Source organism: Pleurodeles waltl, chromosome 10, assembly GCF_031143425.1.
Source record: "Pleurodeles waltl isolate 20211129_DDA chromosome 10, aPleWal1.hap1.20221129, whole genome shotgun sequence".
In the NCBI taxonomy this organism is placed as follows: domain Eukaryota; kingdom Metazoa; phylum Chordata; class Amphibia; order Caudata; family Salamandridae; genus Pleurodeles; species Pleurodeles waltl.
In genome coordinates, this window is record NC_090449.1 from 979,532,722 (window position 1) to 979,654,617 (window position 121,896).

The following is a 121,896-nucleotide window of genomic DNA, read 5'->3' on the forward strand; positions in this document are numbered from 1 at the left end:
CCTTAATCATGGTCATAACTGCAATAAGGACAGAATAATAAAACATATACAATTATCACATAAACTCAATAAAACCTTTTTCAGAAGTAAACTTTTGGACTGCAATTATGAATTAAGCACAGCAAGCTAAAGGGATTAAAACTGATTGTACATATATTGAAAATGCCTGAGATGACTTTAAAATAATGGTGCCTCAGTATTCACATTGAACTGCAACAGTTGTGTGTTGGAAAGGAAATCTTTAGGCACCTGCCCATGATTATTTACAAGTAAACTAAAAGTGACTGTACATATATCAAAAATGCCTGAGATGGCTTTAGAATAATGGTCCTTTAGTATCTACATTGAACTGCAACAGATGTGCATTTCAAAGAAAAGCTTAAGCGACTGGCACATGATTGTTTACAAATTAAGCACTGCAAGAGTGAGCAAAAGGGGTTAAAAGTGGCTGTACATATATTAGAAATGGCTGAGATGGCTTTGGAATCATGGTGCCTCACTATTCACATTGACCTGCAACAGCCACACATTGGAAAGGAAAGCTTTAGGCACTGCCACTTCATTATTTACAAATTAGGCACTGTTTTAAAGGGGATAAAAGTGTTTGTACATATATTAAAAATGCCTAAGATGGCTTTAGAATAACAAAACAAGTAAAGGAATGAGAACCCACGTTAATGAGTTTAGTGTATACAGTCTTTATTTAGAACTTCATGAGTCCATATTGGTGCAGTAGATAAGAATTGAGCCAAAGAAAGACGATCATTGTAGCAAAATTAATCCAAAGAGTTCAATGAGTGTAAAACAGATTGCAACAGCCAACGTGTTTTTCGCCCCTACGGTAATTCCACCTGGGGCTTTTTTCAAGGCAGAAAACAATTTAGAATGAACAAAATAAGGCCACTTATAGACCTATGAAGAATAGTTTTTACACTAGTTAGAATCTGAGCATGCAGTATGACATCCAAGGCTGTGACCATTCCATTCTTCAATAGACTATATATAGAGATAAAAATTAAGATAAAGGTAAAAGAGTGACTAAGGATTCCTGTTACCCCGGTGTATAGCAATAAGAAAATGTTATGATTTCCGTGGAATAAGGAGAAAGTGAGATATAGTGAACTAATTTAGTCCATGAATGACTAATTGTGACTATTAAGTTCCACCGTTAGAAAGATAATTCATTAAGATCACCTGTGAGAAAAGTACATTCTTAAAACTAAACTATTTATTAGAAATTGCTGATACTGCAAAACAACCAACAGTGAGTATTTTTTGTAGGTCATAACCAAGATTGAGTGTTAGTGAGCATTTTATAAAGGCCACCAAAAGAGTAACGAAACACAGATAATCATACCAGTATAGTATTCCTGGTTATTCATCACATCATTATGGTCATTGGTCTGAGTTTTGAGAAAAACATTTGACAATTTAGAAACCTTACGAAAGATTGTCTGCTGATTTAGCGACAAATACAACATATGTAATGATACCAAACTGGTAGTGCAACAAATAATATAAAAATGTTATAAAATATTGAGAAAGAGAATTAAGAAATGTAAAGGCTAAATTTAAGGAGATCATTTGGCAGTCTGTTAAGTAATTATTTAAACTACAATTATGCATTTGCTCGATATTTGACCATTATTAAGTGAATTCCTGATTGCCCAAAAGTGAAATTTAAATTTAAGTTACTGGCAAACCAGATATCAAAAAATATTTATTTCCCGAGTCAGGGTAATAAAGACCTACCCGAATACCTTGTAAAAATGATTCTCGAGGAGAACGGCAGTTAGTTGCCGAAGGCGCGTCTTATTCGGGCGCCATCTTGAAAAGGTGTCCCCCCGCGTGTACGGTTTTAAAAGGACTAGCCTAGACTTGTTTAGTCCGTTTTCACTTTTAAGCCGGCAAAGTGATTCCAAGAAAGAATTGTCGCCATGTTAAAGTGGGCCGAAGAGCCCGAGATTATGGGAATGGTTTATTTTTAATTCAAACAGTAATGTTGAAGAGAATTACGGAAAATGGGAGAAATTAATAAAAGTATCAAGATAATCGTGCATTCTTAATAAATTAATCACCACTCTTAAGTACATCAGGGTATAAATTAATCCTGAGTCCTTTTCCGAAATTGTAGAATTGAGAGCACTGTGCTCGAACAGGCCAAGAAATCGGGTGATTAAGGAAAAGGATATATACTTGTGAGCTATAACTCAATTCTATACGTTACTGCAATTAAAAAGAGAAAAGTCAAAGTAAAAAGAAAGAAAGCAAATAGTGAAAAAGAGGAGTAAAAATAATGTAAAAATAAAGATAAATAAAGATGAAAATGAAGGATAAGAGTTAGAGTCATAGTATAGCTATATTGGGAAAGATAGACATGTAAATGGTATGAAGAAAAAACCCTATTCAGATATAAAAAAATAGTTCAAAAGAAATTATGCTCAAAGCATTATATTCCCTATACATGATCTTAAAGATAAAGATGAATGTTAAAGCCAATAATGCCATTCCGGGTCTTTGTTTAGTCCTCTCCATACGGTGTCATAGCGGATTATGAGGCGACTTTCATTCTGACGTAGTTGAAGTTCTAAATTGCCCCCTCTTCGATGTGGTTTCAGCTGTTTAAGACCACAGATTGAGAAATTGCGATCATTGGGATGATGTTCCAGATAATGTTCCACCAATGGATGTTTAGTGTCATTTTTCTGAATATTACAAAAGTGTTCCCGTATCCTACTCTTCAGTGCTCGAATCATGCTCCCAATATATGCTTTTTTACAGGGACAAATGATAATATAGATGGTATTAGTGCTTTCACAATTAATGAAGTCCCTAATCTTGAATATGTGGTCATTAATCAGAACAGTTTTAGATTTTGAAAGACCATGTTTACAGATGGAGCATTTTGTGCAGCAATAAAAACCATTAGGTCTTGGTAACACACTTTGTATTGAGGGTAAATCCAAGTAGAAAGAAAAGCAGATTTTATCCTTAAGGTTTGAAGCCCTTCTGAAACCCATGTGGGGATAAGGTAAGAGATGTTGATTGATAGAGGGATTGTTTTGCAAAAAATACCAGTGCTTATGAAGTATTTTCCGAATCAAATGATGTCCATTATGATATTCAGTGATAAAGCGAATCACTGGATTCTTGTCTACAGTTTTGTACTTGTAAAGCATCATATTACGGTCTGATTTGGCATAATGTTCCTTTGTCTTATTCAGGTTACGAGTATTATAACCTCTAGTGGAGAGGCGTTGCTTGATTTCCAAGGATACATTCTCATAGTCTGTAAATTCACTACAATTAAATCTTGCTCTTCTAAATTCTCCAGCCGGTATGTTACGTATCATACTAGGTGGATGACAGCTTGAAGCATGTAAGGTAGAGTTTGCCACAATCTTTATTCTATGGAGGCAAGAATGTAACCGGTCATTCTTTATGTATAAAGTTAGATCCAACAATTCAATTGTGGTTTTAGAATATTGATAGGTTATATCTATGTTCCTTCGGTTAGGTGTCAGTGATTCCAGAAAACATTGAAGTACTGATTCTTGCCCTTGCCATATTAACAAAATATCATCTATGTAGCGGCCCCAAAAGATTATGTGCTGAGAGAAACATTCAAACTTTTTGTTCCAGAGCCAAAATCTTTCTATGGCTCCCATGAAAATACTTTTGCTCCCATTGCTGTCCCTTGAAGTTGTAGATAAAAGTGACCATCAAAAAGGAAAAAATTATTCTGAAGACAGAACAAAAGTAAGTCAATTATCATTTTGTTCCGTTCTGTGTAATTGGCCGATCTTGTAGAAAGATAGCTTTGTACTGCTTCTAATCCATCTTGATGTTTAATTGAGGTGTAGAGACTAACTACATCTATTGTTGCTAGGATATAGTCGGGCTGTCAGTCTATATTTTGCAGTTTTTGTCGAACATCCTTAGTGTCTTTTATAAATGATGGTAAATTTTGCATGAACAGTTGTAGCTCAGAATCTATTAATGTACCCAAGTTATAGCAAACAGAATTAATTCCTGAGATGATCGGTCTACCCTTGGGGAAGTTGTCTCCTTGATGTCTCTTTGGTAAAATGTATAAAGTCGGAATAGTTGGATTTTGAATAAAAAGAAAATTCTGTTCTCCAGTTGAAATCATTTGCTTGGAATGCCAAACGTCTAATAGATCTTTGAGTTTCTTTTGAATCTCATGTGTAAGATTCTTAGGAAGCTTTCTGTAATGTGTTACATTATCAAGTTGTCTGTGTATTTCATGAAGCTAATCAGCTTTGTTGAGAATGACTATATTTCCTCCCTTGTCAGCTTCCTTGATGACATTTGTTTTATGCATTTTAAGTTTGTCGATTGCATTTTTGTGTTGAGTGTTGAAATTTGTTGGTAGTTATTGTTGTTTCTTGATATATTTCCCATATTCTTTGTCTAGGTCTTGTAGTATTGCTGTAAAGAAGAGGTCTATTGAATTGCCCACTGGCAAGGTTGGTGTAAATGTAGATTTAATAGGAAGATCGAATGATTTATACGACAAGATTTCCAAGCCTAATTCCTGAGCTCTGTCACCCACTGTTAGGTCTTGTTCTTCAGTATTGGAGAGATTACTTAATTGACATATTGCTTCTAAATCTTTAGCTGTGAATCCACTTGAACTTGGTGACAGTTGAGTTGAAGGTCGATCGGATACTGTTGTCGAAAAAAGGACTTTAGTTTAAGTTTCCGAATAAATTTAAAGAGATACATTTTTGTCTGGATCAGGTCCCAGCTATTTGATGGACAAAATGATAATCCCTTATTAAGTATTTCAATCTGGGCACACGATAACGTGATATCAGATAGGTTAACGATCAAGTCTTGGTCTGTTCTCGATGTCTTGCTTCCTTGCTTCTGGCTCTTGTCTGTATACCTATCTGTTTGGGTTCTTCCATTAAGGTACCTGGTGGTCTTGTGCGATTGTCTTGTGTGGTACCTAAGCAGTGTCTTCTGACTTCCTCTGAAAAATTTACAATCGGTTTTGTAGATGGACGTTTGTCAATTTTTTCTGATGAGTTAATATCTGAGGAAGGAATGGTATCTGTGCAGCTGGGTAATTCTGTATCAGGGTTGGAATCCTTGATGTTATTGTATTGTTTCGCAAAAGTATATACTCTACCTAATTGATAATCAGTTAGGTCACGTCTGAATGTTCTATTCTTTCTCTGAAAAATTTCTTCCTTATAATGATCTATGATATATGTGTTTTGGATTTCTTCATGAAAGGGGTTATGGTCCATACCCCTTAAACCTTGAGTCCCCACTCAATACTTCTCTTAATCGGGCAATCAATTAGGAAGGGAATTTTGGACCATTGATATTTTACAAGAACGGCTTTAGAATAATGCTGCCTCAGTATTCACATTGAGCTGCAGCATCTGTGCGTTGCAAAGGAAAGCTTTAGGCAACGGAACATGATTGTTTACAAATTAAGCACTGCGAGGTAAAGGGGTTAAAAGTGGCATTACATCTATTAAAAATGGCTGCGATGGCTTTGGAATCATGGTGCCTCACTACTCAGATTGAATGCAAAGGCCGTGCATTGGAAAGCAAAGCTTTAGGCACTGCCACTTGAATAGAAATTAAGCGCTGCGCTAAAGGGGTTAAAAGTGGTTGTACATATATTAAAAACGGCTGAGATGGCTTTAGAATAACACTGCCTCAGTATTCACATTGAACTGTAGCAACAGCAAGTTGCAAACGAAAGATTTAGGCACCAGCACTTGGTTGTTTATACAATAAGCACTGTGAGCTAAAGAGATTAGAAGGGGCTGTACCTATATTAAAAATGCACAAGATGGCTTTAGAATAATGGTGCCTCCGTATTTACATTGAACAGCAACAACCATGCGTTGCAAAGGAAAGCTTTAGGCACTGGCACATGATGAATTACAAATTAAGCACTGCAGGGAATGAAATAAAGGGGTTACAAAGGGTTGTATATATATTAAAAATGCCCAAGATGACTTTAGAATAATGGTGCCTTAGTATTCACATTGACAAATGCTGTGCGTTGAAAAGGAAAACTTTAGACTCTGGCACGTTATTATTTACAAATTAAGCACCCCGCTAAAGGTCTTAAAAGTGGTTGTACATATATTAAAATTGCCCAAGATGGCTTTTGAATAATGGTGCCTCGCTATTCACATTGAACTGCAACAGCTGCGCGTTGCAAAGGAAAGCTTTAGGCACCTGCACATGATTATTTAGAAATTAAGCACTGCTCTAAAGGGGTTAAAAGTGGCCCGAGATGGCTTTAGAATAATGGTACCTAAGTGTTCACATTAAACTGTAACAGCCACATGTTGCAAAAGAAAGCTTTAATTGTTTACAAATTAAGCACTGCGAGCTAAAGGGGTTAAAAGTGGCTGTACATATATTAAACATGTCTAGATGGCTTTAGAATAATGGTGCCTCAGTATTCAAATTGAACTGAAAAAGCTGCACATTGTAAAGGAAAAAAAACCTTTAGGCACCGGCATGTGATTATTTACAAATTAAGCACTTTGCTAAAGAGGGTAAAAGTGGCTGTACATATATATTTAAAATGCCAGAGATGGCTGTAGAATAATGGTGTATCAGTATTCACATTGAACTGCAACAGCTGTGTATTGCAAAGGAAAGCTTTAGGCATTGTCATGTGATCATTTACAAATTAAGCTCTACTGTCACATGTTATGGACACAGAGTAAGGCACAAAAAACAAATCTTAGAATTAATGGTAATAATTTGAATTATAATAAAAATATTAACACAGGGGAATTTTTTTTAAACTAGAACTGAATTAATTAGATTTTTTTTTCCATAACTGTTTTTATTTAAAGATCACTGTTAAAGCAAGCTATACCATACCACTATCACAAATTATTCACCAACTGGAAAACTAACTATACTGCCACAAAATGGTAGCCCAACAGACCATTAAGCGCCACAATGTGGCAGCACTTTCTTGCGCGTACAAAACCAATCTAAAAAGAAATCACGGCTACATTACAACTATTTATTATGGTTGCTAAAATATAACATCATATATGTTATTTGATGTCACGTTCTGCGTAAATGTGTTTTTAAAAGAAAACTTTTGTGTGTTTATCTGCTTATTTTCTCACTATGCAGCTCCATTTACCATATAAACACACAAAAAGTTTTTTTTTTAAAATACAGCCACATAAACAAACAACCGTGACATAAACTAAAAAAATAAACACTACCTAAAAACAACGTAAAAACAACAACAAACATGAGTGAAGAAACATGAACAATCATCAGAAACAACAAAAAACAGGAATAAACAATGGAAGTAAACTGGTCGGCATGCTGGCAGGGGATAAAAAGAGAAAGCAAACTAGAAACCTTGCTGACCAGGCTGCTAGCAAGAAGCCAGGATCTATTGGGACAATGGCATCCTATGTAGTGAGTCCAAGGTTGCTGAGCCTGGGTCAGCCCATGTGCTTATGGTACCCCAGTGCGTTAGAACCTTCCTACTCGGTCTGGTTCATGATGTGCCTTTAGCTGGACATTTGGGGCAAGACAAGATATTTGACAGGCTTGTCACCCACTTTAACTGGCCCTAATGCGCAGACATTCAGATGTATGTCTTGCCAGACTTGTCAGCCAAGTGGAAAGGGTGGGGGGAAATGCTAGGCTCCACTCCAACCTTTTCTTTGAAAGGGTTGGTATTGACATTGTGGGGCCTCTGGATCCCAAGACAGCGAGGGGCAACAGATTTATTATGGTCTTGGTGGACCATGCCACCCGGTACCCAGAAGCCGTTCCTCTGAGGTCAATCACATCTGCTGTAGTGGGGCGTGTGTTAGTGGGGGTTATTACCTGCATGGGGTTCCCACAGGAAGTGGTATCTGATGGGGTACCAACTTCATATCTACTTATGTGAAGTCTCTGTGGCAGGAGTGTGGGGTAACTTATAAGTTCAACACTTCCTACCACCCCCAAAGCAATGGTCTTGTTGAAAGGTTCAACCACACCTTAAAAGGCATGATCATGGGTCTGTCAGAGCCCTTGAGGCGTAAGTGGGATGTCCTCTTGCCATGCCTTCTGTTCGCCTACCGGGAGGTACCTCAAAAAAGGGTTGGAATTAGTCCTTTTGAGCTACTGTATGGCTACCCTGTCAGGGGACATTTGAATCTGGTAAAGGAGGGCTTGGCGAAAGCCCCCAGTAAACCCCCCCAGGATGTATTCAATTACATGCTGGCTTTTAGGAACCAGACTGCCTGCTTCAGAGCTCTCGCACAAGAGAATCTAAAAGCAAGCCAGGAAGACATGAAACGCTGGTATGACCAGAATGACACTGTGGTTGAGGTTCAGCCTGTCCAGAAAGTGTGGGTGATGGTGCCAGTGGAGCCTAGGGCGCTCCAGGATAAGTGGACTGGGCAATTTGAGGTGATGGAGTGCAAGAGCGAAGTCACCTATCTGGTGAACTTGCAGACTCCCAAGAACCCTTTGAGGGTCCTACATGTGAACCGCCTCAAGCCACACTTTGAGCGAACTGAATTGTCTATGCTCCTAGCACCAGATGATAGGGTGGAGGCAGAGAGTGAGCCTCTTTCTGACCTACTGTCTGCTGGAAAGAAGGGTGGGTCTGTGGAGGGTCTTAACCTCTCCCCCTCCCTGACCCCAGAACAACAGTGGGACTGTTGCCACGTGTTGGGTCAGTTTGCCTCCCTGTTCTCCTTGATCCCAGGGTTCACACACTTCTGTACACATGATGTGGACACTGGGGACAGGCCTCCTGTTAAACAGAAGGCTTACCCAGGGAATGATAAGGTCAAGGCTAGCATCAAAGATGAGGTATCAAAGATGTTAACTGTAGGGGTTATTGAGTTTTCCAGTAGTCCTTGGGCCAGCCCAGTTGTCTTTGTCTCAAGGGCTACTGCTCCAGAACCATCAGAACTCCAGGTCTGTGTGGATTACCACTGTCCCAATGCGGTCACTAAGACTGACGTGCACTCCATCCCCCGAGCTGATGAGCTCATCGATCTGTTGGGAGCTGCCAAATATTTTGGCACCTTTGACTTGATGTCTTGGTATTGGCAGATTGCCTTAACAGAGGAGGCCAAGGATAGGTCAACATTTTCTACCCCTGATGGGCACTACCAGTTTAAAGTAATGCCCTTTGGGATGAAAAATGCTCCTGCCACCTTTCAGAGGTTGGTCAACCAGGTGTTGGCTGGACTGGACGATTTAAGTGCAGCCTACCTAGATGACATTGCTTTGTTCAGTTCCGCTTGGGAGGAACAATTGCAGCACCTCTGCAAAGTGCTGAAGGCCCTGCAAAAGGCAGGCCTCACTATTAAGGCCAGTAAGCGCCAAATAGGGCAGAGTTCTGTGGTGTACTTTGGACACCAGATGGGAAGTGGCCAGGTGGCACCCATACAACCAAAAATGTACACCATTCTGCCTTGGGAGCCTCCCATGACCCAGACAGAGGTGAAGGCCTTTTTGGGCCTCACTGGCTATTATAGGAGGATCATCAAGGGGTATGGCACCATTGTTGCTCCTTTGAATGAGTTGACTTCCAATAAGCAACCAAAGAAGGTGATCTGGACGGATTCTTGCCAGACAGCTTTTGATGCCCTGAAGACAGCCATGTGCAAAGCACCTGTGCTGAAGGCACCTGATTACTCCAAGGAGTTTGTTGTGAAAACTGATGCTTCAGAGCATGGTATAGGAGCAGTGTTATCACAACTAAATGAAGAGGGTCTAGATGAACCTGTAGCCTTCATTAGCAGGAGGTTACTTCCCAGGGAACGTAAGTGGAGTGCAATAGAGCGTGAAGATTTTGCTGTGGTCTGGGGACTGAAGAACCTATGACCCTACTGTTTGGGGCTCAATTCTGGGTTCAGAACAACGACAGGCCCCTCAGATGGTTAATGCAGATGAGGGGTGAGAATCCAAAACTTTTGAGGTGGTCCATTTCCCTACAGGGGATGGACTTTACGGTGGAACACCGCCCTGGCACACAACATGCCAATGCTGATGGCCTGTCCAGATTTTTCCACCTTAGCGATGAGATCTCCCATGAGGTAGGGTAGTTCTCCCCACTTTCAGTTGGGGGGACACGTGTTAGACCTAGCATCCTTGGTGTGGTATCCCCTGTCTTTTTTGCCTCTGCTTCCAAGGTTGTTGATGTGTGCTAGACTCTGTTTTTGCTGTTTTTGGTACTCTGGGCACTTTACCACTGCTAACCAGTGTTAAAGTGCAAGTGCTCCTATGTAAAATGTATGTGTAATTAGCTTACCCATGATTGGCCTATTTGATTTACTAGTACGTTCCTAGTAAAGTGCACTAAAGGTGCCCAGGACCTGTAAATCAAATGCTACTAGTGGGCCTGATGCACTGGTTGTGCCACCCACATTAGTAGTTGTTAGAAATGAGGTCTCTAGTTGCCAGTCGGTTTGCACCTTGACCAAGAAGGGACCCTCACTCTAGTCAGGATAAGAGAAATACCCACTCAGATACCCCCTGCTCACCCCCTTGGTAGCTTGGCATGAACAGTCAGGCTTCTCTCAGAAGCAATGGATAAAGCATTTGCACATAAACACTACAAAAGAACACCACACCAGTTTTAGAAAAAAAGCCAATATTCATATGTGTAAAACAAGACCAAAACAATAAAAATCCAACATACAGTGTTAAAGATATGAATTTTGCAAGCTTTACTCAAAAATACAGTTCCTTGAAGTCGATAGCTCCACCTGGGGCTATCACAGCATCGTGATCAACAAAACCAACAGTTCAGGCCAGCCGCTGTGTCGCGGGCCAGCTACGGTATCAGGGAGATTCGCAAACAGTACCTTTGGAATTGTAGGGCATCGTGATCCTCGCGGTGAGCTCCAGAGAGCGGCTTCGCTGGCGTCATGGTGTCTGTTCCAGAGTCAGTGTGGAGGTTGTTGGGCCCTTGAATCACACTCGTTGCAGATCGAACTCTGGGCTTATGCAGTCAGGAGCTCTGGCGTGGCTGGCGTCGGTGCTGCAGTGCGAAGTGGGACGTTGCGACGTGTGGTGCCACAGGTCACGGTGCAGGAATCGGCTCGGTGACGGCGGTCAGGGCTGTGGTGTGAAGAGGGAGGGGGCGGTGCGACGTGCAGTGTCACCAGGTCATGGTGCAGGCAGCGTTGATGTTGTTGCTGAAGCTCTTCTCCTGGGCAGAGGTTCCTCTTGATTCCAGAAAGATTATAAGAGTCTGGGTATTTGGCTCTTCTTCTTACACCCCTTTCTGTCTTTGAAGTTGGCAAACTTCAAAGCAAAGTCTCAAGTGTTCGTGAGCTCTTTCCTTGTCCAGGCCAGGCCCCAGACACACACCAGGGGGTTGGAAACTGCATTGTGTGAGGGCAGGCACAGTCCTTTCAGGTGTGAACAACCACCACTCCCTCACCTCTAGCTCAGATGGCTTATCAGGATATGCAGGCTCCACCCCCTTTGTGTCACTGTCTAGAGAGGTGCAAAACAGTCCAACTGTCAAACGGACCCAGACAGACAGGTCACAAACAGGCAGAGTCACAGAATGGTTTAAGCAAGAAAATGCCTACCTTCTAAAAGTGGCATTTTCGAACAGACAATTTCTAAACCAACTTCTTTAAAAGATGTGTTTTCAAATTGTGAGTTCAGAGACCCTAAACTCCACATTTCTATCTGTTCTAAAAGGGAATCTGCGCTTCAAGGATATTTAAAGGCAGCCCCCATGTAAACCTTTGAGAGACATAGGCCTTCCACAGTGAAAACTGAATTTGGCAGTAATTCACTGTTAGGACATATGAAACACACTAGTACATATCCTACCTTAAACATACACTGCACCTTGCCCCTTGGGCTACCTAGGGCCTAACATAGGGGTGCCTGACATGTAGTAAAAGGGAAGGTTTAGGTCTGGCAAGTGGGTACACTTGCCAAGTCGAATTGCCAGTTTAAAACTGCACACACAGACACTGCAGTGGCAGGTCTGAGCCATGTTTACAGGGCTACTAATGTGGGTGGCACAACCAGTGCTGCAGGCCCACCTGTAGCATTTGATTTACAGTCCCTGAGCACCTCTATTGTACTTTATTAGGGACTTACCCGTAAATCAAATATGCCAATCATGGATAAACCAATCAATAGTACAATTTACACAGAGAACATATGGATGTTATCACTGGTTTAGCAGTGGTAAGGTGCCCAGAGTCCTAAAGCCAACAAGAACTGGTCACAAAAAATAGGAGGAAGGCAGCAAAAAGACTGGGGATGACCTTGCAAAAACGGCCAGGTGCAACAGTAGTCCTGTTTACTTGAACTGGCAAGTGTACCCACTTGCCAGGCCTAAACCTTCTCTTTTCATACAGGTAACGCACCCCTAAGGTAGGCCCTAGGTAGCCCTATGGGCAGGGTGCAGTGTATGTTAAAGGTGGGGCATGTACTGATGTGTTTTACATGTCCTAACATTGAAATACTGCCAAATTTGGGTTTCACTGTGGCAAGGCCTATCTCTCTCATAGGTTAACATGGGGGCTGCCTTTAAATATTATTAAAGTGCAGATTCCCTTTGAGAGCAGATAGAAATATGGAGTTCTGGGTCTCCGAGCTCACAATTTAAAAATACATCTGTTAGTGCATTTGGTTTTTAGATTGATAGTTTGAAAATGCCACTTTTAGAAAGTAGGCATTTTCTTGCTTAAACCATTCTGTGACTCTGCTTGTTTGTGGATTCCTAGTCTGGGTCAGTTTGACAGTTGGGCTGTTTGCACCTCTCCTCTAGACAGTGACACAAAGCGAGCTCTGGTGTAGCCTGCATATCCTTATGAGCCATCTGTGCTAGAGTGGAGGGAGTAGTGGTCACTTAAATCTGAATGGGCTGTGCTGTCTCCACAATGCAGTCTCCAACCCCCTGGTGTGTGTCTGGGACCTGGCCTGGGCAAGGCAGGATCTTGTGAACAACAGAGACTTTCCTTTAAAGTTTGCCTACTTCAAAGCAGAAAGGGGTACAAGTAGTGGACTCAAAACAACAGACTTTAGATTTCTTTACGATCACTTCTGGAACCAAGAGGAACCTTTACCAAGGAGAGGAGCTGAAGAGCTGAAGAGAGGTGCTGTCCCTGCATGTGATATGCTTTGTTGGGCTATCCTGCAGTTGCTGCTTCTGCCTGTGAAAGGGGACAAAGGCTGGACTTTGTGGTATATTCCTTCTTGAGAAGAATCTCCAGGGGCTTGGACTGAGCCTGCCCCCTGTTCTGAAGTCTCAGGGCCATCAAAGACTTCCTCTGCCAGCACCTGGACTCTCTGCTGAGACTCCTGCCCTGCCAAGTGGTGCCTAATTCAATCTCTGGGCCCTTGAAAGGAGAAGCTGGTGGAAAAACCAAGAAAAACTAAGTAAACCAACTTTGGGTGTGTCCGGAGCAACGCTGCTGCCGAATCTCATGACGCTTCCTGCAACCGAAGCCATGGTCCTCACTGGAGTGCGACGACCGGGCAGGCCTGACGCTGCCCGAGCCCCGCCAAAATCTGCAACTCTGTAGAAGTCGACGCACCACGCTGTGATCACCGGATACCGACCCCGTCTGAAGTGCACAGGTTCACCGCTCCGCACAGCCGCCGCCTCACCTCCACCGCTCCGCAGCAAGGACCTGATGCCTCTTTGTGATGCCTCCGCTCATTCGCTCCGCAGCACCGGAACCAACACCACCTCGAATCCTGTGAAGCCGCGAGCCGCCACTAGGTGCACTGCCTTGTTTTCACATTTCACTAAGGTATTTTACCTGGGGGTCTGTGTGTACTGTGTGACCAGCGCCATTGGCATCAGATTGTTGGGAACAACCCCGTCATCACCTAATTGAAGCATTTGGGCTTTTATGCGCTAATTTTTAGTTTAATCTTTAAAAATTCTTTACTTGACTTGTGTATATTGGATTTTTGTAGTTTTGGTCTTGTTTTGTTTAGGTAAATATTTACTTTTTCTTTTAGCTGGTGTCCATTTTGTAGTGTTTTCACTGTATTACTGTGTGTGTTGGTTCAAATAATTTACACAGTTCTTTTGAAGTTAAGCCTGCCTGCTCGTGCCAAAATACCAAGGAGGTGAGGGGGGGTTAACTGAGGGAGATTCTCCTTTACCCTACTAGAGTGAGGGTCCTTGCTTAGACAGTGGGTAACCTGACTGCCAATCAAAGACCACATTTCTAACAAACCCTTAGATCCTGTGATGTGATAAAGGGTGCAAGACCATTTCCTTGGCTCCTGCACAGACCTTTTTTAGGTCTACCCCCTCACTTGCAGTATTTGAGTAACAGTTTTGTTGCCTGGGATAGTCTGCCTTGTGTTGTGGTCTCTGGACTGTGGACCTTCTCCTGTTTGTCCTTTCCTTCCTGACAGCCTGCATGGATTTTGTTATTCTGTTCAGTTGTGTATCTCCTTATTGTTCTGTACTTGTTGTTGTTTCAGGTAACCTGGCTCCTCCCTTTATTTCTGTGGCCCTTTCCCTTGTCGCCTTTGATGTTTATGAGACTCAACATGGATCACAGCAAAGCACCTCATGTCCCGTTTGGTACTGCAGCTGCAGTGTCCATCCAGTCTTTTTCATTCGAATAACCCTGTTTCTTCTCTTAACTGTCATGCACCTATGAGTGCATTCTCTCATGGCAGAATCTCCCTCCATTGTCAAGTTTTACCAACTCATTCAGATTCTTCACTTCTCTATTATTACCTTGACAGTCTCCTACAATCTCTTGTTATTGCATGTAAACCTGTTCCTTTGCTTGCCCTTCTTCCACTCTTCTTCTCTTGTCTGGTCTGCTTCTCTTCTATCCAGGTTGGTTCTTGACAGTATTTCATCCTGTCTCAGGTAATTACAGGACACCTTATTAATTTGCCTTCAGTGTTATTATTCCTGTCCGTGGACGCTGCAGATAAAAGTCAAGACTTACATGTCTATCTTCCTTTATTATTTTATTGAAGCTTTTGTTAAGTGTGTTTCCTTACCAGTTGTTTTTAGATTCGAACTTGCAATCCTTACTTTCAGCATCCACGTTGTTAAGCCTAACACGGTGTAACTTTCGCTGTAAGCTGTCCTTGAAACAACTAACTTAACCATCTCTATAGAAAGACAAAGCAGTATTATTGGCGTAGCTTCACAATTGCCACCCTCGCTGTAGATTGTGGGGATTGTAATCTAGCACAAAAAATCATAATGATCAATGCATATTTTCTTTCCAGTGGTTGTACACATAGCTGCAGGGGTGGGGCAATTGTGAAATAATGGCAGACCTCCCACATCACAACTTACCTGCAGCTTCATCGTCCACTTCTGTTGGCACTGCCAAGGCCAGAGTATCGAATATACTGCCAACCACGCACAAGGCTGAGGATTTAAATGTAAGCAGCTCGGTGAACAAAACTCCTCCACAAGCAAGGATGGTCTGCGGCTTTGGCAACTGGCTGTGGGTCTCTGGGGCTAACGGGAAGTGCCAGAGCAACAACTGAAAAATCAGTGACCACAAGGGACTTGGCATGGGGTTGGTATGGGCAAAACCACTGACAAACACATAGGAGAGATGATAGGGTAACCGTAAAATCAAACCTGGGGATTCAGTAGGATACATTGCCTTCCACCAGGGAGAAGAGGAATAGGGTCTAGATTTTGGCATTAGTAATTCGGGGTCATCATTTGCTTTAAATATATAGATATTAATGTATGTATGTATAAGTTGTATCATAAAGAGAGGGAGAGGAACCGAATCCAGCACTTTAGGAGCAATTGTAATGAAAAGGGGAAATGAGCAGGGTGGACACCCTCCCTCGCCCAGATCTCTCTCTCTGGCTCTCTTTCGCTTCCACTTATCCCCCTCTCACAAGCCAGCGTGAGCATCCCATTGAGAGTCGTTCAGAGCACACCTTCGAGTAATGGAGCCTCCAGAGTACAGCAACTGCCTCACATTGCACCAGCCCTATGAAGGGAACGCAGAGGCAGCTGACCGAGCAGGTAGAGGGGGCAGCGTGTTCAGAACGAATGAGTGGGGGGTTGGGAAGCAGAGTGTGGTAACTGGTGAAGTGCCTGGAAGTGGTCACAGCAGCACCTCAGGGTGGAGAGTTTTGTCGACATTAATAAGTGGTATTTCAATATGTTTCTTAACTTGGGTTTGGGAAAAAGAAGTGGCGGTGATGTGTTTTTCTTGTATTTTTTATGTTTTCCACGCTAGTTATTGAAAGCATATTCGCATGGACATTATTCCGTGATTGCAGGCGCACGTCATCATTGCGTGGCAGTATGTTTGCTTGCATATTGTACAGTGACAGCAGGTTGGTATGTGTATTCTGAGTGACATTATGTTCACATGCATATTAATCAGTGGCTGCCTGTTTCCAGCATTTTGCTGTGTCAGATGTTCACCTATGCATTCTTCATGTACATTGGTTTGTGACATCAAGTTCTTGCATGCATTACTCGATAGCACTCTATTCACACTTGTATTGCCCAGTGTTCTCTAGTTCACGTGTGCATAGTGCAGTGAAGGCGTGATCACATGTGCATTACTTAGTGTCATGTGGTGTATAGGGTCTTATTCAGGGACAGAATTCGCATATGTTTGTTGTTTAGACATTCTAAAGTATTTATTATTGTGCAATAGGACCATGTAGCAATATCACGGAATAAGGAAAATATTTTGAAACAGCACGGGATAACATAACTATATGGTGTCACACTGAAGAAGCTAAGGATGTGATTTTCAGGCAGCTGCTGTGCCCCTGAGAAGCACTGCTTATGGGCAGAAGACTTTCTGAACTGCCAGTTACATCCAGGTGCTGGGATTTCTAGCTTCTAAGGGTTGCCTGTTCTCCTGAGCTGGAGAGTAGCTCTGATGGCATGGAAGCTGTTATGGAGTATCAGTTTTTAGGCCATGCAGCGTAATTTGTAATTCGATTAATTGATCTCAGCTGCTATAGGAAACCAATGAAGATGAGGCTGAGTTACCTTGAGGCAGCGCTCACTCTGGCCATAGAATTTAGAGGTTCTTTGGCTGCCACAATTTGAAGTCAATGGGACACCTGCCAAAACAGCATTCCAGGGCAGTAACCTATGGATTACGAGACCTTCAACAGATGCTTTTTCACATGACCTGAAGAATTGCTTGATGTTTTTTTGAGAAATGCAAGTAGAACTTGACAGACTTCACCACTCTGTTATTTTCTGGTTTGAGAGTAAGTGACAAGTCTAGGGTAAAGCTAAGGGTTTTCACAATAGGGGAGATTGTAGAAGAGAAGCCTTCTGACTTTAGTACAGTCAGTAGAGAGAGATCAAAATTATTTTTATAAGATGAGATAAAGAGAAGGAATTCAATCTTTACAGGTTGAGAATACAGAAAATGACCAACGTCCAAGTGGCTAGCATATTGGGGAATCTGCAGACAGGTTTATTTGTGTATATTTCGATTATTGGTGTACAGAGACTTCTTTATTCTCTATGATCAGATTCAGTGGCTCCAAGAAAGGAATGGACATAGCAGGAGCTAAAAAAGAGCCCTTGCGGCCCCATAAGTAAACATAAGCGAAATGCATTTTCTTGTATTTTTTAAGCCCAAGTCTTCACATCCAGCTGTCAGTTGGTGAAAAGGATGAAAACCTGCTCAAGATCAGGTCACAAAAGACAGTGTAATTTCTAAAGTTTGAATCAACCTTACAAGGTCAGCCATTTTGAGAACCTCCAGCAGAGCGAGAAGTGTGAATAAGTAGGAGCCTTCTATGTCTACTGTTTGGAGTGCATCATCCAGGTAATGGTTTCTTCACTAAATTGACAGCTGGCAAGCAGATGTTCTTCGACAATGACAGTGTTTTTTTTATATCAGCAACGTCCTCTCCAGTATGAACCCTAGCTGGATACCAGTCAGAAGTGACAAAAGAATGGCCCGGATTCACAAAGGTAAAGTTAGACTTTTGGTCTAAGTTTAGACCAAATATCTAACTTTACTACTTTTCGATATTCACAAAAGTAAGTTACAAGTAGTATCTGTACTTCCACGCAGGAGGAATAATCACTGCACTTGGGGAGGGATCTCCACACTCAGGGTGGAAGCTCTGCACTCAGGGCAGAGATCCACCCTGAGTGAGGAGATTTCATTGAGTGGGAGATTTTGCTCTGGCTGCGAAGATTCTACTCCAGGTGTGCAGTTGAATCTCTGCACTCAGGCAGAGATTCACCCCTGAGTGCAGATGTAAAGATGCTACTCAGAAATCTCCTTTGTGAATACCAATCGCGGCTTGCAGTTTTAGAGGGGGCGGGGCATGGTGTGCACGCAAGGGGGGGGCTTGAAATATTAATACATTTTAACAAAATAAAAATAATGTTACCTGGACCTCCACAGCCCCGCCTGGAGAACCGTGCCACTCCTCGCATCTTCCTGCAGGCACAGGCTCACAACCTGCCCTGCGGCTAATCCTGATGCTGCTCAAAGCAGCGTCAGGATTGGCTGGGAGCACCCAGCCAGGGTGCTCCCAGGCAGACTGGGAGCCTGTGCAGGCTCTCTCCAGCCCACTATGTTGCTGGGCTGGAGAGAGCCCTGTGCGCATGAGTGTTTGGCCGGCTGTCTCGGGCCGGCCAAACACACATGCCCTCTGATGGGAGTGCACAGAACACACCCCTCTGCTCGTCACAGCCTGTGCCCCACCCATTTCATAAGGAAGAGATAATAAGCACAATTTATTATCCCTTCCTTGTGAAAGGATTTGCAGCGGTTGCTTCTGGCTCGGGGTGACGCTCCTCCGCCCACATGGAGGCGCCGCCCCTGATGGATACCGAAAGTCTTAAACTTAGACTTTTAGTCTAAGGTTACCTCTGTGAGTCGGCCCAATATTATCTAGCACAGACATGATTTGGCCAATCTTCAGAGAGTAAGGGAACATTCATAGATGTGTTTGAAAATGGGTTTGTTGATTTTTAAGATATTGTCAGGCAGATGAGCTAGGTAATAGTTTGTTGAAGGAGGACAGCTTGTATTTACTGATTGGAAGGAAAGAGCCCCAAGTGTTTATTGTAGAAAAGTGGAGTATTATGCAGCGAGACTAGATATGTCTCAATATGCAATACTCTCATAACACCCCAAACTGGGTCCTTTGAATTCACAATAATAAATCCCTAGCTCACTCCAGGTAGTGTGGCACAGAATTGTAAGGCTTTATTAGAGGAACATGTGTTAAGCTTTCAGAGTACCAGCATGGACGATAAGTAAATAACATGACTTGAAAAAAATTTGATACCAATTTATAAACATAGAGCATATTTTTATAGAAATGTGGACACCAAAACAAACACAATCCAATACATATGCCCGGGGTTCATGATTTTAGAAGGAAAAATCAATCAGTGCAGTTCAACACTGAAAATTTGTAATACATCGGTCAATGGAGAAATCAGCTAGTCATAATTGGTCATTTGCAGGTGTAGTCAAGTTGAAACTAATGGCATGTAAGGTGATGTGGGTTACTGGACCAGGGGTCAGCAGTCAGTACAATTTTACCTGGCTCATAGTACCTGGGTACAGAATTGTCCTGGTTGCCCTTATTTATGAAAAAGGGTAGTAGCAGTTGCTGGAAAAACACATTTGTGACACTCGGTCACTTGCAGGTTGAGTTCAGGGTAATCCACTGGAGATGTAGCTGGTGTAGTTCCATAGAGCAAGGTTTACCAGGCAGTACAATTTCATCTGGCTTGTACGGCCCAGGAGCAGAGTGGTTCTCACTGTCTTTGGTGCTGAACGTGCACTGCAGATGGGCAAAATCATTATGTGGGTGCTAATGTCCCTTGAGTGCAATGAATCTGGACTCTGATAGCACTCCTGGGTCAGGCAGATTCAGGTGCAACTTTTGGCTATGTCGTATTTGTTTTCTTGTGTGACCAGGTTCTAGTAGTGGCGATTTCAGCAACTTCAACTCTTGTGTCCCTGGTTGTAGTTCCACAAGATCAGCCAACTGATCCTTGAAGTCACACTGTTACTGGATGCCAAGAATCAACTTTTCCCCAAGCGAGAAGCCTTAGACACAGTCTTAACTTTGTTAGCCCAATGTGCAGCAGGTTCAGCCTCACTCTTTGTGGGATCTCTCTCCGATTTCAGCATGATCTGAGGGTCATGCCAGGGGCACCCTGAGTGGACCACACATTCACTAGCCAATAAGCTACTGGGTCCTTTCCTACCTAGTGGCGAAGTTCCTGTCATGTGTGCCATCTGGCTATACTGGCTATACCAGAGTGGCACATTCTTGACCCTTTCAAGATGACACGATCACCATCCTTAGTCATCAGGAGCTTGGCAGCCTATCCTAGCCGTCTGCAGGAACAAAAGGCATCCTGCTCAGGGGTGTTGGCGCTACTTCCTTCAGAAAGTGGCTTTACACGTGAAGGATTTACTCACATGTCTCCCCAGGAGGTCAGAAACCTGTCTGTATGCCAGGGCCATTGTGATGCTGCTGAGCTAACTGGAGTACAGTCTAGCAACTTTCTAAAAGTTGCTTACCTTTAAAATTGGTATTAAACTCAATCTGGGAATCAATGTCATAATTAATTTGTTACCTTGCATGGCCCAGTTTGGTAGTCCCATTAAGGAGTTAGCTGGATTGGAATGCCAACCGGGTTAGCCATTGATGATACTAACTGTATCCACAGCAAAATGACAAGTTGGAAGTGTTGCTGCTAAGATATATCAACAAATATAGATATCTTTATAAAATACAGCTCCCTATCTCAGGGCTCTATAGGCCTTTCTTAGGGGGAGGCTTACATATAATTTTTACGGAGAAGGTGGATTTGCCATTGGAGTGACTGGCAAAGCCAAACTGGCAGTGAAAACACTGTCCTTCCAGTCTGCACTGGCATTTTGTACCTTGTCACACACAGGGTGGCACAAACAGTGCTGCACCCCTGAGAGGGCTCTCTGCCTTACATTCCCTGGTTACCCTGGGTACCATACAATAGGGACTTATAAGTGAGTCAGTCCTTACCAATTGAGTGTATCCATTTTGACCTACAATTTGTATGTGTCAGAACACTGGCGCTGAGGCTCTGGTTAGCAGGCCTCAGTGAACTCTTAGAGTCGGAAATCATCAGTCTAAAAATGTGGGGGTGAACATGCAAACATAGGTATTTCCTTACATTAACCTTATACTCTAAATCCAATGTGTTTACCTGGACATAGTCCGTGAACTTAGGGACATATACTTATGAGTGTGGTGGCACAGGACAGTGCAGCAAGTCACTTTGCTGCGCTGCCCTGTGTCACAGGCAAAGGCAGGAATGTGCCACATTTATTCAATACGGTGCATTCCTGTCCTTTTCTCCTGCAATTGCAACCTTTTAGCAGCCTATCACCAAAGCAGGCACCCTCGAACCATGGTACAAGGGTGCCTGTGTTGCATGCATGACTGTTTTTGTGCCAGAAGGGATACCTTCCTGCGCAAAAACTATCCTGATAAGGTTTTTCCCTGACTATGGCCTTCATTACAACTTTGACGGGCGGTAACCGCCACCCACCAAGTTGTAACCGCCGCGCGGCCATCAATGCGACTGCACTTCCGCGGTGGCCATTTCAACCTCCCCGCTGCCGGCCGGCCCAGCGATGATGTCAGCCGCAACACGGGAGCTGGCTCCAAATGGAGCCGGTGGTGTTGCGGCTGTGAGACGGGTGCAGTTGCACCCGTCGCGCTTTTCACTGTCTGCTATGCAGACAGGGGAAAGCTCCATGGGGCCGTGGCAAGGGGCCCCGCGACTCCCCTTTCCGCCAGCCTTTTCATGGTGGTTCCTACTGCCATGAAAAGGCTGGTGGGAGGGGGGACCCGTAATCCCCTGGGCAGCGCTGCCCTGGGGGATTACAACCGCTGGGACCAACGTGGCGGTAAACCGCAGGTCCCGGCGGTGCAACCGCGGCGCTTCCGCCGGGGTCGTAATACACAGGATTGCACCACCAGCCTGTTGCCGGTGCAATCCGACAAAACAGCCCTGGCGGTCTCTGACCACCAGGGTTGTAATGAGGGCCTATGTGTTCTGCAGAATGCTCTCCTGCAGAATGCCTCTCCTGGGTAGGTGTAAGATTTTGGCAGATTCTCAGGTTTACAAGTACTTGTAAATCTGGGAATGTGTCAAAATCCATGGCAGTTGCGTGGGAGCACCCATCGCAACACACATGGAACGTCAACGCAGGGCAGAGTAAGACAATGCAGTGATTTGCGCTGCATTGCCTTACTCCATATTTTTAAAGCCATGCAAAGCAATGCAAAGTGGCTTTGTGTGGCTTCAAAAATATGACTTAGTGGTTTTGCACTACGCATGCACCACATTGCGTGGTGCAAGCATGGTACAACCCACTTATAAATATGCCTCTAAATCTACATGTGGATCAACTTTCACATTGGCTAATTTTCAACTCTACCGCATCCGAAAAAGAAAGGACCAAATGTTTCTTATGACTCAGGAGCTGTTCACCAAACTACTGCCTTTTCACATGGATCAAATGTGCCTTATGACATGAGATCTGTTAACCAAGCTACTGCCTTATCCCACTTTAGATATGGCTGTGACTTACTAGCAGACTTAATTGCCTCTATCATATCTCCTCTAAATTTTACTCTGCATTTACATGAAAAAATAGTGGTAGTTTTGTATACTACAAGCACATCACACTTATTTGAACAGAATTCTATTTGCATTTCCTCAAGGATAAAGTAAAATGTTGAAATCCTTCCTTAAATACAAGTTTAGATGACACAGATTTAGAAAAAAAAAATCATCTAAAATTCCTTTTTTGTTTTATAAATGATAGAGTAGATCTCAATGCACACAGGTCTAGCAAATAAGGAACAAGATCTGGAAGAAGGTGACTATAGAAGATGAAGACCTGAAGAGCATATCTAGTGAGAAGATAGAAGGGGTACATGTAGAAAAGAAGAAAAGGATATAGAGGAAATTTAATAAGAAGAGGTAGATTGGATTGGAGGACATAGGTAGATGAGAAGACCTGGAGCATATAGCTAGAGAAAAAATGATTCTGGTGGATATATCTAGAAAATAAATAGATGTGGACAACATATTTAAACTCGAAGAAGACAATGCAGATAACATATACAGAAAAAAAGACAAAGGGGATGCAATTACAAAACAAGACAATGTGGAGAACATAGGTAAAGACGAAGTGGATGTTTAAGACATTCTGAAGAGAAGACAATATGGAGGACATATGTAAAGCAGTACCTGTTAGCATTTACCTAGAAAAATTAGATAAACGGAGGAAAAATAGATATGAACGATTTAAATAGAGGAAAACATCTGGACAGCACATACAGAGAAGAAATAGTTATCTGCAGACTTCCTGTGCCCATCGCTTTGCGAGGAATAACTCTATTTATTCTCATCTAGGTTGCATAGACGAAGACCGCTACAGCGCCATCTATCAAGATATACTTGAGACTGCAGCTGAAGGGAGAAACCAAGGAATCTCCTTTCGGGATCCGAGAATCGAAACTTTGCGGAAGCCCAACAAGGAAGTGAAAACAGGCAGATGTGAGTAAGAAATGACGTGCTTCTCTGACTTGTCTGTGGCCGACCAGACACTTTTAGGAGGGATGTATCTGGGCAAAGATGTGGTCAAGATGTAATTTGTAACAGCGAATAACATCCCTGCTAATATTTTAAGTCATCTTAGGTGTTTCATCTTTCAGTAGCTCGGGCCTTGTGTCTGTTGTGAAAGAGAGTTTATTAGCATTCTGCGCCATGGGTTTGTATTAAAACTGTTTGGAAAAGTAAAAGTGAGAAAAAAAATTGTGGGGCACAGCGCCTCCTCTCAAAAGCGAGATCAACACCAGTTGAAGGACGCGTTAACAGTTCTAATTGTTCACTCAAACTGTTAAAATGGCTGAGATGATGGTGTGTATTTGTATAGAAAACGGGTGCGTCTTGTATAGGGAAATGTGAAGGTCAGAAGTATTCTAAACACAGAATGGCAGAATGGACAATTTCGTATCTTGACCACGTCTACGAGTTGACACTCCCCTTGTTCAGCAGTACAGACAGGCCTGGAAGAGTTCCCACTAGCTCCAATGTGGGCTGGATTTGTTTCAGTGGGAGAACTATGCTCTTGGGTAGGGTAGCAGTCTTAGAAATAAAAATGTGGGGGCAGATCTACCAATTTTTTGAGCTGGGTTTGCATCATGAAAGTGACGCAAACCAGTACAGAATGTTTTTTCTATTATTCACTTTCCAGCGCAAAACTTGCTTTGGGATGGATGATGACAGAAATTAATGCAAAGTAGCTTTGCATTACTTTACGTCAAGGGGCGCTACATGGGCTTTTCCATGTAACCACCTACCATTTTTGATACGAAACCCTATCTACCAAAAACCTGAGACGGGTTTTGCGTAAAACATGAACACCTTTTAAAACAGGGTGTTAAACTTTGCAGGCATGCTGCACTGTGCAGCACACATACAAAGTAGGAAAAGTTTTGGAAGTTGTCTAGTTGTCTGGACTGGTACCCTTACAGTACAAAACCTATGCTACATTCTTGCACACACCCTTGCACTAAGGCACAAAGGTGTGTGCGTGGAGCATTCCAGCTGAAATCAGCACCGGCGCTAGGGAATTCGGAGGAGGGAGACGCATCCCTGCAGATATGGTGCTCTCCTGCTCCCTCCTTCTTGCGCAATGCAGCACAGATTTTTTGGCTGCTAGTCTGCATTACTGGGAAGGATAGTAAATCTGGCCCATGCTGTTTTTTCTATTATTTTCAACATTTACTTGAGGGCGGAATCTACCTCATGTAGATTTCACTGCAAGAATTCTATGTGTTGTGACTGCAGAACAGTGTTACTAATGTTATAACTTATTTTCTAGAAGCTTTTTAAAATGCTATGGAAAATCGTGTATCATCTTTTTTAGTTTAAAACTAACGCAATAAAATTTGAACTTGGGCACTAATATATACCACTGACACATATTTAACAAAGTGTTCTGCATAAAATTTACTTTGGCAAAAAAAAACTAGCACCTGTTTAAAGTATGGGTGGCGAGCCACAAAGCAGTTCACGTGGTCTGGGCTAAGCATCCACCCCCCACTTCACAGGCCACCTATCAGATTCCACACCAGTACAGAGGATATTTTTTTTACCAAAAGTGCTTCCTCCCAAATGAACAAATCTTTTTTGGTGCCTGCTGTGACATGTAATAATGACAGGATTTTTTGCTTGAATCTTTTTATTTCTTTTTCATATAGAGAAATACAAATGATTATCATATACGTCAACTACAGTGTGGAAGTTAGGGTTGCATCATCCTAGTCACCACATGTTTTGTTTTCAATCATTTTGACCAGCAGTGAATCTTCACCTGTGGACGGTTAAAATGTACAATCAGAACTGAGGTGGTATACTAGGACTATGAGACATCACATGCCACCAAATTTCAGGATGATTATCAGCATGAAAGAATTAATATATCATTACATCATCTAGGCAGGTGGCTATCGCACACTGCACTGCTAAGAAGTTAAGATTCAGCATAACTTTTATGTACACCAATATAACAATAAACAGGAACCTGCTCTAGAGTCCGTTCCCCGGGCGCACACCCCCCATATACTCCTGCATCTTCACCTAATCAATCAAACGAGTCACGCCAGCGCATGTCCGCAGGACCCTTCTCAGCCCATTCCATCAAACCCCACTCCCCTCGGTGTGAAGGGCCAAGCATGCCGCCCAGTGTGGCAACGCTGATCCACTGCATTCAGCCATCTCAAACCTCTGCCGCCAGTGCAGTCCATGCATGAGCATCATCTGTGTCAAATCTTTGCTCTTGTTCCCGGAGCTCCCTCAGCATCTCATCCCAGCTAGAAGGGAAATTTGTGTAATTCCAAGTTATCTTCCGTCGGCAGCGCCACCACCTCCGCCTCAGCCCACACCATACACAAACTCTTCCATGCTTCTATTGAAGGGGGCTTTGCAGAGTTTCATCTCCTGGTGATGAGTCGCTTAGCTATCAAAAGGCCCAGATCCAGGAATCTCGTGGACACCTTATGCTTTTTTAGCTCTGGGGAAAAGGCCCAAAATACAGGCCTCCCACGTGAACACCTGTCGAGGTGCTGTGCAACTCGATAGCTGTGCCGGCTCTGCACCCCAATAATTGCGTAATGAAGGACAGGACCACAGCATGTGCAACAAGTCGGCCGCCACTAACGTGCAGGGGGGCAGGCTGCATCCGCATGCTGAAAGTACTGGTTAATCTTTGACGGCGTAAGATATGCTCTATGGAGTGTATAGAATTGGATCAGACAAAATTGTGCATTGCACAGAATGTTGGTGTGGCTTTTCAGTGCAGCTTCCCACTCTTTATCTGTACAGGGCCTAGCCAGGTCACCCTCCAACCAACCTGCAGTGAGGCACAGGTGTACACTGTGTGTGTCCGGAGCGCATCTGTGAGCCATCTTACTAAATGTCCACCTGCCCCCATAATATGCAGATATTGTACCTAGAGGTGCATTGGCGGTTCAGTGGAAATGTCCCCCCTAGTGCCGAGAGAGCAACACTATCAGGGAGTTATACAATAAGAACTGCCCCGGTGATAAGCCTGCCTCCTTTGCTAATGTGTCAAATGGGGTTAGCACTCCCTCGGTTTAAAGGTCTCCCAGCATATGCAATTCAACGGCATGTCAAGATTCCAGCTCCATCTAAGTCATGCGCCGTGTTCTGTGCAGCGTGCCCAGTAGGGCCAGAACTGGCGCACAAGGGATGTCTGCATGTGTGAGGTACAGACTACAGCAGTAGCAGTGATGTGCCACATCCACCAGGGGCAAGTTTGGCACCCTAGCTCGCCCGTTCTTGTGAAACAGGTGTAACACCTCCGATAGTGAACAAGGCTGTGTCACCACTGCCGTGACTGACAGCTGGAGTCCAGAAAGCCACCTGGCCACCCACTGCAGCTGGGAGGCCAGATAGAGCTGCTCCATGTTAGGTACCACCAGTCCGCCCCTTTCCAGTGGCGAGTACAACTTTGTCAGTGCCACCCTACAGCAGCTTTCGTTCCTAATAAGTTCCCCATTTCTAGACTCCAGTTCTCTGAAAAACTTTGCCGGGATATACAACGGCAGGTTGAAGAAAAAATAAAGCATCAGAGGGAGAACCACAATTTTCAGAAGCGCTATTTGCCCCTTCACAGAGAGTGGCAGTGTTTGCCAGAAAGTCATTTGGGCACGAATATCTGTCACCGCCCACTTGAGGTTTCCATCACACAGGTCATCTATCATGTGGTATACATTAATGCCTAAGTATCGAAATGTCCTGGACTGCCAAGGAATGAGTACACCTGATAGGGTAACGCCAGGATCAGGCCAATCAGGGCTAAAAGGAAAAAAGGCACAATTTTGTCCAATTGACTCGTAACCCTGACAGTACTGCAAAATGCTGCAGTATATCTGCAACTTCCTCTGGAATATTGGAGATGTCCCTAAAATACAGGAGGAGAGCATCTGCATACAGGGAGACTGTATGACAACCATCCCCCAGCGGGATGCTCCAGGCCTCCCCTAGATGGCGAGTTCCGCCGCCAAGGGCTCTATCGTCAGGGAGAACAGCAGCTGGTAGCGGGAGCAACTCTGCTGAGTCCCCCTGCCTACCTCAATCGGTTCCAAGATAGTTGAGCCAGTTCTGACACTGAACTGTGAATGCGTATACAACAGCTTCACTAGTCTTAAAAAGCCTGGGCCAAAACCCAACCAGGGCAGCACTGCAAATAAAAAGGGCCAATCCAGTGACTTGAAGGCCTTCTACAACACCAGGGGGCCCACGCCAGGCCAGTCCTGAACAGAGTACTGCATGACCCGGAACAGGCGCCTGATATTCAGGCAAGTGCTACGTGCCGGCACAAAGGCATTCTGATCAGAGTGGGTCAGGTAAGGAACCAGAGGCAAAAGCCTCGTCTCCAACAGTTTAGCCAGAAATTTACAATCTGTATTAAGCATCGTCAGAGGTGTGTATGATCCCAGCACTGTTGGGTTTCTGCCCAGTTTAGGGAGGGATATCTGTAGTTCCTTCCGCTTTGACGCCATCAGGGATGCTGCTGACAGAGGAGGTCATTATGACCCCGGCGGTAAAAACCGCCTGCTGACGCGGCGACTGATGGGCAAAAGAGCGTCGCCGTGGCTACCAGCCGTCCAGCCGATTATGACCACTGCCGGATTCCTGCCAGAAGGATGGCGGAAATCCAGTTATGGCCATGCCAGCAGCACTCCAGTAGACTGCAGCCGGCCGTATTATAATACAACCTGGCAATGTTCTGCTGGTGGACGCTGCTGCTGGCAGCAGTGCTCCATCCCGTCTCCTGCCGGAGGACCCCCTGACTACAGGTAAGTCGGGTGCTCCAACAGGGGAGGGAGGTGGGGGTGTTGTGTGTGTGGGGGGCTGTGTGTATATATCTGTGCGTGCGTGTATGCGGGTGTGTGTTGCGTGTTGTGTGTGTGTGTGCATGTATGGATGTGTGAGTGCATGTATGTTGAGTTGTGTGAATGCGTGTCTGCGTGTATCTATGGAAGTGTGTAAGGAAGTGTGTGAATGGATGTATGCATGCATGGATGAATGTTGGAATGGGTGGGTGTATGCGTGTGTGCATGTGTGAAGGGAGGGGTGTGTTTGAAGGGGGGTCTGGAGAGGAAGAGGGAGGTTGGGGGGGAACCAGTGGAGGTGGAGGGGGGTAGGGAAGACCCTATCAGTGACAGGGAAGGGATTCCCTGTCACTGATAGTGCCTACCGCCATGGTTTTCGCGGCGGTAAGGATGCCACAAAAACCATTGCGGTAGGGGGGGTTATAATCCCGCAGGCGGTCAAGTGAAGGCCGCTGGGCTGGAGAGTGAAGTCTCCAGCCCGGCGGTTGGTACTGCTGTGGCGGTCGGTGTGGTAAAGCCAAACCGCCACTGTCATAATATGGAGAAAAGTACTGCCAGCCTGTTGGGAGTATTTTCCTCCATATTAACGCCGACTGCCCAGACCCCCAGAGTCTCTTCAAATAATCGCAGCAAGTGAGGTGCAATCATATAGGAGTATGTCTTATAAAACTCTGACGGGAGACCGTCAGGACCTAGGGTTTTTCCAGCAGCCAATGCGCGTACACTGTCCTGTATCTCTGCTGAGGTTTATTGTTCATCTAATTCCTCCTGCTGATCTTCCATGAGGCAGGGCAACGGGAGTGGGGAAAATAACTCCTCAAAATTTGCAGGCTGGTGCCCTTGATTGATACAGGGCTGCTTAGTAATGTGTTAGCTTCATGAATCTCGCCTTGAGTGTACAGCACATCACCCGTTGCCAAACGCAGGTCCAGAATAGGGGTGAACTCCTGCTCATGTTGGATCAACTAGGGCAATAACCTGCCTGATTTATCAGCAGCAGCATGTGTGCATGCCGAATGAGCTGCATAGTTAAGACAGCGCATCCTCTTCACCAGGAACAGGTGTTCTGCCCTCTTGTTTGCGAGTATACACATACCTAGAGAGTTCTGGATAGCACATTTTTTTGTGTTGCAACAGAGGTTTTTTTACTCGGATTAAGTGGCGCTCAATGGACCTGTGCATGTACCATTGCATTCCCAGGCTTTGTCCTCGTATGTAAACCTTGAACACATACCATTCAATGAGCCCAGACAAGGCAGTGCCAGCATTACGGTCAAAATATTCAGCAATAGCTGTGCCAAGCAACATCCTAAAGTGTGCATTCTCTAACATCTCTGGCTGCAGTTGCCAGGTGGGAACATCAGAGACAGATGTATCCAACCCCATATGTAGGAGCAGGGGATTGTGATCGTAGTGTGTGCGGCCAAGGTAATCCATCTGTAGCACCGCGGAGCACAAGTTATCTGAACAAAGTATTCAAGTTGCACATGTAGATGATGGAGAGCTGCTAAAAATGAATAGACTCGCATCTCAGCATTGCGGTGTGTCTCTACGAGTCCACAAGCCTCCAGTGCTGGAGCCATTCCCGCAGTGAACACACAGCAGCCACTGTGGGCGTGGTAGCCATTGATGGGAAAGACCGGTCAAAAACAGGGTCCAAGACACTATTCTCCTCCCACTAGCCATGGGAGGCCACTTCAGTGGGAGAGGACTCCAGACAGTCTATGGAGGAAAGAGGCCTGATCTGTGTTTGGCACATATAGAGACCCAGCAACAATGCCCACCCTTCTAAGCATCCACGCACAAACACAAACCGACCCTCAGTGTCTGCCTCAAACTCCTCTACCACAAATGGGGTGCCCGGCCTAATCCAAACAAGGACCCCTCTGGCATATGCAAAGAAATTAGTCACAAATAGTTGTCCCCGCCAGCACTGCTGCAGCCTGGTGCCCTCTGACAGCGTGAGGTGATTTTCTTGCAGTAGCACTATGTGGATCATAAGCCTCCTAAGGTATGAGTAAATGGAGTACCTTGGCACCCACGTGTGTATACCTCTTACATTCCATGTGAGAATGCTAACAGGAGACATAGCTGGGTATTTGGAAGAGAGTCTTGGAGCTTACTGCTTCTTAAAGCAGCGAGAATTGCAGAATAATCCATCAAGCCACCGGGGAGGCATGCAGCGGAGAGCCGGACTCCAGCTAACAACCAACAAATGCAGCATAGAATGAACAACAGCCACAAAGTTAACACAGTGGAATACCATCTGAGCAGAAGGACAACAGGTGGCTGCCCAAACCATCTAACTTGCCTCTCCAGCATAACTAGTGTGGGAAAAGAAGGTACCCACAAGCAAAAAGGTAAGTGGGGGTTATGCCCCTAGCACATCTCATAAGCAGACAGGGGCCCGGCACACAGCACAGCGCAATCTGCACCTGCCCCACAGGTTGCCCCTCCATCCCCACCAGGAGGCGATGGGCCACCACAGAGCAGCAAGTTAAGTGGAGGATCGGGACTGACCCACGGATGCAGCACAGCTGCAAGCACGCAATACAGCCTGAGACATCAACCATCTATGGCAGTGACATCAAGTGTTAGCAAAAGTAGCACGTAGGACCATTACAAGTGTTAAGTCATATCATTTGCCATCTGGGGTGTCACAGTAGGAAGGGTCATGGACCCAGTGTCTGACAGGTGTCCACCAAAGGAGTAATTTTCAGCATCAGAGTTATTTAGTTATTTTTCAGTGTCTGAACTAGTCGTTGGTTCCCTGATGGCTGCAGTGATCTGCAGTGTACGGCGCTGCTCCTCGATGATCTCCTCTAAGTCTGAGGCATTGCCCTGCAACACAAGGGGTATTTCACGACGTTGGTGGCTCCTACGTCTGCGAGGTTTCGGATTCCACTGCTCCCTCCGCTCTGCCGTTAACTCTTGTTGGTTGACCAATCCCGCCAACTCCAGCCATTCCCACGCAGCTTCAGGGGTGTCGAAGAAGCTGGTCTTCCCCTGTGCTACAACTGGCAGTCTGGCAGGGAAGAGGAGGGAGTATGTTAGGCTAAGTGCCCGTAGTTTCCATTTCACAGATAAGAAGGAGCCCCTCTGCTTTTTATATTCTAGAAACATCATCACTTTAGCATTGTCTACATGAAGGGCCAGGAGTGTTTGCACCACTCGGAGTATGGTATCTCTGTCTACAAAGTGTAACACAGAAAGAGGAATGGTCTTGGATCTGCACCCGGCGGTCGGGATCTTGTCGGGACGCGGTGAGCACATTCATCTGAGAAGAATTTCGTAAGTGCCCCCAATGGGACCAGTTCGCAAATCCATTTCTCCACATAGGAAACAGCATCAGCACCTTCTGCTCCTTCTGGAAGGCCTACCACACAAATATTGTTTCTCCTGCTGCGTCCCTCCACATCTTCCACCTGGTGCTCCAGCGCCACAACCTTATTAATTAATTCCTGCAGTGAGGTGTCCATCTGACTAGTCTTACGAGCAAGGTTGCTCAAGATACCCTCCAGCAGACGAGTCTTGTCTACCAGTTTACAATGGCCTGCATGTAATATGCTGAGGTCACTGATCACCTTGTTGATTTTGTTCTCCAGAGACGCACGTGTCTGATCAAGAGCTGCGCCAATGCGTTTCACCACTACCAGCATCGCATCTAGCTTATGACTATTGGAGGCCGAGGTCTCAGGTCTCGATGTCTGTGAGCTGCTTCCTGTCCCAGAATGAAGATGACCCATTTCAGTGGCGGCAGGGGGCTGGTATTCCCAGTTCACAGGACCGGGTAGGCAGGAATGCAGCAAAATAGCTTTAATTTGGTGGGCGCAGAGTCTCAACAACCTCCTTACCACCGTCACGCCCCTTAACGCCTCCATACGGCAGGGGGTGGTTCATCATTTGGCCTCTCGTTGTAGGTGCATCCGTCACTGGTCCTGCAGCGCCCAGCTGCCCGTCTTTCCGTCCTTCCGCTGATAAATGGCTGATTAACACAGCTCTACCGGGAGACGCTTTAGGTCGCGACCGCCATCTTGGCTGGGCAAGCCACACCCCCCCCCCCATGGAGTGGCCAGCATATATTTCATTATTCAAAGACAAACCACCAAGTAGTGGTAGAAGGAGAGTCTCCAAATGCCTGAATAGGAATCTTTGCAATAAAAACTTTCTTTTAGGAAATGTTGGCTGGTATCCCTGATCATGTATTACCATCCGTAAAACCTGTTATTATGTGGTCAAAAAGAAGAGAGAGAAGTGAGGGATGTGTGCATTGAAGGTCTGCAAGTTTTTGTTGGATGCCCTGTTAGCATCCAAATGTAAACAAGCCCGTTGGTGTTCTTTCCCTTTGCAGTGACATTGTGCAAAGCTAAACTCTACAAAACCTAAAATTGCATATAAAGAAAACTGCAGACATTAGCCACTGGGCATGGAAAAGCTTTGCAGAAGGTAAACTTCTAGAAATGTATTATGCATACATTCAGCAGCCTGGTCGGCGGATTATAGACAAAATAATTTTACATGGCACCAGCACTTAATTGTCAACACTGGCACTTATGACAGTCTGCTACATGGTGGCACTGTTTGTCTGATTTAGGTATGAGCACAACAACAGTTGCTTATTAATTCAATATTCAGTAAAAATGTCTGATACCTGTCACCAAAGCTATTTTTATTGCTTTCGTGGCCTGGAATAGTTGGGATGGTCACACTTTTAGGAGTGTGATTATTAGTGATTGTGTTGGTACTGTCATTGGCAACGCTGACATGGCAATGGGTTAGCAAACTGCAGTGGCCTCCTGACAAGGGAAATGGTACTTATTCTTTTTAGAACTTGAGCACTCCATACTCCTAAATTGTCCAGAACCAGGCAGCCCAATTAATTTATTGACAACCTAAACAATGCCATGTCACCCTCTTGATGAAAGACCTCCATTAGTTGCCAGTGGAACAAAGAAAATCTTCAAAACTGGTTGCATTGTCTTCAAAACATTTAATAACAAAAGTTCTGCCTTCATCACTTCCCGAATTCAGAAGTACACCCCAAAACGCACCCTGTGGTCTGCCTTCATGAACTACCTGTTGGTACCTAAATTTAAGATAAAGAGAATGGGTGGCACCAGATTCTCAGTAATCGCAATGCTTGCCTAACAAGTACGGGTACCATAACATAACAAACTTTGGGATGAGATCGCTCTCGGCATTCACTACTTAGTAGAGGAGTGAATGCTGAGAACGAGCTCATCCCAAAGGTTGGGGAGACTTTTTTCTGTTATGAATTTTGACTTTCAACAAGTGCATGAAAGCATATCTTCTTTCTTTTCTGATCTAGCATTGGTGGTGATTTCATTTATTTGCCTTGTGTAGCATCTAGAAATGCTATACTAAAGAAATTAATGTTTACTATCCTTTTCATTTCTTGACATGAGCTAATTCATTTGATTCCCACACCTGGGCTATAATAGATCTTTCAACCATACACTCTTAAAAAAGCTTAGCATTTCTTGCAGGTTTGCTGGGACTTCCATACATCCCTGATCAGAGCCACCCTTGCACTAGGTTCAATTTCGACCCCAGATTATACGCTGAGCTATCCATTTTTTGCCATCTTACATTTTCTACCTTTTTGGACACACATCTGTAAAAGGTCTCTGTTCTCCCGTGCTATCGCTTTCTCGGTCCCTGAGTTGTAGGAAGTAGCAGCTTTGTAAATATTGCGTATTTGAAGCAGAGAAACTGCCTTTCTTATCCAAGGCCCTAGCTAATTTCTCCTACTTATATATGTCGCATTCCCAATCCAAATGAAGATCCCTATTATTTGATTATGTTTAAAAAATAAATTAATTGAATTAAGGTACACAGAGGCAGGGCTACATCATGAGCATAGAGTGGACTCTTGGAAAACCCAGCTAATTCAGGAGCCCCCAAACCAGGGCTTGTCCCCAGTCTTCCTGGCAAAGCACTCTGTTTAAAAAGCAGGAAATAAAGGGGAAATAGGTACCCCATGAATGTTCCTCTTACTACACTATTCCTGCCACAGCAAAGGCCCTCAGGAAGAAAATTATATTTAAAAAAAAAAAGCAACCTGGGGCCGTATCACACATAGGGCGCTTTGTCCTTATTTGCACCAGGCGATCCTTTTAAAAGGTGTGCCTGGCGCAAACAAGGAAAATGCACTGTAATAGCATGAATGAGCTACCCCCAGGGCAGCCACAAACTCGAGCTGCTCTGCGGGTCGCGCATTCATGAAAAAAATGGAGTGGCTGCTTTAAAGCCACACTCTTTATCACTGTGCAGGCGGCAACTAGTCTGCACTTTTAAGGGGGATTACAGACCCCCTTGCAGGTGGGTGCAGTCAGTGACTGCACCCGCCTGCAAGGGGATGTCAGGGGATCCTTGGGACTCCCTTTCAGAGGGCTGCCATCAGGGAGCGTACTGACAGTGCTCCACACTTTAGATGCTGCACTGTCAGTGCACCTCCTGACAGCTTCTTTGTAAGGCACCCACGTATATAAAAAATGACGCAAATGCGGTGCTAAAAAAGTATAAATATGGGCCTTAATATCCTTCTTTCCACATCTACGTACTATGAGGATATATATATACACATATATATATATGTTGGAAGGTGGGTCATTAGTTGTGTGGCCTGCACAAGTAATAAGTCCGCACACGACCACCACTGGGAACCAAACACCCCACTGTAGCGCTTGACTCTCATAGGGTAGCATTGCAGAGCAGTCCAAGGCTTACTCAAGGGAGGTGGTGTGGGCTAGTAATCCTCATTCACGAGCACACAAGCATGACTCTCAATAAATGATTGTCCAATCTGTGTTTTTTCTTTTGATAAAGTAAAAGTACATTTATTACTCACACACACACTCAATACTATGCAACAATCTACAAATATACACAAAATGATGGAATCACTCTGGGAAAACATTGTGTATTCTCTTGTGTCTCCTCAAGGGAGAATATAATCCAACAACCCACATGGCAAAACAACCCAGTGACATTTGAACATTTGACATTGGACAGTAAGGTGAAATGAGCACACCTACTGTTGCAATTAAACACCTTTAATTTGCCAACAGGTAGAGAACTGTCAGTGTCATTATTCAAATTAACATCATCAGACAACATATCAAACCATATTCAAGCAATTTAATCATTAGGGTTACTTTTAGGCTACTTTTAGATTACTCCTAATTGATCATAGATTAATAGTTCAACACATTGGGTAATACCAGCCTACACCTCTAGTAAACACCATCCCACAAGCTAAAACAAAAGTCCACATAAGCTTGGGCTTCAAACACAGGTTTGGAACCCTTGGGGGGTTATCATTCATTTGTCCCACCCTACTTAGGGTGGGGACACAAAACGATGTTGGGGGGAGGCTGCGCTGCTCCTCCAGCTCCCCCTGTCTCTGGGCGTGAATCTGGTGGTGGCCCCATCTTCCTGGGACCACCACAAGCCTGGTTAGGGAACCATCCCCAGCTCCAGCCCCGCAAAGCATGCTGGGGTGGCTGCATATCAAATGAGTGTCTCTCCCGCTGCGCCGGGGAGAGCTGCGTTGCTGCCCAAAGCCGATGCTGGTCGTGGGGGGGTGCCGGTCCCACCGGACACCCACCGCTCCAGGTAACGGTTTCTTCATTGGAGGGCGGCCCCGGGAGCCCACCCCTGGCTGCCCCCGCCGGCTCCCCGCATGACCAGCACCTCTGTGTGCTGCCTCGGGAGCTGGCCTTCTCTGTGTTGTCTGCCCGCTCCAGCGGGCAGACGCGGGGAGGCTTGCGGCCGGACGGGCTGCTTGGGGGAGGGCAACAGCACTCCCCTCTTCCTCCCTGCAGTTCTGGGGCCACAGGATGGGGTCCAGGGCCCCTCCACGTCTCTGCGGGGAGCGCGATGGTGCTTCCCGAGGTCAGCATCTTCTTGGGGCCCCAGGATGGGGTCCGGGGCCCCTCCTGGCAATTTTCACGGGGACGCCACAGCACCCCCGACTTGACTTCTGCTGGGGGCCCCAGGATGGGGTCTGGGCCCCCCCTGGGCCTGCTTCTGCTTCGACGCCGGCTCCGTCACAGCCGGCGGCCATCTGGCGGGGGTGTGTGATGGCACCCCCCCACTCCTCAGTCTTCACACGCCCCGGGATGGGGTCTGAGCCCCCAACCTCACATCTTCACGGGGAGCGCGACGGCGCTCCCCGGCTGTGCTTCGCCGCAGGGGGCCCCGGGATGGGATCCGGGGTCCCTACACATTGCAGCAGGGTGGTGCACAACGGCGTCCCCCCTATCAACTTACTTCGGGCCAGGCTTCACGGGGCCCTGGGATGGGGTCTGAGGCCCCTTCCTCGTCCAGAGGGGGGGAGTGCAACGGCACTCCCCTTGCTCCTCTTCCTTCTGGGGCAGCCCCCGGGTCCTGGCCCACCCTGGGGGCACAGTCTCGAGCAGCTGCGGAGCCCCACACACTTCGTAGCTGCTTTTCCAAAGGTCAAAGGTTGCCATCCTTTTACCTGGGATATCTTGGTCCCCCAAGGGCCGATTTTCATCATGCTTGTGTCGTTTCGCTCCTGGTGACAAGCCCTTGCCACCAGGATCACTCTCCTTAGGCCTCCTGGCCTCAAAGGATCCCAGATCATAGGGAGCCAGCCCCACTGACTCCCCGCGCCAACCTTTCCTCTGGGTTCTCTCTTTTCCTTCTGGGCAGCGTACTCTCCTTGCGCTAGCCCAGTCCCTTCCCCCAACTAGTCCTCTGAGGGGTAAGGGGGCCAGCTTGCCTGGCCCTGGCATTCGCCTCGCTGGCTTGGAATCCTGGAGGGGCAGAGTCCCTGCCCCAAGCGCAGTCAGGAGGTTCTTCCTTCCAGTTATCCATGACGCTTGTCTGCAGTCCCAGTGTCTAGCAGTGAACCACAGCCAAGAGAGAGAGCTCTCCCCTGTGCAGGAGCTTTTAAGTGGGGGCGGATGTGTCCAGCAGGTTTGCACCTCTGGCCTATCCAGACGTGCCACATCACTTCCTTGCTCCCATCCCCTCCTTCTTGCACAGTCTTCTGGGATAGCTCAAAATGGCATCCTCCAGGAGTTAGTTGCCGTATGTGCTCTGAAAGTCTCTGCCCCTCCTCACTGACATTCCTCGCAGGGCCTCTCCAGCCTGCTCCTTGCACGGAATGACAGCTGGCTGATTGATGCAAGGCCCTGCTCAAGCAACTGGACAGAGCAGTAATTGGCCCTAATCCTGAGCTGAGTCAGAGAAAGATGGCATCCATGATGACCCATAAGTTGTACAACTATGCTCTTGTAACCTACTGCATCATTCTTTTCTTACAGGTTACAGTGTACTTTGGTGTGACTCTGGTCTCGGTGGACCCCAGAGAACTGGAGTTGCACCCTAGGCCCTCCTTTCCCATTGACATTTAATGCAGTATCCCTACAATGCAAATACCTTAAGCACACTGATATTGACACTGAACTGAGTGTCCCTACAGTGAAAAGACAGTAAGCACACTGACTCTCCCTCACATCTGTACACCCCTCTCATGAGACCTACTCCAGGTCACCACCCACTCTGCATAGTTCCTCCTGCACCAGGATTACCTAAGCGCAGTTCTTGGGCTGCGCACACCAGGAATCCTCCGCCCACAGCCCTCACATGGGTGCACATCCATGCGCACACATGATCACATGTAACCTGTCCGGGGCCTCCTGCCCTTGCTGCGCCCCAGCAGCCTTTCCTTAGCACAGCGGCACCGGCGGTAAACACGCGCAGTCCATTTCACCATGTGTTTACTGTGTGTGAGTCCCCTCATAGGAGGCTTCCTCACAGTAAAAAGTCAAAAACCAGGTGGTCAAAAAGTGAAAAATCAGGGCAGACCTGATGGTCAGAACCGCCCTCTAACAATATGTATATATATATATTTAGTCAAATTAAATAATGCAAATTTAAGTATAGTAAACTTTTACTTATTTATATATACTTACCTTCATATTATTTTGATCTTCAACATTTATGTTTTAATACCTTTACCCCACATTATTCTTTATTCAATATTCTGGTGCAAACCCTGTGAGTAGTATTAACAAAGCAAAATTGGATTTGGTTGTTGCAGTGTAGTCAATAGCCTCAGCTACATAGTGATTGTTGCTGGGCTAGCACCTACGTTTCATGAATGCAATTTGCTGGTCTTAACTATAGAAGAGAGAAAGTGTGCCAGCTATTAGCAAAAATGGTTATCAGTTGTTATCAATGGTTATTAATTGAGAAGTTGTCAGGGTCTGCTGCGTTCCTATTTGGTATGATCCTGACTGAAACCCATAATGCATACTGGGTTATTTCAGTCATCAGCCTATTTACATCTGATTCTTTCTGTGTAGAGAGGGAGGCCTTGAGACAGAAAGTCTATGAGCATTGCTCCAGTGGTAACATGATAACAAACTAGTTAAATACCTAAAAAGACCCTATCTAAACCTGCATTTTCTGTCTCATTCATCGCCATATCAGGATTCATTATTTCATTAATTTGGCTCTGAGTCTTCTTTTGCCAAACAAACCATAACAAATGCTGCCTAACCTTATTCTCCTCAAAGCTCTTTTATAGGAGAGTGAAGCCTCAAAATAATTTTCCTTTATACTCAAACTGACATTGATATCTATCAAAGCATGTGTCTTTTGAACTCCACACTCATTGTAGCCTGCTGTTTGGCAATCACTGCGCTCAACAACCTCTTGTCAGTCTGGACAGTCTTTCCTCTTTTTTGCATTGGTCCAGCAATGAGCATCTCACCTCTTGTTAACTGGAATGGAATATGTCTCACAGTTGTAGTCAGATTTGTTCTGTATTTTGCTACAATTATTCTCCAGTTCATCCCTCTACTAAGTGCCAGCATCAGCTGCAGGCCTTCACTGATGACCTGGAGTGCATGTCCAGCTATCTCATTTCTGAATTAAGCCATGTGTGTTTGATTCAATACACTTCCAGGAAGTCCTTCATACACCCGGACATTGCCTAACTACCTTTGTCATTTACAGTGTTCTTGGGTCACAGTCACTCCAAAGCAGTATTTCCAAACTGCAGTCATAAGCTTTCTTGCAACTTTCTTCACAAGTTCAACTGCCTTTCTTCTGGAAGTAGAATCAAAAACCAAATCAGCATCTACTTGACATGGTTATTCACCCAGTCCCTTCTAAAACATCTTTTGGACCAAGTTACCCAGGCCTTCCTACAATATGGTTTGATCTAACAATATCCAATGCCAGCTTCCTCCATGCACTCTGAGACACCACCTCCAACTGCAAGATCACCTCAACCTTTTGCTACTTTTTATTACTGGCACACCGCTTCTCTAGCGATCAAACTTCGAAATAAAATACCTGCCCATCAGTGCAAATCTTTCAGCCTCTGCATGTAAATCTCTGTCACAGATTAACTTTAAGTACTAATTACGTAGGCCTCATTTAGAGTTTGGAAGGAACTGAAAATCCTCAAAATGTCTGGAGGAAACCCAAATGTGAAGTAACATGCTCCTGCTCAAGTTCTTCCCCAGAAGACTATTTCTGTGGGGAAAATTGAGCTAGTGGATTCTATTCCATATTTAGAAATTCCTCTGGCTATTGGAGGATCTTCACCTCCTTCCATACTTTAAACAAGGCCTTCAGTATTTTTTCTTAAACCTAGAGATAGTGTTAAACTACAATCTCACATCACTCATATTGGCCCCACTTTCCACCTATCTTATGAAGTTTAGTAATCACTCTCTTCCAGCACACCATCAAGTAATCTGTCTCTGGATGGAAGGTGAATATAGACTCCTACATGTGTAAAGGAAAATTATGATGTTTAATATTTTCTATTTTCACTGTAGTTTATTTGTCTGTACTGAGTGTCATCTGTTGTAACTGCAATTTGAGTCGATGTACATCTGCCCGGCACTCACTCAAAGAAATGCATTCTTGGCCTCTCTGATACCACAAAGATCACAAGGCCAATTGTCGGTTGTGCATGGTTGAAATCCTGTTATGTTGGAAATACACTAACCAACTTAACTCAGGCCATAACAAAACAATAAAACAGAGTTGGCTGTAACTTCTGCTCCTTGCGGCCAGCAACATCTATGGGACACAAAAAGAGCTTAAAAAACATTTATTCTTAGAACAAACTTCTGCAACATTTGCAGATTTGTTGCATTACCTAGTGAGGTTTTCAGTGTCTCAACCATATAGCCTGGAACTAGAGATAAACACAGTAGGAGGTTGGGGGGTGTTAGAAATGAGGTCTCTAGTTGGATGAGCTATACACCCTTGTCCAAATAGGGACCTCAATCCAAGTCAAGGTAAGTCACACACAATCCAAATGATCCTGTGCCCACCCTCTGGTAGCTTGGGACTGAGCAGTGAGGCTTAACTAAGAAGGCAATGGGTAAAGTATTTGTGCAATAAATCATACAGTAACACAGTGAAAACACCACAAAAAGACACCACACAGATTTGGAAAAATAGAGAATATTTATCAGAATAAAATACAGTTGAAACAATGAAAATCCAATGAACGCAGTCAAAAGTATGAATTTTTAAAGAATAAATCAAAGGAAAGGGCATAGAAAACCCAATAGCTCCAGCTGGGTCTATCATGGCGTCATTTACGGAGTTGTTCCCAACAATCCAACACCACCTGTGCTGGTCATGGAATCACATAAAACCCCAGCTTCAGTACTTTTTGAAAACAAAGAACAAGAATGTTGCACAGAGTTGGAAAGAGGCGGCAGTGCAGTTGGTGTGGCGTCAGTCTCTTATGGCATCCGAGGAGAGAGGCGTCGGTTCCGTGCTGCCAGGCAGGTGGAGGTGCGGCGTCGATTCCTTGTGACCCGGCGGAGTCGCTGGTTCCCGTCCATCAGGACATAATGTGTCGACTTTGCAGTGTCACGATGACCCTGGGTGATGTCAGCGGAGTCAAGGGGATGTCGGGCTTGGAGTACAGGCAGAAGTTGTTGCGTGCAGTGAGGTCCATGGAGTGGGAGCAGGCTGCGGCATCGCCGTTGTCGCTGAAGTCGTTCCAAAGTCGCTGAAGGTGGTTTACTAGCAAAAAGCTAGCAGTGGAGGTCTTTCAGTCCCTGAGAACCCAGTACCGAGGCAAGCTCAATCCAAGCCCTTGGAGAGCACTTTGGGGGGGAAGGCAGAGTCCTTCCAGCACATGTCATAGGCCAGCAGGGCAGCAGGGCAACACTAGGGCAGCAGTCCTTTTCAGCAAGGCAGTCCGGGAAGTACATTAGGCAGCCAGGCAGGTCTTCTGACAGAGTTCAGGTGCAGGTCCAGAAGTGTCTGAGTTGGGGGCTCAGAGACCCAGTTTAGACTTCAAACAGTGGTTTTGAAGTGCACAAGTTCCCCTTTCAGTGCAGTCCTTTCTGCCAGGGTCCCAGTAGAGGGGTTTAGCAGTACATTGTGTGAGGGCAGGCCACTAGCCTTTGAAATGTAAGTGTCAGGCCCTCCACCCTTCCAGCCCTGGAAGACCCATTCAATATGCAGATGAGTGCAGGTGTGACTGAGTGTCTTGTGTTTGTGGTTGTCTAGATGAAATACATAAGGGATCTGTCAACCAGCCCAGCCCAGACGTTGATTGGAGACAGGCTGTAAGGCACAGATGCTTTTTAAGTACAGAGAAATGCTCATTTTCCAAAAAGTGGCATTTCTAAAATAGTAATATAAAATCCAACATCACCAATAAGCAGGATTTTCTATTATCATTCTGGCTATACTAAATATGAACTGGTTACACCTTTCAGATCAGAGTCTACCACAAAAAAATATATATGTCAGTCCTAATGCTAGTCTATGAAAGGAGCAGGCCTCAAAGTAGTATAACACAAATTTAGGAGCTTTCCACTACTAGGAAATATATAACACATATGTACATGTCCTGCCTTTTATCTACATAGCACCCGGCAGTAGGGGTGATCTAGGGCCGACCTTAGTGGTGATTTATATATAGAAAAAGATGAGTTTAAGGCTTGGCAAGTACTTTTAAAGGGGTTACTTATGTGGGTGGCACAATCAGTGCTGCAGGCCCACTAGAAGCATTTACTTTACAGGCTCTGGGCAGAGATAGGGCACTTTACTAGGGACTAATAAAACTAGCAAACACACAAAAGTGGAGGGAGGCAGGCAAAAAGTTGGGGCATGACAACCCTAAGGCTGTCAGGTCTAACAGGGGGTGATAAAGTGATAAAGTTTATTCTTTATATCTGTATGAAGCTGTTGTTTGTGCACAGAGAGTGAAAACTTTAACATTTCCATATTGTTGCAGTGATGCTTTAATTAGACCTGATCTGGATACTTTGAACCTCTGAGAGTGTTTGTCTTCTTTTGGAAAGCCATGTCTACTAAGCTTCACAAGGTGCTCACTTACAGTCCAGTAAGACCTCTGGCGGCAGCCAACTTGAAGCAAAAGATCAGCCTGTTGCTTTAAGATTTTGAGCAATCACATGCAGGAAATCCAGATAAAGTCCCACAAGAGAACAGGATTGATACACCAACAACTAACTTCATTATTTACTCCACCTCATGATTGTCTTACAGGGTAATCAATTACATTTCTTTTTATAATCCCTTCTTCAATCCCAAAGCAACACCATCACTATAGCGATCTGTTACATTGTTATATTATTCACCCACCCATAACTTTTTTTAATGAAAAACTCTCAATTTATTCTTTCTTTCAGTGTAATAAAGTGAATAGTTATAGGTATGTAACTTTATGAATATTTATGTAATGTGCAGCACACAGACATTTAAATAATAATGTAACTTTGCCTAGGGCATCCTTAGTCACACAGGGTTCTGGCGTTTGTTGCCACTGTGTAAAACAAAAATATGTATAATGAGACAACATAGATGTGTTCTGGGAGAGGTCTTCCACTAAAGCTCAAGAAAGCACCACAGTTAGCACATTATGCCAGTCTGAGGGCCGAAGAGTACCACAAGTTCAGAAGCTCCAAATGGCACTGCCTTAGAAGTAGACACTCCACCCCAATAACAATGACAAGCTGCCTTGAAAGTAGACATTCTACCCCACATACAATACTAAGCAAACATTCTATCCCCAATTCCCAACAATAATTCATTGATAAGCAAGGTAAATTGTCTTTAATCAGAAGAATGGAATACTGGAAAGGGAAATCCCCCAAATAACTTAACTAAATTGTCTTTAAACATTTAATAATGCATTTTGTATGCCATTTTGCTTACAGCACATCATTAACAGTCAATGGGCCTGCATGAGTAGGGTGGTATTTAAATGGCATTCTCTTAGAGTGATAGCCCTTGAGACTGCATAAGCTAGATGTGGAAACCTTCCCTTTTTTTGAGTCTGACACTCAGGGTACATATTTGAAGATAAGCAGAGACGTGTATCTTCCAATGGCCGAATCAACGTGTATGATTCCGTGGGTGAGATTTAAATCATAGGATCCAGACATTTAATCTGAACCAGGGTGGTAAAATGGCAGGAATACATTGTTTTCAAGTACTCAAAAAATTTACCAAGGATAAAGGCTTAGAAATGAAAAGCAATACAATTATTTTTCTCAGTAGTTAAATACATAACACAAATGAGTGCTGTTGGATTATATTTATGCATTCTACTCATGTAACAGTATAGGTGTGATAAAGTATAGGCATCCTAGACTGAGCAAGTTAGAGATGGTTTGGGTTAGTTTGCAGCAATCTCGCAGCAGTGAGCGTTTGTCTAGTCAATGTTAGCATATTGGTAGTGACAGGTCTGTTTGCCTGTAATGTCCCAGGAGCCGCAGGCCATCCCACAGGCACATGCATGAGGACTATAACCTGCAGTTAGAAAAAACAAAGTGATTAGACAAGACAATATCAATGTGGTTAATATATTCAAATGCTGGAAAGAAGGGGCAGACAGCTGAATGACCAAAGGGTGGTTCATTGGAAAAGTAGAGTTTTCATTTCATACCTATGGCTGGATAAACTTAGAGAGAACCATTGAGCTAGAACATTTCACCAGTATGGGCAGACTCAAGGGACCGTTGGATAAATGGGGCCTGCAACCTCACAGTGGATGGTGTTATGAGACAGCCGGACACTTCTAGGTGTGTCTGTGCTCAGAGTTTAACTCAATGAAACAAAACATTTCACCTTTCAGATTAAAGGGGTCAAGGAATGTAGAAACGTTCAGTCACTAAACTTATTGGTCTTAGGAATTGTAATCATAAATTATAAATTGTATTTATATAGTGCTTTCTACCCCTTAAGGCATTGAAAAGCGTTGGAGCGAGTAGCATGCTACACTGGAACCCAAGTTCAGAGTGTCATAGGTAGTAGATTAGGAACAGGTGATTTTTTTTTTTCTTGTGGATTAGTTATGTTAGGGTTGCGTTCTTGATTTCTTGTGTGTTTAGTATAGTTTAGAGTAGGGCTAGGGCAATGGGAATGGATTCGGAGAAGTGAAGTAGTATGTTGTTTTGTAAGTCGTGGTCATGTGTGCATGTTAGTTTCGTGATATGATATGGAAGTTTGAGAAGGATGTTTGGGAGTTTAGAATAGCCAGAAAGGTCTGGGTTAAGTTGGAGAGAGGAAGGATTGAACAAAGGAGAGAGAGTATTTTTTGTAATAAATCCGAAATTAACTTCTAGATTCCTATACACTTGACACTTGGTAAAATGTTAGTGGCTGAAGTAAACTGATGTAAACCGCATGAAAGCACTGCTCCCATTGGCCGACGTGCACCTGGTGCTAGTTTGCCCTTGCACATCATCAGGACAGCAGCAGACATGTGGCGCAGTGGATTTGTGTCGGCCCGAAGCGTAGAAGAAAGTCTTACCGTAAGGTTATTATGATTTGTTGTGAGGCCTGTGTAGTGTATATATAACTAGTGCTAATGTTAAGCGCTCCCATATTATGAGTGATCGAGATTGCGCTATGTAAAAAAAACGGGCAAAAACAATAGACGTGTAGCAGCCGCATGATGCTTCCAATCGCATTGTGACATCGAAAATGTAACATTTATGATGTCACAAGGCCATCAGAAGCATGCGGCGTCTACAGATGTCTATTGTTTTCCCCCGGGTTTTACGTAGCACCTCTAACAGTATGGGAGCACTGACCATGAGCACTAGTTACATTTATATCTGTAAATGTAACTAGTGCTCAGGTTAAGCCCTCCCGTACTGTGAGAGACCGAGATCGCACTATGTAAATACCGGGGGAATATAAGTATGCCCTGTATGCCCCACCACTTTCAAGGCACACTTGCAGCCACTGCTGACATTATGAAAATGTCACACATAAGCAGCCTGAAACCTTGGCAGCTCTGCTTACCTGCGGTCAAGCCATAAAGCGGGCTATTCGTTGCAGCTGTCTCTGACATCTACCAGCTGTCTCTTGTGGTATCAACCGTTTAACAGCTTCTTCACCCCATTCTTGAAGTCTAATCTTTTGTGGTTAACTCAAACTCAGCTCTCTCTCGGGCAGCATCGCGCCACACAGCGTTATCTTCTAAAATTACTGGTAGCTACGAGCAGTGCAGAGCTGGTTTAAGGCATGCTCGGAAAGCCTTGACAGGCAGGGCAAATTGTCATGACCTGTTCTTCCATGTTTCGCTTGACTGCGAATACAGGGTTGTATTGCAATCTAATGGTATTTAGAAAGGTCACTTGCTGCCCATTACAAGCACCAAAACGTTTGTGGGTGGGTCAATTGTATTATTTAATAGTGCTTCCATACATTATAATATACCCTAATCAGGCGGGAGACTCACGATTTTTTAAGCCAAAAACGGCTTTATTATGGCTATCTCCCGACAGAAAATGCCTCTCTTTCAATAGAAGTCAGTGTTTGAAATACAATTTCCGGTTATTTCTTTTTAAATCTACCATTTTACTCTTCTAAGATCTTGGCATGTATGTACTTCTTACCTCTATTGAGGGCAGGAAGCCCTCGGATTTGCATTGGTTTCCTGGCCGACTAGAGTGCATTGTTGAAAGGAAGTTGTTTGTGGCAAAAAAATGTAAAAATAAACACATGTTGATGCATAAATAGACACTATTCACATCTACAGACTGGTGCAACAAAGTGTTAAAATAAGTCCCTAGTCAGAGACTCATTGCCCACCTAAGGAGATGAGTTGATCACTTGTTGGACTGACCTAGATCCAAGTTTAAAAAACCTACTGAAGGATCCCAAAGGTGACCACACTAATGGCTATTATTATCCTGTAACCACACTAATGACAGATGTTTTCTTGCAGGTATTTTCAGACGTGGAGGGGTGCGATACAGCCACCGTGCTAAGAGACTAGTCCTCAAGTTTCTGCCCCTGCTGGCTATTTTGCTATTGATGTGGCTCATCCTCCTTGTAATGATGCTGGTAAAATGTGAGCTTTCTTCCCAGTTTATTGCTTATGTATGTGTGCAAAGTGTTTTCTGACACCAACTCACATTGAGCTCCCGATAGCTGTTTAAAAAGTAACTTGCATAAAACTTCAGGGAATAATTTCCATATATTAAATAGTGGAATTAATTCCACCCCGTATAAGGAACTACTACACCAATATGTAGGACAATATTTGGTACCCCACAGTATATAACAGAACATCACTTCTTTTTGACCTTCCTCTCCATTTCGTTCCTGAAATTACAGAAAATTAATGTACATATGTATGCATGTACGTATGTATGTATTTATTTATTTATTTTGTATTTCTATTGCACAAAACTAGCCAAAAGACAGTGGACTACTGTACATGAGCAAAGACAAGAATACAATAAAAATGAAGAAGATGAGGACGATCTATGGATGCCCTCTCACTCTCGGCAGCTTGGTTAGAATTGGTGGTGTTTTCAACCTCTCCCTATAGTGCCCTAAAATAGCCCCAGAAAATTGAAGTCAAGAGTGGTTTCTCCCTGCAGCTAGGCGGCGCTTCATTTTATTGTTATAAACAAAGAGTGGTCTCTCCCGGAAGTACCTTAATATTTCCTCAGACAATGGAAGGCATGAGTGATCTCACCCTGCAGCAACTCAGTATTGCATCAGAGGTTGAAATCATGAGAGTTTCTCCCTGTAGTAATTTAATATTGCATCAGAAGATGGAAGTCATGAGTGGTCTCTCCCTGAAACTAGGCAGTACTTCATCAGATTTTTAGGAATAACTAGTAATCTCTCTCGGAAGTACCTTACTATTGCATTAGAAGATAATGGCTTGAGTGCCCTCTTCCTGCAGCAAATCAGTATTGCAGACCCTTGAAGTAACTTAATATTGCATTAGAAGACTGAAGGCATGGGTGGTATCTTTCTGGAGCAACACAATATTGCATCAGATGTTAGAAAACATGAGTGGTCTCTCCTTGAAGTACTATAATATTGCATCACAAGAGAGAAGCAGGAGTGTTCTCTCCCAGTTGCAATGCAGTATTGCATCAGACAATAGAGCCCCAGAAACACATTTTCAGTTTTGCAACGGAAGACCTCTGAAGACAGGTGCCATGAGTGGCCTCTCCCAATTTCAGCCCATTCAACTCTCCGGGAACTCTAATAAAGCTTGGGGTCAGTTCAATGTCCCGAACAGTCACTGGTTGAATAGGTGCCATCATTCGTCAGCGCGTGACTGTTGCAAGAAGGGACTAGAGCACACCTAGAAAACCTCTTAACCCACCTGTATTTACCCCTTATCTCTTCTCTGCCAGATCACCAGAGAATGAGTGATGCCTTCCCTGGAAAAACAGACTATAGGTCTAGTGACTCATAACAAGGACCTAGGTGGGGGTCTCTGTGTTTATAAGTGGAAGAGGGTTCTTTCGGTCAGGATTACATCAAATAATTAACACATTACTCCCAGTTGGTTTCTGGTCCCTGATCTCTCCTGGTTGTCCAGAATTAATGATTGTTTCTTCTTCCAATAATTCCTCCTCTCTTTCTCTGTAGATAAAGACATTTCTGCCAAGCTGAAGGCAGTAGAGCTGGATCATTCTACAATGATGGCAAACGGTAAGTTAACAGTGCTGCCTTTCATATCAAAACAAGAAAAATTATAACAAATTTCTACATACAGACAGTTGCCTGAAAATTATTCTGCACTGCAATGTTTGCACCTGATTTCAAGCACAAAACTGTCAGCCACTGAAAATGCTGTGAGTTTAATGATAACTGCTAACACAGTCTCTAACTCCCATAACCAATGAGAACTGCAAACCACAAATTTGAACTATTTTGTAAAACCATTTTACGTCTCGCCTACAAATACATATTTATTCATTCATTTATTGATTTACTTAGGGTGTTTTAGAAAGCGCAAACGTGGCCCGAGAGTATCAGAACGCTGTACATACAATTGGAAACAGAAACAAAAAGTCCAATACTTAAAAGGAAAGCACATTCAACGTAGACTAAGAATTTAAAAGCTAAAGCAGGATATATTATGTTGTAACAGTGTTATTATTAAGCATCCGTTACTCCTATATCCTGTTATGAATCAGTTTAGATCCAGGTGAACAATGTTCCTGTTGTGATTCTACTATGATGGTTGTGCTTCTGTCCTATATATTGGCATTAATGTCAATGGTGGCACCCCTGGGGACAGGCTAACCAAGACTCTATGAGAGGAATCTGTTCATTAGGATTTATTTGCCTCTTTTTTTAAAATATGGGTCGATGCTTTGAACGAACCTCGGGTGGCAGGAAGCTGAAATCCTTGGAGCCGATCCTGAAAAGGAGCGTGTGTAGGTTTTCTTGTTTTCTGAATCTGGGGGGTTCTAGACTGAGGGAGTTTTCACTTCTGAGGGAGTGGCTTCCTCCTGAGACTCAAATCCTTTCTTCTAGGTATCTGGTTTCATTTTAATGCAAAGCTTTGTGTGGGAGCAAGCAATTTTCATTTGAGTTCAATCCTTGAGGGGGAGCCAGTTTAGGGAGCTAGCTAAGGATGGGGGTAATGTGGTCAGAGCGTCTTGGGGCTGTTACCAGTCTTGCTGCTACATTGAGTGTCGCTTCCAGTCGAGCCATTCTCGACTTGGGAAAACCTGAAAGAGTCACACAGCTGTATTCTAGTTTGGAGACTACTAGGGATTGTACTGCTAATTTGAAGTCTGGAGGTGGCTGAAATGGTTTCATGTTTTTCAATAGTTTGTGTTGGAATGATGTACTGTGCTTGGTTGCACTGTTGGGTGCTAGAATGTTCAGATTCTTATTCAGTGTTATTCCACGGGATTTCATGGAATCAATAATGGTAGGTTTGCAGTTAAAGGCATGTAGGTGATTGTGCCAATTTTGGATGTGTGTGACTTTGTTATGAAGGAAGAAAAGTATGAAATCTGTCTTCAGAGAGTTCAGCTCGAGGTTGGGTTGAGTTAGCCAGGTCTGAGGTTTGACTAGAGTGTTATTTAGTTGCATGACATCCTTTAGGGAGGATATCTTTAAGTATAATAGTGTATCTTCGTGTACATGTGGTATGCAAGGTTCGACTGTTTAAGGACTTCTATTAGTGGTTCCATACAGAGGTTAAAGAGTGTGGGGGAAATAGTCAAAACTTGTCAGACTCCACATCCCACTGCTTGAGGCATGTGAGAGTGAGTTGCCTAATTTTGTTTGTTGTGATCAGTTCTACAACGAGAATGTGAACCAGGAGAGCATGTTACTTGACATCCCCATTGTTAGACCTGATAGCCTTAGGGTGGGCTTCCCCCAACTTTTTGCCTGACTTCCTCCATTTTTCTGAGCTCATTTTTTCTGGTTTTAGGATTCTGCACACTTTACCACTGCTGACCAGTGCTGAACTGCTTGTGCTCGCTCCCCTAAATGTGGAAACATTGCCTCATATCCAATTGTCATATTTAATTTACTGATAAGTCCCTAGTAAAGTGCACTAGATGTGCCCAGGGCCTATACATTAAATGCTACTAATGGGAATGCAGCACTGATTGTGCTACCCACATAAGTAGCCCTTTAGCCGTGTCTCAGGTCTGCCAATGCAAGACCTGTGTGTGCAGCTTCACTGCCACTTTGACTTGGATTTTAAATCTACTTGTGAAGCCTTAAATTCCCCTTTTCTTACATATAAGTCGCCCCTAAAGTAGGCCCTTGGTAACCCATAGGGCAGGGTACTATGTAAGTAAAAGACAGGACATGTACTTATACGTTTTACATGTCCTGGTATTGAAAAACTCCCAAAGTCATATTTCACTACTGTGTAGCCTGCACCTCTAATATGCCAGCATTGAAAATTCCTGTATGTAATTTTAAGTGGTAATTCCTGATCTGAAAGGAATAGCCTTGTCATGTTTGGTAAGGTTGGAATGGTAGTGAGAAATCCTCCTTACTGGTAAAGTTGTATTCTACATTACTATTTTAGAAATACCACTTTTAAAAAAGTAGGCATTTCCCTGCACTTACTGCTCTCTATGCCTTACAGTCTCCAATCCTTGTGTGGTCTGTGCTAGTTGACAGTGTCCTTTGTGCATTCCACCTAGGCAGCCATAAAAACAGGAGATTTAGATGCATCTGTATTCATCTGTATACTGATGGGTCCTCATGAGCAGGAAGGGTGGAGGGGCTCTCACTTACACTTTAAAGACCAGTGTCTTGCCCTGACACAAAGGACTGATAACCCCACACAAGGCTCCTGGGCACATATGTGCACTTCAAAGTCACTCTTTGAAGTTTCTCTAAGTTCAAAGGCACTTTTGGGTGTATATACACTGGACTCTGTCAGAGGGACTGCCTTGCTGCCCAAAGGACTCATATGGACTGCCTTGCTCGAAGGCCTGCTGGCCTGCTTGTTGGCCTGCTTGGCCCTGACTCTGTTGGAAGGACTCTGCCTTCCATCACAAGTGCTCTCCAAGGGCTTTTTGATTGAGCTTGCCTCCTGTTCTGAAGTCTCAGGACTATCAAAGACTTCACAAAAGAGAAGAAAATCCAGCGCATCACAAAATTGATGCAACACCTAAAAAATTTGATCCAGCGCCTGCTTGATCAACACAGCGCCTGTTGCCTCTTCACAACAATTTCTGGATTTTTCATGCATCGTCTCTGTGTGTCAAAATATCCTTGCATCGTAGTGAGGAACCAAGGCATTCACCTTGCTGCATGGAAAGAAATGGCGCATTGCCTTTGCCACGACGGAAAAACTGATGCATCGCTCTACTTTCCGATGTATCTCCTTCTGTGCAACCCTCTGCATTTTTATTTTTGAAGCATGCAAGATACTGTGTGTTAAAAGGACAGAGCCACTGAATCTTAGGGATTGAGACTCACCTAAACCTTTAAAAAGTGACATCTTAACTTATGCATACTGGGTTTTGTCATTTTGGTCTTATTTTATTCAGATAAATATTATCTAATTTTCTAAAATGGTGTGGAATACTTTCTATGGTGTTTTCACTGTGTTACTGTATAAGTTATTGTACAAACACTTACACATTGCCTTCTAAGTTGAGCCTGCCTGCCTGCTCTGTGCCAAGGTACCGGAGGGTGATCACGGGATAATTTTGCTTGTGCTGGGACTCACCCTGACTAGGATTGTGGTCCCCAGTTAGACGGTGCATACCTCTGCCACCTAGACCCATTCTGTTTTCTAGCACCGATGCGTGGTCTAGGAGGATAAGTAGGTGGAAGTCATTGTGGTATAGTATCTTGAGGGTGTCATTCATGATGTGAACAATTGCTGATTCTGTTCTGTGCGCTGTAGCATAAGGGGATACCTTCATCAAATTATTTTTGACATGCGCCACGCCCCGTGATGACATAGGCAATGACGTAGGCAATGACGTAGTTAATGATGTGTATGCCCTGCCCCAAGGTTGTCAATCAATCACTGTGCTTGTCATGTGTCTGTGTGATTGATAGCCCTAAGAGCCTGCGCCTGGTTGGGTGTGCCTGGACATGTTCAGGTTGTCAAAGGGTTGTGAAAAATTACAACCCTAACTGTTTGCATAGTGTGTGCACGCCCCCCTTTTAGCGCTTAGACCGCATATAAGGCTCCCATAAGCGAGAAGTGTTAAGTATCGGAGTATCCTGATCAATAAGAGCCCTTGATCGCCAATATGAAGAGATACAATCCCATCATCAGAAGGGCGTCATCCGAAGGCAACATGACCACTTTCGTTAGATATAACAACCGTCCGCCCACGGCATTAGACGAGGACATGCTGCCGGGCACCCCTAAAGATGCAGGTTTCGACGTTACGGGGTTTCACAGGGACCCCGAGCACCAGTTTGAAAAGCTTCCCCTCAAGGATGTGCTGATGTTGATATCACCTACTACGGGTGATGGCGGCGGGAGCGAAGCCTCGTGTAGCGATGCAGGGGGTGGAAACAACCCCATCGACATGGAAGATTTTGAAGAGGCTATGCAACCGCATAACTCGACGGTTTATGAAGACATGGGGTTTTTAGCAACCCAGGCCCCTGAGTCTGTCGTTGTGCAGCAGCCGAGCTCAGACTCTGGTCATGCGACGATGGAACTCGATGACTCTCAAGATTTAAGATGGGCGCAGAGTCTTGAGGAAGTGTTGAGGTTAGTAAGAACCGTCTATAGACAATTAGCATGTATACCAGTATTTTATGTATTCTTTAATTAATAGCTGTCTTTCTTTTGAACCATAGGAGTCATCAGCCAAAAGAAGAGCGGGATGAGTTGCAACCAAAGGTTAACGCCGTAAATTTTAATTGCTTTTGCTGTTCAAATCAGAGTGAAAGTTCCACGAGCCAAAACAACAAATCTTGTACGAATGGTGTTTGTCCCTACAATATCTCGAGCATTGAAAAGGAAATGCCGAGCATCCCCTATGCCGACTTCTGGGCTGTTAAAGGTTTTGTAGCAACGGTTGTGAAAGCTTGTGTGAAACGTGACTATTATACCTTGTGTTACGGCCACAAAATTAATGATGCAGGCCAGGAGGGCTTGAAGGGCTAGACCCGTCATATGACCTGAGAAAACCCAGCACATCTGCAGCTTGCTAGATCCATAAAAAAAGTGTATAAACTGTTGAGATGGGTGTATGGGATGTCAACTTTAAAGAAAAATGTTCAACCTGATATGATTAAAGTTTTGTCAACCGCACTCTGTGAGCTCCGATATGCATGTGATCTGCACTCAAAGCTTGAAAGCATGCAAAGTCTGGCTGCTGCTGTTGACAGAAGTATGGTAGAAAGATTCATAGAAAGATGTATGTGTGATGTCTACTTTAAAAATGGAAGAACGGGCCCTTTAGCCCCAAGTAGACTGTTTTAAGAATGATGAGACAACCTGATAACGTATTATAGTTGTATTATTTAACGTTCCATACTTGCTCACTTTTTAGGATGGGGGTCAGAATATTGCCCCGCAAGATGGCTATGAATTACACCCCGGATGCTCTTGTATTACGAAAATGTTATATGTGTTGCTCAAAGAAAGAATAGCTGAAATACAGCCTCTAACGTGGAGCCATTTGCAGTTGCACCAGATATGAAGCTGTGCAACAGTCCGAGTGTGTAGCGAAGCGGCGAAGCAAAGCGTGGCACCTTATGCGTGGTGAATACCGGAGCATATACAGGCGAAGGTAAATGGATTTAAGACTACACCCGACGAACAGATTATGCAAAACCCTGGAGTGTGTTACCAAACAGTATTTCAATGATAAGGGCTTTGCACTGTCCGAGCAATAACGGTATGAACTTTTCAACGGCATAAGCACCCTGTGCGTGCAAAGTTATGTGAGGGGTGAGAGGGCAGTCGTGTCTAGAGCGATTTGATTTATATCTATGAAAATAGCAAAACATGTGACACTGAGGCCTATTAGCTGTCAGACTCCCCCTAATGTGTGTACACAATGTTGTGTTATGTATACGTTATGAAAAGACCTCAAAGTGTCCGACAATGGCTTTGATACGTGTCTGGAAACTGTAAAGTCTGCAGTGTTTATGTACTGCTACCATTTTTATGTTTAAGAAAACGACCTTACACAAAACATACGTCTTTCATTTCATGGTTGAGGTGTGTGACAGCTTGACAGGGGCTGTTTTAAGGAAGCTTTATTACAATACACTAGGGATTGGAAGCTTTGGAAGTGCCAAAGGTCTGTTTAGAAGGGCTTGAGTTGAAAATTAATCTGTTAACTGATCAGGGGTGAAGACTTGGTTATCGGGGGAAGAGGCGTATTCACTCCACAAACCAGCCAGGAGACGTTTTAAGAGAATGGCCACATTTTTTAACGCACAGCTAGATTATCAGTGGCAGGCTGACATAATCAGTCTTCAAGATCCAGCAAAGCATAACAACGAAGCAATGTATACATTAACAGTCATAGACGTATTGTCCAAATACGCCTATGCTGAGGGTTAAACGAAAAAAGTGGTACCAGCGTCACCGCCGCCTTTAAAGTCATCTTTGCGAGAGATCGAATACCTAAAAAAATTACAAACAGATGCTGGAAAATAATTTTTAAACAAACCTTTTCAGAAATTATTGAAGCAGCACACTGTTCAGCATTTTAAAAACCACACCGAGGTAAAAGCGGTGGTTGTAGATCATTTTAACAGAACTTTAAAATCAAAGATGTGGCAATATTTCACAGCAAACAATACCTACAGATACGTGGATGTTCTACAGGCTTTTATAGATGTTTATAATGCCAGTTATCATAGGACCATCAAAATGTCTCCCGTGTAGGTAACAGCTGATAATTCGTAAATGGTGTGGAGAACTGTGTACGGGAGTCTCCTCGCGGCGAGGGTCAAGAAACCTGTTTTAAAAGAAGGGGTTCATGTTAGGGTTTCAAAGTTGAAGGGTGTCTTTACCAAAGGCTACCAACAGACATTTAGCAGCAAGATATTTATAGTGGAAAGTGCGGAGTTTAAAGAGGGGGCATATATTTACAAGTTGAAGGACTACGACGGGGAAAAGCTAAAGGGTGTCTTTTACAACGAAGAGTTCCAAAAGGTGCCCTACGATCCAAACAGGGTGCACAGGGTTGAAAAGGTTCTGAAAAGGAAAGGCAGCGGAGCTAAGAGACAGTCACTGGTCAAATGGCGGGGTTGCCTGAGAAATTTAACAGTTGGGTTTTGGACAGCTCACTGCATGTGGTGTGAGGTTGCGCTGTAAGCGCCGAGATGGAGACCTCACCTTTTTATATTACGCTTCCTTCCAACGCCTCGAAGGACATGTTCCCCAACAATCAGATTTCTAATTATACAGTGAAACTGGATAAACCGGTGGGCCTGAAAGGGTCCTTGGAGGTGGCCCTAACGGGGATACAGTACCCTAGAACGTGGAATGCACAAGGGTAAATTTATCATAAAGCGCTCTCCCGTGAGCTTTCTGCATGGGTATTACACCACCGTCGCGGCAGTGGTCGATGCCATCAACAGAGCCATAGCCGGCGTTGAAGACTATGCGAATATACATCTGGTCTCAGATAACATTAGAAGAAAAGTGTTTCTTAAATTCCTAGAGCTCGATACCAGGTTACCTGTACCAGTAAATTACAAAGAGTTTTAGGGACCGTACAACATGTGAAAAGACAGGTGGATCCAGACCCTACATGTCACGATGTTAACGGAGGATTTTATACACTCAACGTATATAGCGACATCATAGAACCTCAGAAGATAAGGGATAGTTATTTGCCGTTGCTGAGATGGGTCCCGGTGAAGGGAGAAAATAACACAATGGTTAATATACAGCATCACAAACTCGACTGCGTGACAATTTCTAAAAAACATTTTGACACTATAACCATCATGGTCTGCGACGATCAGTCAGAGCCTGTGGCCTTTAAATAAGGGAAAGTTATTGTTAAGCTTCATTTAAGGCTGCGTCACAATGGTGACTATTAGGCAGTTAGGATGGTCATCGTGAAAACATATGGCGATCCCTCTATGTACGGGGACTATTATAGAGTTCAAGCCGGCTGTGGAGGACCGCCGCCCTACTTTCAAGGGAGTTTGTTTAGAAGAGCCATGCCTTTCTAGAGAAGAGGGTATGAAATTGTAAAACCTCACGTGGCCTTCGTACACTGCGCCTCGGGTGAATGCGCCAAATCTGAGCTAGTTTTGCTTTCCTAAAACCCACACAGACCAGCATCGAGAACAGTTTTTTCATGGAAGTATCGCCTCTAGCCACTCTGACACCTCTGGCGGCGATAGAGTTTTTTGTGTTGGGGTCCACGGATATGTATTCGGATCTTAACAACACTCTGCTGCACCTCGTCTGCAAAATAACAAAAGGCCGATGCTAAAGTGGCGCTGGTCGCCTACCCCGTCGCAACCATGTTTAATCAGGTGGACATTAACCTGGGCGATAGACTCATCACGCAAAGTGATAACATGTATGCCTACAGGGCCTACATAGAGAGTATTCTAAATTACAGTTGTGATGCCCTGGACACACAGCTTTCAGCGGGACTCTTTTACAAAGATACTCATGCACATTTTGAGGACAAGGCGTTGGACGGGGGTAACAATGGATTTTTAAAAAAAGCCAGATTCGCCGCCAGTAGACAGTTTGACCTCCTAGGGCGCATACATTCAGAGCTTTTCTTCCAAGATAAACTTCTAGTCAATGGTATTGATCTTAAGATCAAACTCAACAGCAACAAGGACGCATTCTGTCTCAACAGCGGCGATGCAGAACAGTATAAACTGGTTATATTTTCTGCGAGCCTGATAATAAGGAGAGTGAAAGTGTCACCGAGCATCAGACTGGCTCACGCCAAAGCTTTACAACTATCGAACGCCAAGTACGCCATTGAAAGAGTGGCTCTGAAGATATTCAGCATCCCAGCCTGTACTAGATTAACGCAGCAGCAAAATCTAATTCTGGGGCAACTCCCGAAACTCATCATCATAGAGTTTGTGGACAATACAGCTTTTAGCGGGCTTTATACCTCTAACCCTTTCAACTTCAAGCACTACGACATCAACAACGCCGCTTTGGTCCATGAGGGAGCTGTTATTCCTGCAAAACCGTTCACCCCGAGTTTTGGAACATCCAATTTTGTTAGGGAATATCTAGGTCTGGTCTCGATAACGGGAAAACACCTGCATGACTCAAGAGTCGTTTTTTCAAGAGAGGGATATGGGCCCGGCTACACGCTGTTTGCGTTTAACCTAACTCCTGACATGGAAGACAGTGATCACTACAACTTGATCAAAAACGGAAATCTAAAAACTGAAATACACTTAACACAAGCGCTGGCTACCAACGTGATCATGGTTGTATTCTCTGTATTTGACAGCGTCATCCAAGTCAATCACTCCAGACAGATTATGTTTGACTATCATTAAAGGACTGTAAAATGGACACTGTGCAGATACGTGACTTTTTAAGCAGGCATAAATACGCTAAGAAATACTTTTTAGGTGTACTTCCTAGCGATGGGCTACCGGAGGAGATAGGCCCAGAAAGACCCCGCACACTCGTCTTTAACACCAACCCGGATTACAAGGCTGGTACACTTTGGGCTGCCCTGTTTCTGGATGTCGACAAGGTTATAGGGTTTGATAATTTAGCGGAGTTCCCAGAGCATAACATTTATACAAAACCAATATTCAAATATGTTAAAAAAGCATCGCCCATGGTCGAGTATAACAAGATGAGTGTACAGGATTCTCTAGCCATCACCTGCAGGGAACATTGTATATACTTTATTAGTAAAATGTCTGAGGATATGACGCTTAGAATTTTTTTTAATCTGTATTCCGCCGATCTAGTAAACAACGACGGTATTGTTATGGAATATGTGAATGAAAACTCAAGGACTATGCCGAGCGTTGTTAAAACAGAATACGGTGTTTGTCAAAAGTATAAGGCCTTGTAACAAGTCTATTTGTACTGGTGACTGTCTAAAATAAAAATATTTTAAACACGAATACAGACTATGCATTTTTTATTCACCCGCCACACATTTTAAAACAATTTTTAAAAAATGACTGACGACTGTTGAAAAGTTAAAAGTGTTTATTACAAACAGTTTCCAGCACAAAAATTTACAACGGTAAAGATATAACTGAATTTAAAATCTTTTGAGACGCAAGCCTTTTAACAGAACTGTACAACTGTTCAAATGTTGTTATAACATTAGAGCTTCAGCCAAGTGTTCATTTTGAACAGTCTCTTTTTAGTCTCCATAGTTAGAGCGTCGCTGTTCCAAGACGGTGTTAGCTGCGGGAAGAAAGGTGATGTCGACACAGTGGGACTCATGGTAAAAACACCAGGGGTCGGATCTTTCAAACTTTCAAGCCTTCGCCGGTGGTTGGCGTTACCGACGATCCTGGAAGGAATGTTGCACACAGCCAGGAGGATATCACTCCCCCTTACATGGAGCAGTCATGGAACCTGACCTGATATCTGCTATCCGTCATCCCACTGGGATCCCCCCTCTTGTGCAAGTGCTATCTGTACTCCATTTCCTGGCACCTGGTTCTTTCCAAGTGACAGTGGGCTTGGCAGCAGAAATGTCACAGCCAGTGTTCTCAGTAGTGCTGATTAGAGTTTTGTCTCCCCTGATAAAACACATGTGCAGCTACATTGCTTGCCCTCAGTTTGAGGATTTGCCCACAGTAAAGGCCGATTTTTATGCAATGGGACATATCCCCAATATAATTGGGGTGATTGATGGAACACATACTGCATTTGTCCCCCGCCAGAATGAACAGGTGTTCAGGAATCGTAAGAGTTTCCACTCCATGAATGTGCAGATGGTGTGCTTGGCGGACCAGTACATCTCCCACGTCAATGCTAAGTATCCTAAGTTGGTACATGATGCCTTTGTCCTAAGGAATAGCAGCATCCCAAACGTGATGGGCCAACTACAGAGGAACAGGGTGTTGCTAATAGGTGAGTCCTGGTTCCCACCCAGTAGATTATTATAGTGTATGGATATGGTGTTGGCCATATAGGATGGTGTGTGGCTAAATGTTGTCCCTCAATATTTTCAGGTGTCTCTGGTTACCCAAACCTATCATGGCTGCTGACCCCTGTGGGGAATGCCAGGACAAGGGCAGAAGAACGTTATAAGGAACCAGAACCAGAAGGCGATAATTGGGCGAACCAGAAGGATAATTGAGAGCACCTTTGGCCTCCTGAAGGCCAGGTTGCGGTGCCTCCATCTAACAGGTGGATCCCTGTGCTACTCACCCAAGAAGGTCTGCCAGATAGTAGTGGCATGCTGCATGTTGCACAACCTGGCCCTCAGACGACATGTACCTTTTCTGCAGGAGGAGGAGACTGGAGATGCCCCTGTGGCAGCAATAGACCCTGTGGATAGTGAGGATGAGGAGACAGAGGATGAGGATGAGGACAACAGAATATCTGTGATCCGTCAATACTTCCAATGACACACAGGTAAGACAGTGTAACTTTACATTTTAATTACTTTGGTTGTAATCTGTGTGGCAATGGCATGCTGGTGTTTCCCACTTCTATGCCCACTTACTGTTACCTCTGGCTATTCATTTTGCAGATGTTGGTGATATGACAAATACTCCTGGTGTGACCACTACAGCCAGCTACATGTCATTAATCTATGCTCATTTTATGAACAGCTAATTTGCAATGTTTGTACCTGTTTCTATAATAGTGGCCTGTGAGCCCTGTGGGGGGCCTCCCTGCCACTAGTGGCAGCGGAAGTGGAAGGCTGTTCAGATGACTGGCTAGTGGCAGGGGCCCGCTGGTGTGAGACTGCCTCCTCATAATGTTGGCCATGTCTGCCAGCACCCCTGCTATGGAGATCAGGGTGTCGTTGAAGGCCTGCAAGTCCTCCCTGATCCCGTGGTACTGTCCCTCTTGCAGCCGCCTGTTCTCCTGCACATTGTCCAGGATCTGGCCCATTGTGTCCTGGGAATGTTGATAGGCTCCCAGGATCATGGAGAGTGCCTCCTAGAGAGTCGATTCCCTGGGCCTGTCCTCCCCCTGGTGCACAGCAGTCCTCCCAGTGTCCCTGATGGCCTGTGCCTCTGTCCCCTCAACCGTGTGCCCACTGCCACTGACCCCAGGTCCCTGATTGTCTTGGGGGCGAGGTGTGGCCTGGGGTCCCTGTAGAGGTGGACACACTGCTGATTGACGTGTCCTGGGGACAGAGGTGTGGGTACGCTGGGTGGGTGCTGTGGTGGTGTTTCCTGATAGGGGAGGCTCTGTGGTGGTCTGTGACTCGGCTTGGGTAAGCAGCTGTCCAGTGGTCCCTGATAGGCCAGGTAGATCGTCCAGCTCCTGAAGACCAGAGTTACTGTCTTCACTGTGGGCCTCTTCTGTTGGGGGACTGGATAGTGATGGCACCTCCTCTCCGGTGACATTGGCTGGGGTACCTGTGGGGGTGTGAATGATGTGTTATGGTTGATGGGTAGGACATATTGTACATCCCTGGCTTCCCCTCTATGGTTAGTGTTGCCCTGCAAGTTTTTACTTGTGTATGTTGGTGAATGGTGGAATTGTTAGTTCCCTATGCTGTGCATGCTTGAGTGAAGGGTGTCTATGCAGGGATGCATTGGTACAGCATGCAGGGCTTGGCATTGTGATTAGTCCAATGTGATGGTGGAGTGTGTGGGATGTAGTTGAGTGATGGAGTGAGGGTGAGGGTATGTGATGGCATGCAGGTAGGGGGTTGATAGTAGTAGAGAGTTGACTTACCAAAGTCCAGTCCTCCTCCGACTCCGGCCAGGCCTTCAGGATGCAGTATTGCCAAGACTTGCTCCTCCCATGCTGTGAGTTGTGGGGGGAGGAGGTGAGGGTCCACCGCCAGTCCTCTGGATAGCGAGTTGGTGTCTTGCTGCAATGGAACGTACCTTCCCCCGTAGTTCATTCTACCTCTTCCTGATGTCATCCCTTGTTCTGGGGTATTGTCCTACGGCGTTGACCCTGTCCACGATTCTCCGCCATAGCTCCATCTTCCTAGCTATAGATATTTGCTGCACCGGTGCTCCAAACAGCTTGGGCTCTAACCTGACAATTTCTTCCACCATGACTGTTAACTCCTCCTCTGTGAAACGGGGGTGTCTTTGTGGTGCCATGGGTGTTATGTGAGGTGTATTGGTGAGGGTGTTTTGGGTGATGTGGTGGGGTGTGTGATATGGAGCGCGTGAGTGATGTATGGGTGTGAGTGGTGTGTGGCTCTAGTTGGCTAGGTGGTCTTGGTGTCGGTCTCGTGGCAATGACTTATAATCATAAAGGGTTGTGGGTTCTGTGGGTGTGTGTTTTATAGTGGTGTGGGTGTGGTGGGTGTATGGTTGTCAGGTGTGTGTTGTTTGAATTGTCCAATGTGGTGTTGTTTTGTCTGTGTGTGTCCATTGTGAGCGCAGCGGTATGTACCGCCAATGGTTTACCGCTGTTGAATGTCCGCCGTGGTGATTCGTGGGTCATAATGTGGTGGGCTTTGTTCTGTTGGCATAACGGTGTGGGGTTTGATACCGCCAGTTTATCACTGACCTTTGGTCTGTCGGATTTGTGTCTGTGGCTGAATTCTGTTGGATTGGTGTGTGTGTCATAGTATGGTGAACGGATATCCGCCGGTGGCGGTAAGCAGGATTTACTGCTAATGTCATAATGAGGGCCTATATCAGAAGTCCCAGGTTGAGGATCTATACTGGAGGGGGGACTCTCGAGAGGGCCATTTTGGGGAGTCTGACCATTGTTTGGGGCACCTGTATTGTTTAACCTCCACACAGCGCATATTCTGGCTTTCTTTAATTTACTTAATAAAAGCTGGCGCTGTTTGGTGCTATCTGCCCACTTTTGCTTATTACCGGTCCACTTGCTTTTAGGGAGTCTATTTGAACGATCTCCGCGACACACTCTGTAGCTGAACCCACTGAGAACACTATTACAGATCCCTCAGATGTATCTTTTAAGTGTTTGGGGCCTTTGAGTCGTCCTACTTTTCGCAGAGCGGGTTTGAAGTTTGTGGCGGTCCCTGTGTTCTCACTGAAATGTATCTTTTGGGAACATGGAGGGTCGGCTTTATATGCTGCTGGCAATATCTTTGGTACTTGAGGTGTTCTATATGATTTTTAGTTTTGATGGTGCGTAAGAAACTCAGGGCTTTAGTTAGTATAGCCCCAAACTTTTTGTTATATTTGGGCCGCGTGAATGTTGAACTGTCGCCCCATAGGGCGCTTCTCGGTCCTAGTCACGCCGGCATCACCCCTATGTTCGTAGCGGCTGCTTCACAGGCCTGGATCACTTCGGTTCTACACTGCTCCATCCTCTGAATTACCTCCCTCGGACAGACCCTCAGGAGCCGTTTCCTTTCCAGCCTTCCCAGGTTTTAATGTCTAAGAGCGGAGCAACGCTTTTAGCTTTCTGACAGCCCCCTGGATGTCTCTAATGTATATCTCGAGCACATTTATAGGGTTTCAAATATCTAGTTTAAGGACGTCTGCTGTGTCAGCATCAACAGTGCCTTTGTGCAGACCGGGACTCTGGGGGTTCAAAAAACCAGTGCCCCAGTGTGAACATCCTAGGACTTCGGAGGCCTTAGAGTCACTGAAAAATGTGTCAAAACTATGGTTTTGACCGTTGCTCCACCCTAAGCTACTGTCGGGGTATGTTCAGGCCGGTGACATTATTATTATCCTTGACGCGGGGCTGGTAGGGCTGTACGCTCCAGGCGGTGTGGGAGGTGACAACTGGTCTGGGAAACCTAATTGGTTATTGTAGTAACCCAAGGCCTCTGTGGTGTCGGTGTTGTAGAGACTGTGTACTGGTGTTTGCCCTTGTTCAAGGTCTTCACTGTGCGCTGCTGCTGTGGGGGTTTCAGAACTCTCCAGACCAACCACCAACACTTTGAGAAGGTCAGTACATTGGAAATAAGGGGTCTGCTCCGCCTGGTCTGTTTCAGGATCGCCACCCTCTTGCCCTTGATTGTTATTTACACATGGTTTGGAGATACTTCCCCGGGAAGAACACAAATATTATCCGGCATAGGGGTGAACAAATAGAGAGCCCTTGGTTCTGTGCGTTTGTCTCAATGGTAATGCTCTTTTTTAATGATAAGCCTAGAGGACCTGTTTGTAGGACCGGCAGTGCCTGTTTCTGCCTCCTATACTTCCGGGAAAGCTTGTTCACTTTTGGCTGTACAACAGTTTGGAGACCCCCTTCACTGGGTTTACAATGTCCTTGTTGATGTATGTCGGTGCTTGGTAGATCATGTTCTTCGGAGGCCTTAAATGGTGGCTGAACTGTGGAACATGTAGGAGTGTTCAAAGGGTCCTGTGTCAGCATCACATGGATAATGGTGTTGTTGCTGTATGATGTACCTGGTTCATTTGGAGATGCATTGCTCTCAACGGTAGCCGGTACCTGGACATTTTGAAGCTTCATGGTGATGTCCTTGAGCGGCGTCGCTGTTCGTTCATGCTTACACCAGTCCCCTTCAGAGTTCTCTTGCGTCGTCTCTGCGGTGAATACATAAAAGTACGTATTAGAAAAATGATAAGACATCACTTATGATTACCACCCCATAGCCACATGCCCCGCACTAGAATAAATTTTGGCAGCCCTTACTACACGCACGAGGAGTAACCTGTTGACAGATAAAGATGTTAGGGTTCTTTTTGACTCTACAGTTGTGAAAAACATACCTGTTTTGTCCCTTAGAGGTGTTCCTTTCTTCTTGGATGGCCCTTCGCCAAGTGCTTTGGACTTTCTTTTCTGACCCTTCTTTTTTGCAATGGGTTCTACCTTTAACGGTCCTACGTGGTCCAGGTATACTTCCATGGCAACAGTAAAGCAGAAAAACAAAAAAAGACATTAGCGCCGCATTTACAATATAATAACAGGCCTGGTTCCAATAGACCATCCGAGGGTTTCAGCCTATACTATTCTAATGTCAACATAACATTTCCAACAAGTCCCTATTTTATTTTTCTGCAAGAGTTGTAATAGGTGACAGGGTGTTTACGGCGTCTTGATCGTTTAGGATTTGCTGCAGAGCGTCCACAGCCACCTGCACTTTGGCATTGTAACCTGTAAAAAACATTTTAGAAAAATTAAGCACCTAGGGTAAAACACCGAGGGTTGAGGATGGGTCTCTAAGCTATAAAGCTCAAAATACTTGTACCTTGTTGGAATGTTTCAGTTTGTTGAAATGTCCACACTAGTTCTGGGATATCCTACGTACAGAAGAGATAAATTGACATTAAAATAATATCTAACTGGAGCTGCAGGTTTTAGGTCTCAACATCCTTTGACACCCTGCATTTATAAAAACCCAGACACTAGTCACAAGTAAAATAAGTTAGAAACAATACCCATACAGGGGGCTACACCGTTAAGTAAAACATTTTTAAAATAGAAATATCAAAACCCAGACAGGTAGTGTTACAACATTTGGCACAGAATTCCAATATTTATTTTGACTGGCACTAAACATAGTTTACAGCCTAAAAGCATTCACGGCTAGCAAAGCACCAACATATCCAAAAACACTTAGAAAATTCAAAATGCCATCAAAACTTTTACACCAGTACGCAAGTTGCAAGCGTTAGCTAAAGTTGCAAAAGCGGGTGTAATACGTTAGAAAAAGACCACATGCGTATTTCACATTAACATTGCACAATTCACCTTGCACCATTAATTAAACAATACAAGCGCATCTCAGGGACACCATCACTTTTCAATATGGGAAATTTACATGTATTAAAACACCCCCACTGGTTAGACAGGTTGAAAACTGCGCAGAAAAAAATACCACAAAACATCAGGGGTTGAACTACTTAGAAAAATGTTAAAAACACCCTTGTTACATTTCAGCTTATCACACCTTAACACTCGGGGAGTGCCCAATTGATGCAACACCGTTTCACAAACAAGTCTCTGGGACACAATCACTTTTCAACACGGGCAGTTTACATGTGTTGAAAACAAACCGGTGGGGGTGGACAGTTTGAAAACTGGGGAGAATAAAACACCACAAAACATCAAGAGTTGAACTACTTAGAATTTGTTTTAAAAAAGCACATTGTTGCATTTGACATAATCACACCTCAGCATTATTAGTCCTAAACAACATATTTTTATACATTTAGATGTTTACAGCACACATAAAATACACATTTGCCAAAGGTAGGGGTATAGAAAAGACAGAGAACAAACACTTTGGGCCATATTCTAATATTTAGGAATAGCAACATGCGTTTTCAATATTGTAACACAGCAGCAGCTTACTAATATTGACCTCACACATATTCTGCCCTAAAATAAACTTTTTATGGCACATTTCACAGCAAAATGTCTGTAATGCACCCTCTAACACAGCACCCCCAGTTAAAAACAAAGTAAGGGCGACATCATTTAAAACTTGATTTATTTAATTTCATCAGGGCAAGACTCTCTACAGAACAGATGGTGGCTGCATCAATACCCATGCTTTTCTGTATTATTTGGGGGGCTTTAACGAGTGTTACTGGTATGTCATGTATTTTATACTATTTAAAAATAAAATTTTAAAAACGTGTTTATTTAAACACATATTTTTTATTTTATTTTATTTTAGTGAAAAATAAAGTACAAAAAAAGTGTTTATTTAAACACATGTTTTTTATTTTATTTTATTTAAAAATAAAGTTAAAAAAAAAACATGTGTTTATTTAAACACAGCGCGACCATGCGTGCTGTGTTTATTTAATTTAGCCTCCAGGGTCGACACAGAGCAGAGATGCCTTTAAGCATCGCCGCTTAAACCGTAAAGGGGACGGCCCAGCCACTCGCACTGCTGTGCGAGAGGTGGGGCCGTCCCAAGCCAGCCCAAACAAGCCCAAACCAGCCCAAACCGGGCTGGAAACCTTTCCAGGGTGCTGACCATGTTTCAGAGCTTGCAGCCTTTCTGGATGTTGCAGGGAGCCCTCCTGGAGGGCTTCAGACTACTGCATGCCCCCCACCCAACAACATTGAGGTAGGAGGCCGCCGCCTTGGTCTGAGGCAAGGCGGTATCTCCATACAATATCCAAGTAGCAGCGGGACCATCGCGGTCCCCTGCTGTATTTGAAAAAAAAAATAGCAGGGGACCGGGGTGGTCCCGTTGCTATTAGAATAATGTATGGAGCCTCTCAGAGCAAGGCGGCAACTCCAAGAGCAAGGCAGGAGCTCTATACATTATTCTAGTAGCAACAGGACAATCGCGTTCCTGCTGCTGTATTTTTTGGGGTACCGCGATGGTCCCGCTGCTATTAGAATAATGTATGGAGTCGCCGCCCTGCTCTCAGGGCAAGGCAGCGTCTCCATACATTATTCTAGTAGCAACTGGACCATAGCGGTCCCGCTGCTGCTGTATTTTTATTTAAAAAGCCTTAGGGGGCTGCCGCCTTGCTCCGAGGCGAGGCCTGTGGCTCCCTAAGGCTTTTTAAATAAAAATACAGCTGCAGCAGGAGCGTTGGTCCCGCTGCTGTATTTTTATTTAAAAATCCTTAGGGAGCAGCCTCCTAGCATCGGAGGAAGGTGGCTGCTCCATACATCATTCTACTAGCGTCCCGCTGCTGCTGTATTTTTATTTGCAAAAAGAATAAGGGTGCCACTGCCTTCCTCCAAGGCAAGGTGGCGGCTCCCGAAGGTTTTTAAAATACAAAATACGACGGCCGTGGGACCTCGTTGGTCCCGCTGCTTTATTTTTTTTTTATTTAAAAAAGGATAAGGGAGTCGGCGTCACTGTAGCAAGGCGTCAGCTCCCCTATATGGAACCCGTCAGCCTCATATCTCTGTTTAGGGACCGGCAACACGTGGGAATGGTGCTGGTCCCTAGCAATTAAAAAAAATAAAGACAGGGCTGCCGTCCCTGTGTTTAGGCAGTGGCTTCCCTGACTCCACAGCACTAACACAAGGCCTCTGAGGGACCGGCGTCACAAGCGTTGGGCGCTGGTCCATATTACAACTCAACAGTTTTTTTTACATCAGAGCCGGTGCGACTGCTGGCGAGGTGCCAGCTCCGCATTGCTTTAATACTCCTTTGTAGGCACACCAGGATCCTTACCATGGCGCTTTCTAAACACAGGGACCCTCTAGCTGCTCCACGCCCTGCAAGCAGTATATATTCCCAGCAAAAAAGTCCTCTCCTGCGTTACAGTGTTCAACCAGAGCCATCCCTAATATCCAGAGACACCTCTTAATGACGGCGACAGCTATCTCTACAAATATTAACACCTATGGGTGAGTACAGTAGAGCATTCGCTCTTTTATTTATTTGTAAAAATGTTTAGTACTGTCTGGACCCTCTAACACCAACCTCTAGCCTCCATCAATATGAGCCACAGCCAGGCCCCCTGTAACAACATGCCTTCAGCAATACGTAGCATAAATATGTGTCAGTTACTTACCTGTAGTACCTGCTGGTCTCCCCCTGCGTTCTGGGCTGCGTCCTTCTGGGCCATGTTAGTTGTCGTGGGAATAACTCTGCGCTGGGTACAACTCCAAATTGGTGGGGACTTAAAATTGTCCAGATGGGTCTGTGTACAGGGTTACTGAGGGTTTTTTTATACTTATGACAACTGTTAATTATTCACATATATTGCTTTAGAGAACAATGGTTTGTGTTCACATTGTGTTTTATAGCCCCTCTGTACACTGGGTCCTGTTAACCATACTGAGGGAATAGTGATGCCTGTCAGAGGGTCATATCAAACGGTGTCTTGTGACACAGCCCTCACAATCTCTGGTCATAAATTCCAACCTTCCTTGACATTTTGACAGCTCCGGGACCTTTCAGATTTGTTTGTGTAGGTTTGATGCTTTGACAAATACTCTCTGATTTAAATCATCCTTAGGCATTGTGAATGTGCAGCTGTTTACATTAGGCTTTCAAGGGCCCATTCATTTTTAAAGTTTTCAGCCCGCCAACCGTTGAATGTCTCTGACATGTTGGGTCTGATTTACAGCTGCCTCCTGCATTCTGTTTGTTGTAGCTGTTTACAGGGTAATTTGACACTATTGTTTGACTCTGCCCTTTCCTAACTCTGTGTTACTCATTCTGTGACACCTGATGGAAGCTTTGACAGGTTTGTGCATTTTGATTTATTGGGTCCTTTTAAAACATCCAACTTCTTTTTTTTTTTAAACTCCCACTGCCAGTCCCCACCTCCGTGTTAGTCAGCCATGAGGCACCCTGCCCATTGACACATACCCTTTGCTCTGCTGAGACAGCCAGCACAGCTCTTAACATGCCCGAACAAGCCACTGTTAGACTCACACATTGCGCAAAATGTTAGGGCTTTCACTTTACACATACTTTAAGAAACTCATGCCCATATTTATACTTTTTTAATGCCACATTTGCGCCGCTTTTTAATGCAAAAACGGCGCAAATTTACAAAATACAATTGTATTTTGCAAGTTTGCGCCGCTTTTGTGTAAAAAAATGACGCAAATGCGGTGCTAACAAAGTATAAATATGGGCCTCAGACTTACCTTGATAGATCCACACACAACGCAAGCTGTTAGAGCATTACTTTTTCACAACCCTTTGACAGCCTGAACATGTCCAGGCATACACAACCTGGCGCAGGCTCTTAGGGCTATCAATCACACAGCCACCGACACATGACAGGCAGGGTGATTGATTGATAACCTCTGGGCAGGGCATACACGTCATTACCTACATCATACTACTGTGCCCTGGTCTGAATCCTTATTAAAATTTGTAGAGTAGGTTAAATTGATCAATATGTTGACACAATTGGTCGTGTACACATTTTTCAACAAGTTGGCCAGAAAGGAAGGATTTGACACCAGGAAAAAATTTATCAGGGTTGTAGGGTCTGCCCCTACTTTTTTCAGGAAGGTTGTCACTTGCTCAATCTTTAGGCAGTCGGGGATAAAGCTTTGTTTTAGTGATGAATTTACGTTCTTTGTTATTATGGGTGAGAAGAAGCGACTGAGTTCCTTGAGTATTGTGGATGGGATAGGGTTGTTGAAATGTGAAGTTGGTTTCATGTATAGTAAGGTCCTGTGGACCTCATCCTCAGGGTTTTTGAACTCACTTCAGAATGCTTGATTTGTATTCTTTGATGTGTGATTCATTGTATGTTCCTGGAATGGGGATGGAAATTCACTGTCGGAATGGTGATTGTTTTTTATAGTGTCTTGTAACCTTTATTTGTCAATCACAATTGCTTTTTCAATTTCTATGATTTTTCCATTGAAAAAAGGAGGAGAAAACCTCACAGTTTTCCAATGTTGTTGCTAATCCTAGTTATATTGTTTGTTCCTGTTTTTGATTGTCAGAGTAAGTAACCACATTAAAATATACCACGCTGAAAAAGAGAGTATCTAAATTAGTCGCCCTGCATGATTCCTATAGGGCAAAGGCCTATTGTGGACAGTACCACTTGCAGTGAGCTTTGGAGCAACCCATTGCTTACCATAGATTGGATTTCTTGGCAGTCTCATTTGCTTAGATATTGTTCAGTGGCTTACTTCCTCTTCCTGTGTTTCCCCTTCCTATGGTGAATAGCGCCTTGACCATCTAATTGATTTAATGACTTGCTTCACATCAAGGAACTACCTTTTTCTTGTTCTTTCAGCAGTCCCTGGGAGCCCATGCTCTCTTCCCTATGTGCTACTCGGCCATCACATTCCTTCCCCTCTGTGTGCTTGTTGTGATGCTCCCCCAGCTTGTCTGTTCCTTCCCCCATCTCTTCCCACTCAAATGGAGAAATTATTTAAGCTTCCCCCACCTTGCCCCTCAGTTGCCCCCTACCACTCTCTGCTCAATGTTGTTCCCACTTCATAGTAGTGTTTACTACTCCAGAAGTCACTAGTAGTCTCTTCTTGCAGCAAAGCAATATTGCATCAGATTCTTGAAACCATGAGTAGTCTCTCCTCAAAGTACCTTATTATTGCATATGAAGATAGAAAGCATGAGTAGTCTCAACCTGCATCACAAAAGTATATATTGCCTCAGGAGGTAGAAAACATGAGTGGCCTGACCCCTGAAGTACCTTAATATTGCATGAGAAGGTGGAAGGTGTGAAGAATCTCTTACTGCAGCAAGGCAGTATTGCATCAGAAGGGAGAAACAGTGTGTTGTCCCTCTCTGTAGTACCTTAATATTGCCTCAGAATAGAAAAGGCATCTCCCCTGCATCAATTCAGTAGTGCATAAGATAATAGTGACCCCCAGAGGCACATTTTCAGTTATGCTTCAGAAGACAGATGCCTGGAGCGCCCCTTACAAGTACACCTGATTCAACTCACTGAGACCTTTACGAAAGCTAGGGGTCAACTTGATGCCCTAGTCACAGGTTAAGTGTATATGGTCATTTTGCAGTGCATGATTGTTGCAAGAAAGGGGTAGGAGCGATCATAGAATTCCCCTGGTTTTACCTATAATTACGGTGTATCTCATCTATGCCAGGCCAGCATGAGACTGAAGGATGTCTGTGAGCCATAAACTGACCATGTGGTCTTCTGGAACGGTTTCTCTTTGAAAGGAATTGGGAAAGAAGGGGTCTCTGTTGTTTATCAGTGGAAAGGGCTTGTCAGTTAAGATTGCAGCAACACATTCACACGTGGATCCCTGTCTATGTCTGGTCCATTAACTCTCTTGGATGCTCAGAGTTAATGTTTGCGTCTTCTTTCACTATCTCCTCATTCTTTCTCAATAGAGAAATGTCTTCAATACTGGAGGCAGTAGAGCTGATCCGTGTATGTCACGATGGAAAACAGTGAATTATAACCCAATAGTAACACCATTTAGGTCACAACTATAAAGACCTATTAGTCAAAGACCTCTTGTGGAGGCTTCCAGTGCTTACAGTGGGCTTTGGGCCAGCCCACTGCTTACCACTGGTTGACTTTCATGTCATTCTTATTAGCTTTCTTATTATTTGATGGTTTGCCTTCCTCTTGTGTTTGTACCTCTCATGGAGAATAGATTATTTGTCATCCTTCTGATTGGATAACTGGTATCCTTTCCTGGCTCCAACCCAAGGAACTATTTTTTTCTTTCAGCACTCAATCAGAGTGCAAGTGTTATATTGCTCTCTCTCTTTACCCCTCCATGCATGGATGTCATTTAGATTTCACCAGGAATGGCGTAATGTTAAGCCCCCCCCAGTGCAGAGTGGCCCTAAGCTCCAGGGGGTTCCCTCAGCACTGTACACTGTGCGCCGCGTGTTGGGCCCATGGCCTGGAAGCTCCTGACTAGGTCCATGTACTTTGCAGGGGGGCCATCCTCATGTTTATTTACACCACTGATCACCAAGTATTGCATATGCGACCCCCTGGTATGCCTTTTGTGACTCCTGGCAATGCTATTGCGACCCCTAGCGTCAGAGGAGTCAAGAAGCCAAAATGAGAAAGCATGTCTGACTATTCGTTTGGAAACTATGGCTTCACAATACAATTCACTCACATGCACTCCAGTAATACACTGGATGTGTCTTAATAGTATTAGAACAATAGACAATGCAAAGTAAAGGGATTTAGTGCTAAGACAAGCTCAAAGATGCTTGTACTAATCCACATTCAAGGAATTACAGCTGTCCAATCTTTGCTCCAGAAACACAAGCATATAATTAGGCTGCAGAGTAACATAGATTCCAAGTAAACTTTCAAAGGATTACATTGTAGTGAAACGTGTAGATTGTCAGAGTAAGTAACCACATTAAAATATACCACGCTGAAAAAGAGAGTATCAAAATTGCCAAAACTGTATGAATTTATGCTCTGTTAATCAACAGGCGTAACTCCCAATAAAAAACATCAAGGCCCTCATTATGACCTTGGCAAGATCTGGGGCGGCCGCCAATGTGGCTGCACTCCCGCTGCGGTCATCATGAGATCCCCGCTGGGTCGGACCTGGTTTCCGCCCGCCGGCCCAGCGGGGATCTCGGCCGCAACACAGGAGCCAGCTCCAAATGGATCCGGCAGTGTTGCGGCCATGTGACGGGTGCAGTTGCACCTTTTGCGCTTTTCACTGTCTGCTATGCAGACAGTGAAAAGCTGCATGGGGCTCTGTCAGCGGGCCACTGCACTGCCCATGCCAGTGGCATGGGAAGTGCAGGGGTCCCCAGGGGCCCCGCAACTCCCCGTACCGCCAGCCTTTTCCTGGCGGTCGGGGACTCGTAATCCCCTGCGCAAGTAGCGCTGCCCAGGTGGATTATCACCGCTGGGGCAAATGTGGTGGAAAACCGCCGGCCCCGGCGGTGCGACCGTGGCACTTCTGCCGCGGTCGAAATACCCTGGATTGCACCGCCAGCCTGTTGGCGGTGCAATCGCCACAACAGCCCTGGAGGGTTGTAATGACCCCTCAAATGCCTTACAAAACAGGTGCACAATAGAGTATTTGAAGTTAAATTTTATTTTGAAATGTGCCCATGCATTTCATAGCTGCACCATTGGCATATAATAGCCATCCATCCTTCAGTTAATACCACTTGGTTTTTACTTGTTTTAGTAATATTTTGATAGACTTACATTTTAACTGGGAGAACACTTCCTGTATTGTGATTGGGACCAAAGGTTATGTGGCACCACTTCCTAGGATAGCACCAGGGTCAACAGTAATATGATGCCACATCCTGTGATGTCTTCAGGGTCAGAGGTCATGTGGTGTCACTACTGCTCCACTTGTCATTTTAGTGAATCATTACCCCTGCCTACCTGCACTCTTTGTGTTCCTCCTCCAAATTGTCTGTTGCTTGTCCAACCTCTTCCCACTCAACTTGTTTATTTAATCTCCCACTGCTGTCAGCATTTACTACTCACCTCTTCCCCTGCCCACTCCACTGTTTCATACCACCCACTCTACTCCCAGAGCTGCGCTGACTAAATAATACACTTTCATGCACTTATAGTTTTTCAGTTTACGGCTCCAAGATGGGCGTCCACCATCTTGAAACAGGAAAAAACGTGGCTAGAGGAGCGTTCTATGACTCATACATACTCATGTGTTAAGATTCATGTGCACGTATTAATCATTGCACTTGTGATTTGTTTTCCCTAATTTGTTTCTTGTCATTTTTGTTCAGCATCAGCAAAAAACATATTTAAGTGTTTACCAATGACAACCAGCATTGGCCAACCCAACATGTGAGACCTAATAGCTTTGTCAAAGCTTATTAACAACTTCAGTCTCCAAATGCTGTTGTCAAAGACATCTACCAATCGCATCATTAACCACATTGTCATTGTCCACTGCAGCCCATGATCCAAAACTCATTTGCAACAATAGCTTAAAACTTCTAACACCATCCTCAGTATCTGACCACCAACAAGCATTCCAGACCTCATATCGATAACACTTACAATCTGTGGCCCCCAACCTCATTGTCAGTCACTGTTACCAAACTGCATCCCTAATCCCATTGTAAGCTACTATTGCATTCAAGGCTCACTAATCCCATGGTAAATCATTAGCCGAACTGATTTCACCTATAAATTTTGCCTTCTCTTCTGGTCCCTTTATGGGGCATTTTGTCCTCCTAAACACTAATGTAGCTAGTTACCTGCTGATTGTGCGGGTGAAGGCTCAATGTCGTCTTAAAGTGAAATACACTCTGAAATGTACTTATCTCACAGCCTCACCCTTGTACCTTGAAAGGATGGCCTACGAAGAAAGAGGGTTCCCTTTTGCAGCCCTTCCGAGTGCCACACACATCAAGTGTGTGACTAAAGCTTTTCAGTGCTTGTCCTTGCATCACCCCACCCCACATTAGTCAAGCAACTACTGCTTCTTCTTTCCTTTGTGTTCCTGCAGAAATTCAGCAGTAGCTTGCAACTCTCAGATGCCCAGTCAGATCGAAAGTCAAAGAGAGGTGATGTTCCTATGGGCGCACCTGAACTAGACCCCCTCACCTTTTCCTGCATACTTAAGGGATAATCCAACTCCAGTCAAGGTGAATATCTATGTGCAGCCCCCCATTAAGGAATAAGATGAAACCTTTGTGATGGCAAGCACATCCAACATGTGGTAACCTTAAATGGGGAAGCCAAGCAGAGATATTGAGTAAGCTGAGACCCCCACTCATCCCCAGTCTAGCACACCCACCTTCATACTGAAAAATGGTGATACTTACCTTGGCAGTTGATGCAGACTGCCTGCAGCAAAAGTGAGTAGAACAGATGAATGTGACCTGTGCCAATATTCACAGCCCAAGTAGCAAGTCCATGACAGGTTTGGCTCAAATTAAATTATTCATTTCCAGAAAATAGATAGTCTGTGTCACTCCTTGCATTCATTTTTAAATTTCAATAATTGCAGTGGAGTTTTGGAAGAGAGAAAGAGGCAGGAGGGAGAGGGATGGAGACAAGAAAAGAGAAGAGTGACATAGGCAATAGAGGAGAAAAAAATATAAGAACAGGAGACAGGGTGCAATGGAAAAACTGGTGAAGGAACGAGAGGGACAAAATGGTGTTAGAGGAGAGAGTAGGAAGGAGAGAAGAGAGTACAACAGAGTGTAGGAAAGGAAAGCAAGAGACACAATTGGAAGTGAAAAGAATGAGAGAGAAGAAGGAAAAGAAGTGGCTGAGAAGGTGGTGTATAGAAGAACCACTGAGTGAATTGGAGAGGAAGATTGAAGGATAAATTGGTGAAGGAGAAAGTGAAGCAAGTAGGTAGTGAATGTGAAGTGGAGGAAAGCAACAAAAGAAGAGTGAGGAGTGGATGACAAAACAAGCAATGGGGAGATGGTGTTAGATATTTTCTGATGGTTTACAAAAAATGAAAGATGGACTATTTTAGCCTGTTGAGAGGTGACCATGGTCACTTCAGCTAAATCTTAATTCCCTTTCAGTTTGCAGTGTAGGGAAAGAGTTAGAAATGAGCTGTAATCGAGAATACCACAATCCCTGGAGGAAGTCTTAATTCTCAGAAGAGATCCTACCAGTAGAATTTTCCTCACTATAGTAATAGCAAGGTAGAGGAAATTCCACAGGTGTATTCAAAATAAGATATGTTGAGAGTGAGATAGGTTGTGCCCTTAGATATTATTTCTTTTAAAAATATAGATACCCTTAAATCCTTTTGTTTTTTTAATGTTTTTATTTGAAGCATCAGGATATAGGGGGTCATTCCGACCCGACAGGGCCGCGAATGACGGAAGCACCGCCAACAGGCTGGCGGTGCTTCCCTGCCCATTCTGACCGCGGCAGTAAAGCCGTGGTCAGAAAACCAGGTCCGGCGGTTTCCCGCCGGATTTCCCCCGGCTGGGCGAATGCGCCATGGCGGCGCTGCAAGCAGCGCCGCCATGGGGATTCTGACCCCCTTACCGCCAGCCTGTTTCTGGCAGTTGTCACCGCCAGGAAGAGGCTGGCGGTAATGGGTTTCTAGGGGCCCCCTAACAGGGCCCCAGCATGCTTTTCACTGTCTGCCTAGCAGACATTGAAAAGCGCGACGGGTGCAACTGCACCCGTCGCACACCTGCAACACCGCCGGCTCCATTCGGAGCCGGCTTCAGTGTTGCAGGCCACCTTCCCGCTGGGCCGGCGGGTGCAACCTTGGGTACCGCCCGCCGGCCCAGCGGGAAGGTCAGAATGCCGGCAGCGGTCTTTTGACCGCGGAGCGGCCAAATGGCGGTTCCCGCCAGGCGGGCGGTGATTCCAGTTCTTGGGCCCCTGAAAGTGAATTTTTGGATGACGCCGTGCAACTTCGTAAAGTACGCCACAGCCCAGAACCGCAACGCTGCCTGCCCCGAGGCTGAGGACCTCGCAGAGGTGCAACAACCCTGATGATCCTGTAGGCTTCGCGTCACTGCAGCCGCAGATCCCACCTGACTTCGCTGACTTCAAAGTGTCGTAAGCCTGACATCCGTGACATCGGACGCCATTGCAGCACCTGCGGCCCTGTGATGTCATCGCGACCCTGTGAGGTTGCCCCGCCGGACTTTACGCCTACCGGAACCAAGGGACCAACTTCGCAACTGACGCCGTATCTCCTCCACCGCTCTGAGGTAGGGACCCGACGCCGCTGCATGACGCCTCTGCCCTTTTGCCCCATAGCAGAGGAACTGATGCGGCATCAGATCCAGCGACGTCTCTCTCCCCAACTCCATACACCAGCCTGTTTTCTACTTGTTTGCTAAGGCACTGTATCTGGGGGTCGAACGACTCCAAAAACTGCGCCATTGGCTTTGCATTGTAGGAAACGACTCCGTCACGATGTCGCTTAATACCAACTTGCAGTATTTGTGGCTCTAGGTACTATGTCTGTGCTTTTAAGTGCTAAATTCATATTTTTAACTGTATTGTGGATTTTTTTCGTATTTGGTCTTGTTTATTTAGATAAAATAATAACTATTTTTCTAAACCTGTGTTGTGTCATTTTGTAGTGGTTCACTGCATTACTGTGTGTGTTTGTACAAATACTTAACACATTATCTCTGAAGTTAAGCGTGCCTGCTCGTTCCAAGCTACCAGGGGGTGAGCAGGGGTTAACTGAGTGTGAGTCTCATTACCCTGACTAGAGTGAGGGTCCTTATTTATTAAAACTGTTAATAAATGTCTCTTAATATAGTGATATGAACGGATGTACTAAAGGGAAACAATTCCTAATGTTAAAAGCACACAAAGGGAGCACTTTTAAATACAGGAATGATGTGCTCAAAACAAATACTTAGTGCGTGCTAGAGCATGCTCAGTGTATCTGTTTAGAGCACGCATATTGCTTGAGACCACCGAGTCTCATGACTCTGTGACCTCGATCCAAATGCCCTCAACCCTTCACAGACCTCAGGCAACACCCTTTCCCCACACATTAAGGTGACGAGTTAGGAAACGGTGTTCCTTGCAGCCTGTGAAATGATTGACAGGCAATCCCGGGAATGCAAGGCTTAGACCCTTGACATCCAGGAGTGCTTGCAAATATGACACTGCTACGTGTCTTCACACCCCCTCAAATTGCAGGCGAGGGCTGGCAGTAGGTCAGCCCTTATCCTACTCATGGATTGTGCTAAAAAACAAAGATGTATTGCACATGCTCAGCAGAGCATGTGTCCCTCACAGTAGTGCCTGGCTGCCTGACTCACATCTCAGCAAGAATGAGAGGCAGCCAGACACTGAGGATAGCACTGTTTTTTAATTCAAAAACAACTTATGTGAATGTTAATTGCTCTTGACAATTGCCATCCTCATAACTAGGAAGTCAATGTGGGCAGTGTCCTGTTGCCCTCTTGTGTCAGCCACTGCTGGTAAGATGGCAAAATCCCTCTATAATGTGCCCTTGGGACAGTATGAGAGTAAAAGGTGTAATGATAGGTAGCTCGAGAAATCCAAGCCATGCTTCATTGCAAGAAGACTTAATTGACCAGCCATAATCAAAAAGGAACCAAAACATAGAAAAAATGTATGGGACTCATAATATATGAAGTCATGCATGGTATTCTAGAGCAGCGTATGCCTTGCCAGGCCTCAGGCTGCTAGGTAGGTTATCGAGTCACTTAATATTATATTATCTGCAGTGTGCATAGATTACTAAAGTGGCAAAGAGAGAGAGGAAGTGATAATTCAACAGTAAATAGAAAAGGTATTCATAGCTTATTGGTTGTGTATTGAGAGATTTTCAGAATCTATTACAAGAGAGAGCCACTGACTCCTACAATATGTTCTTTTTTGGACAGGGAATTAATGTCACACACTGTCTATCGATGCTGGGCAAAATCTTGCTCATCAAACGGCTCAGTGGAAGACAGTGGGAAGAATATTTAGGCCTTCATTATTAGTGTCCACTTAATTGGTAACATTTTACCAACCCTATAGGAATTAGGAAAGTCGCCAGCACAGCACAGGACACTTTTCTTTCACACAGAGGTTTTGACTTGTAATAGTAACCACAACCTCTGTGTGAAAACTTTGGGGAAATTTACTGGGGAAGTTAACCCATATTTACTGATTCCCTGGTAATTCCTCATTTTTTTGTGACCAACTAATTATGAGCTGGATTTTTCACAACCTGGGAGTTACTCATACCCCCAGTATAGGAAACTCTGGCTATTGTGGAAATTCAGGCTAATTTTTAAGTGCCACTTGTAATCGTCAAGTGGCCAATGACATGTTAGAGAAGACATGTTAATTACCTTGCACTTGGAAGTGTTTGAGCTCTTTTAATGCAGTTTCAAGACCATTACACACCACAACAAGGCAATTACTGATATCGATATCACTACATAAACAATGCTGTTTTGTTCTACACCCTATAAAATGGCACTCAGATTCACATAGTTTATTGAAAATCTACATATATTTATCTAGAAAACATGGAAATGCCGCACTTAAGCAGTCTGACACTTGGCAGCTATTACTCTGTGTCTTGTTTATAGCAACTGCCTTAAGCAGAGATGTTATTGTATAAACACCATTCTTATAAATTGTTTCTCTCACATTGATGTCAGAATGTCCAATGCAGAGAAATATCCCATATTTTAGCAGTTTCCCTTTTCCAAGCAAGCAAGACAAATGGGTGTCATTTGGGGCTCAGAATAAAAAAAAAGATTTTTGGTGGTTTGTGCAAGATTCTCTAATTTGCTACTCTTAGAGATAAAAAAAAAAAAAACTCTTCCTATTCACAAGAGAAATGTCAAACCACTCATGTCACACCAAGAGCCACTCACCTGAGTTCCCAGGACTTCTCAATAACCCCACCTTCAGGCAGCACTGACATTCTTTTTAGTGTTACCAGAAATTCAGACTGGCCAGATGAAGGTAAGGATGTTAGGGAGGGTACCTCTGGGAAGGAGATCTAGAATGAGACATGTGACTGACTCCCAGGCACAAGAACAAAGGCATTTGCTGCAGAGTGAGGTGTTATATCCCTCCCCAGGATGGCCACTCACTGTGTTAGTCTAAAAGACAGACTTCAAAGGGGAAGCCTCCTTTGTAAGGGGAGTAGCAAGAACACACCTAAGCAGGATGCCTTTTGTTCCTGCAGAAAAAGTGGAGACAGGGTCAAGGAGGGAAATCCTTCCCCCAAACCTGTTTTACCATGGGCATGCAGTCCTCTGGTAATCACTGCTTTAGGGTGGAGTGCCAAGCTCCTGATGACTGTGGAAGGGTTGTGACATCTTGAAAGGGGCAGGGATGTGGCAGTTTGGGAGAGCAAGATCCCACACATCACAGGAACTTTATCACTAGGTAGGAGGGGACCCATTAGCCCATTGGTTAGTGACCGCGTGGGCCCCTCAGGGTACCTTTGAGGGATAGATATGGCATCTGTAGCACCCTGACCCTCAGATCACACTGGAATCAGAGAGAGGACTGAAGAAAGACGTACCTACTACCCTTGAACCCCAACAAAGACAGGCTGCACCATTAGAAGGCTTGGACTGTGCCTACTGATCCTGGCTCAGGAAAAAGTAAACTCCCAGCCCCAACCTACAGCAGTGAATTTAAGGATCAGTCAGCTGATCTTCTGGAACCAGCTCCAGGGACAAAAGAGCTGAAGAAACCCAAACTGACAAATTAGTAGTCACTGCAGCAGTTTTGCTGCTACCAGTCGCCAGGCACCCAAGAGGACAAACTCAAGGTGGTCAAAAGTGGCACCCAAATCTGCCTGACCCAGAAGTGAAATCCAAGTCCAGATTTGTTAGAACCAAGGGACACTAGCCCCCACCTAAGGATTTCACCCCAATTGCAGTACAGCTTGACTAGTAGCCCAGCATTGGCTGGCCTGCTACTGCAACATAGAGGACTTCAGAGGACTCCGATCTCTGTGACCAAATTCACACACCTTCACCCGTTGACTGCGAAGCAACCACAAAGACACCTCAGTAGACTGCATCACAACAAGAGCATCCTTTGAGCATCTTTCGCCTGTATCCCTCAGCATCAGGACCACTCCATTGATGTCTATGGTGGTTGTCCTGTAAAGTTTGGATTCTACCCTAAAAACACTGTGGTAGTCAGAAAACTGTCCAAAGAGTCCACTCTGACCCTCTAAATCTCTGTCCTGCTGGAAGTGGCCACCCAACCCGGCCGGAATAGTCAAACTGACTGTTTCAAATTTTTCAAAAGTTTCCAAAGCTGCTTGTTTGCAGTTGCATTTAAAAGTGATCATATCTTTTAAAATCTGTATCTCTGGGTTCCTTAGGGGGAGTTTGCTCATCAAGCACTCTAAAAATTCATAAAAATATAGTCTATTTTCATAAATTGGTGCCTTCTTTCTTTTTATGAGGCTTAGTTTCAAGCCCCTTGTGCCACTGGAACGTCACTTTTAACGATGCTCCATTTGCGCAATACCTTGCACCATAGATACCTGGCAGTGTTAAGCCACTTTTTGTTGATTAACGCTGCCTTGTAAATACAGCCCCTTCACACTTATCACTTAGCGTGGAAGGGGGTTGCTTTGGGTGTTCCACTCTAACGCCCATTGCATTTTGACGCTGCCCCACATTTACGAGGGATCATAAATCTGAGGCAGTGCCAAAAACTTATGCCACCCCAGGGGTGGATTTAGAATGGCATAACAAGGAGAAATACTTTTATTTCTCATCGTTTTTGCATTCTGCAGCACACATAGAAAGAGCAAAACATTGTGAATGATTGTTTATGTGCGGGAAGGTGTTCCTTCCTGCACAAAAACAATCATTAAAGAATTATGATTTTCTTCTTTTATGTATGGTAACAAATCGCCATTATTGATTATTTATGCGCAGGAAGGGATACTTTCCTGCCCATAAACGATCATTCTCTGCATGGCAGACACCCTTGCACTATTGTGCAAAGGTGCCTGAATTGGCACTTGGCAGCTAAATTTAGTGCCAGCGCTAGGGGAAACACAGAGGTGTGCCTCCCTGCGATTCTGAAGTGAAGCGACACGGCGCTGCCAGTTTTGGCGCTGCGTTGCGCCACTTCCTCGAAAATGAGGCCTAGTGTTCCTTTGCCAAGCTTTACTGCTCACAGCCACAGCTACTCAGGATTAAGTAAATAAGCCTGGCTGGACCCAAGATGGTATTTGTGAGGGTACTGCATGATAAAGCCCCACAGCCATATCACAGCCTTATCATATAGTGCACCCAGAACCTCACAGTGGACAACTTAGAGTACACTGTAGTTCTAGTAAACCCAATTATGTTGAATAATCTCTGTTGGTGTACTCTTTCGTTTTACTTAAAAACACAGGTTCTTAAGACCACCCTTCTTATTGCATGGGTCACAGGGTTCATAACCATAATTGGATCTCCCGTTAATCTCCTAGTGGTCGGTGCTCAAGGATTATCACAACAGTTTCTTTCATAAACTGTTTAAAAAACTTCTAATGTTCAAATTTATTTTGGAGTAATTATTGTTCCCTATGGCTTTAGTGTTACTGAGATTTTGACAAGATGCTGCTGACTGCCAGAGACTGCTACATATTGGTCTTTTCAATTGATTTTATTTGTATCGGTCTGCAATTGTTTGTGACAACTATATTCCAGTTTTTAGTCAAATCGAAGTAGTTGAGTCAATTGTGAGGGGGAAAAATCTTCCAAAATTCTTGTGTCATTCTGCAATTGTTTGAGATCATTTTATGACAATTTTGATGCCAAATCAAAATAGTTGAGTCTGTTGTGAGGGGGTGGGACATTTTTGCACAGTAGAGCACTAAGCACAGTTTGTTCTTCTTGGGGACATTTTGTTTAATTTTTAGCTGGAGAGGAGCATCATATTTCCTCCTACTCTTTGTGCGACCAAAGAGATGTCATCCTGAGGAGTGAAAGCTCTAGCAGTTAGATCTATTTGCTCCATACTCCTCTATTTAATCAAGTTATCTACGAGCCCTTTACTTGTTTTATTTGTGTCATTCTGTATTTTTTTTATGATGATTATATGCCTCTTATTAGCCAAATCAAAATAGTTGAGTCAATTGTGTGTGGGAAAAGTATTGCAAAAAGAACGAGGGAGAAGGAGGTGGTGGGGCTGGGTCTGCCCTCCTTATAGCCTATATAACATTGTCAAAGTAGCAGTGGTGCCAACGATTCCGTCTTGGTCCTGTTGAGGAGCCTAGGGGTAAGGCTCCCAAACATGTGGACTAGGAAATCAGGTACATTACATCCCCGACTTCCGCAGCCCCCTTTCTAATCATACCGCCTCCAAGAGATCAATTAAATCATTGGAATTATTAGGAGACAGGTATTTTTAACTCACCCAAGACCCCACCACTCCTGTCCCTCCTGTGATTCACATTGACAAGACTACAACAGTGCTCCAACGTATCCCGTAGGTCGTAGCACACCCGCACATAGTGGAACGGGAATAAACCCAATGATGAAGCATGCCACCAAGGGGTAACCCTGGTGGGTGAGGGTTTTTCTAAAAGGAAACTTCTTTTTCCTATCCATCCTGTGGTAGTTCTTTTAGCTGGGCCTCTGTTGTAATGTTATATGGAAAAAAAGTATTGCACAATTCTTGTGATAATTTAATGGCAATTTTTATGCCAAATCAAAATGGTGGCGGGGGAGGCTTGCACAATTTAGCACTCAGCACATGTGGGGAATCCATTTTAGTTGCCCACTGGGCACAGGAATGAGTTTAGCCAATGGGTTGCAGGCCTGTTGCCCTCTTCACCTAGTAACTTTTTACCTATTTAGCATGCTCTGTTTTAGCTCATTTATTTCATTATTCACAGCTGCCTACATTTTATGAGAAATGTTTTACTTTTGCTAATCATGCCATTCTGAGAAGGCATCATTATCAGTGATGTACCTAGGTATTGTCATCATGTCCCTTTCTCATTTGCGTCTGACAGGAACATAATGTGCATGTGTTAGGTATTGTTTATGTAATTGCCGACACAATTCTGCGTACACTATCAGTTGTTTAGGTACATACCTGTGTCGGGGTCATACATGAGCCGTATAAATACACCTCACATGGACATGGTTATCAGAGGGGTTCCTTCCAGAAGCCATCAATGCTGCATGTCACTTTGCTACAGAACTCAGGCTTTGTGCCACAACGGAGTCTGACCTAGAGACCTCATTCCAAGGTAACGAGGGTTGGGGGGAGCTGCTCATGAACATGGTGCTGGCAGATTAGGATTTATCAAACCTAGCGCTCATTAGGGTAGAGATGAAGCTCTTTTGTTAGGAATTTCATATTTTATGTTTATTGCAATACGGTGGGGGTTTTCATATTCACAACTCTCGTCCACATGTCTTTGCTTTTATTATTGCTCATTATCCTAATCATTGCAGTTTATGCTTTTTATCGTAGATTGCAGTCTTTTCAATAAATATATTACAAACTCTCCTGCATCTCATTCATTACATGTGTGTTTGAGACTTGTTGCTAACGAGAGAAAAAAGTAACCTCCATTCCACCACGACTTCCCTGAGAGGTCTCATCAAGAGCCAGAAATCACCTTTTGCTGTCTGAGTTTTGGTGAGGTAATGCTTGTGAGCCGGGGGGTTAGGCTGGCAGTTGTGACTTGTTGTAGGAGTGACTCAGTCACCTACAAACAAAAGTGCTGTCACCCATAAACTAGCAGTCTCACTTAAGAGCAAGAGTCCAACTACGACACAAAGTTTGTTCTTCTTGGGGGCAATCCTTTAGAATTTTTAACTTGATAGAAGTGCCACTTTTTCTCCTACTCCACCTGCCACCTCAGAGACGCCATCTTGGGTAGTGAGCACTGTACTGAGGTCTATTTGCTCCATAACCCTCTAGTGAAGCAAGCCTATGACACAGACATGCTCAGTGAACTCATCACTGGCATTTCAAAGGCAAGCCCGTCTGCATCCGTCCATGCCTGGATCATGTCCAGCGCCAGCCATGCTGCCCCTTTTCCCATGTTTCAAGGAGACACTATTGTCCTTTATAAGCAGCAATTGCCAACCCCCAAAGTTCTACCACCCTGAATGCAGAATTTCTAATTGTTAAGCCTATGTGGTTTGTGGGGGTCTGAAGCTGAACCAGTTTCCCTTGACACATGCTGGACGTTGCCTCTGGCCTTGGGCCCTAAGGACTTTACAGCCCTATCAGGCCATAAGCCTGTCTCATTAACTGTAGGTCACTTCTTAAACACTCTTCAGCTATTTTCCTTCTATTATCAGATAATACCTGGGACGTCCTACTTTTAACCGAAACTTGGCTGGAAGAAGCCTCCAATCCTGAATTAGAGTTGGCTATTCCCCCAGCTGTTGAATTATGCATCCTAACCGGGGAGCAGATAAAATGAAAGGCGATGTTGCCATCATATTTAAGGATACTATAAGAATTTCTCTGCACCGCTGAGGCAAACTGGATATTTAGAGGAACTTGTTTTCAGCTTTAAACTAGCTCCCACCTTCTCTTTTCGGGACACCTGTTATACAAACCACCTGACTGTCCTAATGGTTGTTTGTCAGAACTGCTTGATATTATTGATCAACCTTCATCGCAATAGACCAACTTCACCATCCTCTATAATTTTAATGTGCAGGCGGGCAACACTAATTGTGCCCAAGCTACCCAACTTATCCATACCATGGCACAATCTCTTCAGTCTCCCACACGTAAGGCTGGACACACCCTGGTTTGATTTTCTCAATTATTACTAATCTTGAGGATGCTCATCCTGAGCATCTTGTCTGGTTGGATTGCTTTCTTATCCCTTTTGCTTTTAATGGGGCATCCCATCAGAAGAAGTTAGGTGCCTCCCTGAATTGGAAAGAAGGTGGAATAACATTTCAGAGGAATCCCTCTCTCGTGTCCTTTGCTTCTCATCTCCTTCTCTTATGAGTATGTTAGAATTGAATGTAGCTCTTTTTAACCAATGGATTATTAATTCCCTCGATCATCTGGCGCCTTTGAAACTCAATGTGCAAAAAGAACAATGCCCTCGACCCCTTGGTTCTTCTCTTCTTTGGGACTGAGAAAAGTCTGTGTAAAAAACTGGAATGCAATTGGAGAGAACCATACGATCCTGAGGCCAAGACCATGTAAAGTGTCACTCAGCAAATCTCACAAATTTTCCCACAGAATGATTAGAGAGCACTTTACTTATCGTATAGCAGCAGCCCTTAATACCTCCTGGGAAGTCTCAAATATATCAAAGTCCTTTCTTTACCTCGATCCTGCAAAGAGTAACTTCAATCCTTGTCCAGAACTCTGTTACAAGTTATCAATTTATTTTGATGAGAAAATAAACAACTTGTACTCCCCATTCTCTGCATTCCCTACTGAGGATCCTCCGTCTAATTGTATGTCACTAATTTTTTTACTATTTCGGAAGATAAGGCCATGAGCCAGGACCCCAAATTTAGGCCATTGGTGCCACTCGGGGGATAGGTTCTAACATAATTTTGTTGGGAGGAATTAATGCCTAGAGATGGAAAATATGTAATAGGAAGTCATCACTCTGTGGCCTTTTGTCCGATATTATTGGATTAGCAACCATAGCCACAAAAAAAAATGTTTTTCATATTTGTTAATAATAGCATACACATTCATCATAATATGTGGAAGAATAAATCTAATTCCACCAGATTGGTTAAAATCAATATAATTTAAGAATAATTATGATTATTAATTGTGTTAATAACAAAACAGTTCTCAAAATAATAACAATAAAACGTCAGTGTATTCCTCATTTATCAATATTGATTATATGCATAATTTTCACTTACAATTTCAAATAATAATAGTTGTCACATCATACATAGGCAATGTATGTCATGAGTGAACATAAACACAATTCTATCATTCACATTCATTGCCATCATCTTCTTCTGTAATGGTGTCATCATTCTCTGCATCTGTTTGATTTTCACAGGCTGGAAGTCTGCACATATCAGTGCACTTGAGATCATTTAGACAGCAGACACATGTTGGCAGTTTGCAGTTCATAATGCAGTTGCAAGCTAGTAGATCTAACAAAGCCTGAGGTGTCGGCTGCTCCCCAACCAGTCTGCTACCAGTTGCTCTGCTCCCTTGTGTTTTTCCAACTTTCACCCTCTCCCAATTGGACTAGGTGTCAGCGGATCTTTCAGAAGACATCTCTTTCTTATAGAGACTTGATAAATTGCATGTTTGGCATGTTTCTTCAGACAGTCCTTGCAAGGTGGAAATTGATGCCTGTCTATCTCACCCTTCTTTGCACAGAATAGGTGATATCTCAAGTCTCTCATGTGATGAACCAAAGATTTTGGTGCAAACAGCAAGCATGAGAATTGCTCCAACTTGTCCATTAGTTCTTCAGAGAGATTCCATTTTTCTCCGAGCTGCGAAAAAGTTTCCTGCGTATATCTATTGGCAGACAGGATTTTGAATGCACTTACTTTTTCTTTTCCTGTAAATGCGCTTACTGTGTCACATTTGGTAAATGTATTGATACCTATCATAGCTCAACAAACATTTTACCATGTGTACTTTCTGTCATGGAATCCCAAACATATAATAAACACATCAGTGTCATCTGTGCTTTTCATTACTGCCTCATAACCCTGATTAGCAGTGTGTGCAGCATGCAGCAACAAAAGACCATCCGTTTCTTCATGTGTACTATTCAGATCTGTCACTTTGTGACTCCCTTCAGATGTGATTTTGTAGCATTTATCTTCACAGTTTGTGAACAGTGTTTTATTCTCAAGTTTTAGAAAATACTCTGGTTTCCTCCATTCGTTAACAAGAAATACGAGTTGTTTTATTCCTTATGTCGCTTAGTAATTTCCTTCACTGTCTGACAGTCTGGGAAGATGAGATGCTTTATAACTGGTGCCCGAGTTCGGCTCTGATTGTCCTTTCGCTGTTCTTAATAGACGTCTCCGTTGTTTGTACCAAACACAACATTGATTCTTTAACTCCTATTTCTTTCCCTCAAAGCCATGGACAAGACAGACATAGCCACCTCAACAAAGTTTGATTCCTCTCCTTTTACTCTCTGAACAAGAACCAAACCATCAATCAGCATGGCTGAATTTCCAGGTAATTCCTCAGCAGGGATTACGTTATTCTGCAAGTATGTTGCTAAAACAGCTTTGTTTGTCTTTTGCAACCAACCTTCTGGAGTTGCTAAAGCCCATTGTAAAGGTCCATGAGATGAGAGAGTACATCCGCCATTTGAAGATTCCGATTCTCTGCTGTCACAATGATTTAACCAAATAGCGCTTTGTCTGCTTTCATGATGATTGTCGTGCCATTGCTGTTCACTGCCTTCTTCTTGGACATGAAAGTGAAGGTTTTTAGTTTGTTCATTTTCATTGGGTCATGAAACTTTTTAATAGGTAGATTAGGCTCAAGTCAATCAAGTTTGAAGTCTGTATTGCACTGTTCACCTATTTCGTGTGCCTTCATTATGTTGGATACTATGGGGCTTGTTTACAAGACCCTTGCACTACCGGTGCATCACTTTTTATAAAGGGAAAAAGGGACGCACTGGTGAAGCAAGGGGGTTTGCAAATAAGTCCCTATATCTTGAGATGCCTTTTTTGCCATGGAGAGACTAATGAAGTAATGTAGCCCATAAAATTGTTTTTTCCAGCTTAGAACTAGACTAACAGCACTCATAACAGTATCTTTGTCTTTTTCAATTCTTGACTTATGTAGATCTGCATGAGTAAGATCTGATCTGTTGTTACAAACTATTTTGATTATCTGACCCAAAAAGGTGCTTCTGTGTTCAGTCGTCATATAATATCTTTTCACAGCACCCGCCTTAAGGTTAATCCTTGTCTTACAACCTAGAGTCTGTGGGCCCGATTAGACTGTGTTGGTCTCTAGACTGCCACACTAGTGGTGGTGGTCTGGCGGTACTACCGCCACATTACAACCCTGGTGGTTGGGCCGCCAGGGAACAGCCAGCTCTGCCAGGATCACAGATCACAGCAGTTTGGAGGTTGATGGCAGTCCTAATCTGCCAGGGCAGCGTGACAAGCAGCGCTGCTCTGCGGATTACAACCCTCTTCTCCGCCAGGGGTTTCATGACGGTAGCACAGGCTTTCCCATCCGCCAAGCTCATCACGGGGCCCTGTGTGTCTTTGTTGACTGTTACCTCTATCGCTTGATCGACCGGAATTCGTCCAAACGGATTACCATCTGACAGTTGAACTGAAAAGCATCCATTGAGGAAGTTGTGGTGTATCTCTGGATGTTTCACTGCAAGTAATGTGATTTCAGCATAGTATACAGGAAGATATCTAGCGTAGTTCATCCTGTCATACACAAAACACCATGGGATCATAGAGTGTATGGTTGTAATATGAAAATGCCCCCCTTTGTACCCTTTGTTTATGGCAGGAGGCAAAAGCATATATTAAGTATTTAAAAATGCCTTCAATTGAGACAGAAAACACGGGAGGGCCTGAATCTTCCTTCATTTGGTGGTATGGCAGTGTTTTGTACCTCGTCTTTACAAACAAGGCAGGCTTAGCTGTCTAAACGTATAAATATAGTTTGCAGAAGGAACATGAAGCACTGAAAAAACAACACCTAAAGAATAAAGCACCACCTACCCTCGTCTCATGACATCACTGCAAATAGGACAGGCAGGAAAAACACAAAGGGCCTCATTATGACCCTGGCGGTACAGAACCGCCAGGGTCAACGGGGGCGGGAGCACCGCCGACAGGCCGGCGGTGCTCCCTTGGGCATTCCGACCGCGGCGGTAACGCCGCGGTCGGACCGGGACAACTGGCGGTCTCCCGCCAGTTTCCCGCTGCCCAAATGAATCCTCCAAGGCGGCGCAGCATGCTGCGCCGCCTTGGGGATTCTGACACCCCCTACCGCCATCCTGTTCCTGGCGGTTCGCCCGCCAGGAACAGGATGGCGGTAGGGGGTGTCGCGGGGCCCCTGGGGGCCCCTGCAGTGCCCATGCCAATGGCATGGGCACTGCAGGGGCCCCCGTAAGAGGGCCCCGCTAGTATTTCACTGTCTGCATAGCAGACAGTGAAATACGCGACGGGTGCAGTAGCACCCGTCGCACCTTCCCACTCCGCCGGCTCGATTACGAGCCGGCATCCTCGTGGGAAGGTCGTTTTCCCCTGGGCTGGCGGGCGGCCTTTCGGCGGCCGCCCGCCAGCCCAGGGGAAAAGTCAAAATACCCGCCGCGGTCTTGCGACCGCGGTACAGTATTTTGACGGCGGGACTTTGGCGGGCGGCCTCCGCCGCCCGCCAAGGTCCGAATGAGGGCCAAAGTATTAAAAGTCAATGTAACATTATATTTGTCCATTATTTCAGAAGGACGTTGGAACACATCAAAGGATTGTGAGTGCAAATTTCTATGTGGGGCCACATTGCAGAGTGATGTAATTCTAGGTGCAGTAGAAGCGTGAGAAATCCAACTATGTCTGTGTGCTTTCAAATCGCATTTCTCATTTTCTCATAAATGGAGATAATAGCAAATAAATCACCTTCACAGACTTTCTCATGCAAATTATTTTTGTCTCCAGTGTCCAAGGGTCTACTTGATGCCCAAAGTAACCATAATGAAATCAAACAGCATTTTGAATCAGACATGGCAACATTGCGCGCCAGCTTGGGTAAGAATGCTGTCTTGGCTATCTATTTATGTTGAATATATTTTATTGATCACCACACAAACCCTAAGCTTCCATTGCATCAACTTTCATTGCTGGGTGAGGTCTTTTTACAGTTGGCTGAGGCATCTATATTTCAATCAAAGTCTAAGGGCCTGATTTAGAAGTTGGCGGAGAGGAATAGTTTGTCACAAACATGACCGATGTCCCGTTCACCATAATACAATCACATTCTATGCTACGGGGATCATAATGCAGTGGATGGGATATCTATCACGTTTGTGATGGAGTATTCCCTGTGCCGACATCTAAATCAGGCCCTAAGATTACTCATAGACAGTTTTTTCATTGAATGAAATTTATAATTTCCAGGCTCTCTCATCACATGTCCGGTAGGGTGGAAAGCACATGCAGGTAACTGCTACTACTTTTCTTCGGTACAACAGCCCTGGGAAAGCGCAAAAGTGGACTGCATTAGACGTGGCTCTCAACTAGTGACCGTCAAAAGCAAAGAAGAACAGGTAAGAAGCTTGAAGAATAGAAACTGTCTGATATTCAATATACTGAAAAATTACAAAAGTGTCTTTTTCTGTTTTGTAGGACTGGGAGAAGTCTAGCTTGTGACTTAATGAGTACCAGCCTTTCTAGCCATAGGTGGTTTCCTCACACACCCAGTCTCTGCTTACAAATAGTAGAATAAACACTTCAAATTACAGACACCGTAGCATGCAGAGGCATAGCTATCAATAGTGCGGCATGTGCAGTGACACCATATCATAGAAATGTGAGGTAACTTTTTGAAACACCATCATGGTTGTATTTTACTTTGCAGTCAGTGATTAGTGGTGGCTCATTTAACTTACTTGAATTAGGATCTATGGCAGTCTTGCTAAGCCACTGTGGATATGCATGGAATCCTATTGCCCACAAGTTGTTTCATGGAACGTCCTCTTTCATTTTCCCTTTTGCTTTCCTTTTTCTGGGAAATCTTACCCCATTTCACCAGCTGAGTCCATTATCCCTAAGGTGGGTTTCTCTCAAAGAATGCAGCCCAGAACTTCTTTCACATTTTTTGTACATGACTCCCTTTTAGACCAGGTGGCCCAGGGCTAGTTCTAAGTGATGTCCATGGTGCACCCAACGAACTGAGGGGAGTTGTGATCCCATATACTTCGAGCAAGAGAACATTTTATATATGAGCTATTCAGATAAACATGCTCACAGTAACTCAAGAGAGCAGTGGAGGTTGTGTGTGAGAATATTATATAGAGAAATGTAAATATATTCTGAAATAAATGGTATGTCTTAAATATTGTATATAGCATATCTTCCTATTGAGTGTAGATGTTATGTTATGAACTCCAAAGAGATGATTTCCCTTCCTATCCCTGGTCTCATGGGTCACTAAGGCAAAGGCAACTGTGGCTCTACAAAACTACGAAAACAGTTAACTTTGTGTTGACCAGCATTCCTTCTTCAGTCTCTGCTCTTAGGTCTATGCCCTTTTCTAGGGCTTGTTGTCTTTGGAACATGTTCGATGGTGGGCGTCCATAACACGTTATACCCTTAATGTATGTACTATGGTCCTTCATCTCAAGCATGTGCTAAGCACTACCTGCAATTGCCTAATGTTCATATGGCCAACCTCTCTAGTACTTTTTGGTGGTTAGCAGTGCTCTAATAAATAGAACAACATAATAAACTCCACTTCTTGCCCTCCTCCTAGCTCCTAAATACCTAAAAGGCTTGGAAAGACAATTAAATTCATCAAGTTATTCTCGAAAGGTCTAAGTATGTAACATTTATTGGTAGTGTAGGTTGTCCAATGATCAGTGTCAAATCAGGAAAGGTATAAGGTATCAAGTGAAGTTCAACAAGTTTCCAGACCCAGCTTTATACAAAAAGCAAAAAGTGTTCTTCAGTAATTTATTCTTTCTAACAGATTACGGTTTTTTAAAAAGCCAGTTTTTCAACTCCAAAGGCAGAATGGGTGCAGCCTTCCTCATGTCTGAGAGTTTAGCATACAGCTGCACACAAACACCAAACCACCTATTTAGTTAGAGCAAAACAGGCATAGCAAAGTTAAAATGAAGCAAACACAGCATAAGATGCCAAATTTTAAACAAGCTAACAAATTTAAAAAGTTCAACATGGTGCGTATTATGCTACAAAAGACATTTCAGTCCTATAGACCAACGCTTTCCTGCATATATCATTGTTTTATTTTTCTGCTGCTGGCTCAGCCAGCATGTGAAGGGATGGGTGGGACTGGGCCATGGGAGAGGGAGGAGGAGTGAATTGGAGCGCACTAAGTGCGTATGTGTGTTTGGCCAGCCGTCTTAGACCAGCCAACCTGACATGAGCACTTAGGTTTCTCCAACCCGGCTCTGTTACACAGCCAGGTTGGAGAAACAGCACAGACTCCAGCGCAGTGTCTGAGCAGCAGGCAAAGCCACTCAGACCAATCCTGGTGCTGCTCTCATGCTAGGTATAGCTTGAGAGCAGCTCCAGGATTGCTGGGGAGCCTCTGCTGGTGTCCCACTGAGTGAGGAGTGAGGCGGCAGTAGGCGGCGACGGCAGGAACGGTGTTTTTTTTAAATTTGATTCCCCCATCCCCACCAAGCCCCTCACCCCTTTGAAATTTGCGGCAGCTGCCGCTGATAACATAATATAACATAACATAACATAACATAACATAGCTTAACATACCTTATCTGTGTGACTCAGAAAAAAAATCTGTCTCAAGCACTTTTCTATAGCCCTGTGTATACTGTTTCATCTTTAGTAACGTTTGTGCACACTAGAGGGCATATTCACAGAGACATTTTGGAGACGTAAAGCAGTACACCTGTAGTACTCTTTATGTACTCACACGAGTTTGTGAATTGTCCCCAAAACATCTCAAATGTAATTAAATGGTAATAATCATGGAATATTCATATGTACAATTAGTGCAAATGGAAAGGACTGTGACCTCTTTGTACTTTACTAAAAGGAAGTTGTTTGTTTCAGGGCCCATTCACAAAGGCATGTAAGAGTATGTAAAAGAGCACTCATAATATTATCCCTGTACATACAAATGTCTTTGTGACTCTGCCCCTTGGTGTTGCCGGCATCAGAAGCACTCACAGGATTTTCATGGGAAGAAGAATAAGCCTCATAGGCAGGGGTGGGATAAAAAAGACATCTTCTAGAGGAAATAGGGAAATGAAGAAACCTTTGGAGAGAAGAGACAACAGAGGTTGCATGGAAAAGAGAGAAGTCACAAAGGGGATTTTAGGGAGAATCCTGGTCTAATATGGCAGAATGGGAAGGGTGGAAGCAATGCAAATGCTGATCGCAAATTTAATTTGTCTTATTGGAAGAAATAGAACTAATGTAAATATGTTTATCAGATTTTTTTAGCACAGAATGTGAATGGAAAGGAGCACTGGATTGGCCTGAGTGACTCTGCCCAGGAAGGAACATGGCAGTGGGTCAATGGAGCGCCCCTAAGGGTCAGGTTAGTATATTCCAGTATTGGTGTCCTCATGATGTGTCCCTGATGTGATTTCTTGTTTGGGCCCAAAGTGGATAATGATGGCATCCTTATATATGAGACAATGGGCCAGATGTAGCAAAGAAACATTTTGCGAGTTGTAAATAGCGAGTCATAGCGACTCGCTATTTGCAACTCGCAAAATGTTATGCAGAACGGTGTCTCAGACACCGTCTGCGAGTCGCTATGGGGTCGCAATGACTCACCTCATGAATATTCATGAGGTGGGTCGCAAATTGCGGCCCCATACCGACTATGGGCACTCGCAAACATGGAGGCCTGCTGTAGTCAGCAGACCTCCGTGTTCGTGACTGCTTTAAATAAAGCAGTTTTTTTTTTTTAAGTGTAGCCCGTTTTCCTTAAAGGAAAACGAGCTGCACTTAAAAAAAAAAACGAAACCTTTAGTTTCGGTATTTTTTCAGGGCAGGGAGTGGTCCCTTGGACCACTCCCTGCCCTGAAAAAATGTTTTTGGGTCCAGTCACAAACTGGAAGGGGTCCCATGGGGACCCCTTCCAATTTGCGAGTGGGTTACCATCCACTTGAAGTGGATGGTAACTGCAACACCATTTGCGACCGCATATGCGGTCGCAAATGGTATTGCATACCACTAGGAATCGCAAATAGGAAGGGAACACCCCTTCCTTTTTGCGATTCTGAAATGCATTTTGCGAGTCGGTCCGACTCGCAGAATGCATTTCTGCATAGGACAATGCGATTTGCAACTCGCAAACGGCAGTTTTTGCCGTTTGCGAGTTGCAAATCCTTTCCTACATCTGGCCCCTTGTTCCTTCTTGATTGCAGGAAAAATGCAGGGCTCAGTTAATGTGAAAGAAGTGTCTTATTTTATTCAGGTTCCATATTTCCACATTAGCATGGAGTGTCTCACGTGTAAAAAGGGTGTCGTTTCTGACAATAGTGAGTAGATAATCAGTAGCGCAGAAACACAAATTTAAAATCAGTAGAAAGTGAAATATGAATTAAGTCATTTGTCATATGAAACTTTCAGCAAGCATATCATTGTCTGGCCACCTTATTTTTCTCGTGTGACCACTTGTAACAAAAAAAGGCCAGTTAGTGTCTGCCCTGAGTTTGCCAGCCAGGATCTCAGACATTTATGCTATCCTTAAAGCTAACCACATCTTCTGAACTATCAGATTGTCAGAAAAATTATTGTTCCACCTTCACTATCTGCATGCCTTTGTTTTTCAAGTACCTTAATTAGGTCTGGCTGAGACAGCGCATCAGCTGTCACTTGCAAGACAGTTTACAGTGGGCTTAGAGCCCACCCTCTGCTTACAATTGGTGGCTTCTTTGTCAGTCTGATTTTCCTGCTTTTCATCTATCAGGTGGTGTTGACTACACTTCCTCTTCTAGTGTCTGGCCCTCCCCTGGTCATCCCCCAGTGCATGGTCCAAGTACTTGTGTCTTCCATTGCTTTTGTTTTGAGAGTTACTTTTTTGTTTTTTAGAAGCACTTCAATAGAGTGCATATGTTTGCAAGCTGTCTTCCTCATGTCTTTCATGCTTTTGTCCCCCACCCCAACTCTCACCCATAAACTGCTGTGCTCCACCCCCGTGTCACCCTCTCACTGTGGGCTTCTGCCCCCACCTGCTCTGATGTTACCCTCTCGCACCCGTATGGTTCTGTGTCTGCCACCCTTCATGTTGCTTTCGCTCATTAGTGCGTGTTTCTGTGGTCCTGTTGTCCTCCATGTTTCTCTCTCACCTCTCCTGTTGTTACCCCCCTGGACTGGCTATCGGACACCATTGACATTTTTAGCATGGTCACTGGGCTGCATCATTTTGTAGCCGTGCATGCGTACATGCGTGTTTAAAGCATGCAGCGCCTACAAAATGACTCAGCCCAGCTACTGCCTCATTGTGCTTATTTTTTATTACTTTTTTTAAAAAGAAATATTTAATGCTGTACAGCATTTCCTTTGATGCTATACAGAATGACGAAAAGGCATAAGGCAAGGCCAAAACACGCATCCCTCTCATTTGCAATTTCATCTAGGCCATGCAGCTAAACCTGCCCATAACCCTTTATGCCAAAACAGAGTTGCATACATTTGCAAAGCATTCACAAGATGTAATATCTGATTATTTGTGACAGGAGTGGATTTAGGTTCCAACTGGACTATTCCTTCATTTTACTTCTGACTGCAGGTGCTTATGGCACATGTGGCTAATGTGTATTTTATTGGGTATCTTCATTCGTATTAAGTCTGTGCCTGTGTGAATGTTGTGTAAACTTTCATTCTGGAGAATATTCTGTGGGGAGACTGAGCCTGCAGTCTGAGGTTCGCCTTTGGTGACATCAGAAATAGTTGAGGTAGGTCTGGCTGAAAGCTGTTCATGGCAAGAGTTGAAAGAGGACTGCTGACTCGAATGGCAAATTGCCAGGAGTTTTCACTAGGTTTTCCAAGCAACTGCAACTGATATTTATCCATTTACATGATCACAGTTGTTCTAATACTGACACCTAACTTTACCTGCCTCTTTGTCTACATCACTGTACTCAAGCCAAATAACCTCCGGTGAAAAAGAGAATGATGAGCCCTCTCAATTGACTTAAAACACAGTACAGTGATAATGCCAGAACCTATGAGGATTTGAGTGCACTATATGATATGCCTGTGGGACTTGATCATGCAGTACACTCTCAAATACCATCTTGGGTCCTGGGAGGCTTGTTTGCTTAACTTTAAGCAAAACCCTGGGTTGCTGTGGGTGCGAGCAGTAAGGCTTGGCAAGGTAACATATTGTAAAGCATTCAACAGCACCAAGCAATGTAATTAGAAAGTAATACAACAAGACAGAAACACAACACAAATTTATTTCGAACATTTAACAACTTTTTAATTCAACTGCAAAGAAGCATTGGTCAACAAAGAATTTTCAAACTTTTGAAAAGTTTGAGAGAGTTTGTTCGACAACTCTGGCCCAAGTTTGGTGACCAGTTTTGGCAGGAGATCTGAGAGAAGGTCTAAGAGGACAGGATGGATACTTTTGGACAGTTAAATGGCCACCAGAGCGTTTTCCATTCCTGTTCTTGCCTTTAGAAAATGCTCCCCTTTGGTGACAATGGATTGGTCCTGATGCTGGGGTTGCAGGAGGAAAAGGGGCTTAAAGATGATCCTCATGCTGTGAGGTCAACGGGGGTAAGCTCTGGGTGATCCTCTGGTCCACATGTGATGTGGGGTGTCTTTGGCCACTGTGCTCGGGGTCCCACAAAGCCGTCTATGTGGTGGCAGAAGGACAGCTGTGGCAGACATTTGGTTCTTGTGACACAGCAGTCATGCTGTAAATCTTTGGTGGATGCTAGTGTTCCTCCTAGGCAATGAATCTGAAAACTGACAACACTCACGGGTCCAACAGGCATGAGTGTAGCTTTTGGCTATCTGGGATAAGTCTCTTGAATTTCCCAGTAGCAAGTAGCGGCAAAACATCTGCGGTGGCTACCATCTCGGCAATTTAGGCCTGTACAGCTTCAATGTCCCTGGTGCCGTTCCAGGGGGCCTGCCGACTGACCCAAGGAGTCACAGCTTTGATTTGGGGCTGGGAAGCAACTTTTTCCTGAGCTAGGAGCCACATACCCAATCCTAACTTTACTAGCCCATAGTGCAGCAGGTGCAGTCCTTCCAACTATGCAGCCTCTCTTTGTGCCCTTTCACTGGCAGCAGGATAGTCCTCCCTTAGTCCTTTCCCCTAATCCATGTTGTACTGAGGGGCAGGATGCCACTGCTGCCATATTTATCCCAGGAAAGAGCCACGGTGGGACAACGCAGTCACTAACCAATCGGTTAGTAAGTCCCCCTCCTGTTTGCTGATGAAGTTCCTGTAATGTATGGCGTATGGCTATCCCAGAATGCAACATTCTTGCCTCTCTCAAGAAGTCTGCTCCCTTCCTCGGTTGTCAGGAGCTTAGTAGCCCACCCACGAGGTATGGCTACCTGAGGACTACACGACCACTGGAAAACCAGTTCTGGCGCTGGGTTTCCCTTGCTGTCCCTGTGTCCAACTTATCTACATGAACAAAATGCAGCCTGTTTAGGAGCATTTGCACTATTTACTCTTCAAAGACAGCTTCCCCTTTGAAGCTCACTTTTTGGGCTAACTAACACCCCCAGTGGCCATCCTAGTAGAGGAGGTCACACCTCACTCTGTGGCAATTGCCTTTTTCTTAAGCCTGGGAGTCGTTCATACATCTTCCCTGGAAGTCAGAATGCTGTCTGTATGCCAGGGTCTTTGTGAGGCCACTAGACAAGCTGGGGCTCAGAGTGGCAACTTCCCAAAACTTGCTTGCTTTTAAAAGTGACATAAATGTCGACTTGACCATCAAGTCGCAAATCATGCCACAATTAATTTGATACCTTGCAGTGCCTAGTTAGGTGGTCCCATTCAGACGTTTGTCAGGTTGGGATGCGTGCTGTTAACTCTGTGTTAGCCAATAGGACTACTAACTTCCATCAGCAAAACAACAACTTTTAGGGTTTTAATGCTAAGACGTATATGAAACTATGGCCCTCATTATGATACTGGTGGTAAAAACCGCCTACCGCCACAGCGACGGCTGCCAAAAGACCGTCTCGGCTGCTACCAGCCGTCCGCCGTATTATGACCACAGCCGCATTTCCTCCAGAAGGATGGCGGAAATCCGGCTGAGAAAAATACTCACAATGTCCCAATAACACTCTGGGTACCTAAAGAAGGAATCCCAGGTGTCTGAGGAAAGAGAGTCTCAAAAGCGCAACAAATATATAAAGCAACATATAGCTCCATCAAATGAAACCAATCAATGTTAAATTTATTAAGTGAAATAAATATTCACAAACCCAAATTAAGTCAAAAAATACAACAAACTGATAAATAAACCAAACATAAACCCTGGAAAAAATGTATAGCCTAAAAACATAATTACACTCATACTAGTTCACTCATACCACATTTAGAATTGTGACAAGGACCCAACATGATACAAAAGGAACAGCAAATATCATGCCAGAAGGAATATATGTATTAACACCAGGCGGGGCAATCGGTCTTGCCAGTAATGTCACAGCAGAATAGTACTTAATTAATATCATAATCTGCAGAATTAAATGTCCCCAAAAAGAGATCTTCATATATACAATGTTATGTCATCAGTTCAACTTTCTGTTTTTTGTTTCTTCTTTTTTATAATGTATGTCCTTTGTTCCTTCTTTCTGTTAAGTGGATAAGTCAGTTATAGTATAAGGTAAGATACCCATGTTGATCCATACGGGCGTCCATGTCTTGTGTAGTAGTGCTGACGTACGTTTCGGTGACAAGCGCCCCGACCGGGTCACTCACCTTCTTCAGGGCACAAACCATTGCTATATACAGAATAATTCCAGGGCAAAATCTAGTATTCACTTGGTCTATATATATATACAATATACAGCTGTGAAAAATACTCACAATGTCCTAATAACACTCTGGGTACCTAAAGAAGGAATCCCAGGTGTCTGAGGAAAGAGAGTCTCAAAAGCACAACAAATATATAAAGCAACATATAGCTCCATCAAATGAAACCAATCAATGTTAAATTTATTAAGTGAAATAAATATTCACAAACCCAAATTAAGTAAAAAAATGCAACAAACTGATAAATAAACCAAACATAAACCCTGGAAAAAATGTATAGCCTAAAAACATAATTACACTCATACTAGTTCACTCATACCATATTTAGAATTGTGACAAGGACCCAACATGATACAAAAGGAACAGCAAATATCATGCCAGAAGGAATACATGTATTAACACCAGGTGGGGCAATCGGTCTCTCCAGAAATGTCACAGCAGAATAGTACTTAATTAATATCATAATCTGCAGACTTAAATGTCCCCAAAAAGAGATCTTCATATATACTATGTTATGTCATCAGTTCAACTTTCTGTTTTTGTTTCTTCTTTTTTATAATGTATGTCCTTTGTTCCTTCTTTCTGTTAAGTGGATAAGTCAGTTATAGTATAAGGTAAGATACCCATGTTGATCCAAATGGGCGTCCATGTCTTGTGTAGTAGTGCTGACGTACATTTCGGTGACAAACGGCCTGACCGGGTCACTCACCTTCTTCAGGGCACAAACCATTGCTATATACAGAATAATTCCAGGGCAAAATCTAGTATACACTTGGTCTATATTTCTGAAATACAGAAAACAAGATAAATATATCTCGTATTTTGAGACCTCCTAATTAATAAAATATACAGAGAGACAAACAAAGGAAAAAGAAATAAAAAACGAATGCAGGAAAAAAGAAGAAAGAAGAACAGAAAAAACTGAGAAGGGAAAAAAGAAGCTAAAAAATTCAAATTCCACCACAGCATGTGATATTCATGCAGGGGAAGACAAAAGAGTATGTCCTCCGATCACTCTGTGGGTAATATACAACCATGTGGCCCAGATGTAATTTGGATAGGCATGCTGTAAGTGGTTTATCACAGCGGAGGAAGTCCACCAAGGGGTGATCCCATTATTGGTGCCCAAGGGCTCTCTATTTAAAAGTTGACAAAAGATAATGATAATGCCTTACTGTAAAATAGAAGGGCTCTTGGAATTTCTAGTAATATTCTCCACTCAATATAGTCACTTCTCTTTCCATATTGTTACTCAAAATACCTAAACAAAATCAAACAAATTCATGAGAATATAAATCCCAATGTTTTTCTTAACCTGCAAACGGTACAGTCAGGAGGCCACAGCCTCCCGACGAAACACCCTCGAGTTCTTGCGTATTGTCAAATAGCCCTGAGTCCACATCCCCTATCTTACCTTGTACTGATGTCATTGCCAAGTATGAGAGGCGGTGTATTGCTCTCATACACCATTACTGTGTAGAGCCTCTATAATCATATGGTCTATGGATCCATATACTCACACTAATACTGCGAGAAAGCAAATGCCAACGCCAACTACGTGTGTAGGCTGAGGCCATGCCGGCGGATTCTAGCAGCTGTGCCACGCCGCCAGCCATATTATGACCCATAATACGGCCTGGCGGTGTTCTGCTGGCGGATGCTGCTGCTGGCAGCAGCGCCCCGTCTTGTCTCCTGCCGGAGGACCCCCTGGACACAGGTAAGTCGGGTCTCCGAAAGGGGAGGGGGTGGGGGCTGATGTGTGTGTGGGGGTGTGTGGGTATATTTGTGTGCGCGTGGATGTGAGTGTGCATGTATTAAGGTGTGAGTGCGTGTATGTTGTGTTGTGTGACTGCGTGTCTGCGTGTATGTTAGCAAGTGTGTGTGGGTGTGTGTGTGAGTGGATGTATGCATTCGTGGATATTTGTGGGAATGGGTGTTCGTATTTGCGTGTGTGTGAAGGGGGAATGAATGTGGGGGTGAGGGGGGCTTTGGAGAGGCAGGGGTGGGGTGGGGGTTAACTGGAGGGGGAGGGGGAGACCCCTATCGGTGACAGGGAAGGGATTCCCTGTCACTGTTAGTGTCTACCACCATGGTTTTCGTGGCGGTATGGAAGCCACAAAAACCATGGCGGTAGGCGGGGTCATGATCCTGCAGGTGGTACAGTGACGGACGCAGGACTGGAGATTGATATCTCCAGCCCGGCGGCTGTTACCGCCGTGGCGGTCGGTGTGGTACATTGGCGGGTTGGCTCCATTCAATCCGCCAATGTCATAATATGGCAGGAACTACCGCCAGCCTTTTGGCAGTACTCCCCGCCATATTACCGCCATATTACCGCCAACTGACAGGATCGTAATGAGGGCCTATACATTTGCGTAATAAAATATAGCTTTTTCCATAATGCTGGCTAAGCCTTCCTTAAAGAAGACTTACAGATACTATTAAGGCACTTGGGGACTTTGTCATTAATGGCAATGACAAAGTCGACTTTACAGTGTGACACTGCCTTTCCAGGCTGCAGTGGCAGGAAGAGAGACATGTTTTCACTTTGTCCCACACAGTGTGGCACAACTAGTGCTGTAGCCTTGTGTGGACACTGTTTTACATTCCCTGGGTGCCATATACAAGGGACTTATAAGTAAGTCAGTGTAAGGAAATGTCTCTTTTTGCATTTTCACCCCCACATTTTTGGACTGATGATGCTTGTTTTTTGACTCTGCGAGTGCACTGAGGCCTGCTAACCAGAACCTCAGCGCCACTGTTCTGACCCTATACAAATTGCATGTCAAATTGGATACACCCAATTTTTAACAACTGACTTCTAAGTCCCTAGTATATGGTATGAAGTGCATCTATGGCATGTAAGGCAGAGTTTCCACTCAGGGCTGCAGCACTGTTTGTGCCACACTCTGTGAGACAAGGTAGAAAAGTAACCCCCAGCCTGCCAGTGTTTTCACTGCTAGTTCGACTTTGCCATTCACCCCAATGGCAAAAGCCATCCTATCTCTAAACCCTATGTGTAAGTCTTTCTTAAGGAAGGCCCATGAAGCCCTACATCAGGGAGCTGTATTTTGTTAAGTAAGACATATATATTTCTGATACGTCTTAACAGCAAGACTTCCAAATTGTCATTTTGCTGTGGATAAAGTTAGTAGCTCCATTGGCTAACACAGGATACCCGATTGGTATTTTAAGCCAGCTAACTCCTGAATGGAACTACCAAACTGGGTCATGTAAGGTATCAAATTAATTGTGGCAATGAATCCAACCTGATGCCCAGGTCGAATTTAAAACCACTTTTGAAGGTACACAACTTTTAGAAAGTTGCCACTCTGTGCTCCATCTAGTTCAGCGGTCTCACAAAGGCCCTGGCATTCAGACAGGGTTCGGACCACCTAGGGAGTAGTGTGAACGAATCCCCAGCACAGGATCAAAGGCAGTGCAGCAGAGAGAGAGATGTTACTTCCTCCCCCAGGATGGCCCCTCAAGGGTGTTAACCCAAAAGGTGAACTTCAAAGGTGAAGCGGCCTTTGTGAGAAAAGTATCGCCAAAACCCCTGAGCACAATGACTTTTGTTTCTGCAGACAAAGAGGAGACAGGATCATATAGGGAAAACTCCAACTCCAAGCCGGTTCTACTGTCCGCGTTTAGCCCTCTGGTAGCAACACCTCTAAGGATGGCTACCAAGCTTCTAATGACAGAGAAAATGTTGTGCCTTCTTGAAAGGGGAAATAATATGGAACTCTGAGATAGCCAGATGATCTATAGCACAGGAACTTTGTCACTAGATAGAAGATAACCTAGTGGCCCTTTGGCTAGTGACCTCATAGTCCCCTCAGTCTACTTTGCTGGGATAAATATGGCATCCCTGTCACTCTGACCCTCAGATCACGCTGGAATCAGAGAGATGACTGAAGAAGAACTGCCCAGCTGCCCTTGAACCCGCTCGAAGAGAGGCTGCAAGTTGGAGAGACTGCCTTTGCTGCACTTTGAGCTAGCACATTTTGGACTGTGCCTATGGCTCCTGATTCAGGGAAAAAGTGTTTCCCAACTTCCAACAACAGCAATGACTCCAAGAATTAGTTGGCTGATCTCCTGGACAAGCTCCAGGGACACAAGAGCTGAAGTTTCCCAAATTGTCAAGTTGGCAGCCATCTCAGACGTTTTGCCACTATCAATCAGTGGGCACACAAGAGGACAAATCTTAGATTAGACAAAAGTTGCATCGAGTCTGCCTAACCCAAGAATGCTATCAGAGTCTGGATTTGTTGCACCCAAGGGACACTAGTCTCCACCGAAGGATTTTGCCCCAACTACGGTGCATACTGACCAGTAGCCCAGCATCAGCTGGCCTGCTGCTGCAGCGTAGAGAACTTCAAGGGACTCCAATCTCTGTTGTCAAGTTCGCCCACATCACCCATAGACTGAGTAGCACCAACAAAGGCACCCCTGCTGACCGCACTACAACTGGCGTATCCTTTGAGCGTCTTTTGCCTGCTTCCTTTGAGCATCTTTTGCCTATATTCCTCAGCATCAGGACCACTCTGTTGTCATCAAAGGCAGTTGTCCTGTGATGTTTGCATTAGATGTATAAAATGCTCCGGTGGCAAGGTTAGATGTCCAAAGTGTCCACTCTGGCTCTTTGAACCTCTATCATGCTGGCATTGACCGCCCAAATCAAGCTAGAGTAGTCAAACTAACTGTTAGAATCTTTTTTAAAGTTTCCAAAGTTTTTGTTGACCAATGCTTGGTTGCGGTTGCATTTAAAAATCTGTATCTCTAGAACCCTCAGTTGGATTTTGTCCATCAAGGTCTCTAAAAATTCATAAAAAGATAATTTCTCTTTATAAATAGGTGTCTTCTTTCGTGTGTTGTTGCTTTTTTTAAAAAAAAAATTTCAATATTTTTATTGCATTTTCACTTTAGATGCATTTCCAGCGTTTACAATTTCAGGACATAATAGATCTATGAGACTATTATCACACAGATTAACAATAAAAGCTTAACTGAGGTCGCATCATATTGCTTTAAGGAATTTCAAATGCAGTTCCTACATGACCACTTTTACCATGTGTGATTAATAAGCTTGTGTGTCCCGGGTTGATAATGTCCATTTATCGTGTCTTGTAGTTATTGCTATGGAGAGGGGAAGCCCAGTTTAGTAGCAATCAGTGGTGTCTGGGTTCCGTAATCTTGTGTTCCTGTGTGGGGCCCTAGATCCACACTGAGTATTCACTGTGTGCTACTTCTAGTGAAGGAGGTGTGCGAGGGGGTGACCACTGGCTATAGTGTTTGACTCGTCAGTCCTACTCGTAGTATAGGGATCTGTTAGGTAAAAAAGTGTTTGCCTTAGGGTCGCCATTTGTTCCGGTTCATGGCGGTTTCTCGTCGCTTTTGGCTTCCAATCTACTTATTAGAGTTTCCCAGACCTCACTACCTGTATGCTGTTGGCCCTCCCAGCTGATTTCCGCAGCACCATTAATTCTGCGCTAGCCCATCTCAGTGTCATGTTGTGCCAGATTTTCAGATCCGGAGCAGAGGCCGATTTCCAGTTCATTGCTATCAGTCTTTTATACATTACGTATGCTAGGTCTGTGAATTTATGTAAATGCTATTGTTTCTTGTCTCTTTGTCTCAGGCCCAGCAAGCAGGATTTAGGGTCTGCTGTGAGCACCAACCCCGTCAGCTCTGATACCTTCTCCGCTATCCCACTCCATTCCCTGTGCACCTGAGCACATTCCTAAACCATGTGGTAAAAGTGTGCCAGCGGGGCCTGACATCTTGGGCAGGTTGGGTCCGAGCTGGGGAGTATTTGTTTAATCCTGGCTGGTGAGAGATATGTTTGATGTGTATAATTAAATTGCGTGTAGCGAAACCTGGGGTTTCTTGATACCCCTTGTGTGTGGTGTAGTACGTTCGGCCATTCCTCTTGCGAGATTGGGGCTGAGAGAACATCGTTCCACCTCACCCGTGCATTTTCTAGGTTGGGTGCGGGGTATTTGTTCAAGGTTTTGTATAGGTTCAACACTACCTTCGACTGGCTGTTGTATTGTAGTTAGTATATTGCTGAGGAATGCTGGGGAGATCACAGGTTCTTGGTTCCCCGCTAGCCACCTCTTCTTGATGGAGTGGCATATGGCATAATATGTCATGAACTGCCCAGGATTTACTGAGGTGAGGTCCCGTATCAGTTCAAAAGACATTAATTTTCCTACTTCAAAGCAGTCACCTATCGTCTCTATGCCCGCCTCCATCCAGGCCACTAACAAGCATTTTCTTTCTCCTCTTTTCCAGCCAGGGAGTGCGTCCAACTGTATAAGCAGCGAGTAGGGGAGCGCGCTGCGGCCATTTTGAATATATCTCTTCCAGCATGCATGCGCCACTAGCATAAGTGGTTTGTCGGACACCCCCTTCGGAGACCTGGTTGCCAGCCAAGCAACCAAGGGTGCGCCGCGCAAATTCGTCAGCACCCATGCCGATTCAGCCAATGTGGGCCTATGTATCCAGCTCAGTATCCACTACAACTGTGCAGCCGCGTAGTAGCGTTACAAATTAGGGGCGCCTAGAACGCCCTCAGTCACTGGGCGCTGCAGTGTAGTGAGTGCGACGCGCGCTCTGCCCTCCGCCCATATGAGTTGCAACAAAGCCCCATTCAGGTCGCTGAAGAAACTCCTAGGGATCAAAAGCGGCAGTGCCGCAAAGCAGTATAAAAGCCTAGGTAGTATCAGCATGTTTGCTATCGCTACTCTGCCCATCGGTGATAGCGGTAGTTTACTCCAGAAACGTAATGACCCTTTTATGGAGGCCAGTGCTCTCTCCAAATTTCCATCTCTAAGGTCCTCTGATCTGTGATATATTTGTACCCGCAGGTATTTGAATGAATCAAAACACCATTTCAATTGCCCAGTCAGGGATGTACCTCTACTTGACAGTGGCCATGTGGACAAGGGGAACACGCATGATTTTTCCCAGTTCACTACCAGACCGGACAACACCCCGAATTCGGTCAAAAGTGAAATTACCAGCGGAATCGTCTCGCTTCCCTTCCGCAAGTATATTAAGGCGTCATCTGCATATAAATATATTATATGTTTCACCCCATTCCTGAGTATGCCCCAGCTGTCCTCCATCATCCGCAGGCAGGTCGCAAGTGGTTCCATTGCTATTGCGAATAGCCAGGGGGACAGGGGGGCACCCCTGTCTGGTGCCTCTGGCTATCGGGATGCTGTCAGATACAACTCTCCCCGTTTTCACGCATGCTTGTGGTTTGGAGTATAGTGTCTGCACCCATTGTATATATTTAGGGCCTATTCCCATTTTCCACATAGTGGCAAATAAAAAGTCCCACCCCAGCGTGTCAAATGACTTCTCAATGTCCAGTGAGAGCACCATTTCTTCAAGCGCCCCCAGTGGAGTGCCCCTATCACTCCCAGCAGTCTGCGGATGTTTAGAAAAGTGTTGCGTTTGGGGATGAAGCCGTTTTGGTCGTCATGTATCAAAGTGTGGATAACGGGCGCTAGCCTATTAGCCAATACTTTGCCCAGGATTTTACAGTCAGTGTTTAAAAGTGATAGTGGTCTGTAGGATTTAACGTCCGTAGGGTCCCGTCCCTGCTTGGGTAGGACCACTATCATGGCTTCTCTTTGCGTGGGGGGCAATGCCTTGTGGTTCCAGGCTTCCTCATACACTTTCAGCAGGTGAGGCTTTAAATAATTTGAATGTTTCGCGTAATATTCTAGTGGGAGGCCGTCTATTCCCCGTGCCTTATTCCTGGGCATCTGTGCTATTGCTACGTTTAATTCCGCTACACTCAACGGGGCCTCCAATTTCTCAGCGTCTCCCTGAGACAGTTGTGCCAATTGGGATCCTGCCAGAAATGCGGTGAGCTGTGTAGTCGTACAGGCCACTCGCTTGGAGTAGAGGTTCGCGTAGTATTCCCTGAACGCCACATTTATGTCCGTTTGTGTGGAGGCCATCTCACCGTTGTCTAGTTTTATAGCCCCTATTGGAGATTGCTGTTGGTCTCCCTTGAGGAGCCATGCCAGCAGCCTGCCTGACCTGTCTCCCTCCGACTGCTGCTGCATCAAATAATATTTGGTCGTGCCTACGGAGGCGAGTATCTGCTTCTTTATATTTTAAGCGCGCCTCTTGCAATACGGTGTAAGGTGCCTCCTCCCGTGCCACCGCTGTTTCCAGCGCTCTCAATTCCTTCTCTAAGTTACTGATCTCCGAGTGTAGAGTGCGCCTAACTCCCCAAGTGTACAACATGCAGTAACCCCTGACTATCACCTTATGTGCCTCCCACTCTGCCGCCCTTGAGCTCGCGGAGTCTGTGTTGATTTCCCAGTACTGCCTCAGCGCCGTGTCCAGTCCCTCTGCGTATGCCTGATCTTGGAGTGCTTCTGGCTGTAAACGCCATGTAGGGATCACTGATCGAGTTCTGCCTCATTTTAATATCATTCTGAGCGGTGAATGATCCGATAGTGTCTAAACCAGGTACTCTGTCTCACTCGTCAATTTGCATATATCTGCAGTACCCCAGATTATGGGGGTCATTTTGACCTCAGCAGTCTTTTTTAAAGACCGCTGAGGGACCGCCGTGCGGAAGATGGCCAGTGGTGGCGGTTTGCCGCTCATCCTATTATGACCGTTGGCAGCTCTCCGTCCTTTTACGGACGGAGAGCCACCAACAGCCATACTGGCGGGAGGTAGGGAAGTGGAGGTTGCTCCACCGCCATGGCAACAGAACACCGCCCAGCGAATCACGTCCTGTGATTCGCCGTGGCGGTGTTCTGTTGGTGGTGTGGTGCCGGCAGAGCTGCCCCCATGGCTCCCGTCCCCTCCCGGAGGATCGTCGTACCAGGTAAGTCGATCCTTCGTGAGGGGAGGTGGGTGGGGGGGTGTTGTGTGTTATGTGGGTGCATGGGGGTGTGCGTGTGTGTATGTAGAAGGGGTGTGTGAGTGCGTGTATGCCTGCGGGGGTGTTGTGTGTATGGGAATGAGTGTGTGTATGTCTGTATGGATGTGTGTGTGTATGTTTGAATGTGGGTGTGCGTGTATGACTGTGTGTGTGTTGTGTGGGTATGGGTGAAGTTATGTTGGGGGTCGGGGTGGGGAGGGGGGCCCTGCCACCTTTGGGGGCTGGCAGGGGTGGTTGGGGGTTATGGGAGGGAGTCGGGTGGGCTGGGGGAGACCCCTATCAGTGCCAGGGAAGGAATTCCCTGGCACTGATAGTGCTTAACGACATGGATTTCATGGCGGTTCAAACCGGTGGAAATCCACGGCGGTAAGCTGGGTCCAAATACCGCCGTTTGTATAGTGACGGCCGCCAGGCTGGAGACCCAGGTGCCCCCATTTCGCAGGGTGTGTAGTTAAGACTGACATCCACTGTGGTGTATCCTGTTCTCTGAGTTGACCTATTACAAACCCCTTAACTCCCCATTCCCCTCCCCCCATTCTAACTATTTCCCTTAACCAACTACTAACACTTAGTGAAACACCCCACGTACTACTATTTGGTGAGGTCTGTATCCGTTCGAATACCCGTGGGGGAGCCGTTTTTGATATCAGATGTTGCCCTTGTGCGGAGCTCACATCCTTCCTCAGACCTAGGCTGCGGGTATGTGCATATAGAAATGTGGGCACTCCCGATATGTTGTGTTATGTTATGTTAGTCCCCACCATTTTATTTGCCCGCAGTTATTGATCAGCGAACACAGTGGGCATGGATTAATTGTTCAAAAGATCATCTTTATAGCCAACATGGCTGGCGGTTCGATTCCTGTTGCGGTTTCTTCTGTACCCCAGCTGCTCGCTGCCCTGTCAGGACTGAGGTAGCCGGTGTGTTATTATCATTTACAGTTCATCTGCAGTTCTAGGGGTAACCTCCGGGCCCCTGAGCGCATCTGTAATCGTGGAGTCCTAGCTGGCCGATTCCAAGTGCGAGCCCGCCGAGGGGCCCGCCCTGAGTGTCTCAAAGGAGTTTTGCATTAGTAACGGGGTTTCTTTCAACACTTTTGCTCTTTCCTCTGCTGCTTGTCTCTCCGTGGGCTGACCCTTGTGGCGTCTCTTATTGTGTTTTCTCGATGTGGAGGGCATCCATTCCTCCTCTTCATTCACTCCTTCGTTAGACGGTGCTATGCCTTTAGCATGCATCCAGGTCCAGGCATCTTCAGGGGATGTGAACATATGGATACGTTCTTCTGAGATCACCCTCAATTTGGCAGGGAAGAGAAGAGCATATTTGATGTTGTGTTCCCGGAGTCGTTGTTTAATTTTCATGTAGGAGTTCCGTTGTTTCTGTACTTCTTGAGTGAAGTCTGGATAAGCATGGACCACTGAGCCCTCCTGTCGAAATGGGCCTTTGCTGCGAAATTGCTGCAGTATCAGGTCTCGATCTCTATAATTCAGGAGCCTCACTATTAATGGTCTGGGAGGTTGACCCGGTAGTGGCGGTCTTCCCGGGACTCTGTGCGCCCGTTTAACAGAGAAGAACTTCGAGGGGGACACGCTCAGTACTTCTTTAACTAGCCACTGCTCTATGGTTAGTTCTGAGCTCTGTCCTGGTGGGTGCTCAGGGAACCCCACAAAGCGAATATTAGTGCGCCGGGATCTGCTTTCTGCTTCTTCGGCGCGCCTCCATAGGATCTTCACCTCTGCATCCAGGCGCTGGATTTGTTTCTGGTTGTCCGAGACCATAGGGCTCGTCTTGCTCAGGGTGTCCTCTGTTGTTTTTACCCTCTCTGTCAAGTTCCGATGATCCACTCTGAGTAGGTTTAGATCTTGTGATACTGTGTCTATTTTTAGTTCTAGTGAGGATTTAGTGTCCATGATTGCCTGTAGCACTTTTTCGAACTGTACAGAGTGGGATTGGAGTGTACTCTCCAGTGTTTGCAAGGTTAGGATTTGCTGGGGGCGTGGCCAAGATGGCGGCGAGTGCGGTCGCGTGAATCAGAGCTCCACGCGCGGCCTACAATTATCCTGTAATCCTTCTGTCCCCAGGCGTTGAAAACCTCCGGACCCGCATGCCATATGCTTAATAATATCCCGAGACCCTGGAGACCTGACCAGACCGACGCAGCGGCTCGCCGGGCCCCCGACGGAAGCGAGATGCGGACGCGCACCCGGCGAGGAGCCGAGCAGTCTGGCGATCGCGGCGGCTGCACCGTGTGCGCAGGTACGGAGGGATCTTAGCGCCGCGGGTGGGGACGGCGAAGAACAACGGATGCACCCTTGCATGCCATAGGCGCCCAATCTAACGGGCAGCTTAAGACTACGGACGAACATTAGGGCCTAGTCGCGGAGCAAGCGCATGGCGGCGCGGCCCGATTGAGATCCAACTACGGACGAGGAAGAGGCCGCAGACCGAATTTTTTGGGAACTGCTGTTTAATTACACCGAACGCTTGCGTGCTAAGGAGAGACCAGGTCGCTGGGAGGTACGGAACCCAGCAAAAAATGCGGAGCGCTAGCCATTCCTAACACGAAACATACATCGGAGTTCAATGGGGAAATCAAACTACGCTGTGCCCTATTGAAGGAGTGTCTTGGGGGGCCCAGAAGTCAAGCACTATGTAAAGGCATCCACCACACCCACCAATGAAAATTGGATTCAGTGACATTTCCTAGCTTTGCACACAGCCTGGGAGCAATGCCGTTTCTTCTTTTACTCTTTTCCTAACATAAAACGCACAGACACGTGCGCTGCAACACGCAATCGTCAACTGCATACCTCTTGCAGAACGCATCAAGCTCCCACCGATGGGCACACGACAAATTTCACCTAATCAGATATAAGAACAGTATAAACTGACCACCTCAACCACAACGCAATACGAAGTGAGCTCAGAATAGGCGCCACTATGGTGAAACCGAAGCCACCGAGGGGCCAATCAGAGACCAGACTTGGGGACCCGTCAGCAATGGAGAGCTCAGATCCACTGCACAAAGTGACTGAAACGCTAGCTGCTCACTCACTACAAATCGGCAGGCAATATTAGAAACTAAAACATCCCTGGAAGGAAAGATAGATGCAATGGCAGTGGAAGTCACTATACTACGCATTGAACACCGGAAGCTAGCGAATAGAGTAACCACCGTCGAATCAACTCTAGAAACATCTCAACCAAATATAGAGGACATGAAAAACCGAATACAACAGCAGGAATCTGAGATAATACAACTCCAAAGACGCGCGGAGGAGGCGGAAGGCCGTTCACGCCGAAATAACATTAGATTTATGGGGTTCCCGGAGCGAATCGAGCCCCCTAACGCAGAGTTATTCCTAGAGAGTTGGCTAAAAGATCACATACTAAAACAGGAGGCCTCACCTTTCCTGACGGTTGAGCGGGCACACCGGATCCCGGGTGGTCCCGCACTCCCAGGGGCCCCCCCTCGCCCATTAATAGCCAGGCTGTTGAATTACCGTGACAGAGATCAAATCCTAAAGGGCTTCTGTGCGCTGGGACCCGTCGAAATTGAAAACGCAACAGTCACAGCCTATCCGGACTATACAGCGGAGGTCCAGCGCAGACGTGCCACTTTTACTAAGGCAAACAGGTACTACGCGACAAGAACTTTCCATACTCCCTCATGTATCCTGCCAGACTACGCGTAGTGGATGGTGATAAAACTCACGTCTTCCCGTCCCCAGAGGATGTATGGACTTGGATCCACACCAAGGGGTTAGCAGACCCCACAGATGAGCACCCAGAGCAAAAGGAATGGCTAACACAAAAAAAGCGTAAGAAAAGGAAATTGAAACCCAGAACCGGATCACGCCCTACTGAAAAACAAGCATCGGATTGGCAAGCTCAAGCATTAAAGGACGTCAATAGGTTCTCGAACATTCGAATACAGCACAACCGCGAATATGGCACCACAGACTCGGACTTGATGGGGACCCCGCAAAGCCTGCCTACATCCCCACTAATCTCGGGACCGGTGGTCACGCCACGCACTGCTGATGACCTCTGAAAGGGTAACACACAGATGCAGCGATCAACCTACTCCGGAAGTCATAAATACTATGGGGGTCATTCTGACCCTGGAGGTCCAAGACCGCCAGGGCCGGGGGCAACGGAAGCACCGCCAACAGGCTGGCGGTGCTTCATTGCCCATTCTGACAGCGGCGTTAAAGCCGCGGTCAGAAAAGGGGATCTGGCGGTTTCCCGCATGATTCCCCCTGCCTGGGCAGAACCTCCATGGGGATTCCGACCCCCTTCCCGCCAGCCTGTCCAGGATCAGGATGGCGGGAACGGGTGTTGTGGGGCCCCTGGGGGCCCCTGCACTGCCCATGCCACTGGCATGGGCAGTGCAGGGGCCCCCTAACAGGGCCCCAGCATGATTTTCACTGTCTGCTTAGCAGGCCTAAGCGCGCCTGAATGGGAGAAGACGACATCCGAATGGGCCGGATCCCGCGGCCACCTTGGACCACATACTACAGCAGCCCCCTAACCCAGATGGGTTCCCGTATGGACACGAATCGGCTCAAAGCCACTCTTGCACCTGTTGTGCCTGGTTATCCACACTTTTCCCCCTTTCCCCCTTTTTTCTATACTCCTCTCACTCTTAACTCCTTAAGGTATGTATTAGCCACGCCACACTCAAGGGTTGATCGGATTGGGGGGGGCGGGTTGGGGGGACGGACGAGGGGACGCAGCGAATCCTACTTAACAACACGCACCGCTAGTGATTCGTACAGAAAACGTTTCAATGACATACAACATTGTAACCTGGAAAATAAGGGGCCTAGCTAATCCAACTAAGAGATGCAGAGTACATACATATCTCAGATGCCACAAAGTGCATATAGCTATTCTACAGGAGACCCACGCCACCACACAAGAATTAAAGGAAATTAATAAGAGCTGGTCGGGCACTGTCTATGGAACTAAAATATCCAAATATGCCAAGGGAGTACTGATATGGATCGCATCAGGGGTCCCATACGTGGTCCAAGACACGTATATAGACACAGATGGCAGATATGTCTGCCTCACTGGAGAGTTGGATGGTAGACAGCTAGCCATAGCTGGTATATATGCCACAAATTCGGGACAAGGGGAATTCATGAGGGCCACGTCCGCACAGATCTCACGGGACCCGTCCATACCAATTATCTGGGGAGGAGATTTTAACAGCGTACTGGACATTTCTATGGACAGATCACACCCGCCAATGATAAGTGCCCCTAGTAGGCAGGTATCTCAGATGCTAAGGTCCTGGATAACAGAACGGAGGCTACATGATGCATGGAGAAGTCTCCATCCCATTGATAGAGAATATTCCTTTTATTCACCCATACACAACCTCCACACACGGATCGATTTACTATTATGCTCGCCCACGTTAACACACTCAATACATAGCACCAACTATCTGGCCAAAACCCTATCAGACCACTGCCCCCTAATCGTCACACTGAGATGGGGTACCCAGCCATCATGAATACCTACTCGGCGCTTACAACCCACCTTGTTGCGCGACCCGCCATTCCGGGAAGAACTAGCTGAAACCATAAAGTCATATTTCATAATTAATAGTCGTACAGCCACAACACGCGCAATCGAATGGGATGGACACAAGGTGGTGGTCAGGGGCATGTGCATCGGGGCTGCAGGAGGTATCCGGCGCACACTGCTCTCAGAGCTACAATACACCGAGGATAAATTACGGAAGGCAGATTGTGAGGCGGCCTTAAATAGTACTGCTAACAATAACATGATCACACTCAAAAAGCAATGGGGAGACACCGAAACCCGTCTACGAAAATTCGACTATCGATACCACACGGCACGATTACACGCCGAGGGCGATAGATCAAGCCGTATGCTGGCCTGGTTAGCAAAAGGGACTCAGCAGCATACTCCTATAAACGCCATCCGCCTAGATACTGGTGTGATAGTGAACACACAATCAGAAATAAACGACGCATTTAGGCAGTATTATGCAAGGTTATATCAGGCAGAACCTCCTCCACTCGCACCACAATTAGAAGATTTCTTCAGGACCTCCCACGTAAATCATTTAACGACTGCACAAGCACTAGAGTTAGACAAACCCATCGAAAGTGACGAAATAAAACATGCACTGCAACAGCTAGCCCACAATAAAGCCCCGGGGGGGCGGACTACCGATCGAGTATTATCAGACTTTCTCATCACAAACGCTCACTCCATATCTGACCATGCTACAGGAGGCATATGAAACAGGTCGTCTCTCAGATTCACAGCGCAAAGCAACGATTGTAGTCCTCCATAAAAAGGGCTGCGACCCACTAGACGTACGCTCTTACCGACCCCTATCACTTTTAAACACGGACTGTAAAATATTAGGCAAGGTACTCTCCAACCGACTTCTCCCAATAATTTCTTCCCTGGTACACCCAGACCAGTCCGTATTTATACCGGGACGCAGCACCTCAATCAGCATCAGGAACCTATTGCGCCTGATTGCTGAAACTCCTAATACAGACTACTCCAGAGTTGAGGTCTCACTAGATGTTGAAAAAGCTTTCGACACACTGGGATGGCCATATTTAATGGCAACTCTGCAGTTAATGGGATTTGGTAAAGTGTTCACACGCTGGATATCTATCTTATATTCAGACCCCATAGCAAGAGTAAAAACGGGCACCATCACTTCGGAAAAATGTAAGATCGGTAGAGGCACGCGACAGGGATGCCCCCTATCACCACTTTTGTTCGCACTAGCCATAGAACCCCTCGCGGCTAAATTGCGCAATGAAGCCACAAGATGGGGCATACCGGACGGCGTGGAACACCGCATAGTGTCCTTATACACAGACGATGCATTAATAAACTTACGTAACCATACCGAATCCCTACCAATCCTGCTACAATTATTGAACTCATTCGGAGACATATCCGGCCTACGCGTTAACTGGGCTAAATCATGTCTATTCCCCATGCGCCGATTACCCGACACACAGACTCACATACTCACTGAGCATAATTTATAATGGACTTATAGCACTTTCAAATATCTAGGAGTCCACATATATCATGACGAATCTGACCTCAAGGAGGGCAACTTAGATCGGACGATTAGATCAATAAAAGGACTGTTGCCCTTTTGGTGTGCACTACCACTATCACCTATGGGTAGAGTGGCATTAATCAAAATGATTATACTCCCTCAACTACTATATTTTTTCACTGCCCTACCACTATGGCTTCCTAGCACTTTTTTCGCACAGCTGAACAAGCTGTTGATAGATTTGATATGGAGCACCGGACGTAAACGTGTGGCCTTGGCTAAGATCTGTCTACCACTGGACAGAGGTGGGATGGGTGTACCACAATTCGAGCTCTACTACGCAGCTGCTCAACTGTACTGGATCCTAATTTGGTTACAAGACCCCACTCGTTCTGAAACCCACACTGTGAGCACACAACTGTGTGATTTAAACATATTGGAATGGCTCGTAGGGCGGGTGGCCCTCCCGCGACACAGTAATATCCTGTTAAAAGTGGCTGAAAGGGTGTGGGGGGCTATGTGAATAGGGGACCTGGAAAACCACCATACTCGCCTACGACCCCATTACTCGCCATCCCAGGGGTGCATAGATTACATGGCCGTTTGTGTCTCACTGATTGGGCCACCAAAGGCCTCCGATTAGTGGGAGAATTATTCGCAGAGAGCAAATTTGTCCCCTACGAGACACTTGCGACGACGTACACTCTGGGACAGGGCAGTTTTATTATGTACGGCGCACTGCAATCTTTAATACGCAACGTATGGGGACACAGTAGCAGGGAACCACAATCATCACCTATTCTGCACAAATTACTATTAGACACCGGTACACCAACACGAATCTCAGGGATCCACAACGTGCTGTGAGCTAACCCAGAAGAAGCACAGCCACAAGCTAAGAACAAATGGGAAAAAGCACTTCACACACAATTCACAGCACCAACATGGTCCATGGCCCTCACATCCACACGCGAGGTATCGCGCAACGCACGTTTCAGATACACCCAGCTCAACTACCTACACCAGACATACCTGACTCCACACCGAATCCACCACATGTACCCCCAAGCTAGTTCTGATTGTCCAAGATGTGGTAATACGGAAGCTGATTTCTTGCACATGACCTGGAACTGCCCACCACTACTCGGCGTATGGCAAGACATCACACAACAAACTGCGACATGGCTGGGTATACCCCTAGCACTTACCCCTGAGTCCTGCCTATTGGGTATCCAACACAAACGTAGCAAAGATAAACAAAAACACAGATGCGCAGATCTAGCATTTGTAATCCTCAAACGACTCATCGCCACGCAGTGGAAGTCACCTAGCGCCCCAGATTCCCACCACTGGAAAACTGACGTACAGCGTTGGGTCAATGCAGAAATACAGGAGTTGCACACATTACGCGATATAGGAGTGGTAGTCAAGCGTGCTGATATATGGGACTCCGTTGCGGATCAACTACAAGAAAAAGATGATACACGACCTCCCTAGTCTTCTGGAACAATACTGATCCAAGACATCACAACCAACATATTTTCTATGCACAACTACCTAGACCTGAAACTCCATTCGAACACAGTTGATAAGAATATAAACACACACCCTAGATACACAGCTGCGAAACTATATCCACAAAGGTACACTCCACCTATGACAAATGTACCCTGCTCGAAATTACTACCTTACACCCTGATCGGCCCGTAAGCCCCCCCGCCCCACGGCAGATTTATCCCCTACATCGGACCACCAAACATCAGACTCGCGATCATTTATCAAACAAAGTATAATCTTCATACCCCTCTACTGTCTATTCTCTTTCCCCACTCTACTCTTATCTTTTATAAGTATTTCAGTTGTATGCGTTTTTGTTTATGTCATAAATGCAATAATAAGATTTAACAAAAAAAGGATAGGATTTGCGGTTGGTCGTTGGGCGACCGGCCGGGCGCGGTTCATTCTTGATTTTTTGCTGACTTGGATTCCCCAGCCATTGTTTTTCCTCTTATGTAATTCCCGCAGCCAGAAAACAGTTAAATTATGCATTATTTCTAGAGCAACGAGGCGCCCCGAGAGCTCCAATTCTCCTTTTGATGTGTTATGCCTTGTTGAGGCCCCTATATCCTGCTTCTGGTCCCTTTTTGTCTATTCTATCTGTGGGGGCTTGTGCTGGATCAAGTAGAGCAATTGGGGGGGTCTTGGTGCTACTAGTTGGACGTTCAGGTCCCGGGCTGCGTGCAGGTGCCCCCTCAGGGTGCCCACCCTGTGCTGAGCCCCCAGAAGGGGGGGGTCCAGGCGATCCTGGTGTCCGCAATATTCCTCCACCGACACCACCCCCGCGAGTGTCTGCAGGCCCCAGCTCACGCAGCACAGGAAAACCTGCGGGAAGGCCAATATTGACGAGGGCAATTGCGCAGGGGGGGCAGAGGGGGAGCCTCCTAGTTGGACTGCCCCCCTCGGCTGTTTTTCTTCAGTCTAAGTTGTTGCCCCCTTTTCCTTCTTTTCGCCCCCTGTTGTCTGGGGGGGAGAAGCAGTTGTTTGCTAGCTTCAAGTGGTAGGGGGGCCTATCCCCCGCTGCATTTGGGCGCGTCACCCTTGGATCGGGTGAGCGTCCATGAGGCTCTGTTTTTTGCCCCCTACGCGGTTCCTTTAAAATTTCTTCGCGTCCATGCCGACTGCGGTGCCCGGATGCTACGCCATCATCCCGCCGTGCCCCCTTGTTTAGTTCGTAGGGGCGTTCTGCCCTGTTGAGGAGAGGTCCGCCGGCTCTCACTGCTCCGTGCGGCTGGCTGAGGGGAAGAGGGGGGGAGGAGGGGGGACGCAGCAGAGAGGGGAGAAGCCCCCCCGGTACTCGGGCCTCACTCCCCGAGGCCCCCCTCTCGCCAAGGGCCCCTGGCCCCTTACCTCCACCCCCGCCGCTCCGGGGTGTTCTTTTCTTTCACCAGAGACTCAGGCCTCCAGGGCGCTGCCATTTCACGGCCCCGTGGCCGCGCCTCTGCTCCGGCTTCTCACGTGTCTCCGGCTCCCATGCGGGCTCGAGCAGACCCACGGATCCGTGTGCTACCCCGGGACCAGGTGCACACCGCCAGAGATCAATCTCCCGGTCGGGAGTGCCCTACAGGATTATCCCTTCGGGTCCGAGTCGGAGCTCCTCACTTAGGCGTCCGACTCGGTCGCCATCTTGGCTCCTCCCACGTGTCGTTGCTTTCTTATTCAGTTGTTTGATACTGTTACATGCTTTACACAATGTTCCTTTGCCAAGACTTACTGCTCATAGCCACTGCTACCCAGGACTTATCTGAAGGTTAAGTAAACATACCTGACTAGACCCAAGACAGTATTTTTGAGTGCACTGGATGATAAGGCCCCCCAGTCATATAGTATAGTACACCCAAATCCTCACAGTCAGTACTTGATAAATGGGGACACCCAATTTAACATAGCTTTTGCTAAACGGACTGAACACTGTCACTGAGGTCTGGAAATCAGACCTCAGTGCACACTCAGAGTCAAATAACCACCAACTAATAGTCCAAATGGAGGCACAAAAAGTAGGAGAAAGCCTGCAAGAAGCCTATTTACTTCCACAGTGGTTTAAAGAGGCCTGAGGTGAATTCAAGACTAAGCAGCCTTGGTATTCGACAGCACCGAGCACGGGCTTCTTAGCAGAGCTTTGTACACCGGCACTCATTCATTTACAAATTAAGGACTGAACATTTGTATGAACTGTAATTACGGTTAGGGTACTCTTGCTATTTTAATCAATGCATTTTGCACTCTTTAGCCAATAGGGATTTATGCCAAGTTAATAAGTGATGAATTTAAAAAAATCGTAAAATAATAAGATCTGTCTTCATGTATTGTGATTACATTAAGCATTCTCTGTAGAGAAGGTCAACGTGTTCATAAAATGTCCTGTAAGGTATGCCTTTTTTAATATTATATTTTATTTTCAAAGTTTGTGCAAAGCCATGTTAATCTTTTAATGAAAAAAGATAACAGCACTGAAAAAACATTGGTCATTGGCTATGGTTGACCTGTTAGACTTAGTGTGGGTCCAAGTTGAAGAGAATCCCAAGGTCCTTCTTCATTTAGAACACAGAAAGTACCCCAAAATTCACAAACCCTCTTTGTAAATCACTGCCTTCTATCTGCACTACTTTATGGATCATTTCCATTGTTGTCCGTTATGAGTTCTTTTGTGGTCTAAAATTGACCCTTCAATGAGGCCCAAGACTACAACTCCCAGAAATCATGTTTGTTATTGCAAAGCCCAAGACTAGAACCATAGTGCCCCCACGTCAGCATAGCCATATGGTCATCTCTGCAAATGGAAAACATATGGCAGTGTCCCTGCGTAGTGGTGACACCTTCGTCCTACCATTCAAAGTGATGGAGTGAGAATCCGATTATCACTGCTTTGAAGAAAGTTTGTTAACGGTGATACAATGCTTTTCATTGCAGCTTCTGGCAATCTGGAGAACCTAACAACGCAAAGAACGATGAGGACTGTGCCGAGATTGAACCTACCGTCACCTGGAATGATGATGATTGCAGCTCGAGCCGCCACTGGATCTGCGAAAAGAGTCGCTTTTGACTTTACTCAACGACTTCCTTGATATGGACAGGAAGCAAAGAGATTGTAATAATCATTTTAGTTTCCAATCCCTGTTTGGTCTGCAGCACGTAGGTCCTGTTAAGAACACATTATGAAAATATAAATAAAAAATGGTATTGCATATACATTAAAACAATATCAGTTTTGCTTCATCCTTCCTCTTTTGAAACTCTGGAGGAGATTTACAAACATCTTTGCTGGGTTAGTGTCACAAATGTGACTCTAACCAGCACAAAATGTTCTTTTAATATTTTACTTTCCAGTGCAAAACTTGTGTTACGCTGGAAAGTATCCTAAAAGTAACACAAAGCAGCATAAATCGCTGCTTTTCGTTACTTGGCGCCAAAAGAGTGTTACACAGTGCTTTAAAATGGGACGGTACTGTCTGGTACGGAGTACCGGCACTTTTTTTATTTTGAGAGGAAAGTACCTGCACTTCTCAAGAAAAACGTAATACTTTCATTGGAGAGTACGGGCACTTCTCGAAAACAATCAGGTACTCTGATTCAGAGTGCCTGCCCTTCTATTTTTCCATTTCAAGCACTGGTGTTACATGTGTGGTACATGGGCATTCCCATGCAACCACCGATACCTTTTGACACAAAACCCTAGCTACACTTTATAGTGGACAAAAAAGTTAACAGCTTTTAAAAGCAAGCGTTAAAAGGAGAAATATTTTAATTTCTCCTTTCTTTTCTGACTTTGCATGCGTGCTGCACTGTGCGCCACACATACAACGTGGGAACATTTTTAAAGTGTGTCTAAGCATAGCATTTTGTACTGGAAAGGTACCCTTCCAGTACAAAAGCTATGCTAGACTCACACAAACAAGCTTGTGCTATCACGCAAATGTGTGTGCGTGGCACACAACAGCTACAATCAGTGCCGGCGCTAAGGAGAGGGATGGAGAGAGCCATTTCTTGATAGATATGGTGCTCTGATGCTCCCTCCCTGCCACGCTGCGCAGCACAGCAACTTGCGATGCTGTACTGCGCTGCATGACTATTTGGTAAATCTGGGCATCAGTATTTTCTATCAAACTCTTACTACTTACATTTCAGTCTGTCTTTAGTGTCTATTGGATATTTGTTTTAATTCTTTAGATGGATGTTACTTCATTAACCACTGCCTAGTCCTTTGAGAACGGTGTTCATTTCAAATTAATCTTTAAATTTACAGATTTCTAAAAAAATAAAATGTGCTGTCACTCTCAAACACACAGTGTGTTCGGATGTATATAGCGTAGTTCAAAATAGGGGGGGGAACTGTGCATCAGTCGGGGTTGTTAGACTATTCCAAATCATGAATATCAATGATGATTTAAGCATTTACATAAAACAATTATGTTGCAAGTTTTAGGCGTAGAGAGATTGATATGTCCAAAAATGCACGGTTATTAGCTATGTTCTGAAGCTGATCTGTTCTCACTAAATCTTCTGCCACAACCTTGACGTCTATTGCCTGAACAAAATATATCAGTATATATCATGAACATGTAAAACATTTTAAACATGACACCCTTACCCTAAACCAACACTAACCCTAACTTTAATCCTAACCCAAAGTGCTAATGCTAGGACTACCTCTTTACATTACTCTCACTCTCTCTTACATTTACCCTAAATCAAGCCTTAATCCTTCCTCTAACTCTAATCCTAACCCTAACCCTAACACTTACAAAACCCTAATTTAATGACCCTTTTATTTCCACTAACCTTAACCATTCCACTAAACGTAACCATAATACAAAACCCTTTCATATGGTCATGGCACGCAATGGTTGTGCAAGCAAGGTAATAGTGTTGAGATGAAGATGACAAAATTAATGTTAAGACATTGTGAAGTAAGCAAAGTAATGGGAGCCACCAAGGAAGCCAGATTAGAAACCAGCCCTGGTATCTTGGGTCTAAAGTCAAAGGAATAGGTATTAGGGCTCGGATTCACTAAAAAAATAACACAAAGCAGCACAGCAAGTAAAACTGCTGCACTGCTTTGCGTGAACAGGAGTAAACAGAGCAGCACCGTATGTACTAAGATGTGGCTCTGTTCTACCCTCTGTACTTTTGGCTGTCATGTGCCAACCCAGACACCCTTGCATTATAGTGCAAGGGTGTCTTTGCTGCGGTAAGCATTCTTTTTGTACAATAAAGGGCCCATTACAGTACAAAAACTGTGCTTTAAGGCATTTCCCACTTTGTATGTGTGCTGTAGAATTTAGCACACACCACACATAAAAATAATGAAAAAGAGGCGGATTGAAAATATTTCTCCTCATCACGCCTGCCTCAAGGAAGCACAGGAGTTTGTCATAAATCCCTGTCTACAATTCTTCCAAGCTAGGGAGTCCTCAATACCTATTTGTGGTGGCATGGGAATTCCCAGACAGCACCCATGAACCACTCACCCTAATGCAAAGTCATCCTAAGCAGTGCATTGAGCAGCTTTTTGTTACTTTTGGTTACAATTCAGCACAAAATGCGATTTGTGTCAGCTTGTAAACTGCACCACTAAACTTTGGGTTGCCTTGCGTTTGCATTAAAAAAGCAAAAAGTGACATCCGGTGGCGGAAGGCGCTTGTAAATAAGCCCCAAAGTGTCTATAAATCTG

At 45.0% G+C, this 121,896-nt stretch overlaps 1 protein-coding gene across 2 annotated transcripts; it reads left to right on the forward strand.

The window, feature by feature from the left end:
- The first annotated feature begins 15,865 nt into the window (after nt 1-15,865).
- Nucleotides 15,866-119,425, forward strand: LOC138260847 (CD209 antigen-like protein C). Of its 2 annotated transcripts, XM_069209268.1 has the most exons (8): nt 15,866-16,003; nt 23,417-23,560; nt 46,679-46,804; nt 48,352-48,414; nt 89,655-89,744; nt 90,114-90,262; nt 93,137-93,243; nt 119,136-119,425. In XM_069209268.1, the coding sequence occupies exons 1-8, from the start codon at nt 15,925-15,927 to the stop codon at nt 119,266-119,268; spliced, it is 891 nt and encodes a 296-aa protein (XP_069065369.1). In that variant the 5' UTR covers nt 15,866-15,924; the 3' UTR covers nt 119,269-119,425. The 2 variants fall into 2 exon arrangements, with proteins under 2 accessions (XP_069065369.1, XP_069065370.1); XM_069209269.1 differs by lacking the exon at nt 46,679-46,804.
- The last annotated feature ends 2,471 nt before the right edge of the window (nt 119,426-121,896 follow it).

Coding starts and splice junctions, on each gene's coding strand:
- LOC138260847 (XM_069209268.1), top strand. CDS start 15,925: ATGGAGCCTCCAGAGTACAGCAACTGCCTCACATTGCACCAGCCCTAT. Junction 89,745..90,113: donor AACATTGCGCGCCAGCTTGG/GTAAGAATGCTG, acceptor TATAATTTCCAG/GCTCTCTCATCACATGTCCG. Junction 90,263..93,136: donor TCAAAAGCAAAGAAGAACAG/GTAAGAAGCTTG, acceptor TATGTTTATCAG/ATTTTTTTAGCACAGAATGT.